Below are 144,179 nucleotides of genomic sequence, written 5' to 3' on the forward strand. Positions count from 1 at the left end.
GCTAATGTGTTATTTCCTACACTCTTCACAATCATAACACATATTAATTATTCTATTTTTATAGATGGGGAGTTAGAGCAGTTAAGTAACTTGAACAACTTTACACAGCCAATAAGTGGTGACAGCAGGTTACAAAATCTTAAGGTAGCCCACTGCACACGTCTTCTCAAATCTTTTTATCCCAGTTTTATTGAGGTATAATTAAGACCCGGCACTGTATACGTTTGAGGTGTACAGCATAATGAACTGACTTACATTCACCATGAAATGATGATCACAATAAGTTTAGCGAGCATCCACCATCTCATACAGTTACAGAATTTTAAAAATAGAAAAAAAAATGTTCTTTCCTTGGGGTGAGAACTCTCGTAACAACTTTCACATATAACACACAGGAGTGTTACTTATGTTTATCACGCTGTACATTACACCCTGAGCACTTATTTCTCTTATACCTAGAAGTTTATATCTTTTGACTGCCTTCATCCAATTCCTCCTCCCCCCATCCCCACCACAAATCTGATTTCTCTTTCTATGAGTTCACTTGTTCCTTTTGGAACTATAGTCGACCTATAACACTATGTTAGTTCCTGGTACACAACACAACAGAGTGATTCAATATTTCTATACATTTCAAAATGATCACCATGATAAGTCCAGTTACCATCTGTCACCACACAAAGCTATTATGTAATTATTGCCTATATTCCTCACATTGTACATTTCATACCCGTGACATTTATTTTGCAACTGGAAGTTTTTACCTCTTAATCTCCCTCACCTATTTCTCTCCTCCGCCCACCCCGCCCACTCTGGCAACCACCTGCTTTTTCTTTGTATCTATGACTCTGTTTCTGTTTAGTTATGTTTGTTCATTTGTTTTTTAAGATTCCATATATAACTGAAATCATATAGTATTTGTCTTTCTCTGTCTGACTTACTCCACTTAGCATAATACCCTCTAGGTCCATCCATGTTGTTGCAAATGGCAGTATTTCATTCTGTCTTATGGCTGAGTAATATTCCATTGTGATTTGTGTGTGTGTGTGTGTGTGTGTGTGTGTGTGTGTGTGTGTGTGTGTGTGTGTGTCTGTAGACATCTTCTTTATCCATTCATCTATTGATGGACACTTAGGTTGCTTCCCCATCTTGGCTATTATAAGTAATGATGCAGTTAACACAGGGGTGCATACATCTTTCCAAATTAGCGTTTTCATTTTCTTCAGATAAATACTCAGGAGTGGAATTGCTGGATCAGATGGGAGTTCTATTTTTAATTTTTTGAGGAATCTCCTTACTGGAGATTTATATTCCCACCAACCGTGTATGAGGGTTCCCTTCCCTCCACACCTCACCAACAGTTGTTATCTGTTGTCTTATTGATAATAACCATTCTGACAGGTGTGAGGTGATATCTCATTGCGGTTTTAATTTGCATTTCCTTGATGATTAGTGATGTTGAGCATCTTTTCTTGTGCCTGTTGGCCATCTGTATGTCTTCTTTGGAGAAATGTCTATTCAGATACTCTGCCCATGTTTTAATCAGGTTGTTTGTTTTCTGATGTTGAGTTATATGAGTTCTTTGTATATTTTGGATATTAATCCTTATCAGATAAATCACTTGCAAATATCTTCTCCCATTGAGCAGGTGGCCTTTTCATTTTGTTGATAGTTTCCTTCACTGTGCAAGAGCTTTTTTAGTTTGATGTAGTCCCATTTGTTTATTTTTGGTTTTTGTTTCCCTTGCCTGAGAAGACATAGCCAAAAAACTATTACTAAGACCGACGTCAAAGAGCATGCTGTCTGTATTATCTTCTAGAAGTTTTATGGTTTCAGGTCTTACATTTAAGTCTTTAATCCATTTTGAATTTATTTTTGTGCATGGTGTGAGAAAGTAATTCAGTTTTATTATTTTGCATGCAGCTGTTCAGTTTTCCAAACACCATTTATTGAAGAGGCTGTCTTTTCCCCACTGTATATTCTAGCCTCCTTTGTCACAGCTCTTCTCAAGTCTTAATGTACATAAGAATTATATGGTGGCCCTTATTAAAATGCAGATTCTGATTCATGAGGACTGGTATGGAGCCTGAGATTCTGCCTTTTTAACAAGTTTTCAACTGATGCTGTTGGTTTGTCAACCATACTGAGGAGCAAGGCATTACATCATACTGCACCATGTTGCGCTGATTTAATTGAAAAAATTCCATCTTTCTAGCTAGATCAAAGCCTGAGTGACAAAACCAGTGACCAGAATTGGAAGGACTAACATAATAACAGTAGCAGTAAGGATAGCTAACATTTACTGATGTCCTATTTTGTGCACATGATGTGAACTGTCTCATTTTACCCTCACAACCCTAGGAGATAAATAGCGGTTTAACTCCATTTTACAACAGAGGAAACTGAAGCACAGAGCAGTTAAGTAACTTACCCAATGTCATACAAAGAGCAAGTAGAAGAGGTGAAACTCAGATCTCAGTCTATATGATACAGTCTCTACTCACGATCACTACACTCTACTGGGTCTTATTGCATGTGTCTGGTTACATAACAATGATGGCTGCTGACGCCATCTGTGGGTGGGTATCAGCCCCTGTCTTTCCCTGACACTCCTACCTGGACTCGCCAAAAGTTGGCCTCCATAATGCCTGATCATGGCATGAATTTTACCAGCAACCTTGGCCCACCTCCTTCCACTGGGGCTGGAATCAGCCTTATTGTCATTGAGATAGCATCAAGTGTACCACCTGGGCTCTGCCTCACATGAGCCCCACATTGTCCAACATTCCCATCTTCTGTTGGCAACAAAATCCCACCCTGAACCATAGCCTGCTTGGGTGGGGTCCTGACACTTCACCAATTGCTTGTTCCTGAGAGCTGGATAACCTCTAAGGCTCTCTGCCTGGCAAGGTGCCCAAACCACAGCAGCCTCTCATACCAGACATCTTGTACTGCCAGCTGCATGAATTACAGCTATAGGATTAGAAGACCTTTATCTGCCATGTAACTGGACCTGGTCTGATAAGCATGCTTTTTGGACATTGCGTATTAGAAAGGCTGACTCTCTTTTGGAGTCATCCTCAACAGCCAAGCTAGTTTCCCTCACCTCCATCCCCCTTCCTCTCAGCTGCTTCCCCTTCCCACTGGCCCATCCGTGAGGACCGCAGTGTGTTGGAGCCAATACATGCAAGCCTCAAAAATTTCCAGGTTTTAACTCCCAGCTGCCATCCACAAGATCTGTGTCATTCCAAGAAGAGACTATTCAGATCAAAGTCAGACAGTCTAGAAAATACCACTTGATGTTCTCCCTGAATGATCTTTAAATAGCCACACACATCAATTAATTTTCTGCCATACTTCACTAGGGTTGCAATCTTTTTCAGCAAATTGGAACAGAGACTCCATAATGAGAACAAAACTATTATCAAACACCATTTCAGCAAAAATTGAAAAATCAAAAGTGATAATATTTCTGAAGTAATGGCTGGGTTGAAAAGAGTAAATGCCATTAAATGTGTCTATTTTCCTGTCAAGTGCTATAATGAGACTGACAGAAAAACAAGATGCCGAATTAATCCACCCTTAAAGGCTGTTGCCTTTTCTTCCATCAATTTTCTACTCCTATCATTTAGGAATATCAATAAACTCCCAAAGAGAAGCTTTGGCAGTTGTTAACATTGTCATTTGTGTTTCTCTTCCCCTACAATGATTTGTACTAAAGACTTAAGTCACCTGCTATCTCCCTCAGTGGTAATGCACACTGCAAAGAACTGAGCATAAGCCCTTGCCCCAAATCCTCAGCTTGAATGGTTTTATCAACTACAAGCAGCCCTGAAGCCCCTGAGGAAGGCAATAAAAACTTCTGTCACACCGGATTGCATTTTTTATCCCAGATTATCACAACTGAATATGTTTATTGAAACTGGTTTCCTTTTCTTGCCTTCCCCATGTTTCCCCAGCCTATTGTTAATCGTCCTTGTGTGTAATCGGAAAATCTGTTTACATTTGCTTCATGGAGCTCAGGAGATAGCTGTGTGACCTTGGGAGAATACCAAATTCTTTGTGCCTCAGTTTTCTCCTGTGTAAACTATATTGCCTTTAGAGGGGAAAATTAGATGATAAAATTAAATGACATATATAAGAAGACAAAGTGCTTACAAACCTGAAACTCATGTAGTTCCATGTATTATTTAATAATTTATTGAGATAGAAGTCCATACCATACAATCTGTGCATTTAAAGTGAACCATTCAATGGTTCTTAGTATATTTACAGAGTTTCGAACCATCACCACAACTTAATTTTATAATATTTCATCATCCAAAAAGAAACTCTGTAGCAGTCACTACCCATTATCCCTCCCATCTCACTCCCAAGTCCACCTCACCTCCCGCTGCCATTCTCAGCCCTAGGAAACCACTCATCTACTTTCTCTGTATGTATTTGCCTATTCTGGACATTTCGTATAAATGGAATAATAAAATAAGTGGTCCTTTGTGACTGGCTTCTTTCACTTCACGTAATGTTTTCAAGGTTCATCTACGTTATAGCATTTATCAGTACCTCACTCCTTTTTCTCACTGAATAGAATTCCATTGTATGGATATAACACATTTTGCTTATCCATTCATCAGCTGATGAACATTTGGGTTATTTTCACTTTCTGATTACTGTGAATAATGTTATTTACATCTAGGTACAAGTTTATGTGTGAACATGTTTTCATTTCTTTTGGATAGATACCTAAGAGGGGAAATGCTGGGTCATATGGTAACTTATTTATTTATTTATTAACATTTTTATTGGAGTATAATTGCTTTACAATGGTGTGTTAGTTTCTGCTGTATAACAAAGTGAATCAGCTATACATATACATACATCCCTATATCCCCTCCCTCTTGAGTCCCCCTCCCACCCTCCCTATCCCACCCCTCTAGGTGGTCACAAAGCACCGAGCTGATCTCCCTGTGCTATGTGGCTGCTTCCCACTAGCTATCTATTTTATATTTGGTAGTGTATATATGGAATCTTAAAAAAAAAAATGGTTCTGAGGAACCTAGGGGCAGGACAGGAACTTTTAATTAATTAATTAATTAATTAATTAATTAATTAATTTATGTTTGTAAAAATCATCTATTGTGCTTTATTTTTTTTTAACATCTTTATTGGAGTATAATTGCTTTACAATGGTGTGTTAGTTTCATGAAATTGGGAAAATTTCAGTCCTTATTCTGTTAAATATATGTTCATACTCATATTCTTTCTCCTTTTCTGGAACTCCAGTTACATGAATATTAGAACTTTTGTTACTGTCCACAGGTCCCTGAGGTGCTGTTAATTTTTTCTCAGTCTATTTTCTCTAGGTTATTAAGATTGGATAATTTTTAATGTTATATCTTCAAGTTCACTGCTTCATAACTCTCTCTTATCTATTCTTTTTTGAGCCCATGCAGGAACTTTATTTTGATTATTGTATTTTTCAGTTCTAAAATTTCTAGTTGGTTCTTCCTTGTATCTTCTACTTCTTGCTAAGACTTTTTTTCTCATTTGTTTCAAGTATGTTCATAATTCCTCAATGAAGCTTCCCTTTCCCCCCAAATAATGGTTGCCTTTACATTCTTTTCAGATAATTCCAATGTCTGTTTCTTCTCAGTGTTGGCATCTATTAATGTCTTTTTCTAATTCAAGCTGAGATTTTTCCAGTTCTTAATATGATGAGCGATTTTCAATTCTTAGACGTTTTGTATATAACGAGACTTCGGATGTTATTTAAATCTTTTATTTTAGCAGACTTCCACTGACACCATGCTGGTGTGGGAAGTTGAGACCTGACTCATTACGGCTAGGGAGATGCAGAAGTCCTGGCTCCCCAATCAGACTTCACATGCACTGTGGAGAAAGTAAGGTATGCCTCATTACTGCTAGGTGAGGGTGGAAGTCCAGGCTCCCCACGTGTTTCATGGGTCTCTATTGACATCATGGAGGGTGGGGATGGGGAAGGCATCTCATTACCTCTGGACGGTGTTTAAAACATAGACTTGAAGACTGGGGCTCCTTGGACACCACCCCAGTGGGGAGAGGTAGTGTATCTCATTACCAAAGGATGAGGATGGAAATCTAGGCTTCACACTTGGCTTCTGTTGACAGAGCCAGGAGAGGTACATTGTGGTTTTGGTTTTGTTTTTTCTGTGATGTGGGAGCAGGGCAGTTATTATCAAAAAGATTTCTTTCTTGCCAGGCTGCTCCTTTCCCGGTCCTTTGGCTTAACAAAACAACAACAACAAAAAACACAAGTTTTTCTTGGGACTTCTTTTTGGCTGGGTTGCAGGCTTCTCCAGCACCCAATCCAGGATATAAGGGAGAAAAAAGCAAACCCAAGGAACTCACCATTTTGTCATTCTTCACATCATTCCTCAGTTGGTCTGCCTTCTCTCCAGATTTCAGAGACTTATTATCTGCTTTATATATGAAATAAATGAGGAGAAATAGGGAGAAATGTGCCTATATCTCCCTGTCCAGAATCAGAAGTCTCCCCTTTTTACTTTTTTTTTTTTAAAAGCATCCCCAGTGACCAATGGCTGGGAATCCTCTTATTAATTTTATTTATTTATTTATTTTTGGCTGTGTTGTGTCTTTGTTTCTGTGCGAGGGCTTTCTCTAGTTGCGGCGAGCGGAGGCCACTCTTCATCGCGGTGCGCGGGCCTCTCACTGTTGCGGCCTCTCCCGTTGTGGAGCACAGGCTCCAGACGCGCAGGCTCAGTGGTTGTGGCTCACGGGCTTAGTTGCTCCGCGGCATGTGGGATCTTCCCAGACCAGGGCACGAACCCGTGTCCCCTGCATTGGCAGGCAGATTCTTAACCACTGCGCCACCAGGGAAGCCCCCGTTTTTACTTTTTTAATAATGTGGCCACCCTAGAAAATTTTAAATTGTTATCTGTGACTCACATCATGTTTCCAGGGGACAGAGCTGCTGTAGATCTTAGCTTTCTCACTTGCAAATGAGAGGTTATGAGAGATGCTCTCCAAAGTCAGTCCTTTCCACCTCTAAAATCCCATGATTCTAGAGATTGTTGTTTGGCTTCTGTACATAATGCAAATGATGTAGATAATACTGTTGTTCTTTCCACTTACCTACACCATAGCTATCAGAATTGAAATAGTCCTGGAAAGCCCTTCAAACGCCTCAAAATAGAGCCAAGGGATAATTGAAGGTTACTATTATTATTAAAATGAATGCCAACATGTTAAAACTTTCATGGGAAATAGTTGGTAAGCAAGAATTTCTCCAAAGGCGCTTATTGCAGGTGCTAATCAGCTTATAGTATTTTTTTTTTTTTTTGCTGTTTGTGCTGAAAGAAGAATTAATTACCTCAACAGCCTCACTTCTTCATATACCTAAATAATGCATCCCCTCACTCTGTGGAGAATAAACCAACTTTGATAGAGAAAGATTTAATGGGTAGCTAAAAATAGCACTGTAATCTCCTTGAAAGAACTCCCAGCACTCCCTCTCTCTCTCCTTTTAGAAAGACTTTCCTTTTCTGAAACAGCTAATGAATGGTTCTTGTTTCCTTGCAATTCTCTCCCTCATCTTATCCTCTCACACATTTTGAAAGATTAAAGTTCATTTTCTTCCAATATTCACGATAAGCAATCTTCTCGAAATCCACTGGATCATTCACAGAACAATCCCGGTAACTTGCCTGGGAAACCCTGGTTTCCTAGAATCCTTATTTAAACACCAAGACAGGGGCTTTCAGCCTCAGTACAAGATGTAAAGTTCTCTCCCCAGTACTGCAAAGTACCCCAGTGGTCCAGCTGTGTCTCATCCCAATTGCTCCCCTTGCAATATGTGTTTCTCTATCACTCCACAAAAAGGGCCTTCTTGAAAGTTATTGCTAATTTCTTCCTATCAAATTCAGTAGTCTATTTACCTCCTGTCCTTTATGAAGCATTTTACACTGTTTGCCAGGCCTTGTCAACATGTTCTCTTGCCTTATTTCCTATTATCATGCTTTCTTCAGATTCTCTTGAAGTTTTCTTGTTTCTTCGCTGGGCTCCCTGTCCTCCTATTCTCATTATCTCATCATATGAATTCTCTGATGCCTAAAGATATTTGTAAACCTGACTTTCATTACTCTCTACTTATTGGGAAGAATAGCTAAGTTATTTACCATGCCTTGCATGAACTATATATATATATATAGTGAATATACTATGTAGCATCTACCAATTTTAGTGTTTCCACATGAAAGAGGAGGAAAATACCTACTATGAAGCTGCTGTGATGATTAAATGAGATAATACGTTTTAAATGTTGGACATACGGTAGGACTAAACCGTATTAGTAGCTTCTTGGATCCCTTTTCTTTTTAGCTATTCCTTTCTATGAATTACTACTGCCACAGTGTGTCAAATCTCTCAGTCCAATGTACTTAAAATACCACAAACACAGTCCCACCCTTTACTTCACTGCCTCCTGCTTTCTCCATATGGACCTGCTTCCCTAATTAATACTGACAGTGTCCTATGACTCCTTCACTCTAGGTTCACTCCCCGACTTCTTTTTTCTTTTTTTACCATATTAATTTGAAACTCACTTGACTGTCTTTATGGTCCCTGAAAGTTCCCTTTTCCCTTCCCCTGACCCAAGCTATCTTTCTCCACTTCCCCTTTCTCTTTAACCTGAGTTTTCTGTCCTAGTCCTTCAGGCTGCCCTCATCTCTTTCCCAAGGCCACATCGGTTTCTTGCCCTGAAGCTTTAACATCTTTCGATCCTTAATTCCACGCCTCCTAGTGGCAGATCAGACCTCCATCCCTTATAGGACTTTGTCTCAACTCTCCAGCCTCCCAGCCCTTCTTGCTTGCCATCATGATCAGTACCTGATAACATCCTGAATTATGTTTATTTGCTAATGTGCTAGACGAGTGCTTCTAATTTGGGGGGTTTCACATACCAATAACATTTGAAAACCATATCTAGCTACTGGCATTAGTTTAATACTTTTTGCCCTAGTAAAGACCCTTAAAAATCATTTGTGATCCTCATTTCCTTTCTAAGAGGATATTTTACAAAAAAATAGAAAGGTACAAGCTTAAAAAAAAGTTTAAGTTGAATAAATTTAGACCTATGAAAAAATGTATCGCCCTTATTTTTTTCATTTCGATATGGACCAGAGGAAACTATCAGGGAAATTCTTCAACAGGCATTTGGGAACCTCCATAATTGTCTCTATACACCTACTGTTTCTGTGATATGAGTAATTAAGATTTGGAGAGTTCCTATTCTGAACCAAGTAGTGCAACTACGTGTATGTCTCTGTGTATATGAGACAGGTAATGGTATGTCATTCTACTGATAGCAGAACCAAGGAATAAGAAGTTTGGAACTTGCTCAAGGATTCACAGCTAGTAAGTGGTAGAATTCAGAGTCAAACTCAGTTATTTAGGCTCCAGTGTTCTTGGCCACTGAGCCATACTGCTGCCACGTCTTTAGACTTTACAGTATTGAGTATGGTTCTGTGTACAAGGTAAATGCACCAATATGTGCAATGATGATGACAGCTTCTGCCATAATATATAGCATCTGCAGAACATAATAATGGCTGTGTGTGTGTGTGTATGTGTATGTATATAAAATCCAAGTAGACCATTTCTACAGGTACTTATAAATGGTACTACAAAGAAGATTACTAGTTGTACAAAATGTAACAACAATTGCAACTAAACAGGAGGTGGGCCTTTGAGGGGCAGCTGGACTTGGTGACTCGCTTCCAAAGAAGAGAGTACAGAAAGGGAGAAATAATAATTTTACAGTGGGGAAAACCTGGGTAACACCACCTGACCAAGTGACCAAGGTTAACATTACCAGTGACAGGTCATGTTCCATCAGGCACCCTTCCCCTCACCCCATACGACTGATAGGAAGGGAACCTCATTTCTGTGATATTTTTTTCCAAAAATCCATAACCCAAGTCTAATCATGAGAAATTATATCAGGCATACCCAATCTGAAGGACATTCTACAAAATACCTGACCATTATTCCTCAAAACTGGCAAGGTTATGAAAAATAAGGAAAGACAGAGACTGTCACAAATCATACATAACAGCTAAATGGTGTCCTGGACTGGATCCTGGAAGAGAAAATATACTGATGGAGTTTAGTTAATATTAACAGACCAGTGTTGATTTTTTATGTGTAACATGTGTACCATGGTAGTTTGAGATAAGATTCAAGGAAACAAACTGGTTGAGGAGTATATGGGAAGCCCTTGTACTATCTGTGTAACTTTTCTATAAATCTAAAATTATTCCATGTAAAAAGTTTAATGAAAACACTGAGAAGAGGTTCCATTGGCAAATTCCTTTGAAAACTTTGGGTTAAACAATGCCCAACTGCTTTACACCTGGAACTAACACAACACTGTAAGTCAACTATACTCCAATAAAAATAAAAACAAAACAAAACAAAACAATGCCCAACTGAGTTTCTCAGTTCCTGTAATCATCAGAGCTTCTGAGATACCTAATGCATATTGTGACTCTGAGAAGATGCAGGGTGCTGTATTTCCAAGACATATTTGGCCAGCAACCTTTTTGTTCCTTCCAAATGCATCTTTGCAGGATAAATACTGACATAGAGAAGGCTTTTCCCAATGTGTCACAGACTTCTACATCTGATATCCAACCGTGTTCAAATTTTAATCGGCAACTTTGGCTGAATAGAGAAGATACCATGAACACTTAATTGGCAGAAGACCTGAAACTAGAGGGTAATATAATGGATGAGAGAATCAGCATTAAAATTATATTTAATATGCTGCATCAATTGACCAAACTTAACAGGATGAATATATAAGGATAAATATTTAGTGTACTTTTATTTAAACAAAGAAAAAAACAAAAATCAACCTCTGGAACCATACAAATAGAAGCTGGATGTCCACCTGCCCAGATTGCTGCCAGGGTGTCTTCTACACTGCACCTAATAAATTACTTTTACATAGCCTTCCAGTGCTAAGATGTCTGAATCTACGAAACCACAGGGAAGGGAAAAAAATTAAGAGGCACTGAGAAAAGTGGCAAACAGTTGAAAACACCTCCAGAGTTAACGTCGACCCCACTCTACCTCTCTTCTAACCAGCATCCCTGGAATAATAACCAGAAACCGCCTGAACAAATGTTGGAGTTTAGCTGAAGAATCAGAGGCAAAAATGCCATCCCTAAGCATGCACCTAAGAGATTTCTGATGGTATAATTTAAGAGGACAGGGAATTGATGATTTTATCTAGACCCAGTATTGCTGTTACTCAAAAAGAAATTTACCGAAATAAATAAACATACAAATATATAAACAAGTAAGTTGATTTTTAAAAATTCACTATTTTTTTCCTCCTATGGAAATAACTGGCATATTAAAAAAAAAAAAAGACTATGTGGTTCAGTTCAAGGTGTGCTTCACGTTGGCTCCCACACTGAGCCAAAACTAGCATGAGGCCAGCCACTGAGGCACCTAGGACACAAAAGTTGGGCAAACACTCTCCGGATCCCGTAAGTGCCCGTAGGGTCAGCCCCTGAGAGTATGTGTCGCTTTAACTTTTGCGTCAGAGGTGCCTGCTCACCTCACAGTGGTCCCAGCCCTGTGACTGGTGAGCCCCGCCAAAGCCCCTCCCTGACACTACATCACAGACTAATTCCTCAGGTGACTGCTGCATAGCTAGCTACCTACCGGTGGCGGCCTCCCTGGTGGTTACCAGCCTGACCTGATGAGAAAGAGGGTCGAGGCCACATCTTTTCCCAACCCTAGGTAGGCGAGAGACCAGCACCAACTTTACCATTATCCTGAAATGGCGTGGGCCCCAGAGCGGAAGAGGGCGGAGCGGAACTGGAGAGCTCGCAGGGCCAGCCAGGATGGGATGGGTGGCAGAGGCAGGGGCTGCAGCAGCACCTCCAGCCACCTGGAGCCTCGGGCTTTCGGCTCCCAAGAACAAGCGCTCTGCTTTCAAACGAGGAACGGTATGGTTGGTGCGGTGATTGGTCATGGTGGATCAAAAATAAAAGACATTCAGGATATGACAAGCACCAAAATACAGATCATAAAAGGTGATTCTGAAGCAGAGGTAAAAATCTTTGGCAGCAAAGACATGAAAGCCAAGGCCAAAGAAGCTATAGAAACTCTTGTTAAGAAACAAGAAAGACACTACAGTTCAGAATCCAGTGTTGATAATGCTGCATCCCAACCCTCTGTTGGAAGAGGCTCAAGCAGAGATAACACTGCTAGAGGAGCTCAGCCACTGACAGACTAGGATCAAGTAAAGGCCGAAGTTGTACAGTGGGAAGAAAGAAAATGGGCAGATTTATCACCAATTAAGAAAAACTTTTACATAGAATCCAAAGCAACAAGGTCATTGTCTCAAGTGCAAGTAGACACTTGGAGAAATGAAAATTTCAACATAATGTGTGATGACTTGAAAGATGGTGAAAAACGTCCCATCCCCAATCCGATTTGCAAATTTGAAGATGCTTTCCAACATTATCCTGAACTTATGAAAAGCATTGAAAAAGCTGGTTTTTGAAACCCAATGCCAATTCAGTCACAGGCATGACCTATTATTCTACAAGGAATAGATCTTACAGGAATTGCCCAAACTGGAACGGGCAAAACACTGTCCTATTTAATGCATGGGTTTATTCATCTCCATTCTCAACCAATATCTAGAGAACAAAGGAATGGACCCGGCATGCTAGTCCTTACACCCACTAGAGAATTAGCTCTTCAGGTGGAAGCTGAATGTTCTAAGTATTCATATAAAGGTCTTAAAAGTGTTTGTAGATATGGCGGTGGAAACAGAAAAGGACAAATACAAGATGTTACCAAAGGCGTAGACATCATCATTGCAACTCCTGGAAGATCTGCAAATGAATAACTTTGTCAACCTAAGAAGCATAACCTACTTAGTCTTAGATGAGGCAGATAAAATGCTGGATCTGGAGTTTGAACACCAAATAATGAAGATTTTATTAGCTGTGCGCCCAGACTGGCAGACTGTTATGACAAGTGCAACTTGGCCAGATACCATTTGTCGACTTACACAATCTTACTTGAAAGAGCCCATGATTGTTTATACTGGTACTCGGGATCTAGTTAATGTAAACACAGTGAAGCAAAATATAATTGTTACCACAGAAGAAGAAAAATGATCTCTTATCTGAGAATTCCTACAGAGCTTGTCACCCAAAGACAAAGTCATTGTGTTTGTCAGCAGAAAACTTGTTGCTGATGACTTATCAAGCGATTTAAGTAACCAAGGCATAACTGTACAATCCCTGCACAGTGACAGAGAACAGAGTAATCGTGAGCAAGCATTAGAGGACTTTAAAAGTGGAAAAGTGAAAATACTGATTGCTACTGATTTAGCATCCCGAGGCCTCGATATTAGTGATGTCACACACGTATATAATTACAATTCTCCATGGAATACTGAAGAATATGTACACAGAGTAGGGCGTACTGGAAGAGCAGGAGAGATGGGCGTATCAGTTACCCTTATGACTCAAGGTGATTGGAAGATTGCCGGTAAATTGATTAAAGTTCTGCAAAGAGCAAATCAGAGTGTCCCAGAAGATCTTGTATCGATGGCTGAGCGATACAAATTACCTAGACAAAAAAGGGACCCAAAAAATAAATCAAGAAAATCTTAAGAAAAATCCAGAAAGTTTTACTGATGTCTACATTGAAAAGTTGTACCAGGCTGCTAGAAGATTCAAGATATGTTCAAGTTATGCAGTAATCATGTTACATAAGGAAGTACTGGAAACCTACTGGCAGTTAGAAAACATTTAACCAAATTCTTAAATAATACCACCAAGCTTTCAATGCATGTTCCTTAATAAAATCAAAAGTGTTTTGAAAATGAGAGAGTGTTTTGTGCTTGTTAAAGTCTACTTTCTTTTATAGCCTGCCACGTCCAGCTGTGTCTTCTCTAAAAGACTTGGTAGAAGACAACAATGGTGCTTTTCTTGTTTTAAAATAGTTGTACTGGATTGAAACATAGTTTTCATCAAGCTTATCCCAGTCAAAATATTTTATTTCCCCCAGTGGTTGGTGACACGATTCCTAAAAATATTTCCACTATCATTCCCTAATTTTTAACATTCATTAGAAAATGAATGCTCAATCTTTTAGAAGATTCCATAATTCTCTTTTTTCCGATAGATGTGACTAATAGAGCAGAGTGTCTGACTCACTGGGAATCAGATCCTCAAATGAATTCTCACTAACCACTGGTTAAAAATTCTGGGGAGGTCACTTGCCTTCTGTAGCCCACACTTTTTTTCACTAATAAATTGGGGTGGTTATATGAAATAATTTAGGGGTCTCCTTCACCACTAAATTCTATGATATTATAACCAAACTGTGTATCCCAGCCTTATATTAACACTTTATTTTCTAACCTGGGGGAAAATCACATCTTGGTGTAACAAATTGAACAATGAAACCCCTTTTGATGACCAGAATAGTGCATTCTGCACTTCTATTGATTTTTGAAATGTGACTCACAGGTTGTCTTTACTTTCTTTTCATCTTATTTTTCAATTTGTCTCGAAAAGGTCAAAACCACATATACACATCAGAAGAAAAATTAATGTGAAAGAAAAATCTCTCTTCTGTACTGGGAAAAACATTAAAAACCCCCGACATTTTTGGCACAGGAACCAAGTTTAGTACAATTCCTAAATCTATAATTCTCTCTCTTACCTTTCATTTAGAAGCAATATGCATCTTCTCACATTGCAAGAAAATATCCTCACAATGACGCTGAATTTTATAATTCAGTGTCTATGAGAACATTATAATTAGTCAAGCCTTAAAACTTCTGGCAAATAAAAAAAAAAAATCATCCAGCAATCTTTATTCCCAGCATGCCTTAGCTGTAACTGCAACAAAAATTCCGAAATTAAGTGAAATAAAGAGGTAAACATTCTAGGTATAGGTGTTTAAGGTTTAGAGTCTGACTTTAAAGGCTTGTTATAAAGACATCGATATCTCTTGATAAAATTAAGAACAATGGTTAACATTTTTGAGTGTCGGATATATACCAGGTGCTTTGTTTTGTAATTGATAATCTTTATTTAAAACCCACTTAGAAGGCTTCCCTGGTGGCACAGTGATTGAGAATCTGCCTGCCAAGGCAGGACACACGGGTTCGAGCCCTGGTCTGGGAAGATCCCACATGCCGCAGAGCAGCTGGGCCCGTGAGGCACAATTACTGAGCCTGCGCGTCTGGAGCCTGTGCTCCGCAACAAGAGAGGCCGCGACAGTGAGAGGCCCGCGCACCGCGATGAAGAGTGGCCCCCTCTTGCCGCAACTAGAGAAAGCCCTCGCACAGAAACGAAGACCCAACACAGCCATAAATAAATAAAAATAAATAAATTAAAACTCACTTAGAGGGTAATCTTACCCCTATTTTGCAGAAGATGAAAAGAATGTCAGAGGAACTAACTTGCCTAAGGTTACTAAATCTGGTTAAAGAGGAATTATGTGCTATTTTAACCCTGATGTGCCAGATTCCAATATTTCCATTCTTTTTACGTCAATACAAGTTACTATGTGCAAGGCAATATGCTTGTCTTGAGATCGCCCACATGTTCAGATTTAGTGAAATAGAGAAGTATGTGCCAATTTACCCTAATGCAAGAGCAGTCTATAGCAGAACCTGTGAGAGAAGCTCAAATGGCCTGTTCTTGTTCACTCGGAGGAGAAATGATGAATGTTTAGCAAGTTGGAGTATATGTTATTTGCCAGAATTCCTCTTAGGGGCAATGCTGTATTTGTTAGAGAAAAGGGTAACAATTAAACCATTTGAGATAGAAAGTGAGGTTCCTCAATCACGTTCAAGTAACAACAAAAATTATCACTCAATGAGGAAGAAGAGGAAAGAAACATACATTTCTTCTTAAAGAAAAGGCTGAAAAGAAGAGCTACTGTACAGGGAAAGCTAAGTAGAAATATTAATACAACAGTGGTTCTCAACCAGGGGCATTTTTGCCCCTTTCTTCCAGGACACACTTAACCACATGTGAAGACAGTATGGGTTGTTTTAACTACTGGGGGTGTGGGGTGCTGCTGGTGCCTAGTGGGTAGAGGCCAGGGATGCTGCTGAACACCCTACAATCTACAGGACAGCGCCCACACACAGAGGATTATTTGGTCCACAACATCAATAATGCCGAGATGGAGAATCCCTGAGAGAGCATAAGCAGAACAAAACAAATCTCATAGTAACCAAGAAAGAACTTCGGAGGAAAAAATAGAGGATTTTAAAATTATATCGTGTGGGTTGTACAGAATATAACCCTACAACTTTCCTATCCTTGGTATAGTCTGCATCAGTGGTTCTCCACCAAGGCCAATTTTGCCAGTATCTGGAGACAGATTTGGCTGGCACAGCTCCGGGGGAGGGGTATTGGCCTCTCCTGGGTAGAGCCCAGTGGTGCTGCTAAACATCCCATAATGCACAGGACAACCCCCCAAACAAAGAATTATGTGGTCAAAATGTCAGCAGTGCCGTAGTTAAACCTTGCAATACATTAAGCAAAACATCCCCCCCTCCAAAGTCAACTGCGGAGAAACCAAGAAGGGAGTTCAGCCAGGAAAATGAAAAGAATACGTATTTCTTGTACACTCTTCAATATAAAATTCTCCATCAACTTTCATTATCTTTGGTATAATCTGTATCAATGACTGTCAATCAGAGTCGATTTTGCCCCCTAGGGGATATTTGGCAATGTCTGGAAACATTTTTCGTTGTCCCATGTAGGCAGCAAGATTGCTACTATCATCTAGTGGGTAGAGGTCAGGAATAAACATCCTATAATACACAGAACAACACCCTACAACGATGGATTTTTTTTTTAGCCCAAAAAGTCTATAGTATTGAGGTCAAGAAACTGTGGTTTACATCGACCAACAAACTTTTTGTGAGTGAACTGTTTTTTAGAAACTCACATAAATATTGAGTTGTGTGTCTAAATTGGAACAGAGTAAACGCAGGGCACTGACACCAGAGACAAAGTATGAGGATTCAGCTGACCTCAGAGTTATTTCTATAAAATGCTTAGCATGATAATTAACATTCAGTAGGTACTCAACACATATTAGATCCCGTCCATCTTGCCTCTCCCATCACCCATTATATAATGTTTGTTTACAATTCTGGGTGCCATTACTCCCATTGCTTCCCCCTGTCTGGAATGTCCTTTCTTCTTCCACTCTGCCAGGTCAAATCAGATTCATCATTCTGGGTCCAGCCCAAGTGCTACATCTTCCCCAAGATCCTATCTGCTCTCCTCCATTTCAAAACTTCTGTAGCTCTCTCTACCTACCAATAATGTTGACATGTGCACCATAATAGTTGGCATACCTACAGAGACAATTTGAAAAATTCAAAGTAATTAAGATGAATTGCACTATCAAATATTTAAATACATTAAAAATATATAACAGCTTAAACAGCTTTATCCTATATAACTAACAAATCATGAGAGAACCATCCAGAGATAAATCTGCATAAGAAGCTAGTATAAAGGTGGAATTTTTTTAATCAGTGAAGAAAGAAAAGTCTGTCCCAAAACAAATTTTTAAAAATTAAAAAATATATAATACATACATACATACAATACATATCAGGACAACTGATCAACCACAGAACTCCTACTATTAAAAAACACCCCACTAGATTCTGGCTTTTTATAAAAATTAAAAACTTGAAGATCTGGGCTTCCCTGGTGGCGCAGTGGTTGAGAATCTGCCTGCCAATGCAGGGGACACGGGTTCGAGCCCTGGTCTGGGAAGATCCCACGTGCCGCGGAGCAGCTAGGCCCGTGAGCCACAGTTGCTGAGCCTGCGCGTCTGGAGTCTGTGCTCCGCAACAAGAGAGGCCATGACAGTGAGAGGCCCGCGCACCGTGATGAAGAGTGGCCCCCGCTCGCCGCAACTAGAGAAAGCCCTCGCACAGAAACGAAGACCCAACACAGCCAAAAATAAATAAATAAATAAATACACACATAAAATTTAAAAAAACAAAAAAAACCTTGAAGATCATATAGGAATATAATTTCTGATATCAAAGTGGAAAAAAATTTTAAACATAGAAGCAACCACAGAAAATGCAAGGTAAATATTAATAGGTTTAACAATGTAAACATGAAATGCCAAAAATACTATAAAAGGCAAAGGAAACACAAGAAAAATAATTTAAAATATATCACACACTCAGTTATTTATATTTAATGTACAGAGATTTTTACAAACAAAAAATGAAGGATGAATCCCAAAATAGATATATGGGCAGAAATGTAAAGGACAATTCACCAAACAGACAAATAAGTGAACAATTAACATGTAAAAAAGTGCTTAACTTCTTTATAAACAATAGAATGGAAATTAAACCAATGATATAACTTTTTTCTCTAGAAAAACTGGCTGTAATTAGAAAAAACCTGGGAATACCTAATACTAGTAGCAATGCAGGGAAATAAACATTAATAAATTATAATTTTGTAAAAGTATGTTCCTTGGAGGGACAGTTGAGATTATGCATAAAATCTGCATATGTTTAATAGACTTGGACCCTATATATCCCTAAGGATTATATATACATACCAAGATGTATATACAAGGCTATTTACCATTGGGTTGCTTAAAATAATTCATTTTTGAAAAAACCCTCAAAGTCCAATGATAGGGTACTAGTTAATTGCAGCATATCTATTCCTGATTTGGAATAGTAGAAATCATGTTCTTAAAGAATATTTAAAGGAAAGTGGTTTATAAAATCATCTCATTTTTAGAAAATTACATCGGTCCATATATCAATATAGGAAAAAAAACAGATGAGCTGGATGCACACAGACACACACCGATAGTCATAATTTTCTACATTATGCAGTTATAGGTGGGTTTAATTCTTATTTTATTTTCTAAAATTTCTACAAAATAACATTACCTTTATTATAATTAAAATGATGCTGATATATCCGGAGAAAATGCTAATTTGAAAAGATACATGCACCCCATTGTTCATAGCAGCACTATTTACAATAGTCAAGACATGGAAACAACCTAAATGTCCATCACCAGAGGAGTGGATAAAGAAGATGTGGTGTATATATATAGAATGGAATACTATTCAGCCAAAAAAAAGAATGAAATAATGCCGTTTGCAGCAACACAGATGGACCTAGAGATTGTCAGACTAAGTGAAGTAAGTAAGACAGAGAAAGACAGATATCATATGATACCACATATGTGGAATCTAAAATATGACAGAAATGAACTTATCTACGAAACAGAAACAGACTCACAGATATAGAGAACAGACTTACGTTTACCAAAGGGGAAGGGAGAGGGGAGGGATAAATTAGGAATTTGGGATTAGCATACACAAACTACTATATAAATAAAGAACTAGGTCTTACTGTATAGCACAGGAGACTACATTCAATATCCTGTAATAAACCATAATGGAAAAGAATATGAAAAAAAATACATATAACTGAATCACTTTGCTGTGCACCAGAAACTTAACACAACATTGTAAATCAACTATACCTCAAAAAAAATTTTTAGATGACGTTGAACATAACTTTTGAATAACTGAAGAAATTAATTCAAGAGGCATTGTAGTTGAAGGTATTCAAAATACAATCATCTCTTCTGTTTCACACGTTAAAATGTAAAAATCATTAATAGGAAACTTGTCTCTTTTCCACCACTGCATCTGAAGTGCGAAAAACGATGCCTGTGGAACCCAGTAGGAGCACAGTAAATATCTGAATGAATTAATAAGGGAGAGAAGGAAGGAAGGAAGGAAGGAAGGAAGGAAGGAAGGAAGGAAGGGAAGAAGGGAGGAAGGGAGGAAGGAAGGAAAGGGGGAAGGGAGGAAGCGAGGGAAATAGTGCATTGTTTTATTTTCATTGATCAAAAGTAAGCTTTTCTATTTCTGTTCCCTGTTTTGTCTGGTAACATCTACTTGCCTACACCTCACCTTCTGTTCAGTAATAAGAATAATGTTGTGTTCTTACCACAAAAAAACAAAAACAAATAAACAAAGGGACACAGGAAATTTTAGGTGTCGGATGTGTCTATTTCCCTGTTTGTGGTGAGAGTATCATGGGTGTTTGCATATGTCCAAACTCATCAAATTGTATGCATTATATATGTGCAATTCTTTGTATATCAATAATACCTCAATAAAACTGTTAATAAAAAAGAAAGAAAAGAATAGAGCGTGGCTTCCAACTTAGAGATCCTTTTTTATGTTGTCCTTTCACATGTGACCAACGGGAACTCCAGTTCTGTTTCTTTGTTTTTTGTTTGTATAATTACATGGATTTCACCATCAGGATTGCTAACTCATAATCAAAATAAAAACTCAAAAATGATCAGATGATGTTGTTAAAAGAAAAAAATGATGTTGCAGTACTGTTGAAGAATATGACTCCACTTTTATTTAAAAATACTAACTGTATGTGTAAATATCCCATGCGTGTTTGTCAGTACTTAGGGACAAATTTGTCAGGATACACCAAATTATTAATAATGGGGAGCAAGGTTGGGAAAAAGAATCAATTATGAAGTTCTCTTACATTTGTAATAAAAAGTATTTTATGTATGACTCCTGGAGATGGTATATGTATTATCAAGATTAAGTCTGAGACTTGACCATTCCATCTTCTTTTTCAAGAAAACAAACTGGAGAATCTCACAGAAATCTACATTTGCACAGAAAGAAAATTTGTGGGTTCTTTTTGATTTTACTTGCAAAATTTGGAATTGTTTTCTTTTTAGGAAAAATCCAATAACTGCATGAAAAAGTAAAAAAAGAAAGACATAATTACTTATACAGATATTATGAATTCTGTCCATGTAAAGAAATATCTTTCTGATGCCATTATGTAAATGAGCAAGAAGAAGAGGAGGAGGAGGAGAAGGACATGATGATTATTGTTTGTGCACCCACATGAAGGGGCATTTTTATCTCATTTTACAGGTCAGGAGACAAATGCTCAGAGAGGTCACATAGCTTTCCCAAGTTCAAACAGTAGGTAAATAGTAGAGCTAACTAGCTCCGTGCTGAAAATTAGAGATTCAATAAAGAAACAAGGTAAAGTACACAGAAACAAAGGACAGATGAGAGAAACATTATTAGGGAAAGCACAGGGGTACCTCATTTTGTACAAAAAAGTACCCTGCGCAGGTATTTTCACATTAGGTAAAGTTTTCCTTACTCTCCTCCCCAGGCCTAGTGTCTCTGTAGTTTTCTAGCAATGGAGAAACCTGCGTGGTAAACTGGAAGTTTAAAATGACAGAACTACAATCATTGATTAATGCAATCAAGCTTTTCAGAAGTCCTTTTAAAAGATGAGTCTTAATAGTACGGTTGGCATCTGTTCACTTAGGCATTTAGTAAACTATGAGCCACAACAACAATACAAGAAAAGTAAGAAATGATATGAAGAAAGACTGCAATAAAGCCTTCATATTCCCGTCTGAGGGGAAGGGATGGGAGTGCAAGATAAACAAGAGAATCTGCCAGTATAACAAGTCATAAATTCAGTAATCAATTTATAACCTCTAACATCTGAACTTCTGGCAATAAAATTATGAAGTGCCACCTTAGCAGTACTCAGGGTGGCCGCCACTGGTGGTTTACCTGCCAAATAATTACCCACACCACCTCCTTCCTATGCCCCGTTCTACTTGCTGGCATGACCCACTGCCCATTATTAAGTTGAAAAAGCCAGGAATTCACTTTCCTAGCCTCCCTTGCAGCTAAAGCATAGGCACGTGACTCAAATTTGGCCTATGGGACTGACAGGAAAGTCTGCTTGGCAACTTTAAAGAAAGATCTTCCTCCCTTAAGAGGCATGTAAGGATGAGCTCTCCTTCCTGCTTTTGTACATAGTTGTGCAAAGACATGAGGTTGTGACAGTCATTTTTAGACAACGAGGAAATAAATCTGAAGACTACCAACGTGCTAAGCACGGCCGGATGTAAATTTGGAAAGCAACTGGATCCCGGATGACATAACTGCTGCTGAATGAGAAGCCATGCGGCAGCTATGGAGGTGTGACGCTTTCTCTGTTTAAGAAAGAGCTCGCTGGTCAGTTGCAACGAGTGCAGTTAGCTGATAGCCCCCAGGTGTGAGCAATCAATGGCAGCATCTGAGCTGAGGCCAAGCCCTTCCAGAAAGTCCTAGCCAATAACTGAGCACAGTGGGGCACTGGGGCCCAGTCATTTCTGCCCAACATGGGACTCCTCTATGGGCCATATTTCCACGCTCTGCTGGGCTGGCTGTGGGTTTCTCAGAGCCTCACTGTAGTCTTAGGCTCTTTCCTACCCAACCCTTCTTCCTTTTCCCTCTTCTTTCAAGGTATCAGATGTGGGCAGTGGTCAACGACTCTCTCTGACTACTCCTGATCCTTCTCCTCTTTATCTTTCAGAGGTGCTACATCCAGTAAGTACTGGACCCAACAAGAACACCCAGGAATCTCCTACCTCTGAACTTTGCGTAATATGAAATAACAAATGATTAAGTCATTATTCGTTGAGTATTATATTATCCAAAGCATCTTAACTGATAAATAGGAAAAATCGCCCGACGGTACCTCCTGTTGAGACAGTGAATTTTCCATTACTAAGAGGCTCCAATGAGGTGTACTTTACTAGGATGAGAGTTGACTACAATAAGCAAATAAAACTCTTCCTCTAGATGCTTATTTAATGGGGACACTAAAAACACAGGATTCTACGGGGAATTGCTGTAATTTTATTTTTAAAAATTGGAAGCATATCAAGCAAGCTCAGCTTTTGGACGGACAGCAGCAATTAGAGGAGGAGGTGAGAAACCAGCAGAGTAGAGAACTTGAGCAGCAGAGTAGAGAACTTGCGACCCAATATCAAGGTCATCTGAACCAACAGCTTTAACAGCACTCACACTTGCATGCACCTGGAGTACATCACTGGCTCTGACAGATTTGAAATGTAGCCGACCAGAGAATTCCTTGCAATCAACAACCTTGAGGGGCTCAGAGTGAATAATTCTACCTAATGGAGATACATAGACAAAAGCAACGGGAATCTTCTCTTGAACACAAGGGATTTTTAAAAAATCTTTTCACACAGAAGGGAATAAGGAGAGAGGAATTGATGGACCATCTTGGCTTTTCCACCTGAGCTGGAAAATCCAATTCAAAAAAAAAAAAAAACAAAGCAAAGAGCAAGTATTTTCTAAAAGATTAAGAAATTCAGCAAAACATTTCTCTCCCTCTCCCCTCCCTTCCTGTACCCTAAGCACCTTGCCCTTAATTTAAAAAAAAATGGTAATTCAGGATTTCTTGGTGTATTCATTGGATAAAAATCTATAATTAAGTGGAAAGATGGAAGAACTGGTCCTCTCTCTTTATGCTGACTCCTCCATTTCACTTCCCAAGTATTGCTGAAGCTGGTCAGTGCCATTCAAGTTCACAAAACTGTAATCTTTGACATCTCCTCCTCACCTAGCACACAAACAATAGCACAAGCCTGTTACTGCTTACCACTACCTGTAAATGTTCCCTTTCAGGTCCCTTCTACTGCAAACTTCTGTTTTCTTCGAGCCCTTCCAACAGGGTAAAATGTCTGCAATGATGTTTCCCCAGGTTAAATAAAGTCCATACAATCATCCAAAGCTTGCAATTTGTGGTGAACTTTCAGCAATAAGTTCACTGATGTGTTTTGGGGTCCTAATTAAAGTTTCAATTGGAACCCATTTCTCAGAGTCAGCAAAATCTCTTTGAAGCCTGAACTAATTGCTTTTAGGCTTGTATCCTCTGAAGACCCATATGGTATTTTCCATAAATATTTTAATTTTCTCTGGAGTCAATGAACGTGGCCTTGTCACATCTCTTCCCAGGCATTTGTTTTTGTCATGTTTGTAGGCCTTTCCTACAACATACACACTCTTTTACAATGCCTTCCCATGAAGCACCATGTGACATTCCATTTCAACGTTACTCTCTCATGGATAAGACACTGTAAAATGATGTTAACCAGAGGGAACAAGCATTTTCTGCTTCTGGGAAAGAGTCTCCTCCTTACCCTTTCTTCTGTGTGTGTGTGTCCAGTTCTGCTGAGAACACACAGCCTGCCTGACCACTACCTACTCCAGACCTCACTCTGTCATTCAGGGCTCAGAACATCATGCATAATATGCAGAATAAGCTGAACTTACTATTCCTATAGATGAGAGACAAACATCTTTCCCCCTTTATAGAAGATACTGGTAGCTGCCCCCAGATTCAAGCATAACATAATGGTCAAGCGTGAAGTCTTAGGAGTCTGAAAGACCTGCATATGAGTCTCAGTTCCGTGAATTTGGGTAAGTCCTATAAAGGCCCTAAGTCTTGGTTTTATCAGCTGTAAAAGATGGATGGTTTTAATTTCTACTTCATGAAGATTAGATTATATACATATAAAGCACCCAGTATAAAAGAATATTAACATTATACTCAGTGGTTTTTTAAAATAGGAGAAGATGATATGGGGAAATGATGGTCACACTCAGACCAATTCAACCTATCAGTCTTACCAATAAATGTTAATGTATCACAAACGAATTTCCAAAATGTGGTAGTTTTGTTTTGGGAAGTGCTTCCATGGAGAGGACACTTGTTGGGTCTACCTGTGGAACATGTATGTTCTTGACCTTTCTTTCTCTCTGCATGCCTGCTCCAGTCTTCTCTCTCCACAGGCTGCCTTTTGCTGTTTTTCCATGCACATGGTGGAAGCTGGCTGATTCCACAACTCTCTGGTTTAAATTACAACTGTTCATGATATCAGTCTAGATTGAGCTAGACTGTCTCAGCTCCCAGTTTATATTTCTGTAACAGAGGATCTGATGGGTCCAATTTGGATCAGGTGTCCCCTGTGGTCCAAACAACTGTTGCAGGTGGGAGGGCTGGTGGTAGCAGGGCTCTCTATCAAAAACGTAGCTGCTAGAACCCCATTCCTGTATTTGAGGGATGATGAACTTAAGAGAAAAGGGACCTTAAAGGCTACAGTATTAAACTGTTTTCCTTACTAAAAAAAACTCATATATTTATCAAGTTACAGATCCAGTTAGCAGCTCTAGTTGTCATGCAGAGACTATCAAAGTTCTTTTTAGGCATTTATTTGAAATATGAGCATTTTCATACTATCCAGACAATCAACTCATTGGTTTAACCATGATTATTTATTTTACCACATATTTTATTTATCCCATTTCTGGAAACTTTCATAAGATCATCTGATGAGCAATATCTACTTCTAATGAATTTTAATAACTATTTTCCAAGGACAGTGCTCACAATAACTTTTATATAATTTCCCAAGCCTATTCTTTGTAAAATCTGAAACTTTTCAATTAATAAACTTTCATGTCTAAAATAAGACAACGCATATCACTTAAATTTATCTGCCCCCATAACATGAAAGTTAGTTTCATTATCATATAATCATACTTAGATATTTATATATTAGCACTAAAAATATATGTTGAGCTTTACACTGGTGATTTAGGTAAGACAAAGCTGTTTCTTGGCACTATCTACTTTTTATATCATCCTAACCCACAAAGAAATTGATTTACGGTAACTCTCTCAAATACAACATAGATTTGTTTTCTTATTTACTACAGATCTAATTCATTATCATATCTTGTTCATTTATTATTGATGGGTTAGCTCAATATATCAGTTTGCAATGATAAGATTTAAGTAGTCCATGTAGAAAACTAAATAAATATTAATCACACTGGCTGCTTCAGAAAATATCTTAGAGTACAACCTTGGCTGTGCCTGAAAATATAAATCTTAAAATTGTACAAAATATCACTTGAGGTCAAAGAACCTTGAAAAGAAGGAAAATAAACTATGTGGTTAAATGTGGATTAAACCTCTGAAGGAATGATGTTTCAAAGGCAAAACTGGTTGGTTCAGAGGAACGGTTTCATGGAATTTTTCTTGCAAAATATTTTCTCTGCTATCATATAGACAGCCCGTATGTATTTTTTGAGATATTCAGTCATACCGAGTATTATGGTAGGGCTAGGAGCTGAAGGGCTTTTTCCCCAGCTTTATTGAGATATAACTGGCATACAGCATCGTGTAAGTTTAAGGTATACAACGTGTTGATTTGATACACTTATATGTTGCAAAATGATTACCACCATGGCGATACCTAACACTTCATCACATCACATAATTACCACTTCTTTTTTGTGGTGAGAACATTTAATATCCACTCTCTTAGCAGCTTTCATGTATATAGTACATTATTATTAACTATAATCACCATGCTGAACATTAGCTCCTCAGAACTTCTTCATCTTATAACTGGAAGTTTATACTCTTTGACCAACATCTCCCCATTTCTCTGACCCTAAACATTTTATATACATCCTGTCCATCCCAACTCTAAACAGAGGAAAACTCTAAACTCAACCAACATTTTGTGCAGAGAAAAGAAGAAATGACCTAGGTCACTGGTTTTACATGCCTAGATTGCCAGGGCAAATGATCTCCATCACTGGTGGCAAGGCCCATTGTTTATTCAGAAACCTAATTCTGTAGGTTTTCATGGTAAGCCATGGTGCTTCCTGAGCCCTCAGCCATGAGCTGGTGCAGACTGCTTTACCTAGCAGTAGCAAAGTGAGAAAATGTACGTGCAGAGACAAAGCCCTATGTTTAGAGTGATGACAGAACTTCCAAAATATGGAGTCTCTGGCAAGTATACACATCCCAGTCTCGTACCTGGGCCCTAATTCGTTTGACTCTGGAGTATGCAAAGAAAGCATTCATTATTCTGCCAGCAATTCCACCATTTGACCACCTGAACTACCCTTGGATATCAGATCATATGGCCTAGGATAGATCAGGGGCCTCCAGGGAGATTATCACCAAAAACTGATCATTGTGACACTGGTATCTAACCATGCCCCTGACAGTACTGGAAAGAGACAGCTGCACTTGTGAGGTCAGGCTAGGGTCTTTCTTCTGGAGCTTAGGTAATGAAAAGCTCTCTGGCTTTGAAAGCAAACAGATCTGGGTCCAGTACAAGCTCTACCATGTTACTGATATACTTTTTAAAAAAAATGAGGGAATTCCCTGGCGGTCCAGTGGTTAGGACTCCACATTCTCACTGCCGAGGGCCCAGGTTCAACTCCTGGTCAGGGAACTAAAATCCACAAGCAGCACAGTGTGGCAAAAAAAAAAAGAAAAAGAAACATACAGAAAATTTTTAAAAATAACAGACATCTACACCTAAATTTAGCAAATCTTAATATTTTATCACATTTATTTTGCTAAGAAATTTAAGGGACTTCCCTGGCGGTCCAGTGGTTAAGACTCTGCGCTCCCAATGCAGGGGGCAAGGGTTCGATCCCTGGTCGGGGAGCTAAGATCCCGCATGCCTGCTGCATTGGTGTGGCCAAAAAATAAAAATAAAGATGGGAAAATTTTTAAAAAATGAAGATGAAATTTAAGATTATGGAATGCTACAATTCTTCTACTTTATCGTATTTCCCTTCTTTGTACTCCAGGTTAACTACTCGAAGTCGGTGTGTATTCTTCCCATGTATATTTTATATGTTTATTACATAGACATGTGCTCACAAACAATATATAGTATTTTCTCCGTGCTTTAAATTTTACAAAAATGGTGTCATGCCATATGAATTCTTTTGAACTTTTTTCCTCATTGTGCAGTAAAATTTAGCAAAGCTGATTTATGTAGATCTGGTTCATTCATCTAAATTGCTGAATAGCATGCCATTCTATGCCTATGTGACAATTTATTCATTACTCTAGGGACAGATATACAGATTATTTGCAGGGTTTTTTTTTTTTTTTTTTGGTATTACAAACAATGCTCTTCCGAATATTCTTATACTCGTCTCTTTGCGCATGTGTGTAGAAGTTTCTCTAAGGCATATACAGGACTGTTATTCAAATAAAATACACCAATATGACCATGCCAGTAATTTGCAGCATGTTTAATTCTGATTGGTTGGTGCCTCTGAAAGCAGTTATCAAGTATTTTGAATATCACTTAGAAGAGCAACCTCTGGGTCATAAACTATGCACAGCTTCACCTTCACTATATATTACCAATAGCTCTTCAAAGTGGTTAAACCAGCTTACACCCCAACTAGTAGTTTAATATGTGCATTCTTGTTTCCCCACAATTGATACTGTTAGGCTTTCTTTCAGTGGTCTGATGAGTATGAAATGTTATCTTGTTTTAATTTGTGGTTTTCTGATTACTAATCAGGTGAAACATCATCTGTTTATCAACCAGTCAGAACTCTTCTTTTGTAAACTGCCTCTCCTTTTGTAAAATGGAGTCTTTACTCCATTTTCTTTGGGGCTATATTTCTCTAGTTGATTTTTAGGTGTTCTGTATTGATTCTGCATATTAATCCTTTGTCAAGTTTAAGGATGCTAGTATCTTCTTGTCAGCCCTCTGTCCTGTATATTTCATTTTCTTTATGGTGACACTCTATAGAATACCATCTTTTTTTGCTCTCTGTATTTGGGTAAACCATGTAAACTCTCAAAGTCTCCATTTACTCATTTATAAAATGAGGACAATAATGCCTTCTTCACAAGATTGTTGTGAATAAAAATAATAAGATAATAAATGTACAAGGCAATAGTCAATAAATAAATAGTTTTCTTCCTGTGGTCCTACCCTTAGACAGAAGGAAGAAACAAGAGCCCACTACTATGCAAATATCTTCATTGAGCTATGATGTGTCAAAAAAGAAATCATGTGGATACTTAAACAGAATGATGAGTTAACTGGATTACGTAACTCACTCAATAAATATTTATTAAACCCTTTCAATGTGCCAGGCATAGTATTAGAATGGGGTGCAAAACAGATCAAGGCTTGCCTAGTGAAAGAGAGAGACAACAAGCAAATTTACTACCACGTCCAGATGAATAAAACAAAGTTCAAGAGGATTACAAAAATAGAGGGGTACAACTTCTGACTGGGTGGCCAGAGAAGTCCCAACATGAAGGCGAATGAAGCAGAAACCCAGAAGAACTGAGGAAGGGAGCCATGTGAAGAAGTACATGCAAAGACCCTGAGGCTCTACCATACTTGTCAATCAAGGAGAACAAGGATAGTGTGAGGGAAGGAAATAGCAAGAGTGACAGAAGTAACCAGGGACCCGACAATGACCTTGGAGGTCATGGTAAGAATTCTGAATTTTATTTTAAGTGCAATGGAATGACCCTGGAGGGTTTTCAGCAGAGGAATGGCATGTTATAACTTACGTTTTTAAAAGGATCCCTCCAGATGGATTGGGAGTTTGGAATTAGCAGATGCAAACTATTATATACAGAATGGATAAACAACAAGGTCCTACTGTATAGCACAGGGAACTATATTCAATATCCTGTGATAAACCACAATGGAAAGTTTTAAAAAAGAGAAAAAAGACAATAAAAGGATCCCTCCAACTACAGGATGAAGAGAGGGCTGTATGAGTAGAGGAGGGGAAGTAGGGAGACCACAGGAGACTGTCTTTGTCACACTGAAGCTTTATAAAGCCATTCTGATAATTTCCCAGGACTCATAAAAATAAGCTACTCTGAACTGAAATCTCAAATGCAGCAAATGGTGTTATTTCTATTTACTATTATTGGACAAGCCACATTTAACCCAAAACCCAGCAAAACATAAGAAATAGTGGAAAAACCAAGTGACAGATAAATAGTGCTAAACTTGTTTACCTCTCATTTGTCCTGGCCAGTTTGTACAATTTTCTTTAACTCAAAGAGATCAAGGCCTATTTAGGACAGTTACTATCTGTGGATAAAATGGTGTCAAATGGCTTAGGTAAAAGCAGTAGTTTCCCCATGATTAGTTTCTGAGCATTACTCGTTGCTGATGTGCAGAGGTCATAACTTACCTTCCCTCTCAAGATACGCTGGCTATCTGATAATGAATTTTCCCAAGACTGTCTCACTCTCCAAGGTGTTCTAATTGATTTTTCTCCCTGTTGTTTACAATCTCAGGCTATTTAATTGATGCGTTTCTTTTACACAAATAGAAAAACTCAGCATGACCAGAGTCAGAGTGGTCAACCGCTCAGTGCCTCCCTGCCTCCTAGCTGCTGTAACACCTTATTAGGTCTCATAACCCCAGCCTGCCTGCCAATCCACAGTTGTTTCCCATTGTGTTCTTCAAAAAGTTTCTGCTTCTGCACTGAAATCACCAGTTCGATTTATTATGAAATTATTCCTAGAACTGATCTTCCCAAACCGTGCTGTGAAAATGAATAACCTAGAGATCTTGGTAAAATGCAGATTTGAATTTAGTCAATCGGGGGCAGGGCCCAGGACGGAGCATTTCTCAGGTGATGCTGGTGCTGGTGACCTGAGGACCACACTTCAGTAGCAAGGTCCTAGGCTGAAGGCAACCACAACTTTTAACACTATTAAAATTTGTTTTCCTATATATAAAAAATATATAACGTATACATATATAATATATGTGATGTATATATAAAATATATGTTCATATAGAAAGAGTGTATTTAGAGCAGTTACAACTCATGGATAAAGAAGTGTCAAATGGCTTGGGTGGTAGTTAGGGCCATAATTTTTTTTTTTTTAGAGCATCATTATTTGGTGAAAGAGGAACTCAACACTCAAATTGAAACTCTGAAAACATATCTAAGTATGCTACACATAGTAATGATATACCACCTTGCATTAATAACCTAAATAGCTATTTCTCCTATGAAGTAAGATCTTTTTACGAAAGATCTTTGGTAGAATTTCTTCAAAGTCAATAGCTCACAATGCTGAATGCGTAAAACCCTCAGCCCTGGCTATCAAAGTACACCCCCAAAGCCAGCAGCATCAGAATCACCTGGAAACTTGTTAAAATTTCAAACCTGGGGCCTCACCCAAAATTTACTAAATCAGAAATGCTGTTCTTAGGGCCCAGCTATTTTTGTTTGAACAAACCCTCCAAGTGATTCTGAATTTTGAGAACTACAGCTCTGTAGGACTAGTTGTTTTATTTCCATTTCTAGATATATAACATTCATATGATTTTCTTAAATACATAGGAATGGTAAAAAGAAGATACGACCTCCATAAACTTCATCTTAATAGTGCTTTGCACATATAAATGAATTAATACAAACCTGGCAAAAGGGGAAGATTTGTATAATTTCCCCCACAATTTACAATATAGCTTCCTTCTTTACTAATGCAACTATTAGGTATTCATTGCATGAAGGAGGAAACCCAGGATGTGATACAGACATTAACATCTTAAATTTTGGGCAATTTATAGCAAGCAGTAAGCTCTCTGGAGGCCAGCTTGATATTGCTTTGAGGGCCACTTCTCAATTTCTTATACAAAGAATATCTAGTCATTGTTCTTTTCTCATCTCAAAGTTTATTCCTCCTGAGAAGATTCCATTTGAACCATCCCCTCTATATAATTGACTATTTATATGCAGCTATTACTGGCAAACTTCACCCTCTTGAGGGCCACTAACCATGCCCGGGCCTGACTGTGGGATACTTTTATGATGAAATGTCACCAGAAGATGAGAATCTAACTATGGAACAACTCCAGGCTGGTTTTCTAAAGCCTTCTATGGAAAAATGCCATCAGGTGCCACACATGGGTCCACTTCAGTCCTGGGCCCTATTAAAGAAAAAGCTCCTCAGAATTAACTGGTAAATTCGAATAAATTTCTAAGTGAGAGAGTTCCCCTGAGTTTTCATCATCACATCTAGGGCTAGCAGTGGCCCTAGAAAATAGCTAGAAATAATTTCATGTCATCATTTAGGATTAGAATCTGTAACATTTCAACAGCAAATACACTTCATAAATCACAAATATCTCTGCACTGCATTTTAATCTGGACTTTTTTGAAAAGTTATATTTCATGTCCTAACTTTTGCTCACCTTTTACATGGTATGTTTTCAATATTTTTTAACCAAGATATAGCTATTCATTTAAATAAAATTTTTAATCTCCTGAAACTTGACATTAAATAACCTAACAAAAGGAATAAATCAAGCTAACAGCTTTTGTAAGAACATAAATAATATTAATGAACAATTTAAGCCAAATTATTAATAAACTTATGAAGGTTAATTTTATGTGTCAACTTGGCTAGGCTACAGTGCCCAAATGTTTGGTCAAACATTACTCTTGATGTTTCTGTGTGAAGGTGGTTTTTGGATAAGATTGACATTTAAATAGATGGTCTTTGAGGAAAACAGATTAATTCCATAATGTAAGTGGGTCTCATCCAATAAGTTGAAGGCCTTTAATAAAAAAAAAAAAAAAAAAGACGACTGGGGCTTCCCTGGTGGCGCAGTGGTTGAGAATCTGCCTGCCAATGCAGGGGACACGGGTTCGAGCCCTGGTCTGGGAAGATCCCACATGCCGCGGAGCAACTGAGCCTGTGAGCCACAACTACTGAGCCTGTGTGTCTGGAGCCTGTGCTCCGCAACAAGAGAGGCCGCGATAGTGAGAGGCCCGCGCACCGCGACGAAGAGTGGCCCCCGCTTGCCGCAATCAGAGAAAACCCTCGCACAGAAACGAAGACGCAACACAGCCATAAATAAATAAATAAATAAATAAATAATTTAATAAAAAAAGACTGAATGTCCCTCAAGCAAGAAGGAATTCTGCCAGCATACTTCCTTTGCACCAAACTGCAATTCTTCTTTGGGTCTTCCCTATCAGATTTTAGATTTGCCAAGCCTCCACAATTGTGTGAGCCAATTCCTTGATATCTCTCTCTCTCTCTTGCTCTTGCTCTCTGGTGCGCACGATGTATGTATATATGTTTGTAAATATCCTATCACAAACCATAATGGAAAATAATATTAAAAAAAGAATGTATATATACGTGTAACTGAATCACTTTGCTGTACAGCAGTAATTCACACAACATTGTAAATCAACTATACTTCAACTAAAAAATTTTTTTAATTCAATGCTAGATACAATATATAGCATATATATATATATATATATATATATATCTCCAATGTATACCCTATATATATATCATATATATATATATCTGTATGTATAGATATATATCAGCAGGAAATTGTATGTAAAACCTCATCTTTTGTTTTAGCATTTAATGAAAACCAATCTGAAAAGTTTATCTGATAGAATTCCCAAAGAGAAAACGTTCTCTCTAAAGCAGCCATTGTGGTGTGCTTATTTAATAATCCAGGGGCAACGCCCCTCCCATAGAGAAATTCTTCCTGGGAGAAGAAACAGGCCTTTAAAAATAAGATAGGCTCTTATCTGTCTGGCATATACCCAGCATGGGACAGTCTGAAGAGAGGGAGATGAATGTACTAAATGGATCTGTAAGGATTTTGCCTCCCTTTCAGTGTGGTGATAGTTAATTTCTTGGATTAGAACCTACCACTGTCAAGAACAAGGTCCCCCGTCTTCCTTGGCAATAAAAGACATCTCCAACAGTCCATTCAGGACTGCTTCAGCTCTGGAAGATGGGAAAGTAACCTTTATCTTCTTGACACATGTTGTTTTTAGCACTTAGTGAAATAAATGGTTTCTATATTGCACATCATTATTCATATACTAAAACTGTTTTTTTTTAAACATCTGAAAAAGATTTTCAACTTGGATCATCTCTTATCATTTTGATTTTTTTCAGCTACATTGAGGGAGTTCCATGTATTAAAAAATCATAAATATTCAGCATTAAGTCTACAAGAAGAGCAGAGGAAAAACTAATATTCTGTCACTGACAAGTCCAACTAACACACCACTGTAAAGCAATTATACTCCAATAAAGATGTTAAAAAAAAAAGAAAGAAATACTGAGGAAAAAAAAAAAGAAAGAAATACTGAGGGGGGGGGAAAAAAAAGAACCAGCGCATTGTGTTCACCTCAGGTAGCATTTTTTTTTCCCTTTTTGGCTAAGATGTGGGATCTTAGTTCCCCGACCAGGGATCGAACTCACACCCCATGCAGTGGAAGCATGGAGCCTTAACCACTGGACCACCAGGGAAGTCCCCTCAGGTAGCAGTTTCAAGAGCTGAGTATCAATTAAAAAATTAACTATCCCTAAAGCTGGTAAAATATCCCTTTTCTCATGAAAGTTCAGGCTTTTTTATTAACTAAAAATACATGGGCTTTACTTTTGTGTTCTTCAAACTTGCAACAGAATATATTGGTCATTATGTACACCCTCAGGTAGGATTCCTAATGAAATTTCAAGTCCTGTGCAAGGCTGCACAACAGAGGAGGAGCTGGGGAACCGTCAAAGAGTCCAGAAACAAGAATGGCAACGATGGAGACTGCGTTGCAAACTAAGATCTTCACAGAGAAAGAAAATTGAAAAACTAAGGAACAATTTAATAACCAACGTCAACTGCTAAAAATGATGATGAGCAACTAAGAGATAGTGACGCCATTTGAAAGGTAGACCAAGCTAAAATAACAGTATAAAATTGCAGACAAGTGTATCAGGTAAGACACAAAAATAATTTTCTCTCCAACGTAAAGATTAATAAACATTAACATATATTGTAGAAGATGATGAAAGTTTTGCTATAGATTCATTGGCACATTCATCCAGCAAATCTGCCCCAGCCACCTGTTACCCCCATTTATTCATCTCCTCCCTCCCTCCATGTAGCTTACTCTGCTCCTGTCATACTAGCCTCTTTGACCTGCCTTAAACCTCCACACAGACGTATTTCTACTTCAGACCTCTGCATTCGCTGTTTCCTCTGACTGAAAATTTCTTCCTGCAGGAAGACACTTGGGTCATTTCCTCTTCTCCTTCGGGCAGTTCCTCTAAAGCCATCCTCTCACTGAAGCCTGCCCTGGCCACCCTACCTTTCAACAGCTTCTATTACCCTTCCCTGATTGACTTATCCTTTTTAGCAGTCTCTCTCTCTCGCACTCTCTTTCTCTCATTAGCTTTATAAATTGCCATGTTGGAAAAACGCACATGGTAAAGAAAAGAGGAGAGCTTCCAGGCAATAACCACAAAGAAGTTGAGGCCCTTAGTCTAACAGCCCACAAAGAATAAAATCCTACTAACAACCACATAAGCTCAGAAGTGCATCTTTCTCCATTCAAAACTTAAGATGACAATAGCCCAGACTATATTTCAATTGCAGCCTCTGAGAGACCCGTAAAAAAGCCAGATAATCCCTGTCCAGGTTCCTGCTTTACACAAATTGTGAGATAATAACTGCACATTGTTTTAAGTCACTACATTTTGGGTACACAGCAATAGATAACCAATACATATACAAAAATTTTCTGCTGGGATTTTGATTGGGGTCGTGTTAAATATATACATCAATTTAGAGAAAATGGAGATATTTGCTATGTTGAGTCTCCCAATCTATGAACACAGTATGTTCTCCAGTTATTTAGGTTTTCTCTGATTTTGTTAATCAGCACCTTATAGTTTTCAGCATACATATCCTTTGTTTTGTTACGTTTATACATATGCATTTCATTTTTGGAGTGATTAAAATTATTATTTTTAAAATTTCATTCACTGCTAGTACATAGAAATACATCTGATTTTTTGTCTTTTTACTTAGTATCCTATGACCTCATTAAACTCACTTATTAGTTCCAGAAAGTTTTTGTAGATATTGGGATATCCTCCATAAAGAATCATGTTGTTTGGGAATAGAAACAGTTGTATTTCTTTCCTTTCAATTTACATACTTTTTATTTCTTTTTCATTCTTTATTCCACTATCCAGGACTTCTAGTACAGTATTGAGTAGTAGTGGTGAGAATGGACATCTTTACCTTCTTCCTGATCTTAGGAGGAAAGTGTTCAGTCTTTCATGAGAAAATAATGTCAGCTCTGGGAGTTTTGTAGCTGCCCTTCACTAGGACATTCCCTTCTATTTCTAGCTTGCTCAGAGTTTTCTCATAATGCATCTGAATTTTGCCAAATGCATTTTCTATGTCTGTTGATATGATCATGTGGCATTTTAAAATTAGATTGTTAATATGGTAGAATTCATCAACTGATTTTCTTTTTTTTTTAACATCTTTATTAGAGTATAATTCCTTTACAATGGTGTGTTAGTTTCTGCTGTATAACAAAGTGAATCAGCTATACATATACATATATCCCCATATCTCTTCCCTCTAGCGTCTCCCTCCCACCCTCCCTATCCCACCCCTCTAGGTGGTCACAAAGCACTGAGCTGATCTCCCTGTGCTATGTGGCTGCTTCCCACTAGCTATCTATTTTACATTTGGTAGTGTATATATGTCCATGACACTCTCTCACTTCCTCCTGGCTCACCCTTCCCCCTCCCCGTGTCAAGTCCATTTTCTACGTCTGCGTCTTTATTCCTGTCCTGCCCCTAGGTTCTTCAGAACCTTTTTTTTTTTTTTTAGATTCCATATATATGTGTTAGCACACGGTATTTGTTTTTCTATTTATGACTTACTTCACTCTGTATGACAGACTCTAGGTCCATCCACCTCACTTCAATTAACTCAATTTCATTTCTTTTTAAGGCTGAGTAACATTCCATTGCATATATGTGCCACATCTTCTTTATCCATTCATATGTCGATGGACACTTAGGTTGTTTCCATGTCCTGGCTACTGTAAATAGAGCTGCAATGAACGTGTGGTACATGACTCTTTCTGAATTATGGTTTTCTCAGGGTATATGCCCAGTAGTGGGATTGTGGGGTCATACGGTACTTCTATTTTTAGTTTTCTAAGGAACCTCCATACTGTTCTCCATAGTGGCTGTACCAGTTTACATTCCCACCAGCAGTGCAAAAGGGCTCCCTTTTCTCCACACCCTCTCCAGCATTTATTGTTTGTAGATTTTTTGATGATGGCCATTCTGACCAGTGTGAGGTGATAACTCATTGGAGTTTTGGTTTGCATTTCTCTAATGATTAGTGATGTTGAACATCCTTTCATGTGTTTGCTGGCAATCTGTATATCTTCTTTGGAGAAATGTCTATTTAGGTCTTCTGCCCATTTCTCGATTGGGTTGTTTGTTTCTTTAACATTGGGCTGCATGAGCTGCTTGTAAATTTTGGAGATTAATCCTTTGTCAGTTGCTTCATTTGCAAATATTTCCACTAGTTTATTTTTGCTTTCGTTGCTTGTACTTTTGATGCCAATTCCAAAAATTCATTACCAAGCCCAATATTAAGGAGCTTATCCCCTATGTTTTCCACTAGGAGTTTTATGGTTTCAAGTCTTATGTTCAAGTCTTTAATCCATTTTGACTTGATGTTTGAATATAGTATAAAATAGGGATATAGTTTTGTTTTGCATGTGGATATCCAGTTTTCCCAACACCACTTATTGAAGAGACCATCTTTTCCCCACTGCATATTCTTGGCTCATTTGTTATAAATTAATTGATCATATATGCATGGGTTTGTATCTCAACTCTAAATTTTGTCCCATTGATCTACATGTCTGTTTTATGCCAGTGCCATACTGTTTTATCACTATATAGCTCTGCAATACAGTTTGAAATCAGGAAGTATGATGCCTCCAGGTTTGTTCTTTTTTGTCAAGATGGCTTTGGCTCTTTGAGGTCTTCTGTGGTTACACACAAATTTTAAGATTGTTTTTTCTATTCCTGTGAAAAATGTCATTAGAATTTTGATAGGGATTGCTTTGCAGCTCTGATTGCTTTGGGTAGTATGGACATTTTAACAATATTAATTCTTCCAATCCATGCACATGGAACATCTTTCCATATATTTGTCTCTTTTTTTCAATTTCTTTCATTAATGTCTTAATAGTTTTCAGTGTACAGATCTCTCTATCACATCCTTGGTTAAATTTGTTCCTAAGTTTTTTGTTCTTTTTGATACTATTGTAAAGAGGATTGTTGACTTGTGGATTACTTAGGAGTGTGCTGTTTAAATTTCAGGTGATCAGACATTTTCCTTTTATCTTTCTGTTATTTCTAATTTGATTGCTTTATTGTCAGAACATAGTAGCATATTTTTTATGATTTCAATCTTTTTAAATTTAAGTTTTGTTTTATGCCCCATGAAAGTCTATCTTGATGAATATTCCATGTGTGTTTCAGAAGAATGTATATTCTACTGTTGATTGAATAGTCTACAAATCTCAGTTAAACCCAGTTTACTGATGACATTGCTCATTCTTCTACATCTTTGCTGACTTTCTATGAGTTTTTATCAATTACTGAGAGAAGAGCATTGAGGTCTCCAAATATAAATGTGGTTTCTTTTCAGTTTTTCCATCTATTTTTCATTCCTCTGTTCTCTTTCCTGCTTTATTTTAGGTTATTTTAACATTTTTAGTGCTCCATTTTAACTTTTCTATTTTCTTTTTAAATATATTTCCTTGTGTAGGTTTTTTCTGAGTGGCTTTAGGAATTATAATATACATACTGAACTTTTTTGTCTACATTGAATCCATATTTTGCCATTTCAAATGGTATGAAAAACTCTATCCATCATACACGTTCCTTTACCCTCTCCCTTTATGTTGTATTTGTCTTATGTTTAACACTGACTGACACTGAAAACCCATCAGACAACATTATAATTTTTGCTTTCAACCATCAAACATTTTAAACAACTCAATGGAAAAGACTAGCTTATTATATAGACACAGATATTTACCATTTATGTTTCTCTTCATTCCTGATGTTCCAAGTTTCCTTCCGGAATCATGTCTCTCCTTTCTGAACATCTTCCTTTAGCAATGCTTTCATAGCAGGTCTTCTGGCAACAAGTTTTCTTAGTTTTCCTTCATCTGAGAGTATCTTTATTTCACCTTTATTGCTGAAGAATTCTTTTTGCTAGATATAGAATTATGGGTTGAACAATTCTTTTATCTCTTTAAAAATGTTCAAATTCCTTGGGCTTCCCTGGTGGCACAGTGGTTGAGAGTCTGCCTGCCAATGCAGGGGACACGGGTTCGAGCCCTGGTCTGGGAAGATCCCACATGCCGCAGAGCAACTGAGCCCGTGAGCCACAACTTCTGAGCCTGCGCTTCTGGAGCCTGTGCTCCGCAACAAGAGAGGCCGCGATAATAAGAGGCCCGTGCACCGCGATGAAGAGTGGCTCCCGCTTGCTGCAACTAGAGAAAGCCCTTGCACAGAAACGAAGACCCAACACAGCTAAAAAAATAAATAAATAATTAAAATAAAGGAATTCCTTAAAAAAAAAAAAAGTTCAAATTCCTTCTGCCATCCATGGTTTCTGATGAGAAATCAGCTCTCAAATGAATAATTGTTCCCCGATAAATAAGGTTATGTTTTTCTCTGGTTGCTTCCAAGATTCTTTCTTTGACTTCACTTTTCAGTAGTTTGATTATGATGTGTCTGGGTTTGGATTTCTTTGGCTTTATCTTGTTTTGAGTTTCCTCAGCTTCTGAATCTGTAGTAGGTTCATGTCTTTTAACAAATCTGGGATGTTTCTGACCATTATTTCCTCAAATGTTTTTCTGCACATTATTCTTTCTTCACTCTTTCTGGGCTTCCAATGACACAAGGACTTCTTTGTTATTATCTCAGAGGTCCCTGACACTCTGTTCACTTTTTTTCATCTTTTCTAAACTCAACTGCTCAAATTGGATAATTTTTACTGACCTACCTACAAATTCAGATTCTTTCCTCTCTCATTTTCATTCTATTAAACTCTTCCAGTTATTTTGTATTTCAATTCTAAAATTTCCATTTGTTCTTCAATTCTATTTGTTTGCTGTCATTTCTGTCTTGCCATTTTTTTTTTTTCAAGAGTGGCCATCTCTACGTATTGAAGCAGTTTTATAACAGCTGCTTTAAAGTCTTTGTCAGAGAATTCTAACAATTGTGTAATCTCAATGTTGGTGTCTGTTGATTCTGTTTTCCCATGCAAGTAAGATTTTCCTGGGTTTTTCTGGATACTGCATAATTCTGGATTTTATCCTGGACATTTGGAATGTCAGGTTATAGGACTTGGGATCATGTTTAAACCATATGGAGAATTTCTGTTATTGCTTTAGTAGGTAATTGACCCAGTTGGGTTCAGGCCACAAGTTCTGACCAGCCTTCTGTAGATTGCAGTGTCAATGTTCCAATTTCAAAGCCTTTTCAGTGCTGTTTGGATCTGTCCCTCATGTGCACCACCCAGTGGCCAGTCTGGGATCTAGGCAGTGGTCTATCATGTTCCGTCCTCAAAGTCTACGGTATGCTGCATGGGTTAGATCCACACACAGTCATGGATGAGTTTGGGGGCTCAACAAACATTAAGAGGCTGATTTCCCAAATTCCTGTCTCTACAATCTTCCCAGGACTTTCTGGTGCCCTGGCGCTCTTTTTTTGGTGATACTTTAGCCAAAAAGCTGTGGGTTTATTTATCTTACTTTGCCACACATTTCCTGCCACCTGTGTTGTGTTTAGGGCCAAGTGACAGGAGTACAGAGAAAGAAAAATTTCAAAAGGTGTTTGCTCTCACCCTCTTGGGATCTTGACTCTTTCCATCAGAGAGAAAGATTCCCCTCTCGCAATGTCTTAGTGTGTTCTCCTTGTTACTCTCACATCTGCTGCTATGGGATTGCTTGGGCTGACACATGAGAGAATGGAGAGAAGGGAAGGAGAAAGGGGAAAGGGGAAAGGGGAAAGGGGAAAGGGGAAAGGGAAAAGGGAAAAGGGAAAAGGAAAGAAAAGAAAAAACTGTGGGAGATTGCCCAACTCTCAGCATTAAGAGACCTCTCTCCTGCTTCTAGAGCCAAAAACAGAGGTCCTCTCAGAGAGCTCTCCCTCTTCACCCCAAGCCTGCTTCTGAGTTTTAGGCTGCATTATCTTCATGCTGGCTGGGGAATACTCAAGAAGAAAAAGTGGTAAACTAACTGCCAGCAGTGCCACTTTTAATTCTGATCTTCTTTCCCCTTCTGCCTGCTACTGTTTACATTTCAGAGCCCTCAAATAACTGCTCCATACATTATGTCCAAGTTTTATAGCTGTATTCAGCAGGAGACACAGAGTGGAGTTGCTTATTCAACCTTACCTAGTACCAGAACTCCCCAGATATTTTACGGTCTTTGGCTCTTTGCTTAGGACTTACTTTTTATGAGTTAGACTAAAAAGATAGTGGGATGATGGATTTTGTCTTTTTCACCACTGTATCTCCAAACTGACACATAGTAGGCTTAATACAAATTTTGATGATTTACTGAATAAATAATTAATTTGGATTATTAGTCTCTTAAATCCCAAAGCTATTGGTTTATTCTTAAGTAGTAATTAATAATTTTTCATTTTTCTTTAAGGAGGTAGATGTAATACCTTATTAAGAGTCATATTTAATTCAGATGTATAATTGTAGCTACACATGAAAAAGCATTTTACATTGCTTAAAGAAATATTCAACTACGTAAACTAATTTCACCTGCCCATTTCCTACTGAAGAAAATGCTAATTTAAACTACAAAATAATTTGTATTTAAAAGTATAATAACTACCAACATTTCAGCTAAGCAGAAAAACTAAACCCAGTAAACCTTAATAAAAAATTATTTGAAGAGATAAAAATTCATTTGTCCCTTAGAGACAAACGTTTTTCTTTCCTTGTATTCAGGAACATGTTCACATCATCACAAACTTAGAGACAGACCTTGGCAGAAATCTGCCTGTCTTTTGGGTTAAACAGACATTCCAATTAGTTAGTAGTTGGACTTGGGCTCCCTGCCTTGTGACCAGTGTATGACAGTCATTTTGCATAACTTAAGCTTCTTCAGTCCTCAGTTGTAACAAGGAAAGAGGAGAGCAAGTGAAGTATTTTTTTAAATGCTGCTGCTATCAGCAAAGAAATTTAATAGATCTATAAGGCTATTACAATGCTCAGAAAAATTCAAAGGCAATACCCAAAACACAATTCATGGTTGGTTAGTGAGAATTAGCACTTTATCATTTTCTTTCATTTTAAATCAGAAATCTTGCAACGGAAGCTTAACAGCAACTTACAATAACCAGGATGATCTAATGTCAATGGGTAAAGGGAGTATGGCGGGTATTACAGAAATACCCATACCTATAATTTCAGGTTGCTCCACTGTATTATGTTCTTATGTTCTCTGTCTAAGGCAACTAATATAATTGGATCATTACATAAACAGAGCCTAGAAAAATTAATATAAATACTGCTTTGTTCACAGGATGACTTTTTTCCCATTGAATTTAAAGGCTTTTATTTCCATAGTTTCACTATTCTGAGGGTCAGAATAGTGCCATGGGCATTCTGTTAGGTCAAACTCTACTGTCCATGCCCCTGACATTGAACTGCAGGTACCTTTTCTGGTCACTACTCTTACCCAGAAATAGTTATGGATATAGAGTGTCCAGGTAGGTACCAACTTTCCAGAAAAACATGAGGTTTCACTGTACAGTTGACTATAATGCTTGTGATGACTTTCCTGAAAGATGAGGGCAAAGGTGATCAGTAGTGAACTAAGATACAGAATAAAGAAAAAACATTATGGTACTTTGCACGCATGAAAGAGACTACACATTTGGTGGTCCCCACTCTTGGCCGCAAATCAGAGTATTTGATTCTAGTGTAAACTCTGCTATTGACTATGTCACCACAAGTATGTCATGTACTTGGCCTAGACCACGTTTTTCCTTCTTGAAACTGAAAGTAACTAAGCCAATCTTTTTATTTTGATGAAGAAATCACTACTTCATGAATAATAGTGGCAATTTCAAGCATAGAAGTCAGGTTTCTCAGTTCCCACGTCTTCACTTTTCTTTTTAGTTATATAAATATAAACATAAGGTTCATAAATCCTGATTTAAGGACATATACTTTGTAATGGCCAAAGTTATGAAAATTATTAAGTTGAAGAGTGATGGCTTATAATTGCCAAAGTATCCATTACTATACAAGTGACCACAAACATATGATTGTATGCATATGATTGTACATATATGTATAAATGTGTGTATTCATTATATGAACAAGAAAAAATAAGATTCATTTATAAAATAAGTGTTTTAAGATAAATGTTTTCAGAAAAAAATGCTCCAGAAATTCTATGAGGCATCTCTGATGGACACAGGGTTCCATGAGTGTTGGAGCTGACTGCTTTATTGCATTCTTTGTAGGGTTCTGCACACCCATCGTCTGTACATGCATTGGCACACCCACGTGCAAGGTGAAGAAGCAGAAAACTGGTTACATATGGTTTCCCAACACATAGGTACGTCACCCCCAAGCCCATCCCTCCTCTCCTGGTTAGTCCTGTCTGTCCCTCTTCCACATATGTAAGCTAGGTATTGAAATGTTTTCGCCCACCTTCTCTTCCTTGGGATTTTGATGTCGCTGTTCTTCCTGAGGAGCTATTCTCAAGGTCTGTTCCATTATACTGGATTTTCATACAACTATTTGGTCCAAAATAAATTATCAACATTCATTCCTGTAAATTCATTTTGTCTAATGTCCATTCTCATCATGTAATCTTGAGCAAAGAAGGTTAAGAGGAAATTTAGGGTAACATTTTAATATAGGGAGTCAAGTGTACCTGGAGAGCCTGGATATCTATGATAGTATCTTCATTTTGAGGTTAAAGGTATTTTTATAACATTTCTTATTACAAACAATACAGCTATAATATTATTATAATAAAGTTCCCAATGTAGAAAATAGAAAATCGAAATACTCTGAATAATTAATAAAAGCCACCCATCACCTGGAGATTAAAAACCTTGATGTGTACAGTGGCAGTCTTTTTTACACCTATATAACACTTTATATAAACTAGGAATAATATAGTAGGGACATTTAAAAACCTACTTTTTTCATATAACATAATATTAATAACTTTCCATGTAATAAATAGTCATCTGTAATCTTATCAATAGGTGACTATAATTTTATTGCATAGGCTATATCATAACTTATTAAGCTGATTTTCTACTAATAGGGCATTTGGGCTGTTTTGGAAATTTTGTATTACAATCTTTTAACACATTTTTCAATTATTCAGTTGAATTTCACAAAGTAGAATGTATTAAAGGCATTTTTAAGATGTTATGACCAGGCCTTGTTATAAATAAATGAATTATAAAATGAAGTATATCTATATAATATTAAGAGCAACAGTTTTATTTTTTTACCAAAACATGTATTTTGCTAACATTTAAAAAAATCAAGAAATACTTTAAAAAGCAATTAAGCTAAAATGTCATCAACCAGGTAACTAGTCTTATCATTTATGAGCATGTCCCTGTACATATACACGGATACAAAGAGAGATAAATAGTACACCTGAAACTAATACAACATTGTTAATCAACTATACTCCAATATAAAATAAAAAGTTGAAGAGAGAGATAAATAATAAGTAGATAATTGACTGATTGATAGACATAGTCAAAATTTCTTTAATAGATTCATATATATAATAAGCTACTTTTTTGAAATACTAAATTTAATTCCACTAAAATATAACAAAAGTGAAACTCAAGGAAATGCTGAATATAACTGTTCCTTTGTCACAAAAATCATTTCTTTCTAAAAGACCCACCTAATGCAGTGGTTCTCAAATAGGAGAAATTTTGTCCCCTAGGGAACATCTGACAACATTCTGACAACACTTCTTGACATCACAACTGGGTGCTACTGGCATCTAGTGGGTAGAGGCCAAGGGGGCTGCTACACATCCCACAGGGCAAAAGAGAGCCCCCACAACAAAGAATTATCCAGCAGAAAATATCAATAGTACCACACTTGAAAATATTAAGGAAAAAAATTTAGAAAACATTTAAAGTTTGGAATCATTATTTTTTAATGTACCTGCTTCAATTTTAGATGTGACCAGATACTATGGAAGGTAAGGTGGTTATCACGCTTAACACTTCTCTCTTCCCACTGCCCATAAGCATTCCATCTGCAGCTCTAATCTCTAAGATGTTTAATCTAATTTTTGAATATTATTTCTGAGAGTTTTTGTTTTGATTTCTAAGAACTTCCCAAGTTCTTTGCAGTCTGGGATTGGCTGCTATGAATTTTTTTGAATAATTACTTGGCTATATGTAATATTCTTGGGTTCCACTTTCTTTTCTGTTGGAACTCGTAGGAATCTCACCATTGTCTTATGACATTAAATGTTTCTATGAAGAACTATGAGACTGCTCTGATTTTTTCTACTTGTGAATTAATTTTTCTGCCTGAATATATGAAGAACTGTGACTCTTTAAGAATTGCATCTTTACCCTTCAGTACAATGGGTTAACCAGAATATGTCTCAGTTTCATTGATTCTAAATAATTTTTCTTTCTATGAGGTACACTCCTTTAAGTTTTAGTTTTTAATCTTTATTTCTGGGAAATTTTCCTCTATTATATCTCTAAATATTTTTCTTCTCCAGATTTTATACTAAAATTTCATTTTAAGCATTTCTTTCTCATTTATCCATAAGCTAGAAACGTGCTATCTTTGTTCTCAATTTGCTTACTTACTGTTCAATCTCTTTTTGCATCTTATTCTTTATCTTCTGATCCTTCTGTTCTGCTTGTACTGGATCAACATTCTTTGTAAATTCTTCCACAGCATGAAGAATTTTGGAATACTTTCATCTGTATCTTAGGTTTTTGGTTTTGGTTTTGGTTTTGCTTTTACTATTTTCACTCATTCTTTCCTTCTTTCATTTTTTTTCTGTTTTTGTCCCACTGTATTATCAGTGGAACACTGATAGTTAATTTCATCTGTATTACACTTAATGTATTTCATACTTTCTCTGTTCAGATATACATTTGAGTCAATTCCCCTCAACACCATTCACAATTTATTTGAGATTCTTTTTCCTACTCCTCTAAGCTTCAGTTTGAGTGCTTCACTTTTTGCCTGAGTTTATGGGGAATGGAGGAGGAGTGAACATTTGGCTTCGACTGTATAAAATACTTGTTGGGAAATTTAAGCTCTTCTTTCTCTTCTGAAATCCTGTACCAAGGCCCAGTCTACCCAGATTGTTTTCTAAACTTTGCACTTTTCCTTGGAAAACAAGACTTGCAGTCTTCTTGCCCTTGAATGTAAGAGCATGCTGCCACAAAGGTGACTTTTTTTATTTCTCCCAGTAATGTTTAATTATACCCTTACTATGTTTTCCCCCAAATTCAGTGGTATTTAGGTGAATTCTTAGGATTTTACTGAATCCTCCTTTGCTAAGTATTATTTTCTGCTGCACTAGAACATAATTTTTCAACTAGAAAAATTGATGTCGTAAGCTTGTCTTAGTTTCCTCACCCCGTTTCTGCTTATTTATTTTTGACCCTTTTTTGGACAAATAAACTACTTTTTCTGTTTAGTTAATTAGGCTTCAGGAGAGGAATTTTCTGTGATCTTGCCCTCTTTAGCCACTGGTTAACAGTCTTCTATGTGTGTCATTATGTTATTTACTGCCTATTACTCCAAGCTTTCATTTGTTTTGTATAGTACAACACTTAGATATTACAATCAACCACACTGCCAAATTCATAATCTTTTTATAATACTTTGGACTGCCTGTATGGAGGTAATCATCCCTATTAAGGTAAAGAACTATCGAGGACTCACTGAGGAGCAATATGGAGGGCATATACTGACTATAAACCTCTCAAATGTTCTCAAATGTAATAGTCAAAGCTTAAATACATGGAACATTTCACATCTTATATTAAAACTGTGGCTGTATTACCTGCAAAATTTAATGTGTTCCAGTGTGTCTTATTATGATGCTAGACTTCACACACCCTGAGCAGGGAAAGAGGATGGCTTCACAGAAAAGAGATGGGATTTCCAGATTTCTGACCACCTTTCTGAATTGACAGATCATGGTCTCTCCCTATCCCACAACTACTGGATACTCCTTCATCACCCTCTGGCTCCACCCTGAACCAACATCCTTAGAGCTAAGTAAATGATTTGTGCCAAAATTCAAGTGAGCGTAATAACATATCAATCAAGTCATTCTTGTTCACTTCAGGTACAATATCTTAAAACTCAAAAGCCAAGGGAAGTCACCTCAACCTCCTGAGGAAAACGCTTTGTTTTCTTTCTTAGAGTGAATATAAACTTGGCCATAGAAAACACCTAAAAGGAGGCATTAATGTTGGAAAATGTTGGGTCTGAGGCATAGGATAAGATGCAGGGGAGTTACCTCTCTGAAGTTACCCAAAACTTGTGACTTCATCCAGCCTTCACCAAGATTCCAGGTTCTAGATGCATTTGAACTTTAGAAAGGATGTAATTGCCCATTCTTTTGCATTTTCTATACCAGGTCTTTTAAACATTCTCCATATAAGACTATAATTTATACTGTGAAGGAGATGAGTAGATGGCGGTAACATACTGGTAAACATTTAACAATTGGTTCCCTTGGGATAGGGTAGGGGAAAGTCCTGATTCTTTTAACTTTTGCAGTGGTATAAATGCTCCTACCGTAGCTAATTTTAAGCTGTCAATATGATGTTACTAGACACAGCATTGAGAATAGATGTACCACAGTCAGCTCTCTCAAGGTGGTGGGAACCAACTCCAGCACACCACTGGTAGATAGCTTAAAATATAATATTGCAATAGCTTCAAGAATAGTTTAAATATGTGCAAGATTACTCCTACCCTGCCAACACTGCCATGAAATTCTTTCCTGTTCTAAAGGAGGTAACCTTGTTAGGAGCTAAAGTAAACAAAGAGAAACCCTTTTCTATCCCCAAATGACTTCGGAGTAACTCTTTCTATCCAAACGCCTACAAATATTTAAAACCCAAAGAATAGAAGTTTTGACCTTTAGAATTCTTTTCTTTTTTCTTTTTTTTTACAAAGTACTTCAGGTACTAGTATGAACAGTGTTATCAAAATGTAAACTCTTATTATAACTTTTAACTTCTGGAATTACAGTTATTAGTGAGGATTATACAAATGCCTTCTATGAGTTAAGGCAAAGCCCATATGCAATTAAACCGAAACCACACTAAGAATATATAACAGTTACTACTCCAAGGTTATTTCATACACTGTTCAATGACAACTGCAGCTGTGCCACTATTTAAAGCGTAGCTATGAAATTAATATAATGTATTATGAAAAATGCTATGTGCAGCTCTTGGAGATGAAGAAACCTGAGTGGGTGGTAGAAAAGAAAGCAACAGCAGAACACAGTCTAAATGAGAACTTCAGCTATTTTGATTTATTTGTAAAGAATATGTAGTCTCCTTAACTTGACATTTCTCCATGTTCGGTATAAACTCCCACCTTTTATTATTCCCCAAACAAAACTTAACTATCATATGTCTCAGCCCCTCAGAATTCTAGGCTCTTCCTTTCAGTGTTCAATTGTTTAACTGATAACTATGTCAACCTTGAGGTGATAATGTCTAATGGCAAAAACTAACTCTACCTCCTAGGAATAACATGGGCTCTTTGGAGAATTCGTGAAAACACAGTGCCTTTTTTCAACCTTTAAATGGAATAGATCATATAGAAAATAAAAGTGTTTACATAGCACCTGGGATAAGTGGTCAAGGTATTTAGCAACTCTGGATGGCACCTGGGCTTCCATTCGCTCTAGGCCAGGCCTAGTCACGTTGAATGCTGCAAGAATGAATATCTCAATACAACTTAATCTCCTTCATTGCATACCAGGGCGCTACATTACACTGGCTGGGGAACTGACTTAACCTAAAGGAAAAGATCTTGGTGCAATTTGGGTTCCCTAGTAATCCCCTTCTGAGATAAAGTTTCGGTGAATGCAGGGTGTTTATTTAGGGAGTATCCTTGGTACCAACACTTTTGGGAGGGAGGGAAGAAAGCAGGAGTGGGCAGAGAGAGAGGTCAAGCTACAATCCAGGCCAAATGGCAGCCTCAGCCAAACCCACATTGAACTCTGGAGCTCAACTGGCCCCACAAAGTGGCCCTGAGGTAGGCCAAGGTGGCCATGCCTTCGTACTTTCACATCAATCTGCCAGTGGATGTAAGCCACCTCAGGAAAGGGTGTGACTTTAGACAAGACTGTCTTCCACAACTGTGGCAATTCCTGAAGAAGCTGGAAATTGAAGGCTATTTGCTGGCAACCCTCAGAGCAACTGATAAAACAAATCCTTCGGCGAAGAGAGGTCGGGGAAGTACGTCGCAGTGTCTATTGCAGATCTCCAAACCAGATTACTTAAACACTAGTCTGCCTCAGCACCATTCACTTGAAACACACTCATGTTCAGAGCGTGTCTCAGTAGATACAATGGGGACAGGAACAGGGAAAGATGCACTTCCATAACTCTGAAGTCATAGCTGCCTCTCACACCAACATGATATCCATGAAGGGCCATTCCCAAGGGCAAAGTCCATTTAACTGCACTGTCGTCTCAAAAACATACTGCATTCAATACCCATTCTCAACTGGACTAGCTACTGCCCCCAATTTAAATACAGATGTCTAGCTTACCTGCCTTATTCAAAGCGGAGGTTGATTTTCACCATGATACAATACTTTAAGGAGTACTGAGTTATCACCTAAAACAGGGCCTACCATGAAGTGTTTGATTTTTCTTTCTGGCCTGACTCTGAAAATGCCAAAACTCCCTGAGTGCTACTACATTTATGGCCAGTCATCATTTGGGCTCAGTGATATGCATTTATCAAATTGCTTTAATGGAGTGGGAGAGCACAGGCAAGGTGCAATATAAAGCTACTAGATAAAAGGAATAACCATAAGGAATGGGGAAAGGGGGAACATAGGAGCAGAATGCGCCAAAGACAAACTGCTGCAGGAGACTTCCACTTTCCAAATTTTGCTTACACTTGGCTCTTTGTGTATTGCTCTCTTGGCAGTCCTGGGACTGGTGCCATAGGATATTTTCACCGAATACGTGGTGGGAAATAGAGAATGTGTTCACTAATTTTTTAAATAACAAGAAAACAACATAACAAACAAAATCTTAACATGACCTTCCAGATAAGGAAATGCAAACAGATTAAAAAATAAACCACAGTTCAATTCTATCATAATTGAGATTTAAAAAGGTCAAATTGAGAGGAAAAAATCAATTGGGAAGATAGCCACATATATGCATATGCTATTTCCTTCACCTGAAACACTCCCCTTGCTTCCACACCTTTGAAGCATGTCTACCCATTCAAGTCTACCCGTTCAAGATGAAACCCTACTTAATCCATGTCTTCCCTAAACACTCCAATTCCTTTTCCCATCCAACTGCAAAATGCTCAATATCTCTGTAAAACATTTGACCATCATTATTTTTGTTGTATTACTTCGAATACCCCTTATGTGCCAAGTACAGTATTTATAAAGTTTACATACTATTTTATCAGATTGAGTCCTTGCATGTACCCTCTTAGCCAGCTTTGAGTATCCCCATTTGACATATAAGAGAACAGAGGCCAAGAGAGGTGAATGAGCACTGTAGGTAAAATGGGAGAAGGTGTTAAACCCACTTTAGCTACATTACAATGTCTGTGTCCCTACTACTATGCTGCCTATATTGTGTGTGCTTCTCATTTCTCTCTAGTAGACTTGAGAAAGAACTGTGTATAATACCCCTTTCTTGTACTTCTCTGTACCCACCCCACATCATCTTGAATAACAAAGAGCACATAATGTCACACATATATTTGAAAAGAACATACGAGATAGGGAAGTCGATGAGAAGATTCCCACGAGTATCCCAGATTATTCCTGATGAATTGAAAACGTAACAGAAGGACACATAGTTCGTAGAAAGGTTAAGAACAATTTTGCATCAGTCCTTCTCCATTTTCATGTGCTGGTAACCAGTTTGTGACTTAGTTAAGACTTTGGCTTTCTCACACGGTAATACAGAAAGCAAGTCATTGGGAAAATCGATTAAGAGTGGGCGTTATCAAAGGCATGAAGAAGTTTAACACAGATACATGTCTGCTTGCCTTTTATTAAAATAAATTGAAATGATTTCTCTTCAAATGATAACAATACAAATGGAAACACTTGGCAGTTCCCTTGAATATATAATGAAGGATTACCCTCACACCCACATTTATACCCTGTAGTGTGCACAGCACTGAGAGAAGGCCAGGAAAGTGACAACTCCTTAATTAGTTAGAGCTCGGTGACAAATTGGGGAAACTTGCTCTGGAATCTGTAGGGAGGGAGGAGATGGTAGATTGGTTTAAAAGTTTCTCTCTCTTCTCCATTATGTTTCACAAAGCAAGCGTTTTTATTTCATTGTTAAAGATGTACAAGCCCAAAGAAATAAGAGTCACTAAGTACCATGCTAAAAACCAAATAAAGGGTTTTGCTTCATTTAGTACCTGAATCAACACTACTTTACCTATCAAGGCAGACCTGAAACCTCCTTTTACCAATTTTTCTTGTGATAGGAGCAAAGCAATTAGAACCACTACCAAATTTTATTCATCAGCACCCCGATAGGTAAGCTGTAGAGAAAAAAGTATTTTTTATGTAATTTCCTTCAAATGTTACCCTGTAAGCAGTTGCACCTCCTTCTACAGCTATGACTCAAATTATTTACTGAATTACATCAAAATGCCATACAAAATTTAGTAATGATACCTGTATGCGATAATTATATGCTACATTGCGTCCATTGGAAACCATGGTAACCAATCAGTTACTTTTCAGCCTGCCGCCACAGCTGAGAGTGGCACAGAGGAGAAAAGGTACTCTAGCCATCATCACATAGTTCGATCTTGAGATAACAGCAGAGGGGCTATTTATTTGTGATTAAGCTAATATATTGTTTTAATTACAGCCACAATTTACCCTGGGGTTGATTTATGCATGCAATTATGAAAGGGGGTAAGGGGTGGGGGAAGAGGGAGAAACACTAATAATACAGACATTTTAAAATAGCAATTTTGTTTTCTTTTATAGGAAGGACCATAGTGATAAGGAACAAAAATATTTCTTTACAAACCTATAAAATCAGAGTCAACCATGGCCTTGATTTTTAGGATGGTCAAGACTTGGAGAACATCCCCTCCAATCTCTTACTTGTAAATTCTTCTCCGTATCTTCCCTGATGAGTCATCTAGCCTGCACTGGAACATGTGTGTGATAAGGGGCTCACTATCCATTTCATTGCTGTATGTTGTCATTGGTAAGAAGGTCCTCCAAAACCACAAACTAACCTAGCTTCCTCCAAGTCTATTATCTGGAGATCACTTAAAAGTTTCTGAAATAATATTGGCATACGTTTATTTACATGCATATCATCTGTACACATAGTGAACTGTGTACCACGTAATCACTGGGTTGTTACCTACTTTAGAACAGCCACTTTGTCTTTCTTATTCACAATAGTAATCTTAATGCCTGGCTCCTTACCAAACCCCATGTGTAGGCTTCCCCCCCAACCCAAACAAATGAAAGGTAGAATATATCTGCCCATGGTCTTAACCTACTTAATATTTTAATGATATGCATATTTCAATGCCATGTACACAGGAGGTGCTCAATAAATATTTGATAAATGAGATAAAAGAATGGAAAAGATGAATCAATGAAATGTTAACAGTCCTTCTGCCCAATGACATCACCCCAAAATACTTGAAAAAATTTATCCTACCTAGGGACTTTCCCTGGTGGTCCAGTGGTTAAGACTCTGTGCTTCCACTGCAGGGGGCACAGGTTCGATCCCTGGTCGGGGAACTAAGATCCCACATATTGCAAGGCACAGTCAAAAAAAATTATCCTACCTTATCTAAGATGCCTCTCAAAGTTATACATTCATGACTTCTTCATTTCTTCTTAGGATCTGTTTCTAACATCTCTCATCACTTAATTATGTCTCTTGGACCTGCCAGTTCATTAATATCCCATATTAAAATCTGGCATACAGAAATGAGTAAGAGTTCTCAGGTACTCTCTAACCAATGCAGACCTGGTTACTGACAGACATGATTTTAAAAAAAATGATGCCATCCCATGAGGCCCACTCAAGCCACTGGTCAACCAGCCAGCTCCCCAAATGATGTTACTTTCTTGTCTCTATAATGGTAACCTGAGGCAGGCGTGATACAATGCAGTGCTTCTCAAATTTTACTGTGCAGAAATGTCCCCTCAGGATCTAGTTAAAATGCAAATTCTGATTATGATTCAGTAGGTCTGGGGTGAAACCTGAGATTCTACATTTATAACAAACTGCTGATCTATGGGCCACACACTGAGTAGCAAAGGTATACTGGAAGGCCGAACCTGGCACTAGGAGAACTAAATTTGAATTGCAGTTCTAAGATTTAATAGCAGCATACAGATGAACAAATTCATTTGGTTGTTTTTATCTGTAAAGTAAGAATAAACAGTTAAACAAGATAATGAATGTAGTTAGTACATAGTGGGGATATAGCAAATATTTTTTCAGTGAATAGGCTTCTATCAGTGGAAGTTGGAGGCTCGTATTGAGGTTATATGCCAAAAAATAACTGGATCCATATAACTGGTTCCAATAACTGGTTCCTCTCATCCAGCATTTGTACAGTTGATTTTTTTTTGAACCTAAACACAGGACTTAACATTTATAACTATTAAACTTCATCTTGTTAGCTTTGGCCAGAGTTCCAGCCTGTCAAGATTGTTTTGAAATAAGATTCAGTTACTCAGTGTATTAGCTATTGCTCCAAGCTTTATGTCATCTGCAAATTTGATAAGTATGCCTTCTATGTCATTATACATATCATTAAAATGTTGAGTAGGACAAGACCAAGAGCAGAGATATTACACATTTTATTTGTTTTGAAATAAGGACCATGCATGGGGTGGGGGAAGGAGCTGAAATTATTTGATAAACCATAAATCCATTTTGCTGAATATCATCTAGTCTACATTTCTCCATTTTTTCTCTATTAATAGATTTCATAAAATACTTTGTGAAATATATTAATTAAATCAAAATACATTATGTCTATGGAGTTTTTTTCTTACCTTTCCACCTACAACTCAAATTAAAAAGTGCAACAAGATGAATTTGGCATGACTTAGTGTTTAGTGAACCTATGCTATTTCTTAGTAATCATCGTTTTCTTTACTAAGTGCTCAATAGCAATCTATTAACAATCTATTTGGTAATTTCAACAAGCAAGAATTAGTTTTATAGTCACTGGTAGCATATGCATTCTGCGAATGGAGACTGTTAGACATATTTTTTCCAAAATTCTCAAAAATGTTCTACATATTTTTTTATCATATGCAAACACCTGTTTCTGTATCCTTGTAGGTAATTCATCTAGTTCTGAAGATAGATTCATTTAAAGCAGCTAGGCATGCCTTATTCCTTAGATATCTTTTAGTTTACTTTCCTCTTAGTCATTTTCATTATACTTGCTATGCTTTTAGTACCATTATCCTTGAAATTAAAAAAAAAAAAACCCGCACATAGGAATTAAGTAATTACGGTTATTGTTTCTTCTATAATCCATCTTTCTTTTGGAAATGATTTTTAAAAATCTAGACTGATGAGAGATCTCCCTTTACAGTCACAACAGTTTTTATAGATGGCTGCCTGTCCAGTACATTGTGGATCCCTGTCCCTTCTCAATTATATTTCAACTCTGCTTTAAAATCACTGGCAATAAGACCTTTCTTTTCCTTTTTGAAAACACTTCTGGAATAAATAATGATCTTTTTTAATCAAAAAAAGTTCCTTATCCTGTTTTGACACTGTAAAACACCACACCTTCCCCATTCATATTCATATATAATTCATATATAATCAATCAGTTAAAACCAATGGGTATCTTAATTTGAACTATTTTGATGTGCCATCAAATCAAAACAGACTCAACCATCTTTCACACATATGTACATGCACACATATAAACATATACATGTACACACATAAACACACACACACACGCGCACGCGCAAACCCTGGCTCTATCAGCTTCCTTGGTTCTCCACTGGTTTCCTCACCATTCCTTCATAGGTCTCTTTTTAATAGCCTATATGGTAAACATAAATACTCTAGGTGATACTGGCCTCTCCTGAAACCAGTGATGGACATGATAAGGGGACTGGGGTCAGCAGGTACTTGCGAGTTGCAGGCTCCAAACACAATTCATGTCAGCCTCAACAGAGAACCAAGGAGCCTGACATAGTCAGACATGTGTGCGTTATGTGTCTGTGTGCACACACTCATGCATGGACACAGATGTGTAAGATGGTTGAGTTAACTTTGTTTTGATAGAGCAGGGCAACTCAAAAAATTAAGATTCCTATCTATTTTCACTGATTCATTTAATAGAAACAACAGGATGGTACATAGATATGAAGGGGGAAGGTGTAGTTTTACAATGTGGGCTCAGAGAGGGATGATGACTAGCCAAAGGTCACATAGCTAGTAGGACATAGAGCCCGGACGCTGCCTCAGCTTAAAGAACTCCAAATATCATATGGACATAAGACACAAGCACTGGAGATAGATCCATAGAGAGCAGCAGAGGGCAAGGGTGCTTGGCAGTTTAGGGTGATGCAGAGAAGCATATGGAAAATGCACTTTAATCTTTCCAAAATATTTACACTCATGTTCACAATATCCCTTTCCTTCTTAGAATCCTTCTTAGAAAGTTATCCTGGGTGCTATATTTTCCTTCTAACCTACAGAGGCCAGAGGTTTTAAGAAGTTTCGGAAGGACGTGAGCAAATGAGTTTGGATGACACGGTCAACGGCCATGCAACCAAAAGAAATTCCAATCACATCACAGGACTGTGTCAGGGAAAAGCCTTGATGTTTTTGCCACTGCCCTCTCCTTGACGCCAATGAAACTAGGACTGGACACTGCAACCTCTCCACACATGTCTCAGAAGAACCAAATGACTTCACCACCATACCTATCAAAAGAACTGCTGGGATGTGCCATATGATGCTTGCTTCTGCCTTTCTGATTTCCATTGTGTGTGTGTGTGTGTGTGTGTGTGTGTGTGTGTGTGTGTGTGTGTGTGTAGATCCCTTTGGCAGAAGCCAGACCACATGAGAAACACCAGCTTCAAGGGAATTGGGAATGTAATCTTTAACATTCCCATCTTTGGGGCACTGGAAGGCAACTAGAAGCAGATTGGGGTGGTGTTTAACGAGCAAGTCTGTTGTGTGATACACAGCAGAGAATTACTTTCTAGATTCCCATTATCCTTTTTAGGAAACTCAATTCACATCTCATGCAAACTCATGGGACTGCTCCTGTACGCACTCCCCGAGAAAAAATTTGATCAAAATTGGTGCCATCTCAAGGTGTTTGTTCTCTTCTAACACTGTTACAGAGCAACGAAAGTTCAGTGTATACACCATCAGTCTTGTGTTTTTCCTACAGATTGTTTCAACAGCAATTAAGGGTTTGAGATTTTTTGGCTGTGTTTTTCATGTTTATAAAAATGCTGGTTGTTGAAAGAACAGATGAATAGGCTCTCTAAGTGTGCAGGGAAAGCAAAGACAAAACTTTTAGTTCCATAAAGCATCACACAAATTCTCCTTTATTGCCAGCACAAGCTGCTGCTGGCTTTAAAAACAATAACTGCATCTTTTCATTTCTCTCTCTTAAAAAAATTACTTGCCCGTTTTCAAGGAGACAAATTTTCATTTTCTCTATGCTTCCAAGAATTAATCTCAGAAGTCAATTATTAGAAGAAAAAGGGTATCACTGAAAGAAAACAAAGTATAGATCTGGGAGATAAATGAGCAGAGGCAAACTCAAGGGTATTTTAAAGTTATTACTGATTCCTTCTCTAGCATGGAAACCAAAGGTTTACAATTCCTAAATTAAGGCCTTGAGGTAACATTAAAACATTGTAATTTTATCTGTACAACTGAAGAAGCCATGTGTGGCTGAATCCTAAAATTACCACCACAGAGGAGGTTTATGCTTTAGGTGTCCCTACTTGGGCCCTCAGGTACCTTGAGGAATGGCACCATCCTAAAAGCTATTTTTAAAAACAAAAGATATGGGAATTTAGGGCCAAAGTACCTGCATCGTATATGCATCTATTCATATGTCCCCAGAGATACTGGGTAGCTCTGGGTAGAAAGCACTTGCTTGCCTTTTGAAAATGCACAAAGCTGGCCATCCCTCAAAGAAGAACAGTTTGACCGACCCATTGCCCATTGGTTAAAGGATGTACAGTTAAAACACTTACAAGAGTTAAAGCACTACAGAAGAGGTTACTATATATGCTTGCATGTTAGGCAAGTAATTTTTTCCCCAAATTACCTGTCCCTTATATTAGATTCCTTACAAATTTGTCACACTACATATTGTTCTATCAATTAATTTAATTTGAATAAATTGCTATTTGAGAAAGACACAGTAGCCAGATCAGTAGGTTTCCACTAAGAGTACATCAGAATCACCTGGAGGGCGCCTAACCCTAACCCTACGCCCAGATTGCTGAGCTCCACCCTTACAGTTTCTGATTCAGTAGGTCTAGGGTGGAGCCCAAGAATCTGCATTTCTAACAAACACCCAGGTGATGCTGTTGCTGCTGATCTGATGACCTCAGTTTGAGAACCACTACTCCAGCAATGCTAGTTTTAGATCAGCAGTTCTCAACTCTGGTTGCACATTAGAATCATCTCAGAACATTTCAAAAACTAAAATTCTGGGGTTCCACCCCAGAGAAATTAAATTAGAGTATTGGGGAAGAGCCCGCCAGGATGCCCCACTTGTAGTTTTTAGTGCTTTTCTGGTGATTCACGAATGAAGCCGGGGTTGAAAACACATGTTTTAGATAAATGCCAATCAATTTCAGCTAAAATAATTTGTCTCTTAAAGAAGCAAATACATTTGACCTAGATTCAGTAACTATTCCTGGTGCATGTGACCTTACATCTGCAAATGATGATACACGGTTGATTTGTGGAAATTACTAATATATGCCTAAAGGAAAGAATGAAAAATAAAGAAATAAAACACTGTTCTTATCACACAGGTATGGATTTTTGCAGCTTGGGTTAAAGTTTCCAGTAGCAACACTACATAAAGTGGGATATCTTGAACAACACAGGAAGAAGAGAAGATGGTATCTTCTGGAAAGCCATGTTAGAGAATCAAAAGGAGTGACTTTAGTGATCATGAAAACAGAGATACTGCAGGTGTAGGTGCAGAGTTTGAATAAAACTGTTTAAAAAATGTTAGACTAGAACAAAGCAGCATTTGTAAAATAATTGATATTTTGTATAATGTCATTTTAAATATGCATGTGTAACTCAAATAATATATTTGACTTTATCAGTAGACATTTGACCAATCTACATCCCCAAAGTTTATGTATTCAAGTTAGTATTTTTTATTCTGCTCACTAATTAATTTGGATATTATACCATATTTAGGCATATAACAAATTTTTGGCTGAGACAATCAGTGATGTCTTTCTGGGGGAGGTGACCTTTGAACTAGCCTTCATACAAAAACTAGTATTTATCAAGTAATTCAAGAGTAGAAAGGGCTTTTAAGTAGAGGAAACCACAGAAGTGAAGAAATGCTAGTAAGAAGGTAAAAGGTGAGTTGTGAGGATGTCAAGTTGAAAAAGTACTACACTGCCACAAAAGACCCCAAACAGCCAAAGCAATCTTGAGAAAGAAAAACACAGCTGGAGGAATCAGCCTCCCTGACTTCAGACTATACTACAAAGCTACAGTAATCAAGACAGTATGACACTGGCACAAAAAGAGAAGTATAGATCAATGGAACAGGATAGAAAGCCCAGAGAAAAACCCACGCACATATGGTCACCTTATCTTTGATAAAGGAGGCAAGAATATACAATGGAGAAAAGACAGCCTCTTCAATAAGTGGTGCTTGGAAAACTGGACTAATGCCTACATGTAAAAGAATGAAATTAGAACACTCCCTAACACCATACACAAAAATAAACTCAAAATTGATTAAAGACCTAAATGTAAAGCCAGACACTATAAAACTCTTAGAGGAAAACATAGGCAGAACACTCTATGACATAAATCACATCAAGATCCTTTTTGACCCACCTCCTGGAGAAATGGAAATAAAAATAAACAAATGGGACCTAATGAAACTTAAAAACTTTTGCACAGCAAAGGAAACCATAAACAAGATGAAAAGACAACCCTCAGAATGGGAGAAAATATTTGTAAATGAAGCAACTGACAAAGGATTAATCTCCAAAATATAAAAGCAGCTCATGCAGCTCAATATCAGAAAAACAAACAACCCAATCCAAAAATGGGCAGAAGACTTAAATAGACATTTCTCCAAAGAAGATATACAGATTGCCAACAAACACATGAAAGGATGCTCAACATCACTAATCATTAGAGAAATGCAAATCAAAACTACAATGAGCTATCACCTCACAGCAGTCAGAATGGCCATCATCAAAAAATCTACAACAATAAATGCTGGAGAGGGTGTGGAGAAAAGGGAACCCTCTTGCACTGTTGGGAATGTAAATTGATACAGCCACTATGGAGAACAGTATGGAGGTTCCTTATAAAACTAAAAATAGAACTACCATATGACCCAGCAATCCCACTACTGGGCATATACCCTGAGAAAACCATAATTCAAAAAGAGTCATGGGGCTTCCCTGGTGGCACAGTGGTTGAGAATCTGCCTGCTAATGCAGGGGACATGGGTTCGAGCCCTGGTCTGGGAAGATCCCACATGCCGCGGAGCGACTAGGCCCGTGAGCCACATCTACTGAGCCTGTGCGTCTGGAGCCTGTGCTCCGCAACAAGAGAGGCCGCGATAGTGAAGAGGCCCGCACACCACGATGAAGAGTGGCCCCTGCTTGCCGCAACTAGAGGAAGCCCTCGCACAGAAACAAAGACCCAACCCAGCCAAAAATAAAAATATAAAAAAAATAAATAAATAAAAGATTACTAAAATAAATAAATAGATAAATAAATTGCAAGGAAGGAAAAAAAAAAGAGTCATGGACCACAATGGTCATTGCAGCTCTATTTACAATAGCCAGGATATGGAAGCAACCTAAGTGTCCATCAACAGATGAATGGATAAAGAAGATGTGGCACTTATATACAATGGAATATTACTCAGCCATAAAAAGAAATGAAATTGAGTTATTTGTAGTGAGGTGGATGGACCTAGAGTCTGTCATACAGAGTGAAGTAAGTCAGAAAGAGAAAACAAATACCGTATGCTAACACATAAATATGGAATCCAAAAAAAAAAATGGTTCTGAAGAACCTAGGGGCAGGACAGGAATAAAGATGCAGATGTAGAGAACTGACTTGAGGATACGGGAAGGGGAAAGGGCAAGCTGGGACGAAGTGAGAGAGTGGCACTGACATATATTCACTACCAAATGTAAAATAGCTAGCTAGTGGGAAGCAACTGCATTGCTCAGCGAGATCAGCTCGGTGCTGTGTGACCACTTAGAGGGGTGTGGTAGGGAGGGTGGAAGGGAGATGCAAGAGGGAGGGGATATGGGGATATATGTATACACATAGCTGATTCACTTTTCTGCACAGCAGAAACTAACACAACACTGTAAAGCAATTATACTCCAATAAAGATGTTAAAATAAAAAGTAATATACTACTAAATTACAAGCCTTTATCATCAGGATAAGGACATTTTACTTTTATTGACACAATTTTCTAAATAATGTCTCCTCCAGTATTAGAAACCTGCTTATTTCTCCTCATCCCTCTTCATCTTTTACTTCTATTCAAAGAGATCTTGAAACTTTCAAAGAGGAGTCCAAATGGTGGCTTAGTACCTGTATCGCTGGTCCTCATCTGAAATTACAAAACTCTACAGTCTTAGATTACCATGGCCAGTTAGAGATCCTGAAGAAGTAAATTATCTGTCACATGAACTGAGTATTTCAGTTATCTATTGGTGTATAGCAAGCATCCCAACACTTACTGGCTTACAAAAACAACTTATTATCTTCCATGATTCTGTGTATTGACCAGGCATTTCTTCTGCTTCACGTGATGTTGGCTGAGCCACAGGGATATATGACAGTTTAAAGTGGCTACACTCAAATGGCTGCCTGCCAGATGGTTGCTGAGCCAGTACTTTCAGCTGGAGGATTTACTTCTCCTCCAGACAGGATTCTCCACAGAGCTCCTTGGGCTTATTCACAACATGGCATATGGGTTTTAAGGTTTTAAGAAGGAACATTCCAAAAGGTTAATGAGGAGGCTGCAGATCTCTTAAGGTTCATCCTTGGATGTTACATAATATCACTTTAGCTGTGTTCCATTCCAAACAAGTCACAGGGATAGACAAGACTCAAGTAGAGGGAAAATAGACTCTACCTGTTGATGGAGTGCCAAGATCACATTGCAAAAGAGTATATGAGGTAGTTGAGGCCATCTTTGAAAACATAATCTACCATACTTATTACACAAGTCTATGCACTAACCCACACACAGAGACTTCAAGGCTCAACAGTAAATGGGATGAAAAACTTATGCAAAATGATACAACATTTATATATTGTCTTAAAGACTAATGAGAAATTAAAAATTAGTCAGACTGAGAAAGTAAAGATCTACCCTGCTATTCATCAGGATGGGATAACAGATACAGATAAAGCCAGCTGCAAAGTTATCAACTAAACAGTAGGTCCTAGACCATAATAAATTTGAAGTAGCAAAGAGGATTTGAGTTTTAATTAATAATTGTGGTATATATACTTTTCAAGAACACCTTTTTTCTTCAACTTGATTATGGTAGTGATGGTGATAATAGAAGGAGCAGTAGTAGAAGCAATAAAAAAAAACCCCACCATTTATTGAATTCTTCTATACTGAGCACTGGAAGCCATCATTTAATCCTCATTCAACATTTAATTCTCACAACCATCCAACGAGAAAAGTACTACCATCTAAATTTTACAGGAAACCAAAGGGAAGCTTGAAGAAATTATGTATTTGCCCAAGGGACACAGCAAGTTGGAAAGACAGGGTTCTAACTCAGGATTTTGACAGGTTTTTTTTTCCCATAAAAGGCCAGATAGTAAATATTTTTGGCTGTGCGGGTCATATGGTCTCTGTTGCAATTATTTACCTCTGCAGTTGTATCACAAAAGCAGCCGTAGACATTATGTAAACTAGAGCACAGATGTTTTCCAATAAAACTTCATTTACAAAAATAGATAATAGGCCAGATTTGGCCTGCAGGCAATAGTTTTCTGACCCCTGTTATTACTGAAGACTGATCTAAACTTCTTGACTGAGATTTTACAAAAAAATGTCATCTATAGTTTTATATCTGATGCAACATATAGCACAGAATCATGTATTCACATGTGCTCAATAAATATTTGTTGAATGAATGACCAATAAATTAATTCAACTAATGTTTATTGAGTGTCTACTATTTGCCAGTGTTATAAGCACTTGTTATAAATCACTGAACAAAAACATAGAAATCCCGGCCTCTGAGGGGTTTAAAAATCTATAAATGCCCATATTATACGAGTCTGTACTAGTTTTCTATTGCTGCCATAACAAATTACCACAAACACCATGGCTTAAAACAATACAAATTTATTATCTTACTAGTCTGTAGGTCAGAAGCCCAACACGAGTCTCATCAGACTAAAATGAAGGCATTGGCAGGGCTGTGTTACTTTCTAGAGGATCTGTTTCCTAGCTGATTATGGTTCTTAGTACAATTCAATCCCTTAAACACAGATCCCGACATCTCAGAATCAGCAACGGTTCATTGAATCATTCTCCTGCTGCCATCTTTCTCTCTAACTATAGCCAGGTGGGGTGAGGGGGTTCTCTGATTTTAAGGATTCGTGTGATCAGATTGGGCCCACCTAGATAATCCAGAATAATCTCCTTGTCCCAAGGTGCTTAACCTTAATCACATCTTCCAAGTCCCTTTTGCCATGTAAGGTAACATATTCACAAGTTCCTGGAGATTAGGACCTGGACATCTTGGAGGAACCATTATTCTCTCTACTACAAACACCATCACAGAATTTTATTATAAATCTGATGAATTTGATTTTTGCCACTGGATTATATTTCTAGTGAGCTGATACATGATATAAATTATACTTATTTTAGCATGTGTGATAATCCATTCATATCTGATAGAACAAATTGCACTTTCCCTGCCTTGCCCAAGCCTTGTAGACTTAGGCCTGATGATTCTTGAGTCAGTCCTAAATGATGCCAGAGTATTTCAAAAACTCTTACCTAACATTAAGAACGTTAAAAGAAGTTATTTTATCATAAGCCTAACATATCTGGGAGGAACATTCCATTTTGAACACATACATTGCCCTGGGTTCTGCCTAAAAAATAGGATTCCTACATGTCACTGACATGAAGTTTTGTCCCTGACCTTGACATGTCAGCCCAGGCCATCTGACTGGGCCTCTGCCTTGGTTTTCTGATTTGCCTTTCAAACCCCTTCATTGATTAGAGTGTTAGCTGAAAAGCTGACATCTTCCCTGACCCCTGCCAACCTCTCCAATTGTGCCTATGTTCCAGCCATTGGTCAGGTCCTCCTCCAACTGCGATGGACAACACCCAACCATAACCCAAGACTCTCAGCTCCACGAAAGCCACTTACTCAAGACACCTGGTGCTATGCCCAACAATTTACTGATGACAAACACTACCTAAAGTAGCCCAAATACCCAAATTTCACAATATTATGGCTTGGTCTGTTCCCCAAACCCAACCCTCTATGTAGTCTTCATCTCCCTTGAAGGCTCCACCATTCACGCATGCTCAAGTTAAAAACTTTGCAGTAATTTTCAATTCCACTCTGCCTTTGGCCCCCACTTTCAATCACCATATTGTGCTGGTTACCCAGAAACAAAGAACACAAAAGAAGGACAGGGTTTGGCAGGAGAAATAACAGTTTCTGTTTTAGAGGAAAAGCCCAACTTTCAATGTCAGCCTTTCAGAAACCCTTGCCAATGAAGCTCCCCCAGGTGAAGGGAGAAGTTTCTTTGTAATATCAGGAATGAAGAGAGACTTCTATTGAGGTTTGAAAGTTCTAGTTCTACAAGAAAGAATATTAATCTTAGAGTTTTAAATACTTGGTTTCTTACCAAGGCTCTGCGACTTACTTTGACAGTTTCTTTTTTTCCACTAGGAAATGCAAATAACACCTACCTCATGGGGTTGTGGTGAAAATTAAATGAGATAATGAGTATGAAGGCACTTTGTAAACTGCAGATGTCAGCTGTTATCATTATGATTATCCCACTAATGCCCTGCTATCTCCACTGCAGCAAATATTACAACTGTTCAGGGCACAGGGTAAATATTTTAATGCTAATCATTCAGATTCGTGCAGGAGACAATTTACTTTTGTTCTACGATGTTAGCAGAGGTCATTTCATTCTAATCCTGTCCATCAAGTTATATTTTGGACAGAGTTCAGTCTAATCAAACCTGCCAATATTAGGCTTGGCTCTACTTAAAGCTTCATTCAACCACCTTCTCTGGAAACACAAGCTAACATTTGTGCATATATGTATCATAAATCACACACTAACAAGACGCCAAAAGCAGTCACCTTTTAGAATCAGTCTCTGATTCCCAAGACTAAATTGGCCCCTTCTTCTCTACTTTCCATCATGTGTTGCCAACACTATTATAGCACTGATAATATGACATTGTGATGGTGTTCTTGACCTTCTTCCCCATGAGACTGTGAGCAATTCTAGGGTGGAGATTTAGTCTACGCATTCTCATTCATGGTATACAGTAGATAATCAATGCATGTTTATTGAAGCAAAGGAGGAAGTATAGGAGGCCCAGGCTATAGGGAACTTTGCTCCTTAGAGAGAGACTTACATTTCTCTAGCTAATTTTAGGTGACCAGGGATTTCAAATAAAGGAAAAACATAATAATGAAACTATTCTTTTCAAAAATCTCCCATTAATCTTTCTATAGCATGTTTAAAAGGTGTTATCAGTTGTTTGTAAGTGCAATGTAAATTAGATTAATTATTCCAAACACTTCACATTTGAGATTTGTGAAAGAAGAAATAGTTTATTTGAACCTCTCAGCCCCTAAATGTGGTGTCCTGTGCTTTCTGGAGAAGTGGAGAGCTTGGGCTTTATCTAGAGAAGAAACTCAGTATTACAAATAGAATATAGATGTATTGATCTGAGGTTATATCAGAGAGGGAGGAATTTTTCCCCTTTATAAAGTTGTTCCTATAAGAATTTTAATTATACATTTTCAAAATGATAACATCATCTACCATGATATCATATAATCCCTTCTTAGTCCACCTTCCTTAATATTTTAGTTAAAAATTATCCACGTAACCCTTGGATTAAATGCAAAAAAAAAAAATTCTGTGCTGTGAGATGCCATTTTTGAAAGCACTGCTACCACTGGAAAATCTGCTCTTCTTGAGCCAGTTGAGAAGGTTTCAGCAGAGTTTCAATGACCATGCAACTATGCTTTAGTCTCAAGCTTCTCAAATTTTAACATGCACACGAATCCCCCGAGGGTCTTGTTCAAAATGCGGATTCTGATTCGGTAGGTCTAGGACAGGTCCTTAGAGTGTGAATTTCTAACAAATTCCCAGGTGATGGATGCTCAAGCTACTGGTCTGCAGACCACATCTTGGGTGCCAAGGTTTTAGTAGACATTGTGGACAGGAAAATTCACCATCAATGAAACTTATAAGGTAAACTGCCACTGTATATCTCCTATGCCAGTAGTTATGGAGATTTTTTTTCCTATTAACAGCTTTTACTTAAGAGAATAACTGTTTTAATAAACAGCCTTTAAACAGACTGAACCTTTTAGTTAGTTCTAATTTAATCACTATACAAAATGTGGCTCATGCAATGATTAAGAAACGTCCTTGGCAGACAGAGAAATTATGTTGAAGCTACACAGTTTCCTTTAAAAATTCCTTTTTCTAAGACTCAACTGACATGTGGCTTCTGAGAAATGTTATTAAAGACATAGTCTGTTGGTGATATACTGTAGAGTCCAATAGCCCCACCCAAAGCAAAGCTGAAATGTCCATAACGCGTAGGAATAAAACAGATTCTCATCTCATGTGAGCATTTCCCAGTCATGAGATAGCTCTTGGGATAACTTGACTGACCAGGAGAGCCAATCCAGACAGCCCTTAACCAGTAATGACAAATTGAAGAGCCTTAAAAGTAAAAGAAGCTGTGTTCTTCCAATGCTTTCCATATTAGATTTTAGCCGTGCCCTAGAGTTATAAAACTGCATTCTCATCTATCCATTCTCATGCAACTAAAATCACTTATTTGGGCTAAAGATTCAAGAGTATAATTTCTAAACCAAAATGATAGAACTACAGTCACTAGACAGCATAAATTCTTCTATAGCAGTATTCAAAATCTGTTCATCCTCACAAAAAAATTGAAAATTTTCCCTTTCATTTTCCCACTGTCACTAATCTTCTTTGTTCTCAGTTTCCTCCCTGCCTTAATCATTTGATATACTGTATAAAGTTGTGCATAAACTAAATTTCAATGAGAGAAATCTTATTTTAAACACACTTAAAATAAGTTAGTGTTTTCTCTGATGAATTCTATGTAAAGAAATAAATCCTTCTTTATGAATAATCATCCCCAAACATCTGCTAACATATTTTGCAAGTTCTTTGTTAATACATCTCATTATTTTAATGTAGAATATATCTGTATTTTCACCTTACACATGACTCTAAGTATCTCTATTATGTTTAAGTCAAGAAAGGGAAACTAACAACCATGGCATGGGGAAGTACCTAGGCTAGCAAGAGCAGGAGGTGGCTACCAGCAGCAGGGCTGCAAGGGCAAGGGGAGAGATCCATTGCCTAGAACCCAGGAAGATCAGTGGTTGTACAGAAGGGCCACCCTGTTCCCTTTAATACAGAAATATAGTCACTTCCCTCCCACTGGTCAAATCTCATCCCAACTGATGATATCCACAGAGGTCAGACTCCTAAAGCACAGAGCAGGGTAGAGAAGCACGGAGATGGAATTTGCAGAACCACAAAAAGAACACCAGGCACGGCGGAAGGTGCAGGTAGTATACAGGAAATAAGGTAAAGGAAAATTCACTTACTGAATGTCGAGACCACTAATCTTCTCCCCGCCAACAACTCCAGAATATCAGCAGCCAGAGTTTGATGCTCCAGAATGTCAGCAGCCAGAGTCTGATGCTCCAGTCAGGAGATTGGATGGGTCAACTCTGGGGAATGAAGATGAAATAAAAAGCTAGATTAAAAATTTGGAAGGTAAAATTGAGAAAATTTTCCCAAATGTAAAGCAATAAAGGGAAATGAGAGAAAAAGAAAAGTAGAAGATCAAGCCAAGAGTTCCAATATACAACATAATTAACAGTAATAAAGTTCCAGAAAGAAAACGTAGGAGAGAAAAATCTCAAAAAATAAAATTCAGGAGAACTTTTCAGATGGATTTCCACATTGAAAGGACTCACCAACTACCAGCACAATAGATTAAATCAGGCTCTCACCAAAGGAATATTACAATGGAATTTAAGAACACCAGGAGAGGGAATTCCCCGGTGGTCCAGTAGTTAGAACTCTGAACTTTCACTGCCGAGGGCCCAGGTTCAATCCCTGGTCCCTGCTTGGGGAATTAAGATCCCACAAGTCGTGTAGTGCAGCCAAAAAAAAAGAAAAAAGAAAACCAGGCAAAAGTGAATATACTACTTCCAGAGAGGGGAGGGGGGTAAACCACATCACATACAAAGGATCAGAAATCGGACCACTTCTGACTTCTTAACATCAACACAAGAAGCTAGAAGGCAATGGAGCAATGCCTCCAAAACTTTTGGGAACATGATATTCAACCTATAATTCTATACTCAGCCAAACTATCAAATAAAAACTTTTTCGGGTATGTAAGATCTTGAAAATTTATCTCCTAGCATCTCTTTTTCATTTAGCTACTGAAACATGTGTTGTACCAAAATGGAGGGTGTAAACCAGAACAGAGGAGGAAATAGAATGTAGGAAATACAGACCTCAGAGACAAAGGTATGCCTAACGATTCATATGCAACAGGAATGGAAAGTAACCAGTCCAATTCAGAACTTAACAAAATATCTCATGTGTTAGAATACATTAAGGGGCGATTTAGATAATTTGGGAAAGGAGCTGAATTAGTGACAAGTACATGAAAAATAAGTAACCACAACACAAGGCAATTAACTATTAGGTTCAGGGAAAAATAATTTGCAAAAAACAAAAAAAAGACTTAATATATTATATAATATAGTTATATCATAGGTTACATCAGTTATGGATAATGTTCACACAGTTACACTAACGTAAACATTGAAGACTGCACTAATATAACCTATGATATAACTATATTGTGAGGACAGAGTGACAGCAAGTCTGAATGTGTATGGATGGAGAGAAAGTTAAATCGTTATTTTCCTTTCTGAGATGTCAATATATTAAAATCTTGGAAATCAAGAAGTAGAAATGAAAAAATGCTACTAAGAGAAATGGAAAGCTGGGTGGTGGCAGTGGGATGAATTTGGAGATTGGGATTGACATATATACACTAATATGTATAAAATAGATAACTAATAAGAACCTGCTGTATAAAAAGTAATGAAATTGAAACTGATTAAAAATCTTCCAACAAACAAAAGTCCAGGACCAGATGGCTTCACAGGTGAATTCTATCAAACATTTAGAGAAGAGCTAACACCCATCCTTCTCAAACTCTTCGAAAAAATTGCAGAGGAAGAAAAACTCCCAAACTCATTCTATGAGGCCACCATCACCCTGATACCAAAACCAGACAAAGATACTACAAAAAAAGAAAATTACAGACCAATATCACTCATGAATATAGGTGCAAAACTCCTCAACAAAATACTAGCAAACAGAATCCAACAACACATTAAAAGGATCATACACCATGATCAAGTGGGGTTTATTTATCCCAGAGATGCAAGGATTCTTCAATATATGCAAATCAATCAATGTGATACACCATATTAACAAACTAAAGAAGAAAAACCATATGATCATCTCAATAGATGCAGAAAAAGCTTTTGACAAAATTCAACACACATTTATGATAAAAACTCTCCAGAAAGTGAGCATAGAGGGAACCTACTTCAACATAATAAAGGTCATATATGACAAACCCACCACAAACATCATTCTCAATGGTGAAAAACTGAAAGCATTTCCTCTAAGATCAGGAACAAGACAAGGATGTCCACTCTCACCACTATTATTCAACATAGTTTTGGAAGTCCTAGCCACGGCAATCAGAGAAGAAAAAGAAATAAAAGGAATACAAATTGGAAAAGAAGAAGTAAAACTGTCACTGTTTGCAGATGACATGATACTATACATAGAGAATCCTAAAAATGCCACCAGAAAACTACTAGAGCTAATCAATGACTTTGGTAAAGTTGCAGGACACAAAATTAATGCACAGAAATCTCTTGCATTCCTATACACTAATGATGAAAAATCTGAAAGAGAAATTAAGGAAACACTTCCATTTACCACTGCAACAAAAAGAATAAAATACCTAGGAATAAACCTACCTAAGGAGACAACAGACATGTATGCAGAAAACTATAAGACACTGATGAAAGAAATTAAAGATGATACCAACAGATGGAGAGATATACCATGTTCTTGGATTGGAAGAATCAATATTGTGAAAATGACTATACTACCCAAAGCAACCTACAGATTCAATGCAATCCCTATCAAGTTACCAATGGCATTTTTTACAGAACTAGAACAAAAAAATCTTAAAATTTGTATGGAAACACAAAAGACCCCGAATAGCCAAAGCAGTCTTGAGGGGAAAAAACGGAGCTGGAGGAATCAGACTCCCTGACTTCAGACTATACTACAAAGCTACAGTAATCAAGACAATATGGTACTGGCACAAAAAGAGAAATATAGATCAATGGAACAGGATAGAAAGCTCAGAGATAAACCCACGCACATATGGTCAACTAATCTATGACGAAGGAGGCAAGGATATACAATGGAGAAAAGACAGTCTCTTCAATAAGTGGTGCTGGGAAAACTGGACAGCTACATGTAAAAGAATGAAATTAGAACACTCCCTAACACCATACACAAAAAAAACCTCAAAATGGGTTAAAGACCTAAATGTAAGACTGCACACTATAAAACTCTTAGAGGAAAACATAGGAAGAACACTCTATGACATAAATCACAGCAAGATCCTTTTTGACCCACCTCCTAGAGAAATGGAAATAAAAACAAAAATAAACAAATGGGACCTAATGAAACTTAAAACCTTTTGCACAGCAAAGGAAACCATAAACAAGACGAAAAGACAACCCTCAGAATGGGAGAAAATATTTGCAAATGGATCAACGGACAAAGGATTAATCTCCAAAATATACAAACAGCTCAGGCAGCTCAAGATTCAAAAAACAAACAACCCAATCCAAAAATGGGCAGAAGACCTAAATAGACATTTCTCCAAAGAAGACATACAGATGGCCAAGAAGCACATGAAAAGCTGCTCGACAATTATTAGAGAAATGTAAATCAAAACTACAATGAGGTATCACCTCACATCAGTTAGAATGGGCATCATCAGAAAATCTACAAACAACAAATGCTGGAGAGGGTGTGGAGAAAAGGGAACCCTCTTGCACTGTTGGTGGGAATGTAAATTGATACAGCCACTATGGAGAACAGTATGGACGTTCCTTAAAGAGCTAAAAATAGAATTACCATATGACCCAGCAATCCCACTACTGGGCATATACCCAGCGAAAACCATAATTCAAAAAGACACATGCACCCCAATGTTCATTGCAGCACTGCTTACAATAGCCAGGTCACGGAAGCCACCTAAATGCCCATCGACAGGCGAATGGATAAAGAAGTTGTGGTACATATATACAATGGAATATTACTCAGCCATAAAAAGGAATGAAATTGGGTCATTTGTAGAGACGTGGATGGATCTAGAGACAGTCATACAGAGTGAAGTAAGTCAGAAAGAGAAAAACAAATATCGCATATTAACGCATATATGTGGAACCTAGAAAATGGTACAGATGAACCAGTTTGCAGGGCAGAAGTTGAGACACAGAAGTAGAGAAAAAACGTATGGATACCAAGGGGGGAAAGCGGCAGGGGGTGGGGGTTGTAGTGTGATGAATTGGGAGATTGGGATTGACATGTATACACTGATGTGTATAAAATGGATGACTAATAAGAAAAATAAATAAAAAAATAAACATTAAGTAAATAAATAATAAAATAAAATTCAAAAAAGAGAGAGAGAAATGGAGATAAATATCCAAAAATACAGCTAAAAGATTAGTGCATTTCTCTGTAATAATTTGTACAGAATTAATGCATGGAAATATATTTCTGCATTCAAAATTTTAATGACAGTTTTAAAATATATTAAAAAGTATAAAAATAATTTTCAAAATTTAAAGGTTAAATACTATAAAGACTGTGCTTCTGTCATTTTTGTGGTATGGCATCTCACAAATTACAGCATGTGATTCTTATCTTTCTCTTAATGATTATTTTTTAATATGCTTACCTGAAAGGGGAAATGTTTGTTATTCTTGTTGTTTAATAAAACAAAATTAGAGTAAATGATTCTTCCTGTTATTTTGTTTAATAAAACATACATACAAAACCTAGAAGCATCTTTGAGAATTTCTACAATTTGTTTCATACTGATTAATCTCTATATCATGCTTATATTGTCATGATTGAAACTCCTTTTGAAAATAGGTATAATCCCTATTGATATGTTGAAATTTTGAAATAACTGAAACTCTTTCTATATAACAGATGAAATTTATAAATCTTATTTTCTAAGATGAACATTCTTTATCAAGATTCTGATGACCAAGTTCTAATAATGACATTTTCTCCAGGACAATGTGAATACTGTACTTTAGAACACTTAAGTTATGTTGCTTCAATATACCAACACTATAGCACATCAACAATGCGATTTTTCTCCTCCACTTTGTATAATGCCTTTTAAAATCTACGATAGGTAACAATTATAAAGAGAAAGGGGGGGGCGACGGTGCAATGGTGATGATCTCCTAATTTTCCAGATTAGTTTTTGAAGGACTAGCACAGACCATTTTCAAATAAAATATTGATCCATTTGCATTACTGGCCCTATGGGATAGTTTTATGGTTTTAGTATATGTCTCAGTCCTATCTAGTTTTTTTAGAGTGTTAAGGCACACTGTATAATAAAACAAATGCTGACACCTAAAAAAACTTTTTTTAATTAAAAAATTTTTAAAAATAAATAAATCTATGATAGGAAAAATTTATCTTACCCATTTCAACATTCTCCTAATTAGGAAAAAAGAAATGGATGATGACTGCATATTTAGTTTAGTGAGTAGATATACAATGAGAAGTATGCTAATAAAATACAAAGATTTACCTACAATTCATTTGCATAGTAATTTGAAAAGAATCTATATCCTGTAACTGCTTACATTATGCAAAATGGATAGGAGAACCAATGTGGTAAAACATCATTATAAATTCCTAATTTTTACAGTGAAGAATAGTAGTATCAGGCTCTTTGATGCATATTTAATCCTGAAATATCTCATATTTAACTTTTAGCTAATGCTGATATTCAAAATGATGATGATACTATATTTGTGTGTGGAAATATAAGATCAGTTGATCTTATACCTCATTTATTTTCAATTTCAATGCATTATTTCCAGTGTTTGTCATCCAATCCCAAGCTGGTTTCTTAAAAAAACAGAAGAAATGAGGAGATGGAATCAGTAATAAAAAATCTCCCAACAAAGAAATGTCCAGGTCCAGATGACTTCACTGGTGAATTCTACCAAATATTTAAAGAAGAATTAATACCAATCCTTCTTGAACTCTTCCAAAATTTGAAGAGGAGGGATGATCCTTCCAAACTCATTTTATGAGGCCACCATTACCTTGATACCAAATTTAGACAAGGATACTACAAGAAAAGAAAATTATAGGCCAATATTCCTGATGAACATGGATGCAAAAATCCTCAACAAAATATTAGCAAACCAAATTCAACAGTTTATTAAAGGATCATAAACCAAGATAAAGTGAGGTTTATCCCTAAGATGCAACGAGGGTTCCACATATGCAAATCAATCAATGTAATACACTACATTAACAAAATGAAGGGTAAAAACCATATCATCATCTCATTAGGTGCAGAAAAAAGCATTTGACAAAATTCAACATTCATTCATGATAAAAAACTCTCAACAAATTAGGTATAGAAGAAATATACCTCAACAGAATAAAGGCTATATGTGACAAGCCCACAGCTAACATCATACTTAACAGTGAAAAGCTGAAAACTTTTACTGTAAGATCAGGAACAAGACAAGTATCTCCACCCTTACCATTTCTATTCAACATAGTACTGGAAGTCCTAGCCAGAGTAATTAGGCAAGAAAAAAAATAAAAAGCATCCAAATCAGAAAGGCAGAAGTAAAATTGTTGGTGTTTGCAGATGACATGATCTTCTACAAAGAAAACCCTAAAAAGTCTATCAAAGATTGTTAGCACTTAATAAACAAATTTAGTAAAGTCGTAGGATACAATGTTAACGTGCAGAAACCAATTGTGTTTCTATACACTAACGGTGAACTATCCAAAAAAGACATGAATAAAACAACCCCATTTACAATAGCATAAAAACAATACAATACTTAGGAATAAACTTAACCAAGGAAGTGAAAGATCTGTACAAGATCTGTTCTGTAAATGGCAAAATTTCATTTTTTTATGGCTGAGTAGTATTCCATTGTGTGTGTGTATACATATACATACACCACATCTTTATCCATTCATCTGTTGATGGACACTTGGGTTGCTTCCATATATTGGCTATTGTTTTTTTAATTAATTTTTATTGGAGTATAGTTGGTTTACAATGTTATTTTCGTTTCCATTGTACAGCAAAATGGATTAGCTATACGTACACATATATCCCCTCTTTTTTGGATTTCCTTCCCGTTTAGGTCTCCACAGAGCACTAAGTAGAGTTCCCTGAGCTATACAGTAGGTTCTCATCATATCTTGGCCATTGTAAGCAATACTGCTATGAACACTGGGATGCATGAATCTTTTCAAATTACTGTTTTAGATTTTTTGTGTTTTTTTTTTTGGATATATACCCAGGAATGGAATTGTGGGATCATATGGTAACTCTATTTTTAGTTTTTTGAGGAACCTCCATACTGTTTTCCACAGTGGCTGCACCAATTTACATTCCCACCAACAGTGTATGAAGGTTCCTTTTTCTCCACATCTTTGCCAACATTTGTTATTTCTGTTCTTTTTGATGATAGCCATTCTGACAGGTGTGAGGTGATATCTCATTGTGGTTTTGATTTGCATTTACCTGAGATAAACTGTTTTTTATTTGTAAAGAGATATCATAGACAAAGGAGACAGAGACTCTAAACATCTTAGAACTATCTTACATATATTGCATATATTATGTGTGCATTATATAGAGCATTTAGTTAAATTCATGGTGATTGGCAATTTGAACTCTATTCAAAAGTCATTATAATTGGCTTTAAAAAGTATTATTACTTTGAATCTATTTGTAATTTTTCTCACCCTGATATAATCATGCTGTAAGGAGTAACTTTCTACTTAAACTCTGATTCTAGAGCAGTAGTTGTTCTTTATAAAACTTATTGACAAGATTATCTAAATGATAGATACAATTGTTCAATGAGCATTTTTGTTTCTAATTCATTTTAGTTCTGTCTTTTAAAAGTAAAGATAGACATGTAGATTGAGAACTGTTCAAAAGACGTTGTTTCCTTCCTTTATATAATTTACAACCTTTTCATTATATACCCGACATTTTTATCACTCATGTGCTATGCTACAAGCATTTTGGTAAGAGGCACTTCATGAATAAAATGTAGCAATGTCTGTAAAATTTGTAAGAAGTATACCTCAGGCATACTTGAAATAGAGCACATTTTTGACACTTCACACCAATAATGATTCATACTCTAGGGGACTTTTTTCAATCCTATATATCAGAAAGCTAGAAAACCTCTGCAGTCAGGATGGGTAAATTTCCCAAGCCTGTGTGCCATGTTTCCAAAAGAAGTGGGCTAGGGCTGCTCCGTCTCCACACATGACATTTTCAAAAATTCACGTCAACTAATGGCCCCTCAGGCAAACACTTGCTGTTCTTTAGTGATGCTGTGACATGGCCTAAGAGTTCTCACACATGTCACTCAGTCACACTACTAGCAGTGCCAAAGGGAGAAGAATTGCTTGGCTTTAAATTAATCCTAGTTTTTGATAATCTCCTAAAGGATAACAATACAGGTTTGCAAAATAAACTATCATTGCAAGAAATGTGTTTTTGGGGGACTTCCCTGGCCGTCCAGTGGTTAAGACTCTGTGCTTCCACTGCAGGGGGCACAGGTTCGATCCCTGGTCGGGGAACTAAGATCCTGCATGCCACACGGCACGGCCAAAAAAAAAAAGTGCTTTAATGTGAAAACAAACTATAACATTATCATCTACCTCAAATTGAACATTAATTGGGCCAAAATGAATATGTGAAGTATTTCTTAAACATCTTCCCCCATGCCTAATGATTCTTCCAAAATTCCATGTTTTCTGTTATCTTACTTTACAGTTCAAAACTGACCTCCAAAGCATCACAAATACTATATACCATATATTGAAATACAGCTGCTTTTGCCGAAGACACTGATAACCCTCCCCAGCTGCAGAAACTATCTCAGTTATTTTCAGTCTTACCTTGCTTAAATACTCTCTCTAGTATTTCTTTCATTCACTCAGAAAAAATTATTGTACACTTACTTTATGCTTGGCAGTGAGAATACAATATTTTTAAAAAAACATTCTCTAAGCTCAAGGGAGTTTAGAATCTAGTGCAAAAAAAAAAGAGTAGTTACCACATAATTATAATGCACAGCGGTAATATCACAAAATAGCAATAAAATATTTCAATAATGAGGGGCTCCAGTCCCAGACTTTGGAGGTTAGTAAAGACTCCAATAGCAAGTATCATTCAAACTGAGTCTGGAAGAATTAGCCAAGTCATCAGGGAAGGGATTTGGGGAAGGGAGTTCCAGAAAAGGGAGTAGTATGTACATGAGCCCAGAAGCAAAAAATAATAGTTTGGGTAACTTTCAGTAGCTGAGGATGGCTAGAGCTTAAAGTATCAGGAGCAAAGCAATGAGAGACAAAGATGGAAGTCTGAGGACACTTGTCATGCTAGGGAGTGTGGGATTCTTTTGGAGAGAAATGGAGAGTCTTCAACTACTTTCATTCAGCAAAAGGACATATGATCATTGTGGCTGCCTGTTGGAGAACTGTTTAAAGGGGTCAAAATAGGGGTAGAGGAAAAAGTTTGGAGGCCTTTGATGGTGGTTTCAACTAAGGTGGTGGCAGTAAAGAATAAAGAGAAGGGGATGACTGCATTTAATAGCTATGTGACACACAGAAGCATTAGTTTTTAGTGGGTTTTAGTGGTTTGCTGGATGTGAATAGTAACTGACAGGGAGAAGTTAAGGATGACCTTGGGTTATTTCACAGAAACCTTCATGTTCAGGTTGAGTTGACCAATAGGTGGTTGGATATATAAGTCTGGAGCTCAAGAGAAAGAATTGGGTTGCAAAGTAGGAGTGATCTGGTTTCCATTCTACCTCTCCGGCTGCTGCTTTTCTGAACTTATTTTATTTGACACACAGCTGTACATCATATTTCCCATGCCTCCATCACAGACATTATTCTCTTTCACTTCACACACTCTCTCCTGGTGACTTCATGCATGCACTCAGTTTTAACTACCAGCCATGTCTTTGGATTCTCCACAGAAGCAATTTGTTTGGGAGGTGATCCTGGTAAACATCAACAGAGTAGCAAAGTGAGACAGGGAAAGGAAAAGAGCCCAGAAAGGGTGAATTTTCAAGCAAGTTACCAGTGAGGGTAACTGGATTTAAAGCCCACTGGGTAACTCTGAGAAACTATGTAGAGGACATGCCTCAGAGATATCCAGCTTGAGAGGTGAGGGAGCTTAGGTATTTACACACCAATTCCCAGCAGTCATTAGTCAAGGGCTGCTGGTTTGGCTTTTCTAGTTTGCTAGGAACATGGATACATAAATAGAGCATTCTCTGAACACTAGGAAAAATCTTTAGTCATAAAAATACAATTAGAAGTCTGCACTACAATATTAAGGTCCAAGGACACATGGGCAGAACACCTATAGAATCTGCTCCAACATATGTGAAGTGATGGCCAAATCTATCACTTTAACAGAAGGACAATATTAAATAGTTGAGTTCCATTGTGAGGCCATAAATTGTCATTTAAAATCAGCTCTTCATCAAAGGGACCCAGAAAAGAGAACTAAGAGCCAAGATATTGTACCAAACAAACACAAGAGAATCAGAGAAGGTGAAAACAAAGATTAAGCATTCAGAGCGTAGTAAATGGCTAGAGCCTTGCCACTCAAAGTAAGTTCTGAGGACGAGTAACATCATCACCTCCTGAGAAAATGTTAGAAATGCAGACCAACTGAGTTAGAATCCACAGAATCAAGATGCCCAGTTATTACATATTCACATTAAAATTTGAGAAATCCTTTTTTCTCTTCTTTAGAGCTTGGATCACCATAATGAAGGCTTTTTTAATGCACTCATAGCTTATATTTGGGTGGGCATCCATATTCACTGTATGCATGCCTTAAGCCTTTTAATTAGCCCCTAAGTCTACTAAACTGCCTAAGCCAAAAATCTAGAGTCCTCTCTCTATTATCCCCCCAGTGAATATCTTTATGACTCTCTGCCGATACCATAGGTCAAATCTATATCCTTTCTAAAAGATTAACGTAATACTCTTTCCATTGGTCTTATTAATTTCTGGGTCTTCTCACTCCAATTTATCCTCCAAAATGACACAGAGAAACTTTTAAGGTACAAATTACCATACCATTTCCTCACTTGAATAATACAGTGGTTGCCTATCAACTTCAGGTCAAATCCTAACCCCTCAGTCTATCACCATGAGATAGTCCATGATCTGGTACCCACTTAACTTCTTGCAAATATACTGGCCTAATATAGTTACTATTATTTGAGCATTAAATTTGGTGAACTTCCTGTCAATCAAGTCATGAAGGACATGAGGGTTACATAATCATTATCTTTAAAAGTTTGGTGCTTTAAAACTTCCTTTTCTGTCACAGATATAAAAGCAGGTATTCCATACTACAAAGCTACAGTAATCAAGACAGTATGGTACTGGCACAAAAACAGAAACATAGATCAATGGAACAGGATAGAAAGCCCAGAGATAAACCCACGCACATATGGTCAACTAATCTATGACAAAGGAGGCAAGGATATGCAATGGAGAAAAGACAGTCTCTTCAATAAGTGGTGCTGGGAAAACTGGACAGATTCATGTAAAAGAATGAAATCAGAACGCTCCCTAACACCATACACAAAAATAAACTCAAAATGGATTAAAGGCCTAAATGTAAGGCCAGACACTATGAAATTCTTAGAGGGAAACATAGGAAAATCACTCTTTGACATAAATCACAGCAAGATCTTGTTTGACCCACCTCCTAGAGTAATGAAAATAAAAACAAAAATGAACAAATGGGACCTAATGAAACTTAAAAGCCTTTGCACAGCAAAGGAAACCTTAAACAAGATGAAAAGACAGCCCTCAGAATGGGAGAAAATATTTGCAAGTGAATCAACTAACAAAGAATCTCCAAAATATACAAACAGCTCATGCAGCTCAATATCAAAAACACCAACAACCCAATCCAAAAATGGGCAGAAGACCTAAATAGACATTTCTCCAAAGAAGATATACAGATGGCCAAGAAGCACATGAAAAGATGCTCAACATCACTAATCATTAGAGAAATGCAAATCAAGACTACAATGAGATATCACCTCACACCGGTCAGAATGGCGATCATCAAAAAATCTACAAACAATAAGTGCTGGAGAGGGTGTGGAGAAAAGGGGACCCTCTCGCACTTTTGGTGGGAATGTAGACTGATACAGTCACTATGGAGCAGTATGGAGGTTCCTTAAAAAACTAAAGGTAGAACTACCTTATGACCCAGCAATCCCACTACTGGGCATATACCCAGAGAAAACCATAATTCAAAAAGACACACGTACCCCAGTGTTCACTGCAGCACTATTCACAATAGCCAGGACATGGAAACAACCTAAATGTCCATCGACAGAGGAATGGATAAAGATGTGGTACATATATACAATGGAATATTACTCAGTCATAAAAAGGAATGAAATTGGGTCATTTGTAGAGACGTGGATGGACCAAGAGTCTGTCACACAGAGTGAAGTAAGTCAGAAAAGAGAAAAACAAATATCATATATTAACACATATATGTTCAATCTAGAAAAATGGTACAGATGAACCTATTTGCAGGGAAGGAATAGACTCAGAGGTAGAGAACTGACATGTGGACACAGTGGGGGAAGGGGAGGGTGGGACGAAGTGGGAGATTAGGATTGACAAATATACACTACCATGTGTAAAACAGATAGCTAGTGGGAACCTGCTGTATAGCACAGGGAGCTCAGCTTGGTGCTCTGTGATAACCTAGATGGGTGGGAGGGAAGCCCAAGAGGGAGGAGATATATGTATACATATAGCTGATTCACTTGTACAGCAGAAAATAACACAACACTGTAAAGCAACTATACTGCAATTAAAAAAACAAAACCAAAAAGATATTCTCATTCTAAAAATAAATAAATAAATATAGATAGACAGATAGATAGATAGACAGAAAAATAATTAAATAAATAAAACCAGGTATTCCATAGAAGGCCCTCTCCCACCAAGTATGATGCTTCATGGATTATTTCCAGGTTCTAGCCTATAAATTACTTGAAGCATTGTACTTCTCTACTGAAAACCCAAAGTGTTATGTTTAAGACTTGTCCTGGAGTTCCAGACATCCTTCACCTGGGATACAGACAACAGTTGCCCTTATTCTTGAACACTGAGGTCATAAATCTTTCCTGTCACCTACCACACCTAACCCCAGCTAGGGGAACTTCATCCTAGGCAGGAGTCATGAGAATCCTTTCCAAATATGAGAACAAATCAGGCAACTATCACATTATGATAGATTTTTTAAGGGATAAATATATTACTGGTATTAACTTTGAATGACTTCATTACTAGGGCTGTAACATAAGGGGAATCAAACTATATTATGAACAATGTCTTTAAGAGTATTTGCAATAATAAAAGTATGTTCATATTTTAGTTTTATGAATGATCTATCAATGTTAAGGGTGGGATAAATTTCAACCTCAAACAAAAAAACCTGGAATTGGAATCAGAAAGTTTGGTTTGCATTCCAGATTGCAGTTTGTTGCCAGCAGGAACCAGAGTCAGTCTACTAATGTCAGTTTCCTCACATATAAATATGGATAATAATACTTAGTCTAAATGTTGGTATGAGACTTGAATTAGCCATCAGATGTGAAAGCATCTAGAACAGTACCCAACAAACAATAAATACAAAATAAATATTACTCTTCTCTTTGTATTCCTCAAGTATCAAATATCCATCATCTAGGATATTTTTCAGGGGTAAAGTTAATTCCCATGATAAATTCACCATTTAGCAAAACAAACAAAGGCAAAAAGCACAGGACTCTGCAATGTCTAGAACTAGCAATATGGCTGATGTAAAACTGCTCTTGCAATAACACCTAGCAATGCTCATCAAATATGAAACATTTCTATACTAACAACAATCTTCTGAAAAAATAAAGAAAAAATCCCATTCACAATAGCATTTTGAAAATTAGGAATAATTTTAACCAAAGAGGTGAAAGATCTGTACACTGAAAACTACAAGGCTTTAATGAAAGAAACTGAAGACACAAAACAAATGTAAAGATATCCTGTGTTCCTAGATTGTAAGCACTAATATTGTTAAAATGTCCATACTACCCAAAGCCATCTAGAGTTTTAATGCCTATGAAAATTCCAATGATATTTTTTAACAGAAATAGAAAAAAACAGTCCTAAAATTCAAATGACCTCAAATAGCCACAGCAATCTTGAGAAAGAAAAAAGCAAGAGACATCACAACTTCTGATTTCAAACTATACTACAAAGATGTAGTAATAAAAACAGTATGGTACTGGCATTAGACACATAGACCAAGGGAACAGAATCAAGAGCCCAGAAATAAACCTTCACAGATACCATCAACTAACATTTGGCAAAGGAACAAAGAACAATGGGGAAATGATAGTCTCTTAGATAAATGGTTGTGGGAAAGCTGGATAATCCACACAGAAGAATGAAACTGAACCCCTATCTTATACCACTGACAAAAATTAACTCAAAATGGATTAAAGACTTAAACCTAAGACCTGGAACCATAAAACTCCTATAAGAAAACATAAGGGAAAAGCTCTTTGTCACTGGTCTTGGCAATAATTTTTGGATATGACACCAAAAGCAGAAGCAACCAAAGGAAAAATCAAGAAGTGGGACTCCATCAAACTGAAAAACTTCTACAGAGCAAAACAATCAACAAAATGAAAAGGCCACCTATAGGATAGGAGAAAATATTTGCAAAGCATATATCTGATAAGGGGTTAATATCCCAAATAAATAACTCATACAAATCAATAGCAATAAAAAAATCCGATTTAAAAATGGGCAGAAGAACTGAACAGACATTTTTCCAAAGAAAGCATACAACTGATCAACAGGTACGTGAAAAGATGCTCAATGTCACCAGTCATCAGGGAAATGTAAATCAATATCACATTGAGATAGCACCTCACGCTTGTTAGAATGGCTATCATCAAAAACACAAGGGATAACAAGCACTGGCAAGAATGGGGAGAAAAGGTAAACCTTTATGCACATTTGGTAGGAATGTCGATTGGTACAGCCTGTATGGAAAACAGTATGGAAGCTCAAGAAATTAAAAATAGAGCTACCATATGATCCAGCAATCTCACTTCTGGGTATAAAGCCAAAGGAAATGAATACAGGATTTCTAAGATATATCTGCCCTCCCATGTTCACTGCAGCATTATTCACAATAACCAAGACATGGAAATAACCTAAGTGTTCACTGACAGATGAATAGATAAAGAAAATGTGGTATATACAGTGGGCTATTATTCAGCCATGAGAAAGAAGGAAATCCTGCCATTTGCAACAACATAAACTGACCCTGAGGGCATTATGCTAAATGAAATAAGTCAGACGGGGAAAGACAAATACTGTGTGATATTACTTGTATGTGGAAACTTAAAAAGCCAAACTCATAGAGTAACAGTGGTTACCAGGGGTTGAGGGTTGGGGAAAATGGGGAGATGTTGATCAAAGGGTATAAACTTTCAGTTTTAAGATGACTAAATTCTGAGGACCTAATGTACAACAAGGTGATTATAGTTAACAATACTGTATTATATACTTGAAAGTGGAGAGAATAAATCTTAAATGTTCTCAGCATGCGCGCGCGCACACACACACACACACACGCACGCACAAAAGATAACTATGTGAGGTGATGGAGCTGTTAACTAACCTTATATTGGTAATCAACGCAATATATAAGTGTATCAAATCAACACACTGTACACATTAAACATATGCAATGTTGTATGTCAATTATATCAAAAAAGTTGAAAAAAATGACATAGTACACAAGAAGAAAAATAGAAAAATTTTATATGCCAGAAATGCAGAAGGATTTGAAAGTCAAAGCAGTACACTCACTGATATGCTAGCCACTCCATGCATTTATACTGGGGGAAAAAAAAGTAGATGTTGTCTTTGTTTTATGTTTTTAATAACATTTGAGATACAATTTACATATAATTAAAATGTGTATATTTTGACGTGCAATCCAACGCATTTTGGTAAATGTACATGTCATGTAGCCGCCATCACATTCAAGATATAGAACATTCCCAACTCCCCAAAAAGTGCCCCTACCCAATCAACTCCTCTTCCCTTTCCAGCCCAGACTACCAAACTGATCTGCTTTATTTCACTACAACCTAGCTTTGCCTTTTCTAGAATTATATAAATGGAGTCATATAGTACATGTATTCTTTTGTGTTTAGCTTCTTTCACTTAGCATGTGTTTTAGATTCATTAGTCAAGAATGCATCACTTCTTTTTTATTGCTGAATAATATTCTATTTATAAATACACAATACTTTATTAATCCATTCACCACTTGATGGACATTTGGCTTGTTTCCAGTTTTTAGCTTTTTTTTTTTTTTTTTTTATGGTTGTGTTGGGTCTTCGTTTCTGTGCGAGGGCTTTCTCCAGTTGCAGCGAGTGGGGGCCACTCTTCATCGCGGTGCGCGGGCCTCTCACTGTCGCGGCCTCTCCCGTTGCGGAGCACAGGCTCCAGACACGCAGGCTCAGTAGTTGTAGCTCACCAGCTTAGTTGCTCCGCGGCATGTGGGATCTTCCCAGACCAGGGCTCGAACCCGCGTCCCCTGCATTGGCAGGCAGACTCTTAACCACTGCGCCACCAGGGAAGCCCCCAGTTTTTAGCTATTATGTGAAAAGACACTATGAACACTCATAGAGTCTTTGTGGAGATACATGTTTTCATCTTTCTTCAGAAAATATCAAGGAATGGGATTGCTGGGTTGTATGGTAAGTATATATTTACCTTTTTAAGAAACTGCTAGATTGTTTTCTAAAGGTGCTGTGCCATTTCACCTTTTACCAGCAATGGCTGAGACTTCCAGCTGTTCTGCATACTTATCAACACTTGGTATTGTAAGCCTTTTGCATTTTTGCCATTTTAGTAGGTGTGGTTTAAATTTGCACTTCCCTGATTAGTAATGATTTGAGCACATTTTCATAGGCCATTTGTATATCTCCTTTTGTAAAGTGTCCACTCAACTATTTTGCTTAGTTTTTTTTTTTCCATTGGGTTGTTCAGCTTTTATTTTTGATTTTGTAAGATTTCTTTATATATTCTTGATATGAAATTTTTGTTTTAATCCATGAAAAAGATGATAAATAAAGGTTTAGATGGGTACAAGGCAAGAATTTGGTGTTGAGACGTTTTTCTTAAAAACAGAACCCTCAAAAGAAGGGCTGCATATATAGTGAAAGACCTACTCCACCATCCCAAGAAAATGGCAAGAAAAATTGCCTCAGCGTTTTGTCTCTAAATCGAAAACAAATCTCATGAGAAAGTGAAATTTCAAGATGGTGTCACATATGAATTTAGAGTCTAAATGTGCCCTCCCTAGTGATGCTGGATTTTCTAAGTTGAGATATTAACATAAAAATTAGTCCTGAGCCAGTAATACCCCAGGGGTGACTAGCGTAAGCAACCAGAAAACCACTCTGCATACGTTTCAATAGCCCAGGCACATTAATTCCCATTGGAAAAAAACCCTGCTGAAGATGTTGAGATATTTTATTTTAATGAAGACATGATCCATCACGAAAACTTCATATGACAAAAAAGGCAGGAAATAGGATATGACGTGAAAAAGCAGGAATAGATCACAAAATCTTTGAGTTAATAGAAAAAATATTATTAAAGGACACTACAAGGAAAGAACACTATTCTTTGAAAAAAACTGTCAGATGAAAAAATAAACTGAATGACTTTTATAATAAGAAATATAGCTTTGAGGCCTATGATCTGACTGGGAGATGAGTTTAGATGGTCTTTAAAATCCCACTTATTGCTGTCATTCTTTGATTCCACAATCAGAGTGGCTGCCATTTTCAGACTCTGCCAATCACACCAGGCGGATGGAGGAGGTCTATATATGCTCTGCCCTTGTTGTCCCAGAAGGCTGCAGACATGAGACAACATAGTTTTGACCACCAACACTAAGATGAGCCCTTTAAAATATCTTATCATTTACATATGAGAAGGTGTGAATGAGAAAACACATAATGATGAAGAAAAAGTCTCCTCAGAAACACTTAGAGTGATAACAATCTTCTAATCCTACCTGTGAGCCAACACTTGAATTCTTCCACAGTAGCCTGGCAAGTAGTCATTTAGCATCTGCTAGCCTAGCTCAGTGACAGAAATTTCACCACCTCCAGCAGCTTTCAATTCCATTTTGGAACAACTGTATCAGAATATTGTCCTTACACTGACACAAAATCAGCTTCCTTATTATTTTTCCAAACTTTTTCCAGTTCCGCTATTTAAAGTTATTCAGATCAACCTTAATTTCACTGTAAAATGGCATATTAAAAAGTTTTGCCCATTTAACATCCAAATGAAATGCCCCCACTTCCTTTTACTAGTCACCAAGTGACATGACTTGAGTTCCTGGACCACTATAATCACTCTTTTTTTTAGCTATGATTCATTTTAGGACTATTTTCCTTAAAAGTGACAACTAGAACTAAATACAATTTTCCATTTTTAGTCAGCCAGTGGAAAAGTAGGATTGACTATTTTAAGGTATATGAGGTAAAAATATTAGAAATAAAAGTTTAAAAGTAAAACACAGTCATGTTGGAGAATTCAATATATCTCTGTAAGAAATCAGGAAATCAAATAAGCAAAACAAAACAAAATAGAATAACAGCGACCTCAAATACTATAAATAATGAGATTAGCTTTAAGTATTAGTGTCAAAAGTTTTACAGCCTACAAACAAGGAATAAAAATTTCTTTTTTTCAAAATTCATGGAACATTTACCACCCCCCCAAAAAAAAGAGATCAGAGGGGACCTTAAAAATTCTACTGTAGAACTTTTATAAAATTGGACATTAATAACAAAGAATAAATAATTCTAGCCACTTGGAAATATAAATAGTCTATTTGGAATAACTGCAATTAAAACAGAACCCAAACTTGATGTGTGAACTGTTTACAAATTAATGACACTAAGAAGCCTATATATGAAATCTGTGAAATGTAGGTAAAGCTTGCTCAGATAACTATAGAATTAAAAGACTTCTAAGGTTATATAAAAATGTGAAAATAAATGAACTAAGATGTCAACTCAAGAATTTAGAAAAATCACAGCCAGATAAACTAAAAAAAGGAAGGCTTTTTTAACTAGAAAGCAAAATAAAATAACAGGGACTAGAAATGATAAAACCAAGAGCTAGTACTTTTAAAGGACTGATAAAATTGCCAGCCTCCTGGAAATCTGACAGAGAAAAGAGAAACTGCAGATATGCAACATGAGAAGAAACAGGATTTAATCACAAGAATGGAGATTTAAAATATTTTATGAATACATTTATTCTAATAAATTTGAAAATCTTCATGAAATGGACAACTTCTCAAGTAAAATTATAAATTGGCAAAACTGACCAAGGAAAGATAAAAATTTTAAATAAAACAATACTCATGCAAGAAACAGTTTGGGATCCAGGGGTCCTATGAGAGAACGGGAGGATTATCTATCTAATATTAAAGGAAAAAATAATTTCTGTGTAATTTAAACTACTCTAAACATAATAAGAGTCGTCCCATTTATTTCAGGAAGTTAGCAGAACCATAATACGGAACCTTAAAAAGCATGGTAGCCTAAACTGAGGCCACAACACATACAAGCATTGAAGCAAAAACCTAAAATAAACTAACAGCAGAGTCAACCCATCAGAAGATTTTAAAGTAATTCGCCATGATCCAAATTGGTTTACTTTAGAAATGCAAATTGGCTTAACTTTTTGATGTCTATTAATATATGATCAGCCTGACAGAAGTTGACAGGGCATCTGATAAAATTCAACAAGCATTCATGATTTTAAAACAATAAAATCTCCTTATCTATTAGAAATTGGAGGGTACTTGCTTAACATTAAAGTATATATCTATCAAAACCAACAGCTGCCTACAGCATTACGTTTAATGGTAAAATACGAGAGGTACTACCATCATCATTAGAAACAAAATAGACTAGACTAGACAATAAGCACTATGAGGTAGGGCCATATTGGGTTTTGCCTGCCACTGTATCCCTAGTGCCTAGCACAGGGCCTGATACTCTTAGTTTTTCTTCTGTCTCACTAGCTCCTCCTTACCTTCCCAATTCTAAATGTGTCCCTTGGACACTTCTTCATGCTCTTTATATACACTCCCTGGGTGATGTCACACAGCTCCGTGGCTTTAAAGATCTTCAGTATGATGATTCATAACCTTCTCATGATGATTCAACCTTCTCGTTTTGCTATTTAACACATCTAGAACAGAACTATTGGCCTTTGCCCTTAATATCCACTCCTCCTCAAGCTTCCCCCTTCTCAGTAAGTGGTGCCACTGTACCACCAGTTACTTAGGCCACAGATCTATGCACCTGCCGTCTCTGCACCCTAACTTGCCACCTATTAATTGTAACTAGCCAACTATCAGCACATTTCATTGGCATTAATACCAAAATGTTTGCTGAGTCTTACCATCTTTCATATTAGCATTGCTTATAACCTGCTACGAGCCACCAACCAACCCTTCTCACACCTGGAAAATTACAAAAACTTCAAATCAGTCTCCCTGTTTCCACTCTAGATCCTCTACTGTCTATCCACTCAGCAGCCAGAGTAGTCTTAAAGCTCAGTTTGTTTCCTTCCCTTGCTTAAAATTCTCCAGTGGCTTCCCTTTGTAGTTAAAAGGGCATTCAGCACCTGTACTCTACCTCTTTGAACCCAAAGTCCACCTTTTTCACACCATCCAACCACATCCAGCCACACGAACCTTCTTGTCCATTCAACATGACATGCTTGTTCTATCTCAGAGTCCCTGTACTTACTGCTCTCATTCCAGCAACACTCTTCCACCAGATCTTCATATGATTGCCTTTTCCTCTTACAAATTTCATCTCAAATGTTACCTCCTCTGAAAAGATTTTTCCAATTATAAAACGGCACCCCCCAGCCCACAGTCTCTCCCTACTGCATTACTCAATTATATTTTCTTCATAATGTTAACATTAATATGTAAATTTGTATTTACTGTTTACTTATTTGTTGGCTGCCTCCCTCTGCTAGAATGTAAGTTCCTTCTGAGGTAATGAATGCATGAATGCAAAGATTTTGTGTTTTAATCAGTCAAGTTCCCTCATGGCCTTGTGCATTTATTCTTTGATATGACCTTTAAAGTCATTTGGTCAATATGAAAAATATTGTTGGAATTTTTATTGGAATTGCATTAACCTTATAGACTAGAATATAGTAGGCACTTAATGAATCTTTTGAATAGGTGAGTGAGAGAATTTATCAATACAGGGCTGCAAATTATCATTTTTATTCAATATTGTCTCAGAACTTCTAGAAAAATGCCATATAAGTAAAAGCACCAATAGATTTAAATACTGCAGAGACAAACCAGTAATTAGTTGCAAATAACATGATTATCTTACTAGACATTCCAAGAAAGTCATCTGAAAACAATTAAAACTATTAAGAGAGGTGGAGTCAAGATGGTGGTGTGGGAAGATGCGGAGTTAGCATCTCTCCACAACTAGGGTGGCTGCCGGCTGCTGGTGGGGGACTCTGAGGCCCAGAAGACGGGAGGAACCCCAAAGTGAACCAGTAGGATGTAGGGGGACTGAGCGGAGAGGAGAAGTGGAGGCCAGATAGGATCAGTGCCCCTGAGGTCGGGTAGATCAGGAGAGGCTGGCGGGAGGGACTCCTAGGGAAGAGCAGGAGAGGAGCAGAGGGTGATCGCCTGGCCCACCTGGGCTGGGGAAACTGCTTAGCTCCCAGGCCACTACCCACCCCCCACAACCAAAGCCCCATCCAGGCTACGTGGGTCCTGGGGGCATAGGAGGAAGGCCGGGGAGATCAGGAGAGGCAGGCAGGAGGAGCCATCTGTGAGGAGCAGGAGAGAAGCAGAAGGGCGATTGCCCCACCCACATGAGCTCAGGAAGCCTGCTGGGCTCCCAGGTGAGGTCCCCTGCACTCTGAGACCAGGGGTGGGGGCACACCTGGGACCCTTCTGTTCCTTGAGCCCAAGCCCCACCCTCCCACAGCCTGCGGGGCCTTTTCCAGCCCTATGGGTCCTGAGCATTGGCCCCACCCACCACCCAAACCTCACCCTTGCTTAGCCCCACCCTCCACAGCCAAAGCCATCCCCCCCCTTTTTTTTTTCTTTTCCCTTCTCCTCTTTTTTACTACTGTGGTACTGATGTACCTTCCAGCTGTTGATTCATCTATATTTTTATTTTTATATTCTTCCTAACATATCTGTTAGTTTCCTAGTCTAATTTTATTTTTTAATTTGTTTGTGCTTTTTTTTTGCCACCCCAGGCAGCTTGCGTGATCTTGGCTCATGAGCCCAGGGTCAGGCCAAAGCTCCTGCAGTGGGAGCTCCAAGTACGAACCACAGGACTAACAGAGAACCTCAGACCCCAGGGGATATTCGTTGGAGTGAGGTCTCACGGAGTTCCTCATCTCAGCACCAAGACCCAGCTCTACCCAACAGCCTACAAACCCCAGTGTTGGAAGCCTCAGGCCAAACAACCAATAAGACAGAAACACAATCCCACTCATTAAAAAAAAAAATGAGACAGCAAAAAAATATGTCACAGATGAAGGAGCAAGGGAAAAACCTACAAGACCAAATAAATGAAGAGGAAATAAGCAATCTACCTGAAAAAGAATTAACAGTACTGATAGTAAAGATGATCCACAATCTCGGAAATAGAATGGAGGCATGGATTGAAAAAATACAAGAAATGTTTAACAAAGATCTACAAGAACTAAAGAACAAACAAACAGAGATGAGCAACACAATAACTGAAATGAAAAATACACTAGAAGGAAGCAATAACAGAATAACTGAGGCAGAAGAACGAATGAGTGAGCTGAAAGACAAAAATGTGGAAATAACTACTGAGGAGCAGAATAAAGAAAAAAGAATGAAAAGAATTGAAGACAATCTCAGAGACCTCTGGGACAACACTAAACAGACCAACATTCAAATTATAGGGGTCCCAGAAGAAGAAGAGAAAAAGAAAGGGTCTGAGAAAATACTTGAAGAGATTATAGTTGAAAACTTCCCTAACATGGGAAAGGAAAGAGTCACCCAAGTCCAGAAAGCACAGAGTGTCCCATACAGGATAAACCCTAGGAAAAACACACCAAGACACATATTAATCAAACTAACAAAAATTAAATACAAAGAAAAGATATTAAAAGCAGCAAGGGAAAAACAGAAAAATAACATACAAAGGAATCCGATAAGGTTATCAGCTGATTTTTCAGCAGGAACTCTGCAAGCCTGAAGGGAGTGGAAGGAAATGCTTAAAGTGCTGAAAGAGAAAAACCTGCAACCAAGATTACTCTAGCCAGCAAGGGTCTCATTCAAATTCGATGGAGAAGTCAAAAGCTTTTCAGACAAGGAAAAGCTAAGAGAATTCAACACCACCAAACCAGCTTTACAACAAATGCCAAAGGAACTTCTGTAAGCGGGAAACATAAGAAAAAGCCCCACAAAAACAAACCCAAAACAATTAAGAAAATGGTAATAGGAACATACATATCGATAATTATCTTAAATGTAAATGGATTAAAAGCTCCAACCAAAAGACACAGACTGGCTGAAAGGACAGAAAAACAAGAACCATATATATGCTGTCTACAAGAGACCCACTTCAGAAATAGGGACACATACACTGAAAGTGAGGGGATGGAAAAAGATATTCCATGCAAATGGAAATCAAAAGAAAGCTGGAGTAGCAATACTCATATCAGATAAAATAGACTTTAAAATAAAGAATGTTACAAGAGATGAGGAGGGACACTACATAATGATCAAGGGATCAATCCAAGAAGATATAACAATTATAAATGTTTATGCACCCAAAATAGGAGCACCTCAATACATAAGGCAAATGCAAACAACCACGAAAGGAGAAATCAACAGTAACACAATAATAGTAGGGGACTTTAACACCCCACTTACACCAATGGACAGAGCATCCAAACAGAAAATAAATAAGGAAACACAAGCTTTAAATGACACAACAGACCAGGTAGATCTAATGGATATTTATAGAACATTCCACCCAAAAGGGGCAGAATACTTTTTCTTCTCAAGTGCACATGGAACATTCTCCAGGATAGGTCACATCTTGGGTAACAAATCAAGCCTTGGAAAATTTAAGATAATTGAAATTGTATCAAGCATCTTTTCTGACCACAATGCTTTGAGATTAGAAAACAATTACAGGAAAAAAACTGTAAAAACCACAAATATATGGAGGCTAAACAGTGCGCCACTAAATAACCAAGAGATCACAGAAGAAATCAAAGAAGAAATTAAAAAATACATAGAAACAAATGACAATGAAAATATGATGACCCAAAACCTATGGAATGCAGCAAAAGCAGTTCTAAGAGGGAAGTTTATAGCAATACAATCTCAACTCAAGAAACAAGAAACATCTCAAATAAACAATCTAACCCTACACTTAAAACAACTAGAGAAAGAAGAACAAAGAGAACCCAAAATCAGTAAAGGAAAGAACTCATAAAGATCAGGGCAGAAATAAATGAAATAGAAATGAAGAAAACAATAGCAAAGATCAATAAAACTAAAAGCTGGTTCTTTGAGAAGATAAACAAAATTGATAAACCCTTAGCCAGACTCATCAAGAAAAAAAGGGAGAGGATGCAAATCAATAAAATTAGACATGAAAAAGGAGAAATCACAACGTCACTGCAGAAATACAAAGGATTATAAGAGACTACTAAAACTACTATATGCCAATAAAATGGACAACCACGAAGAAATGGACAAATTCTTGGAAAGGGACAACTTTCCAAGACTGAACCAGGAAGAATTAGAAAAAATAAACAGGCCTATCACAAGCAATGAAATTGAAACCATAATTTAAAATCTTCCAACAAACAGAAGTCCAGGACCAGATGGCTTGACAGGTGAATTCTATCAAATATTTAGAGAAGAGCTAACACCAATCCTTCTCAAACTCTTCCAAAAAATTGCAGAGTGAGAAACACACCCGAATTTATTCTATGAAGCCACCATCACCCTGATACCAAAACCAGAAAAAGATATCGAAAAAAAGAAAACTACAGGCCAATATCACTGATGAATATAGATGCAAAAATCCTCAACAAAATACTACCAAATAGAATCCAACAGCACATTAAAAGGATCATACACCATGATCACGTGGGATTTACCCCAGAGATGCAAGGATTCTTCAATATATGCAAATCAATCAATGTGATACACCACATCAACAAATTAAGGAATAAAAACTATATGATCATCTCAGTAGATGCAGAAAAAGCTTTTGACAAAATTCAACACCCATTTATGATAAAAACTCTCCAGAAAATGGGCATACAGGGAACCAACTTCAATATAATAAAGGCCATATATGAAAAACCCAAGCAAGCATCATACTCAGTGGTGAAAAACTGAAAGCATTTCCACTAAGATCAAGAACAAGATAAGGATGTCCACTCTTGCCACTCTTATTGAACATAGTTTTGGAAGTCCTACCCACAGCAATCAGAGAAGAAAAAGAAATAAAAGGAATACAAATTGGAAAAGAAGAAGCAAAACTGTCACTGTTTGCCGATGACATGATATTATACATAGAAAATCATACAGATGCCACCAGAAAACTACTAGAACTAATCAAGGAATTTGGTAAAGTTTCAGGATACAGAATTAATGCACAGAAATCTCTGGCACTCCTATACACCAACAACGAAAAATCAGAAAGAGAAATTAAGGACACATTCTCATTTACCATTGCGACAAAAAGAATAAAATACTAGGAATAAACCGGCCTAAAGAGGTGAAAGACTTGTACTCAGAAAACTATAAAACAGTGATGAAAGAAATCAAAGATGACATAAACAGACGGAGAAATATAACATGTACTTGGATTGGAAGAATCAATATTGTGAAAATGACTACACTACCCAAGGGAATCTACAGATTCAATGCAATCCCTATCAAACTACCAATGGCATTCATCACAGACTAGAACAAAAAATTTTACAATTCGTATGGAAACACAAAAGAGCAAGAATAGCCAAAGCAATCTTGAAAAAGAAAAACGGAGTTGGAGGAATCAGGCTCCTTGACTTCAAACTATACCACAAAGCTACAGAAATCAAGACAGTATGGTACTGGCACAAAAACAGAAATATAGCTCAATGGTACAACACAGAATACCCAGAGATAAACCCACACACATAGGGGCACCTAATTTACGACAAAGGAGGCAAGAACATACAATGGAGAAAAGACACCTCTTCAATAAGTGGTTCTGGGAAACTGGACAGCTATATGTAAAAGAATGAAATTAGAACACTCCCTAACACCATACACAAAAATAAACTCAAAATGGATTAAAGACTTAAATGTAAGACCAGATAATATAAAACTCTTAGAGGAAAACCTAGGAAAAACACTCTTTGACATAAACCACAGCAAGGTCTTTTTTGACCCACCTCCTAGAGTAACGGAAATAAAAACAAAAATAAACAAATGGGACCTAATGAAACTTAAAAGCTTTTCACAGCAAAGGAAACCATAAACAAGACAAAAAGACAACCCTAGGAATGGGAGAAAATATTTGCAAATTAAACAACAGACAAAGGATTAACCTCCAAAACACACAAGCAGCTCATGGAGCTCAATATCAAAAAAACAAAAAATCCAGTTAAAAAATGGGCAGAAGACCTAAATAGACATTTCACCAAGGAAGACTTACACATAGCCAAGAGGCACATGAAAAGATGCTCAACATCACTAATTATTAGAGAAATGCAAATCAAAACAACAATGAGGTATCACCTCACACCAGTCAGAATGGCCATCATCTAAAAATCTACAAACAATAAATGCTGGAAAGAGTGTGGTGAAAAGGGAACCCTCCTGCACTATTGGTGGGAATGTAAGTTGATACAGTCACTATGGAGAACAGTATGGAGGTTCCTTAAAAAACTAAAAATAGAACTACCATATAACCCAGCAATCCCACTACTGGGCATATACCCTGAGAACACCATAATTCAAAAAGAGACATGTACCACAATGTTCACTGTAGCACTATTTACAATAGTCAGGACATGGAACCAACCTAAATGTCCATCGAGAGATGAATGGATAAAGAAGATGTGGCACATATATACAATGGCATATTCCTCAGCCATAAAAAGAAATGAAATTGAGTTATTTGGAGTGAGGTGGATGAACCTAGAGTCTGTCATACAGAGTTAAGTAAGCAGAGAGAGAAAAACAAATACCACACATTAATGCATACATTTGAAATCTTAAAAAAAAAATGGTACTGATGAACCTAGTTGCAGGGCAGGAATAAAGAGATAGACATAGGGCTTCCCTGGTGGCGCAGTGGTTGAGAATCTGCCTGCCAATGCAGGGGACACGGGTTCGAGCCCTGGTCTGGGAAGATCCCACATGCTGCGGAGCAGCTGGGCCCGTGAGCCACAATTACTGAGCCTGCGCATCTGGAGTCTGTGCTCCGCAGCAAGAGAGGTCGCGATAGTGAGAGGCCCGTGCACCACGATGAAGAGTGGCCCCCGCTTGCCACAACTGGAGAAAGCCCTCGCACAGAAACTAAGACCCAACACAGCCATAAATACAGAAAGAAAAAGAAAAAGAAAAGAATTAAAATTAAAAAAAAAAAGAGGTAGACATAGAAAATGGACTTGAGGACATGGGGTGGGAGGGCGAAGCTGGGGCGAAGTGAGAGTAGCATCGACATATATACACTACCGAATGTAAAATAGTTGGCTGGTGGGAAGCCCCAGCATAGCACAGGGAGATCGACTCGGTGCTTTGTGATGACCTAGAGGGGTGGGATAGGGAGGATGGGAGGGAGGCTCAAGAGGGGGGGTATATGGGGACATGTGTATGCATATGGCTGATTCACTTTGTTGTTCAACAGAAACTAACACGGTATTGTGAAGCAATCATACTCCAATAAAGATCTATTAAAAAAAAAACTATTAAGAGATTCAATAGGGTGGCAAGTTAACAAGTTATTTTTAAAAATCTCTCATATATACTAGAAATAACCAGTTAGAAAATACAGTTAATATAACATTAAATTCTACCTAGCAATGAAATATATACAATACTTAGGAAACGACTTAACAAAGACATGTAAAATGTATATGAGAGGAAATACATTACTTTATGCAGGAGTACAGATGAACATTGAATAAATAGAAAGTTATACCATGATCCTCTATAGGAATATTCATAGTTTCAAAACTATAATCTTCCCCAAATGAAGCTGTAAGTTTAATGTAATTATACTAAAAATACCAGAAGAATGTCTTTATATTGACTAAATGATTTTAAGGACCAGTTCAAAGGATAAATGTACACTAAAAGTCAGGGATCTCTTAAAAAAAAAAGTCAAGGATCTCTTGAGAGGGAAGGATAAGACGGACTTCATCCTATCAATTACTGTAACATAAAATGACATACGTTAAAAATCCAGCCATTGCTGGATTATACTCATGGATCAAGGGAACAGAATAGGAAGCTCAGAAACACCAAAATATATAATATTTTATATGTGTTAAAGGGGGCATTTTAATATCTCGAGGGAATAATGAATTAAATAATAAATGATGTTAGGAAAACTAATGATATGTTTTTTAACATCTTTATTGGAGTACAACTGCTTTACAATATTGTGTTAGTTTCTGCTGTATAACAAAGTGAATCAGCTATATGTATACATATATCCCCATATCCCCTCCCTCTTGCATCACCCTCTCACCCTCCAAGTGGTCACACAGCACTGAGCTGATCTCCCTGTGCGATGGGGCTGCTTCCCATTAGCTATCTATTTTACATTTGGTAGTGTATATATGTCAATGCTACTCTCTAACTTCGCCTCAGCCTACCCTTCCCCATCCCCTTGTCCTCAAGTCCACTGACTATGTCTGTGTCTTTATTCCTGTCCTGCCCCTAGGTACATCAGAACCATTTATTTATAGATTCCATTTATATGGAATCTGCTAACTTCTGCTAGCTTTGGGGTTTTGTTTGTTCTTCTTTCTCTAGTTCCTTTAGGTGTAAGGTTAGATTGTCTATTTGAGATGTTTCTTGTTTCCTGAGGTAGGATTATATTGCTATAAACTTCCCTCTTAGAACTGCTTTTGCTGCATCCCACAGGTTTTGGGCCGTCCTGCTTTCACTGGCATTTGTTTCTAGGTATATTTTGATTTCCTCTTTGATTTCTTCAGTGATCTCTTGGTTATTTAGTAGCTTATTGTTTAGCCTCCATGTGTTTGTATTTTTTACAGTTTTTTTCCTGTAATTGATATCTAGTCTCATAGCATTGTGGTTGGAAGAGATACCTGATATGATTTCAATTTTCTTAAATTTAAAAAGGCTTTATTTGTGACCCAAGATATGATCTATCCTGGAGAATGTTCCATGAGCACTTGAGAAGAAAGTGTATTCTGTTGTTTTTGGATGGAACGTCCTATAAATATCAATTAAGTCCATCTTGTTTAATGTATCATTTAAAGCTTGTGTTTCCTTATTTATTTCCATTTTGGATGATCTGTCCGTTGGTGAAAGTGGGGTGTTAAAGTCCCCTACTATGATTGTGTTACTGTCGATTTCCCCTTTTATGGCTGTTAGCATTTTCCTTATGTATTGAGGTGTTCCTATGTTGCTGCATAAATATTTACAACTGTTATATCTTCTTCTTGATCCCTTGATCATTATGTAGTGTCCTTCTTTGTCTCTTTTAATAGTCTTTATTTTAAAGTCTGTTTTGTCTGATATGTGAATTGCTACTCCAGCTTTCTTTTGATTTCCATTTGCATGAAATATCTTTTTCCAGCCCCTCACTTCCAGTCTGTATGTCCCTAGGTCTGAAGTGGGTTTCCTGTAGACAGCATATATACAGGTCTTGTTTTTGTATCCATTCAGCCAGTCTGTCTTTTGGTTGGGGCATTTAATCCATTTACATTTAAGGTAGTTATCGATATGTATGTTCCTATTACCATTTTTTTAACTGTTTTGAGTTTGTTATTGTAGGTCTTTTCCTTCTCTTGTGTTTCCTGCCTAGAGAAGTTCCTTTACCATTTGTTGTAATGCTGGCTTGGTGGTGTTGAATTCTCTTACCTTTTGCTTATCTGTAAAGGTTTTAATTTCTCCATCGAATCTGAATGAGATCCTTGCTGGGTAGAGTAATCTTGGTTGTAGGATTTTCCCTTTCATCACTTTAAATATGTCCTGCCACTCCCTTCTGGCTTGCAGAGTTTCTGCTGAAAGATCAGCTGTTAACCTTATGGGGATTCCCTTGTATGTTATTTGTTGCTTTTCCCTCACTGCTTTTAATATTTTTTCTTTGTATTTAATTTTTGATAGTTCGATTAATATGTGTCTTGGCGTGTTTCTCCTTGGATTTATCCTGTATGGGACTCTCTGAGCTTCCTGGACTTGATTATTTCCTTTCCCATATTAGGGAAGTTTTCAACTATAATCTCTTCAAGTATTTTCTCAGACCCTTTCTTTTTCTCTTCTTCTTCTGGGACCCCCATAATTCGAATGTTGGTGCATTTAATGTTGTCCCAGAGGTCTCTGAGACTGTCCTGAAGTCTTTTCATTCTTTCTTCTTTATTCTGCTCTGCAGTAGTTATTTCCACTACTTTATCTTCCAGGTCACTTATCCGTTCTTCTGCCTCAGTTATTTTGCTATTGATCCCTTCTAGAGAATTTTTAATTTCATTTATTGTGTTGTTCATCATTGTTTGTTTGCTCTTTAGTTCTTCTAGGTCCTTGTTAAACGTTTCTTGTATTTTCTCCATTCTATTTCCAAGATTTTGGATCATCTCTACTATCATTACTCTGAATTCTTTTTCAGGTAGACTGCCTATTTCCTCTTCATTTGTTTGGTCTGGTGGGTTTTTGCCTTGCTCCTTCATCTGCTGTGTGTTTCTCTGTCTTCTCATTTTGCTTAACTTACTGTGTTTGGGGTCTCCTTTTCGCAGGCTGCAGATTCGTAGTTCCCATTGTTTTTGGTGTGTGCCTCCAGTGGGTGAGGTTGGCTCAGTGGGTTGTGTAGGCTTCCTGGTGGAGGGGACTGGTGCCTGTGTTCTGGTGGGTGGGCCTGGACCTTGTCTTTCTGGTGGGCAGGGCCGCAACTGGTGGTGTGTTTTGAGATGTCTGTGAACTCAGCATGATTTTAGGCAGCCTCTCTGCTAATGGGTGGGGTTATGTTGTTTGGCATGGGGCATCCAGCACTGGAGTCTGCTGGCCGTTGGGTGGTGCTCGGTCTTAGCATTGAGACGCAGATCTCTGGGAGTGCTCTCATTGACTGATACTACGTGGGGCTGGGAGGTCTCTGGTGGTCCAATTTCCTGAGCTCACCCCTCCCACCTCAGAGGCTCAGGCCTGACACCAGGCCGGAGCACCAAGACCCTGTCAGCCACACGGCTCCGAAGAAAAGGGAGAAAAAAAGAAAGAAAAATATAAAAATAAAAAAATAATAGAAAATAATAATAAGGAAAAAAAGAGAGCAACCAAACCAATAAACAAATCCACCAATGATAACAAACGCTAAAAACTATACTACGATAAACATAAAAATCAAAAACAAATCAGTCGCAGACAGCAAACCCCAAGTCTACAGTTGCTCCGAAAGTCCACCTCCTCGATTTTGGGATGATTCGTTGTCTACTCAGGTATTCCACAGATGCAGGCTACATCAAGTTCACTGTGGGGATTTAATCCGCTGTTCCTGAGGCTGCTGGGAGAGATTTCCCTTTCTCTTCTTTGTTCGCACAGCTCCCGGGGCTCAGCTTTGGTTTTGGCCCCACCTCTGCATGTACATCACTCTCAGGCATCTCTTCCCACCCAGACAGGATGGGGTTAAAGCCGCATCTGATTAGGGGGCTCTTGCTCATTCAGGCTGGGGGGAGGTAGGGGGTACCGTAGTTATAATTGGAATGTGGGGCGAGCCTGTGGCGGCAGAGGCCGGCGAGACGTTGCTACTGCCTGATGCATACCACGTGTTCTCCCGGGGAACTTCTCCCTGGATCACGGGGCCCTGACAGTGGCTTGCTGCACAGGTTCCCGGGGTGGGGGGTGGTGGTGTGGATAGTGACCTGTGCTTGCACACAGGCTTCTTGGTGGCTGCCGCAGCAGCATTAGCATTTCACACCTGTCTCTGGGATCCAAGCTGATAGCTGCAGCTCGTGCCCGTCTCTGGAGCTCATTTAGGCGGTGCTCTGCCTTCTGTGGGCAGACAGGGAAGGAATCCCCTGTCCTCACGCACCCCGAAACAATGGTCTCTTGCCTCTTAGGCAGGTCCAGACTTTTTCCTGGACTCCCTCCCAGCTAGCTGTGGCACACTAGCCCCCTTCAGGCTATGTTCACGCAGCCAACCCCAGTCCTCTCCCTGGGATCTGACCTCTGAAGCCCAAACCTCAGTTCCCAGCCTCCACCTGCCCCGGTGGGTGAGCAGAGAAGCCTCTCAGGCTGGTGAGTGCTGGTCGGCACCGATCCTCTGTGCGGGAATCTCTCCGCTTTCCCCTCCGCACCCCTGTTGCTGCGCTCTTCTCCGTGTCTCCAAAGCTTCCCCTCTCCACCACCCACAGTCTCCGCCCGCGAAGGGGCTTCCTAGTGTGTGGAAACCTTTCCTCCTTCACAGTTCCCCCCCACTGGTGCAGGTCCTGTCCCTATTCTTTTGTCTCTGTGTTTTCTTTTTTCTTTTGCCCTAACCAGGCATGTGGGGATTTTCTTGACTTTTGTGAAGTCTGAGGTCTTCTGCCAGCGTTCAGTAGGTGTTCTGTAGTTGTTCCACGTGTAGATGTATTTTTGATGTATTTGTGGGGAGGAAGGTGATCCCCATGTCTTACTCTTCCACCATCTTGAAGGTTCCCCCAACTAATGATATTTTTAAAAAAGACAATCCGTCTTCTCACTTCTTCCACCAAATTAAATTTTAAAATATTAAAAAATGTAAATATAAATGGCATATCAAAATAATAAATTTTAATTGTATAATTTAAAATTATATTTACTGTATATACAAAATACCTTTTTAGACTCCAATTATATCTATACTAGAAGTTTTCACACTGTCCTAACATGCCTCTTACATTTTCATCTTCATATTTCATCTTTTTCCTCTCTGTGCTTCAGTCTTCATATCTTCTCCTGAGCCATCCAAAAGTTCAGTAACATTCCTTTTTATTTTTATTTGTAATTCTCCTTTTGATTTTCTGTCTGTCATAACTTAGGACAATAAGACTAGCAAAAAGAAGAACGAGGAGGAGTTGGCGGAGGAGACAAGAGACTTCTAGAGGCTCAAACTCTCAATAACTGATACCGAGCAGGACCCTGTGGGGCTCTTGGGCACAAAAGCCTTTTCTGTGTCCCCCATTTCTTGATTACAGCCAATAGGCTTCATTCGGCGTCCATGACCTTCTCTGAGTTCCAAAGGGCAGGTTCAAACAGTTGCTAATTAGGGAAGGGAGGGGACGTGGAGACAAGGGAGAACAGTCAAAGGAAACAATAGTGCAGCCTTGGGGCAGGGTCCTGGTTCCCCCTCAAGGGATACACATAACAATATCTTTGAGCTGTTTTGCAGATACTGAATCCGCCACCAGGTGGGAGAAGTTAACAGCTTAGCTGCCCAGGAGCACACAGAACCCAGACTGGTTGGAACCAGAAGGTTGATAATGCTGCCTCCCACTTACCTCCCCACCAGCCAATCAGAAGAATGTCCATGAGCTGATCACACCCTCTTTGAACCATTACTATAATACTTCTCACTACCCCCTCCAGGTCGGGACACACAGTTCTGAGGGCATTAGCTGGCTGTAGGCCCCCTTTGCCTGGCAAAGCAATAAAGCTATTCTTTTCTACTTCATCCAAAACTCTGTCTCCGAGATTTAATTTGGTGTTGGGGTATAGAGGTTGGATTCAGCTTCATAACCTCGACAGGGAATAGGAGATTGTTCAATGACTTCAAGAGGTCCAATACATTTCGCTATCTTTGGTGACAGGCCCTATTGCACCATCTAAATAAAATGGCCATCATTTTATGACTTTATCAAAGACTCTACTGAAATCCAGATGTACTACATTTGCAGCATTACACTGATCTAAAGTCTAGTTTTTACATGAATACGTCATTCATTTTGAGGAGTATATGTTTAGAAATACTTATTTATTAATATAGAATTTTATACTGATCTCTACGCAGTAAGGAAGATTTTTAGAAAGAAAAGAATACCAGCAATTAATTTTCCTTTAAGTCGGGACTAATGAAAACTGTGCCATTTTTATTCTCTGCTCATTTAAGAAACAGACAAAGAAGAGATATTTAAAAGTTCACTAATTAAAGGGCAAACAGCCTATACTCTCCTCTTTAAATCCATAGAACTAGAGTTTTCAAGTCACTAGCACTTAGATATTACCCAGATAAAAGATTAAGAAATTAGAAGCAGCAGACTCAAAAGAAGAATATATGGATCTTATATAAATCCAGAGACACATCAACGTTTTTGAACACACGGGAAAATGCCTAAAGGCAGACCAGGTGGGAGTAAATTATTTTTGAGAAAAAGTCTTCCAATATAAGTTGCAAGGAGGTGGCCATTTACTGCCAAAGGGTCAGATCAAAATAACATGGAATGTTTCCACGTGTGTTTTAATGATTCAGTAGTCAAGGTAAGGCCGAGCGCTGTTCTCAAAAACTGCTCCTGGGGATATTACATATTTAATTTAGTCCAGTTGAAAAAGGTTACAGGATGTAGTCCTCAATTTGAATGACTACGCGCACTCTTAAAATACTGTTTTTGCTCAATGTGATGAACAGTTTTGATTGCAAATTTTCCAGTTAAAACGCTTTCCCCTCTAAAAGTAAAACTATCAACTCCTTGGAATCTGAAGCAGCTGACTGCTGCAGGTTTCTGGGATAACGTCAACCAATCAGCAGAGCTTCCTGAGAGCTGGCCTGAGGAGCCTCACACTGCTGAGTGAGGGGGGGTCTTGACACCAGCCCAGCGATCTGTGAATTAGCGTGTATATGTGTATTCTTCAGCACATACACATAAAGAGCTGCAGCCCTACTGTCCGGCTGAAAGACCACCATAAAAACTGTGACCAATAGCTATTATGTAGGTAAATGTGCATTTAGTTACATGTACATTAGATGGGAAATTTAATCCGTGTAAATGATAACCCAGAACATCCTTATTTGAATTATGTTAATAAAACATAATGCCATGTATGGAAGAGACTGGTATGGTTAAGGTTGAAAAGCCAATTGCCTGCTAAATGCCCTACGTTTACTGCAGCTCAAATTTACGTTTCCTACCTTCATGAAACTGTTCTGAAACAGCTATAGCAAAGACAAAATTTCCTTTAAGCAGAATGTTTTCTAAGTTAAAAGGTTTGAAGCTTTAAAAGAAAATAAGCTAGCATGTAGATTTTTTAAAAATATACCAAATTTGTTTGAATTCTCTTTTAAAGTGTATTTTAATGAGGGAAAAGTCTACTTTGTATGAAATTTTACAAAAACTATATTATTCTAAAGGCAGCCTATTGCAAACAAGAATCACAGTGACCTCTAGTTTTTATTCTTTACAATTACCTAAATTTAAGAAATTTTTTTCTTCATTTATTTTCTAATTTGTCTAGTTAATTCTTAAGAGTTTCAAATTTGCTTTGACAGATGACAGATACTATGAGATGAGAGACAGTCTATAAAACTTACAAATACAGGCATGTATGAAGCTTTCAAACTGTCATAGGTCAATGACCTAAATTGGGCGAATTAAATCCTGTTTATAAGGCATCAGTGCTTGCAAAAGCTAAATAATTCTGGATCCCTTCCCTGAAATGCAAGACTTAAATACTTGAAAAGCATTATTCTTTACTCCTGGGCATCAAAGGGTTGATTTAGTAAAAGAAGAAATGGACCCAGGGTCCTAATACAGAATTGCTAATTGGTTGCTAGTTCTTGGTTTGTAATTGTTCTTTAGTAGGGCATAAATAAGCACACCGTGAGAGTGATTGCTCGCTTGTGCTTGCTTTTACATTCACGATAAGGAAAGAGTAGGAAATACACACATTGCTATTATCCAACAACCAACCAACCTAGCACCCAACAGAAAATCCTTGGTTCACAGAGGAGCAGACGCTAGCTATTATGAAGGCAATCATTTTTTATGATTTTTTTAATGTAGAATAAAATGTGTTGGCCTAATCTGGAAAGCTGAAAGTCTATGCTGATTTACTAAAATTTCTCAGTGAAACTACTCCCCCCAGAATTCTTTTCCATTTAGGATCAAAGTAAATAGTTGCCATTAGGACCAATGGTATAATTTAGAGATTTCATCTCACTTATCTCAGAGATCTATAAGCAAAGCCCATGAATAAATAGCAAGCCCTAAAATAATTACATCAATAAGCCATTCTGATTCAGACGTTGCCAACACACAATCTTAAAGTCATCATACCACTGACCCACTAAATAAGTGATTCCCAGCCAATGAGGATGCTCTCCGCCTCCTCCCCCTCAACACACACACACAAAACAGAGGCTGTTTTACATATTCTTTCTGGTTTCTAGAACCTTGTCAATTCCATACACATTAATGAAACACAGGTATCTATGTCCATGTTCGTCACATTGTAATATTCTTACTACAGCATTGTTTAGTTAATCCCAACCAATTTAGGACAGCTTTTTGACATTATTCAGAATCAAAACTGTAGCCATACAAAGCCTGCTTACTGATCTAATACATACTCATCTGAGAGATACATAGAAAGGAGGATATAAATTTGATAAAATCTGTAAACTGGCAGCAATCCAGGCATCATTTAATCTAGGATTCACCACAGGTTCAAAGTGCATTATTTTAGCATGGTTGCTTTCCTAGACACATAAATACCTTATAAATAATGAAGACTGTTATATGCCTGTGTGTTTTATCTCAGGGTTACTTATAATAAAGTCAAATTTTAAAATTAAAAAAATGATTTAATAAAGTACATAAACTTTACAAATAAATGTCATTTTAATTGGATATGAACTTTTTTTTCCTGCATGTCCTAAACTTGAGATAACTGCAATATGATGTTTAATGCACAATGTTCTAGCTTTAGGTGACTTAAAATCGTATTTATAAACATAAATAATAATATAAACACATAGACTCACAAAAGATAAATGTTAAAAAATATAACTGGAAAGAAAAGAGCTGCTTAGATGGAACGTAGTCCCACATTTTGACCATTAAAATGTAGTAGAGATAATTTAGTTCTAAAATATATAATGTTGGACTAGAGAAAATACCATTTAAAATAACATAAATGAAATCTTTAATAAGAATAAAATGCTATAGGGTGTGAGTTTTTAGTAGCAGTAGTACTATTAGATGTGCAGATTATATCTGAAAATAAAAAGACCCCAAACAAAAGTTTTGTCTCTATTATTGAAATTTAATAACTGTATTTTTTTTTGTATCAGTTGGGCGTTCAAAATCCTAAGATATTTATACAGAGTAGTATGTCAAAGGTGGGCTGCGTTACCTAGATACACACAGTCACACACACAATTCTTTTTTTTTAATTGCATTTGAATTACCTTCGAATAATTCAACTATGTAATTTTCTCATCAAACAATTTTACCTCTTAGACAAGAGCTTTAGAATATCTGAATTTATCAAGAAAATAAACCATTTTCCTGCTTAGTGAACTATGATCATAGCGAGTATTATATTTAGCATATCTGTGTGGTACTCAAACTCTGGATATACAATTAAAGATACTGTCCCAAGACACCCCCTTTCCAGAAAAGAAAAATGTACTTCAGAGATAATTCTACATTTAACGAGTGAGAAACTAACATTTAACATATGGTTGAGAGACCCAAGAGATATATTTTTCCCCAAAATGTCTTCCTTTGCCTTCTATGCTGCCCTGTACCAACCATAATTCACTCGTCACCTGAAAAATATTTACTGTGTATTTAAAATGGAAGCAAATGGAAAGAGTGGTGATTGTTAGCTCCAGTAATAAAGGAGATTGGATTTTAATGCCCATGTAGGAAAAGGAGGTAAGACCCTAGCTTCTATGAAGAGCAAGATGGCACTGAGACTCATAGAAATTCAGGAACTGGGAGGAACTACGCCTTCAGTGTAGGGATCTACAAGAAAAAGTTTGCCCACCAGCAAAGAAGTTTAAAGAGGAAGCCCCCTCGGCCTGAGTTCTGCATCTCATGAAGGTTTAAGTTCAAATTTTCACAACCTGCACAGGCTAGAAACCCTCAAACTGGGAAATTAACAATAAATATTGGTCCTAGGATGATGATATCCCAGGACTCCTGGCAAAAGCAAAGGCAAAACTACTTTGGAGGAATGCTTCCACTACCCAGGCATCACAGGATTCTCACTGGGGGTCGGGGGGTGGAAAGAAGACAAAGTCCCACTAAATATTAGTGTACAATCCTAAGTTACAAAACACAATTGGAAACAGTCACCATCAGTGAGAATTAGCAGTAACACAGCAGAAAAATTAAAATCCAGTAACCTGAGATAACAGACTAGCAATCAGAAAGAAATTTTAAAGTACATATATTTAAAATAATGAATTCACAAAATTTTTAAAAGCCATAAGAAATAAATATTATGACAAAAATGCATTCAAAAATGAACTAATTAGAACTTTCAGAAATACAAAAATAGTTATTGAAATTAATCAAAAAAGGGGTAAGCAGCATTTTTAAAAAAATGATAAAGAGAGAAAATAGAAAAATAAGACACAAAGCAATATATAGAGAGATATATTTACATATAGAGATATTTATATATATGTGTATATAATATAGAGAGATATAAAGAAATAGACAATATTAGAGGTGAAAAGATTCAGAGTGTATAATTAAAAGGTCCAGGACTTCCCAGGTGGCGCAGTGGGTAAGAATCCACCTGCCAATGCAGGGGACACGGGTTCGATCCCTGGTCCAGGAAGATCCCACATGCCACGGAGCAACTAAGCCTGTGCGCCACAACTACTGAGCCTGCGCTCTAGAACCCACAAGACACAACTACTGAAGCCCGCGCGCCTAGAGCCCGTGCTCCACAACAAGAGAAGCCACCGCAATGAGAAGCCCGTGCACCACAAGAAGAGTAGCCCCCACTCACTGCAGCTAGAGAAAGCCCGTGCGCAGCAATGAAGACCCAACGCGGCCAAAAATTTTAAAAATAAATAAATAAAAAGTCCAACATGTATCCAATAGTAATTCCACAAGGAAAGATTCCAAAGGAGAAGCAAGTTAATTCACTGCCATCCACCCACCCTTCCTCTGCCTACCACCATTGCTGCCTCTCCACTAGGCTCAAGGATTCTCCTCTAAACACTTTGAAGAAGCAGTGTTGTAGTCCTATGCGTTGGCAGGGGAGCAGTGGAGCTCCCCCCAAGAGATCCTGAGAGAACTGCAGTAATTTTCATCTGTTCCTCATCCTCCAGCAGTGCTATGGTGCTGCCATAATACTTCCATACAAAGGCCACACCTGACCGATCACTGCTGATTTTTGTCTCAGCGGAGGTGGAACAAGCAATAGTCCTCTCCAGGCAATGTGGGAGAGGCAAGAAGTGAACCCAAAAGCTGTCCCCTGCAAGTATCAGTCCATCACTGCATCTGCTGGCCCAGGTTCCAGCCTACCACCACCCAACCAACAGCCTTCAGACTCCCCAGGAATTGCCCACAGACTTTATGTTAGTCACTCTAACCCATGCTTGCTTCCTTTTCTGTGGTTTGTATAGGTCTGAGTTTGGGGGAGGGAACCTGTGCTCCTTCACTAAGTTTGAAAACTTGAAACTTGCTGTTATTTCATATTATTTTATTTTCTGTTTGTCTCAGTGTATTTAAATGCAGTTGTCACCCTGCTAAATATCCTTGTTTATTCCAAAAGCGTTTCTGTAGGTTCTTTTATGTTCTTTCTAGATAGAAAATCACATCAAATGAGAATGGTAATTGTGCTTTTTCAATTACAGTAAGTCCCTACATACGAACGAGTTCCGTTCTGAGAGCACGTTCGTTAAATCCAATTTGTTCTTAAGTCCAACAAAGTTAGCCTAGGTACCCAACTAACACAATCGGCTGTATACCACTGGTCCTACGCTTGCTTCCAGACATCCTGGGCTTGAAATACACTGTGCTACTGTACTCTACACAGTGCTGCACAGTAAAATACACAAAAGCACAACCACTTGTAGAGGATGGACGCATGTGACAACGTATGCCAGATACGTGAACTAACTTACATGATTGGACATGCGAACGCACAGTCTCATCTTTGAAAGTTCGCAATTTGAAGGTTCGTACATAGGGGACTTACTGTACAATCTTTATATCTTCTTTTGCCTCAGCTGTCTCGAATAGATGGCCTAGGACCGCCATTACACTGCTGAATGAGAATGGACAGTCTTGTCTGGACAACACATCGTGACTAAGCAAGCCCTTGCTATTTTGTACTACCCTTTATTGGGCTAGGAAATTCCCTTTTTTTTTTTTTGGAAATTCCCTTTGATATCTATTTTGCTAAGAGTTTTTTTTTCTTATCAGGAATTGTTGAATTTTATTAAATCTATTTTCTGCATCTACTGAGATGATTGTTTTTTCATCTTTTATGTGCTAATGTGGTGAATTACATTATTAGATGTTTCCAATGTTGAAACAACCTTGCATTCCTAAAATAACCCAACTTAGTCAAGACATATTATGAATATTGTGCATTGTTAGTTTCTTTGCTAGTAACTTGTTCACAGTTCTCACATCCGTATTCATGAGTGAGGCTGCCCTGTAATTTTCCTCTCTTATACGGTCCTTATTTAGTACGGCTAGCCAGGTTACACCTGCCGCATAAAATGAGTTGAAAACTTTGGGGGGAATTTGTGCAAGATTAGATTTATCAGTTCCTGCAGTGTTTGGTAGATCATCTGGGCCTTGTGTTTGCAGTAAGAGTTTTTGCATTTAATGATTCACCTTTTTTGAATGGATATAGGACCATTGATGTGCTTCTGACTCAGTTTTGGTAATATTTTTCTAGCAGTTTGTCCATTTCACATAAATTTTCAAACTTCCTGGCATTTGTAGTTATTTGTAGTCTCCAATTTATTGCTTATTTGTATCCTCTCTTTCTTCATCAGTCTTGCCAGAGGTTTGTAAATTTTGTTATTCTTTTCAAAAACACAATATATGGCTTTTGGCTACTATTTTTTTTTCCTATTTAATTCTGCTTTTTGTATTTATTTTCTTCCTGCATCATCTGAGCTTAGTCTGTTCTTTTACTAACATCTTAAGTTAGAAGCTAAATCATTTCACTTTTTCTCATTTACTATACATATTTAAGGTTATAAATGTCTCTCTACTACTTTAGCTGCATGACACAAGTTTTGATATATAGCATTATGATTTGGTTTTATTTTATATCTATTATGATTTCTTCTTTGATGCACAAGCAATTTAAAGGTGTTGTTAAATGTAAAAATATAGTTGTTTTGCAACTTAATTGCACTGTGATAGGACAATGTGGTCTATGAGATATCAACTCATTAGTATTTGGTGATACATTTTTAATAGTCTAATATGAGACCAATTCTCATATATTTTCTAAGAAAGCAATATACATTCTTCAGTTTGGAGTATAATTTATTTTTTTGCTTAATTGATAAACTATTAAAAGAATGTTATTTGTTGACATAGTGCTTTATATATCAATATTTGAAGCTATGCTCTTAGCAGCATACAAGTAAAAATAAGCTATATTTTCTTTCTGAGCTCACCCTTCTATTAATATGTAGTGATTTATTCATATTTAGTAACACTTTTTACCTTAAAATCTATTTTGGCCAATATTCAGAGAGCTGTATCAGTTTTCCTGTGGTTGGTATTTGCATGGTATATGTTTTTCTACCCATTTACTTTCAAGATTCTATACTTTTTTGAGTTAGATATGATTCTCATAACATAACTTACCTGAATGATTTTTTAAAATTCAATCTTACTCTTTTAACTGAAAAGATTAAAAGATCAGTCTATTTACACAAAGTGTGATACATGTATATAGGCACATTTGGACTTCACTATTTTATATTGTCCTTACTATTTTTCCTGCTTTTCTAATTCCTCCCCACCCCCTTGCCCTTTTTTCTTAAAAATTGATTTTGGTGCTTTTTTTCGTTAATTTTTTTCTTTTACTTTTTGGAAAAACAGAATTTCTGTCTAATGATTTAGTGGTCATTCTAGATAAAATAGCAAACATACTAAATCTTCCAAAGTTTAATCAATCTCCTTTAAAAATTTTTTCCAGTTTTACTGAGGTATAATTTGACAAACATTGGACATATTTAAGGTTTACAATGTGATGATTTGATATACATATACACTGTGAAATGATTTCTACAATATCCTTCCTTCTCTTGGATGATGCAAAGATTCTAAAACCCCCCTCGACTCTAACCACACTCCTCCAAAATTTTGCTAATATTTTCCAATGTTATCATTCTACTTGGATTTTAACCCCATAAATTAGACATTAGTATTATGGTTTTATACCATATTGTTCTATACCCACATATTTGCCATACCTTGCCTTTTACTCTAAGTGAATGGGAAGCCATTGTAGAGTTTTGAAAAGGGGCATAAAGCCCAAAGAGGTATGGTTCTAGGCACCATCATCTCTCACCTGGATTACTGCATCGGTCTTGTAACAGGACTCTCTGCTTCTACCCTTGTCCCCTATAGTCTATTCTCAATAGAGCACCCAACAAAATCTTTTTAAAATATGTCAGATCATTCACTCTCCTGCTCAAAACTTGCAATGACTTCCCATTTTCACTTAGACTAAGAGAGAAAACGCTTGCAGTACCCTACAAAACCCTATTTGATTTGGGCCCTTCCTACCTCTGTAAGAGAAAGGCCTAATTACCTTATTTGAAATTGTAACCCTTCTTCTCCACCAACATTCCCACTACTCCTTACCCTGTTCTGATTTTAATTCTTTCTGTAGCACTTATCACCTCCTTATATAGTCTATAATTTACTAATTTATTATTACTTATTGTCTGTCTCCCCTACTAGAAGGCAAACTACACAAAGACAGGGATCTCTGTTTTGCTCTGTGATATCTCAAGTGCCTAGAGTGCCTGGCATGCAATAGGCATTCAATAAATATGTGTTAAATAAATGAATGTGAATGCTTTCATGGCAATAGACTATGAACAGGAATGACGTGTACAACATCCTGATAATTCCATTAAAATACAAAACGATGTGCCTTGGTTTCTCTTTCCTGTTCTCCCAGGCTGAAACAAGGACCTAGAACTCGTGAGACAACTGTATTCGTGAAAATAAGAATAGCACTCCAGAAGATGGCAACACAATATGATGAGTAGAACCTCAACTTGCCTACAAAAGTGCTGTGATTTACTGTTGGATTCCATGAAGGTCATTTTCAGGGAGATCATCAGAGTGCTGATTCTTTTCCATTTGCCCCACTAAATTCATTCTCTCTTCTTCTTCACAGTACTCTGTCTCCCAGGATGCTGACCTTTATGGATTATCAACCAGGCCTCCTTGCCCTCTGGCTCCCAGGTAACTTTGGCCAGTGGGAAGCAACAGCAGGAGATCAGAGAACAGATGAGACAGTTTGGAGTGTTAATTCCCCTGCTTCCTCTCGATGCAGTTCAGTAGTGGCCAAATTCATGTACCTATGACCACAGACCCTGTCAAGCAGGCCCATAGGCATAGTCCCAGTTCTCACTGGGTTCTAGTAACAACTTCCTTCCCTTTCTCCTTCAGGCCTAGGGGTGGCAATGGTTTCTTGCTGTTACTAACACCGAGTACTTGACCATCCCATGTTCTTTCCTTTAACCCTACCTACCCCTCGGTAAATAGTCACTTCCTTTTTTAAAAAAAACATACACAAAACCTGTTTGGTTACTCCTTGGGGCAAGTCACCTGTTTCCAGCTGAGATCATGATCAATATAAAGGGAAAGAGCTCCAAACACACCCTTTCCACTCTTAAATTTATCCAACCATGGAGGTTTTCAGACATATGTCCTACTTCTGTCCACCACCACCCAAACATTCTTTTGAAAATAACTCTGTAAATGTTTAGTATTTTCTACTATACCAAGGGGCATCTTGTGGAAGAATGGAGGTTGAAGGGATTGGACACTTTTTCAGGAGTCTAGTAGTCATTATCTTTTCCAGTTATCTTTCCCATTTGAAGAGGGATCGTGGCTCTAATTGGAGCATGAAGAGAGTATTTTCAGGGCCTTTCTTTTTTTTCTCTTTCATTTTTTTTATGCCGAGGAGACCAGATTGTAAATCAAGTCTTAGACCTCCTCCACTTCCTTGTAAAGAATTTTAACAATAGTTAATCTAATCTCTTCTCTGCTGAAATACTGCAGGCACCTAAGGCTGTCAGAATGCTACACAAGAGAAAATATTGGTTAAGCATTCTACTCCCAGCAGTAGGAAAATATGGCATTTTCTAAGTAGGATCTTAGGATTGTTCTACTTAACAGCTTATGTTATCATCCACACGAAACCTACAATCCCCTAGAATCACAGAATTTTAGACTTAGAAATATAGAGGCAACTGGTTCAGTTTTTATTTTTCCTAACGAAGAATTTTTCTTCTAAGATTACCAGGCCGTCCTGATTAAGCATTTCTAGTGTGTCAGGGAACCTAATATCAGCTTTTAAATATTCTATTAACAGTGTGTTTATTATTAAAATTTTGTTTCCTTACGTTAAATCAAAATCTTCACAACTAAAACATCTACAAGTTGAAGCCAGTAACACACGTAGGAGGAAAAAGCAATCTTTTCCTCATTCATGTCTTTACTCTTTTCATTTCCAGGACTGAGCACAGTACCTGGCACATAATAGGCTATCAAAGTTATTGGGGAATTTAAATGAGTAAAATATTTAAAGGCACCTATCAAGATCTCCCCAGGTCTTCAGGACAATCATGCCCAATTCTCTTACTCTTCAATTGATGGTTTCTAAACACATTATAATTGATTGCACTCATTTGGACAAATTCAGTTTGTACATGAACATCTAAAAATGCAATAGTCAGGATTAAACAAATAGCTCCAGAAACAGGTCGATAAGACAATGGCCAAATCAGTCTATTCTTTTTTTCCTTTATTTAAGGGAATGTGTTTCTATTAATGGAATCTAAGTATGTGTTAGCATGTCTGATAACCCCACTTTTCGCTCACATAGAACTTGCACTTAATTAAAACAGCCAGATTTTCCTCTATTCCTTCACTAACTTACTGTCCAGACTGTTGTACACAATGAGGGTATAGAATGAGTAAGACAAACCAAAGACTTGCTGTTATGAACGTGCATTTTTTTCAAAGTTTGATATAATTATAATGATCCATAATAAGTACTATTTAAAAAATGAAGCAGGGTAAAGAGCTAAAAAGGGATGAGAAAGAGGCCAAAATAAATTGAGGTGTCACGGAAGACCTCTTTTAGGAGATGATATTTGAACAAACATCTGACATATATAAAGTGAGAAGCCATGCAAAGATCTGAGAGACAGCTTCCTAGGCAGAAGTATTACATATATTATGTCAAACAATTGAATATTTGAGAAACAAGAGGCCACTGTGGCCAGTAAAGAGAGAATAAGGGGAAGGATGGTAGGAGATGAGTGGTAGGAAATGAGTGACCAGATTTATAGGGTTTTATATACCAGGGTAAAGAATTTGGATTTTATCCCAGGTATTATGGAAAGACACTGTAGGGTTGTGGGGCAGAATGATGTGATATGATTTACATTTCAGAAAAAAAAAATTTCTCTGGCTCCTCTATGGCGAGGAGACAAGAGTGGGAACAGAACGACTGAAAAGAAGTCTTCCATAACAGACCAGTGAGAAAGGATGAGCATTAGGATTAGAGTGTTAACCCAAGTACCTAGGTTTTGTATTAATCTCTATTAGATTTTTTAATTTTAGAGTGCTTTTAAAGTTGCAAAGATAGTACAGAGAGATCCCATATACCCCAGACCCAGTTTCCCCTATTAACATCTTACACTAGGTATGGTACTTTTGTCACAACAAATGAAAGATATTGATACATGAACATTAATTTGGGTCTATACAGTATTCAAATTTCTTTACTTTTCCCCTAATGTCCTTTTTATCTGTTCCAGGATCCCATCCAGGAGACCATAATACATTTAGTCACATTTAGCCGTCACAGCTCCTTAGGGTCCTCTAGACCGTGACAGTTTCTCAGAATTTTCCAATTTTTGATCATTTTGATAGCTTTGAGGAGTACTATTCAGGTCTTTTGTAGGATTCCCTCAATTGGGAATCTGATGTCTTACTCATGATTCAACTTGAGTAATGGGTTTTTGGGAGAAGACTACATAGGTAAAGTGCTATCCTCAACCTAGCATATCAAGAATACATATTTTCAATATGACTTCTCACTGGTGATGTGAACCTTGATTACCTGGCTGAGGTAGTGTTAGTCAGGCTTCTCCACCGTAAAGTTACTCTTTTCCCCACTCCCCACACAGTCCTCTTTGGAAGGAAGTCACAATGAGCAACCCACACTTAAGGGGTGGAGATTTCAACTCGACCTCCTTGACAGGGGAGTATCTAAGTAAAAATTTGGAATTCTTCTGCACAAGATATTTGTCTCTTCCCCTTCATTTATTTATTCATTCAATCATTTATTTATATCAGTTTGGACTCATGGATAGTTATTTTATACTTGGATTCTAATCCAATATTGTTATTTATTTTGTTGCTCACATTGTTTCAGCTTTGGTCACTATGAGCTCTAAAAATTGGCCCCTGTGTCAGTTTGCCATACCCCTGTTGTTGTTGCTTTCATTTGTTTGCTTTTTGGTTGTTTTTGTTTGTTTGTTTGTTTTTTAGTAGTGCCTTACTTAAAGGTACTACTCTAGTGCCTGACACTATAAGATACTCCAGGCTCACCTTGAATATTCCCTGCCCAGTCCTAACATCAACCACTTCTTCAAGGAGCCATGGCTCCTTTTATTGGAAAATGATAACTTGAAGCCAAGAACTTGGCACTGGATTTGTTCATTTCCAGCAGGGTGTTATAGCTTCTAGGCTCACTCAGCTAACATAAAAAGGAAATATTATGTGTATATAGTAACCTGTGTATGTACATATATCTATAGATATTTCAAAAGCATCGATCTATATCTATATTAAGCTAAATGTGAGTTCATACAGATGTCTCCAAATCTAATCCATTACCACATAGTTCATTCTAGCTTTCAACACTTGTCTGCAACCTTTGCACATTTGTAAAAAAAATCAGTTGATTATATCTCATATTTTATCTTGTTAATTTTGACCCATCATTTCATCTCGTCAAAATAGTTTTATGTCTTCATTTTGTCAGGTAGTATATCTTTTATCCCAGGATCAACAATAATTTAATAAGTAATTCTCCAACAAACACTTAACAAGCATGTTGAACAGTTCAGTACTGTGGACAGAGCCGTGAAGCATTCCACTAGAAACTTCCTCCAGGCAGACGTTGATTTAAGAATTAAGGTTTTCATTTGGCTTTTCTGCTGTTTTCCATAATTCTTCAAAATCAACAGTGATGATATACATGTATATGCAGATTATGACTGTTTCTCAGAGGTAATTCATCTGGACAAAGTGGAATTCATTTGAAATCAAGAAATACTCTGCAACTATCTTCTCTTATATCTGAGACTTCAGTTTGCCCTAAATGGAGCTTTTGTTACCCTTTCCAACTCACAATGGTATGGAACTCTCTTTTCTCCACATCACAGGTTATCATTATATCACCTTTCTGAAGTCCTTCTTTGTTCATGTTGCACAGAAGATAACTAAACACATTTTGTAAACAAATAAATCAATGGAACAGAATACAGAGAGCCTGGAAATAGACCCACATAAATATAGTCAACTGATCTTTGACATAGGAGCAGAGGCAATACAAAGGAGCAAAGATAGTCTCTTCAATAAGTGGTGCTGGAAAAACTGAATATCCACGTGCAAAAAAAAAAAAGATCTAGACCACAGACCTTACACCCTTCGCAAAAATTAACTCAAAATGGATCAGAGAACTAAACGTAAAATGCAAAGCTATAAAACTTCTAGAAAGTAACACAGAAGGAAACCTAGATGACATTGGGTACTGGTATGACATTTTAGATACAACACCAAAGGCACAAACTATGAAAGAAGTACTTGATAAGCATGGACTTCATTAAAATTAAAAACTTCTGCTCTGTGAAACATGATGTTGAAAGAAGATGACAAGCCACAGACTGGGAGAAAGTATTTGCAAAAGACATAGCTGATGAAGAACTGTTACAGAAAATATAGAAAGAACTCTTACAACTCAGCACTAAGAAAGCAACCCGATCAAAAAATGGACCAAAGACCATAACAGACATCTCACCAAAGAAGATATACAGGTGGAAAGTAAACATATGAAAAGATGCTCCACATCATATGTCATCAGGGAAAGCAAATTAAAACAACACCAAGATACCACTGCACACCTATTAAAGTGGCCAAAATCTGGAACACTGACAACACCAAATGCTGACGAGGATGTGGAGCAATAGGAGCTCTCATATATTGTTGGTGGAAATGCAAAATAATACAGCCACTGTGGAAGACAGTTCTTACAAAACTAAACATACTCTTAACATATAATCCAGCAATAATGCTCTTTGGTATTTACCCAAAAGAGTTGAAAACTTAATGTCCACACAAAAACCTGCACCCAGGTGTTTACTGCAGCTTTATTCATAACTGACAAACTTGGAAGCAACCAAGATGTCTTTCAGTAGATGAACAGATAAACAAACTGTGGTACATCCAGACAATGGAATATTATTCAGCGCTAAAAAGAAATGAGCTATCAAATAATGAAAACACATGGAGGAAACTTAAATGCATATTACTAAGTTAAAGGAGCCAATATGAGAAGGCTATATGCTGTATGATTCTAACTATATGACATTCTAAAAAAGGCAAAACTGTGAAGACTATAAAAAAGATCAACGGTTCCCAGGGGTGGTGGGAAGAGATGAATAGGCAAAACACAGAAGGTTTTCAGGGCAGTGAAAATACTCTCTGTGATATTAAAATGATGGATACATGTCATTATACATTTGTCCAAACCCATTGAAGGTACACCACCAAGAGTGAACTGTTAGGTAAACTATGGACTCAGGGTGATTATGATGTGTCAATGTAGGTTCATCCTTGGTTAGAAAAAGAAAAAAAAGGTATCATTCTGGTGAGTGGCGAGTTGATAACAGTAGAATATGTGCATATGTGGGGACAGAGGGTATATTGGAAGTCTCTATTCCTTACTCTCAATTTTTTGTAAACTTAAAACTGCTCTAAAAAATAAAGTCTTTTAAAAAATCATTTTGGTACTTGTATTTCTGGGTTTAATCTTCACTGACTCTATCCCTTTGGGATTATATCACTCATAAACTTGTCCTTGGTCATTTATCCTTTCTTTTACCTTTTAGAAAATATCTTTTTAAATCTGAGCTCATCCGTCTAAAGAAGAACACATGACAATTAAATGCACTGCATGATTCTGGACTGGATCTTTTTGCTATAAAAATATTGGGACAATTGGTGAAACTTGAATGGGGTCTGAGCATTAGATGGTAGTAATGTGTCAGTGTTAATATCATCATTTTGATGGCTGTATAGTAGATATGTAGAAGAAGGTTTAATATGTATTTCTTTACGAAATACATATTAAAGTGTTCTTTGTACTGAACTTGCAAACTTTGTGAAAGTTTGAGACTGTTTTATGATTTAAAAAAATGTACTGATGAACACAAGCTTTTAACGTGTACTCAGACAAAATTTGAGGGTATCCGCATTAGCTTCTTAAAATATCCCTTCACCCTTTTCTTCCCTAAAGGAAACATAATCATCAAATTGGAAATTCATTTTTAAGAGTTTCCCAATGGCTTTGATCCATATTCCCCTTTCAAGTTATATGTTATTTCCTTGCTTTTTGGAAATCATCTTTCCTTGTCTAACCATGCTGTTGCATTTTCAGATCCCATGTTCAATCTTGTGGCCTCAAATGCCCCATTCCCTACATATCAACAACTATCTCTTGACTACTAGTTAAACAAAAGTCCAGCATGGCAGCTCCCCTATGTCTTCCCTCGGTACTGGGAAAGGAAATTATCAGGAGACGTAGGAAAATGTTTTTGGATATTCTATGCTTTTTATTTCTCCTTTTATCCTCACTCTTCACTGTTTTCCTCCCTCCTGACTGGGGCTTTCCATATACACATGTGCCTTCTTAATTTACAAGAACCTAGTCAATGTATCATCAAAATTCCTACAGATCACATGATTAAGGAAGTCAAAATTCAGAGGTTTACTTGAGTCGCGAAGAAGGTGTGATGGACTAGCCTGCTTAAGCGTCCATGATCTTCCAATCAAAGGACTTGGGATAGTTTTGAGCAAGAGATTTTCTGACACTTCTTGCTCACTCTGAGTAATTATTCTCAGGATGGAAAATGGTTAGTGTCACAGTGTGTCCTATTCTTTCTTGGCTCCAGTTTCTGAAGAAACAGCTACTTCTTTTCATACCTTAGGAAGAAGAAATGAAGCCATGACTAGTCTTCGGTGTTCTCTGCCTCCCGCTCTCTCTCTCTCTCTATATATATATATTTTTCTCTATGTATACCATTTCTCGTTATTTATATTTTCCTGATAATTCAGGAACCTAAGTGGAGACCCTGTAATCAGTTAATCTAAGAATTTATTTTCTGCTGTGTTTTGTGAAGAAAAAAATACTGCAACTCCATGTAGCTTCTACTTTGGCTTTACTTTATGTCATAGAAGAATCATTTTGATGTGTGTACTGAGAAGGCAAATAAGTTCCAAACACTGAAAGCAAAATTGCACAAAAAGGCTCTGACATCAAGCATTATACAAAGATCCAGGTTTCATAAAACTTTCTGTTGAGCACAGGAATTACATGGTCGTTATTCTAGAAAGTGAAATTCCATTATACCAGGTCTATATGTAATGACTTTTCCACAATAATAATGTGAGGTATTAATCAAATTGGAAAGCCCAGGCCAATGGCCTGTAAAGCAATTTCCCCCACATTTAACATCGTCCAACTTTAAAATGCATTTGTATTTACTTTAGGGCCTTAAAAAAAAACAAACCTACTGGTGGTTTCTTTTTTCCCTAAGGTATGCTGTGTTGATATTTTTTTCATATATATAATGCACAGAACTAAGCAACCACGTTTACAAGACAGTAAAGAGGAACAAATTAATAATAGTCAACTTTAAAAAAAAAACTTAACCACAATATGTTAAAGTTTAAAAGGGTCTCAGAGGGCAATGAGATAATCCAAAGATAGTGAGGCAATAAGCTAAAAGCAACCACTGTATAAAAGAGGCACTGACTGAATATTAACTAACAGAGGACTACCCTTTTGATGCAAGCTGGGGAGAACTGCCTCTCAGGCACTCTGTTATGAGATAGGGAAGTGCTATCAGAGCTTTCAACCGATCTGTAGTTCCTGAAAGCCTGATTTTCAAAATAGTTCTGATTGCCTCTCATGCTACTTACCAGCAAGTGACAACCTTTAACCCTTGCCATGCAATCACACAGTTTTTGAGTATGAGGGAGTGATCTAGTTGAGCCAGAATTCCAGATCTAAATTCAGGTTCTCTTTGCAAAGGCTGAAGTGCTTATGATTTACCCTGGGCTTGAGTTGGAAAAATGTGCCCCTATGTCTAAAAGAAACTGCTAGTTGACCATCCATTTCCTCTTCCTGGATATCCACCTAGACTATCTTTCCTAGTTGTCCTTATAGGTGGGTGCAGCCTTTGATTAATTTTTCTCTAATAACGTGTGAGCAAAAGAGACATATGCCATTTCCAAGCTTGGCCCATAAAAGCCATCCTACACATAATCCTTCATGTCCTGTCCCCTTTCCTGTGTGGCCTTGGAAACTAAGAACAGAAAACGATGGAACCACAAGATGGAAGGAGTCCAGGTATCCAAATCATCACAAAGAGTTAAACTGCCTGCTAATGAGCAGCGCTCTGAATGAGAAATACACTTTTTTGGTGTTAAGGGGCTGAGAGTTGGAGGTTTCTTTTCCAGCAGCTGGCATTACCTTAACTAATACACTACAGTCGTCATCATTATTTGCAGGGGATCAAAGGCAGAGGCATCTCTCACTACAGGGTTGTCAGAGTCACAACCTTCCCAAGATTGAAACTGCCAGAGACTCGCATCGTTAGGCAATGCCAGAGCAAGAGAAAGCTTTTCTTGTGCTGGCATCCAAGGAGTAAATGGAATTCTGCACCAAGGAAGGAGATTTAGTATAGGTCATCTGTCCTTTTCCACATCAGACACACCAGCAGGTCTATGCTCCCAGGAGAGCATAAATGCTGTACTACCTTCCTGTACTGAATGTGTACAACTAAGATAACAGATTTACTGGAATACAAACACACACACACACACACACACAGACACACACACACACACACACACACACACACTGTCTTTCCAATCTTTTCATTACTTCCTTTCACATGGTATCAAACTTTCATTCACTCACTCTACAAAATATTCATTAAGTAATTAGGAAATCGAAAACATTTCATCAGAAGTGACATGCAAACCACTGCCTCCAGCTGTTGAATCAATTTACTGAGAAAAGATGAGAGCTACAAAATTCTTGGGAGTGAACCCTAGGCAAAAACTAAATTTTATAAAGCAGACCGAAATTTTGATATTCTGACTAAATGACAGACTATGTCAAATAATATTTCCATGTTTTTGAATGAGAAAATATACTGACTACATTCACAACCCATACATACAATATGGAAAGAGAGTTCTTCATTTCTGGTAGAAATGGATATCAGGTCCCAACATGACTTGAGTAATCAATAAATATTCGTATTTGTCAGGTAAGTATTCAGTGTAGGAAACACCAACACAAATCTAGGAAAGTTCCCACCGTATCTCACCGGAGCAACAAAATACCACTTAGCATGAGCTTCAGGCATCCAGGAAGCTTTAAGAAAAGACAGAATCCAAATGGACTTTGAATTATGGGTCTACATAGGCAGAGCAAATTGAGGACAATATTTCAAGATGACAATGAAATTCCATGACACCAAATTGGTGGAAGAATCAGGAGAGTAGATCTCTATAGAAAATTGGGTTGTTCTTGGTTTGTACAAGGGGATCCTGTTAGAGACAATCCATATTTGCTCTTGTTCATATTTCTGTTCATCCCCAGCATTTAGCTAGAAAGAGCATAGGCCCAGTAAATGCTATTGGAAGGGACAGACAGATGGATGGATGACAAATATTTGCAGCCAGCCATAGGCATTCCCTGCCCCCCACCCCAATCAGAGCAGTACAAGGCACCAAGTAAACCCAAAAATACCCTTCAGCATGGTCCAGCCCTGGCACTAAAATGGCTACACTTTTAGCACATTCTTAAATTCGAAAAGGACCTACTCCATTATCTAGCCAAACATACGTGTCTTTTAACCTGTACTAAGAATTCCCAGGTTCTTTCTGTGAGATGTCTATATATATATATGCCTTAGAAGCAAATCAGCATTCTTGCTTCTGAGAACTATGTACCCAATGTGGGTAAATAATTCATCTTATTATAAATTATCTGCAGATAATAGGCCCAGTTCAATAAATAGGCTTCTTTTAAAAATTATACTATTTTATTAATCAGTGCGTTTGTTATGAGAATTTGTCAGAGTTGCCCCAGCCAAATTATCTTTGACACATGGTATTTCAGACATGGAAATGATCTCCAGGAACAATTCTAGAGAATCCATTAGGGCTTTAAAGTAGTTATCATGGTACCAAAACTATCAAAAAATGGTAAATTCTGCCATTTGCCTCATATCCAAAAACACAGTTTGGAGACACTTTAAACAGGATTTTTAGCCCTAGCTACCTTGGGAAGAAAAAAATGCCCAACTTTAACGATTTAATCAAAGTGATTTTCAGATTTCTTCCAAATCTGAAGCAAAGGAAAATATAGACTTAAGTTTTATCATTGGAACATAGCATTTTGCAACATGTTTAAAGTTTTGAGATTTGTTTCTATATTAGAGTTTCTAAATTGAATAGCTGGCCTCCAGAGAAATACAGAAAAATTTAAGTATGGTCTTTTTCCAGATTAAGAAAAAAATTTAAATAGCTTCATGGATATATTAAAAGAAAAAGCCTTGCTTCCCTAGAGCTATATGGTAAAAATGCATTTTTATGAACTCAATTGACTTAGAAGAAAAGTCTTATGAACATTGTATTTCATTTCTACAATTTCAGTTACTTCTCATGTTATACATATAAATTACTTTTACTAGGTTTAACAGATGTTTATATAATTTTTGATTTTTTTTTAGTTTGAATGATTAGTAAACACATTTCTGTGGATCAACATTATCTATATGTTTGTCATTTTAATGTTTGTGCATCATTCTCTGTATTAATGGACCACAGATTTTGTCATTCCCAAACTAGTCGGTGTTTTTATCCAACTAGTACATAATTTAATTCTTTCTTAACTTGAGGTATTTCATCTGTGTATGTTCCCCAAAGTATATATACCAAGTCAAAGTGTCATGACTCTTGAAACAGATTGCCAGACTGTTCCCCATAAGGTAAAAATCAGTGTAAAGCGCAGGTGGCAATGCCCACTGTATTTAATCAAATCTAAGATACCATCAGTTGTAAGGCACACAATTGTTTTCTATACCACTTAGAAAGTAAAAAAAAAAAAAAAAGCTGCCAATTCAATGTTGACTAGTGTTACAATGCCATTTTTCATAAGAGGTATCCTGATCCCAAGAAATTAAAGTGTTAAGAAATGTGCATCTAACCATCATTTAAATGCAGAATTTTTTCAATGCTCCACTAATACTGGTTATATCAACATTTCTCTTTTGATAGTTTAAATTTAATGCATATATGATGCTCCTGAAATGTTTAAATTTGCATTCTAACTACTACTAAAGCTGAGCATTTTTTTTCATGGGACAATTTCCATATATGCATATTGGGTTTTCATACCCATTTATTAGCAGGGGGAGAATTTTATGAATGTTTGTATATACATTAGAGTACTGAGAGCATTTAGCAGATATGCTGGACACATATTGAGCTTCTCCCACCCTGTTCTGCTTCTTTCCCTTTTGTGCTTGCTGTATTACATTTTCAAGAGTGAAAGCTATTTAATTTTATACATTTAAGTTGTTCTGTAACCAAAATATCCATTTTGTCAATAATAAGAAATGCATCTCATCTCTGAATAGCATAAAAATATGTGGCATTTTCTACCTTTATATATGTTATTTTATATTAACCCTTCATTCCAAATCAAAAATATTGTAGTGTATAGTTTGAGATTTGGCTTGTGTTTTCATTAATGAGTCTCCATATTGCCTTCCAGTTTTCCCAACTAGATATGTTAAATTTGTGTTCCTTTCCCCATAACTCAGTTGCTTCTAGCTTTTCACATATATATTTCTTTTCTTATTAATTTTTATTGGAGTATAGTTGCTCCACAATGTTGTGTTAGTTTCTTCTGTACAGCAAAGTGAATCAGCTATATGTATACATATATCCCTTCCTTTTTGGATTTCCTGCCTATTTAGGTCACCACAGAGCACTGAGTAGAGTTCCCTGTGCTATACAGTAGGTTCTCATTAGTTATCTATTTTATATATAGTAGTGTATGTATGTCAGTCCCAATCTCCCAATTCATCCCACCCCCCCTTTCCCCCTTGGTATCCATAAGTTTGTTCTCTACATCTGTGACTCTATTTCTGCTTTGCAAACAAGTTCATCTGTACCATTTTTCTAGATTCCACGTATAAGCAATATCATATGATATTTGTTTTTCCCTTTCTGACTTACTTCACTCTGTATGACAGTCTCTAGGTCCATCCATGTCTCTGGAAATGGCACTATCACATATATATTTCTTATAAGTTATAGAGGTATAGAAATTATGTGGTTTACTATGCATATCATAATCTCATACTATATCAATAGCTCTTTGTGATAAGGCAGAAATCCCCCATTTTGCAAATGAAAAAACTTAAATAATTCAGAAATACTAAATAAAATGCCCAAAGTTACACCATCAGTGCACCTTAGAGCCATGACAAGAACCATGGTTCTTGTCCTGATTCAGAATCTTTCCATTACCCCACCCTGATAAATATAGTGATTTGAGTATTTTTCAGGAAGCTCTATACCACTCTGTCATTCAATGGTTCTATAGCTAACTCGGTACCAGTCAGTTCTCATATCTGTCTATTTAGAATACATTTTGAGGTTTGAACAAATTTGTTAAATCTGATGGGGACCACCCACCATCATTACGTTTTTAAAAATATTTATTAGTATTATTAGCGATATAGCCTTCCAGATGAAAATCACTACTATTTCTTTCAAAATGTATTAATTATCCTACAAAGGTATTAGATTATATTAAATCTATAAAATAGCTTAGAAAAACTGCTATCTCCATTCTAGTTAAGATATATCATCTTATCTGTACATCTTTCTTCATTCTCCCGTAATTTTTATTATATTCTGTAATAAATTCCATGTGCCCTGAATTATATTAATACAAAATTATTTTAAAGTTATTGTGACTAGATTCTGTATTCACTGCATCTTCAGGCTGTCTTTCATTAATGTATCAGTGTGAAATGAATATTTGTGAATTCATTTTATAGCCTGCAACTTTCCTACACCAGCTTACTCCCTCATAATTTCTTTGGTTAATACCCTAAGACAGTCTTAGCAGATAATTGGTTCCTTTTAAAAAATAGAATAAATTTGTTACCCTTTTATAGATGTAACTTTATGGGGTTTTTTTGTTTTGGGGGTGTTTTTTTTTTTTAGCTGCACTGCATGGCTTGCGGGATCTCAGTTCCCTGACCAGGGATTGAACCCAGGCCACAACGTGAAAGCCCGGAATCCTAACCACCAGGCCACCAGGGAATTCCCTATTCCCTATATTCCCTTCTTTTCTCTTTTTTTCTCCATTGTTTTCTATGTTCTTTAGTTTTAAATAAAATCTGTTGATATTTGATTTTTAGTTTAATAATATTTTCTCATATTACTTCTTGGCATCTACTGAAATAATGGGATTTTTTTACCTTTTAATGCATCATAAACTATAAAGATAAACCATAAAGCATGCCTGGGTTCATTCATGTATTCATTCAACAAACTTTTGTTGAGATCTGTCGTTGGCACTGTAGAGATACACCGGTGAGCAAAGCAGATGAAGTCCTTGCTCTCATTAAGCTTAATTTTCACTAGGATGGTAACTACTAAGTTCAAATGGAAAATAATTCTAATTCTAAAATGATTCTATAACATATTCTGTATGCTAAAACTGTACTGAAGAATTCTGGATCCATGGTAGGGAAGAGAAGAATTAACAACAGGTCCATAACTTGATTCCTTCCTCCTTAGGGGACACCTAAATCCATTTTGATCTCAACCAAACTTCTTTATAAATATACAAATGCAATTTACTATCTAGAAGATAAGTACTGGAAGAGTTTAGTTTATCTAAGGAGTCCTTTTCCCAGGGTGTGGATTCTGTATTGTAAACAACTCTGCAGTTTATGGATAAATAAGCTGATTGGAGAATGGAAATCAGTTACCTAGGCACTTTGGCTACATGGGTAGCAAGGCCTAAAAATGAGAGACCCCCAATCTCAGTGGATTTCCTGGACTAACTTTTACTACTCACAGTTATTCCTCATTATCCCCACCACAAGCATTCTGACATGGAAAAGGGATTAGGAAGCCGCAGCTCATGGATTTGGGCATCCTAGATATCAATGTGGTATTTGCCGAGGCTCTTTTCACATATCCTTTGCTAATCGTTGGCAAATCATACTTCTGGGTAAGATTTCTGTCTCGCATGAATCTGACTAACAATTTAGCCCTGAATGTGGTACGAAGTAAAATGTGTCATTCTGGGTTCTTCCCATCCCCTTTCTGCAGATATAGCCCCATCTGGTTCCTAACCAAGACGACAGTAACCAACGCAGTTCAACAGACATATCAAGCGTCTGGGCATGTGACAGGCGCTGACTTGGCACTGAAAACACAAAGGCAAATCAATTCTATTTCTGGCCTTTATTCAGTTATAGTCCATTGAGTCAGGAGACTCAGGCCCTTGAAAGCTGGAGAGTGAAATCTTCTTGCTGACATGAGTCCGGTATGAGGTGTGCCTAAGACGTATGCTCGTGGTCCAGCCACTCAGTAAACTGCAGCTTTCTTTGAAACTCATTCCTACCACCACCACCGTCTCCACCATTCGTGTAACAGAGATCCTGGCATGATTTATGTCTCTGGACTCTCTTCCTTAATGAAACAGGAGTATTATCCAGGACTGGATATCTTCTACAGGCCTTGCAGAAGCTGTCAGTAGCCCCAGAGCCTATCTTGGGGATCTCCTACCATGAGTTCCTATACAAACTGCTTCCTGTGTCTCTGCCTGCAGGCATCCTCTGGCTATAGGGGTCTGTTGCACCTGCCCCTGGGGCAGCCCAGAAGTGTATCATTACAAGATATACCTCAACCAATGAGGGATGAGACTAGCTGGATAAATACCCCAGCTTCCTCATCGCTTGGCAGGGCCATCAATTCTGAAGCACGTTCCCCCTGTTCTCTCAGAGCACCCCATCCCACCACAGTCTGAGTCCAATTGACCACTGGCTTTCCATTTTATTGAATTTCTTCCTTCCCCTCATTTCCTCAGTCTCTCACCTCACCATACTTCTTGGGATCAACTCCCAAATAAACTATGTGTACATGTAGTCTCATCTCAGGGTCTGTTTTGTAAGAATCCAAACTAAAGTAATAGGAATTTTTTGCAATTTTCTTAGCTGTGATAACCATCTCTCTCCAGGGTTAGACCCCATCCCAGGCCCCTTAGCCAACAGCCAAACATCTGCTAATCAGGACAAACAGACCAGCTATAATGTGCCCTGTTCTCCTCAACAGATTAGTGAATTTGGGCATTTAGATCAGACTCTTATACCACAGCTTCTTTAGGTAATGTACATTAGACTAATGATCAACAGATGTCAAGACCATTTCTAAAGCCAGATGCATTAGGCCCAGTACCCCTCTGCAAGGTTCCTCCACAGTTCACTTCAACAAGCAGCAGACCTGTATTTTTAGCATTTTTAGCAGTACATTATTTATACCTGTCGATTCTTTGTCTCCTTTATTTACATAATAATTTTGAGGGTGCAGACCATTTTGTATTTAGTGCCTGACACAAAGTGGCATTCAAAAAAAGTTTATGTATAAATAGCCAATATCTCACTAGACATGGCCAAACAGACGGTCCATTTGGCTTTTCAAGCTCAGCATATTAAAAACTGAATTCATAAATATTTGCAAACGAAGCAACTGACAAAGGATTAATCTCCAAAATATATAAACAGCTCATTCAGCTCCATATTAAAGAAACAACCCAATCCAAAAATGGGCAGAAGACCTAAATAGACATTTCTCCAAAGAAGATATACAGATGGCCAACAAACAAAAGGATGCTCAACATCACTAATCATTAGAGAAATGCAAATCAAAACTACAATGAGCTATCACCTCACACCGGTCAGAATGGCCATCAAAAAATCTACAAACAATAAATGCTGGAGAGGGTGTGGAGAAAAGGGAACCCTCTTACACTGTTGGTGGGAATGTAAATTGATACAGACACTATGGAGAACAGTATGGAGGTTCCTTAAAAAACTAAAAATAGAACTACCATACGACCCAGCAATCCCACTACTGGGCATATACCCTGAGAAAACCATAATTCAAAAGGAGTCAAGTACCACAATGTTCATTGCAGCTCTATTTACAATAGCCAGGACATGGAAGCAACCTAAGTGTCCATCATCGGATGAATGGATAAAGAAGATGTGGCACATATATATGATGGAATATTACTCAGCCTTAAAAAGGAACGAAATTGAGTTATTTGTAGTGAGATGGATGGAGTTAGAGTCTGTCATACAGAGTGAAGTAACTCAGAAAGAGAAAAACAAATACTGTATGCTGACATATATATATGAAATCTTAAAAAAAAATGGTTCTGAAGAACCTAGGGGCAGGACAGGAATAAAGACGCAGATGTAGAGAATGGACTTGAGGACACGGGGAGGGGGAAGGGTTAAGCTGGGACGAAGTGAGAGTAGCACTGACATATATACACTACCAAATGTAAAATAGATAGCTAGTGGGAAGCAGCTGCATAGCACAGGGAGATCAGCTCGGTGCTTTGTGACCACCTAGAGGGGTGGGATAGGGAGGGTGGGAGGGAGATGCAAGAGGGAGGGGATATGGGGATATATGTATACATATAGCTGATTCACTTTGTTATACAGCAGAAACTAACACAACATTGTAAAGCAATTATCCAATAAAGATGTTAATAAAATAAAATAAAGATATTAAGTCTAATAAAACCTTAATCTTTGATTATCTCAATTTTAATAAAAGTAGAAAACAAAAACAACAACAACAAAAATTAATTCATCATCTCTCACCACCCCCCAACTTTCTGCTCTTTGTTTTACTTCATACCTCAGGTATTATCATTGTTTTTATCTTATTGATGTATGTTGAAACAGTGTCTATAATATGGAAATTATTCCTTAAAGATTTGGTAGAACTTGTATGCAAACTATATGGATCTGGTGGCTGTTTTAGGGGTAGATCTTTGACAAATTCTTCAATTATTTTCTATGGCATTATACTAGTATTACACTATTTTTGTTTTTATTTGTGATTTTATTAAGTTATGTTTTTAATTAATTGAGCCAACGATGTATATATATTTTGCTAATTTTGTTCATAAAGTATCTACTGGTTATCAATCCTTTCATAGTTTTTTCTTTTATTTATTTCAGTGTAAATTTAACCTTTTATTTTTTTATTCATTTTTATTTTTATGTGTTATAGCCTAAATTTGGGGGTTTTAAAAAATTAATATGCATATTCAAAGAGAAAGGAATAACTCTACTTAATGTTTTGGCTGAAACACATTAATTTTGATGTTATATTTTCATTTTTTATTGCTAGTACTATACTAGACTTCCTTCCTGCTCAAGGAATTATTTATAGAATATTCTATTTCTATGTGGGTGCCCTATTTTACAACTTAAAAAATTTTTTACTTATCACCTTAAAATGTGGTAGATTATCTCAGCATCTTTGTGTCCACACATGTAATTTTTTTCCATAAGAAAAGTTATGTAGACTTTAAAAAATACATTTTATATTCAGTAACAAATTTTTCTTTTTCTTTTTTTGCATTGTTGAATAACGTAATTTCTAGCTTGAGTCTTTATTTTCTAAGTTTGTTCTATTCTGATGTAAACATAGAAACCAATTGTGGGTGAGGGTTCCTGAGGTCCAGGGTTAGACAGAAGGAGTAATACCACACTGAGGTGAATCTGTGGGTATAGTGTCAAGTGACAGTACAGTGGCTAAAAAATATAGAAGTCAAAGAGGAAAGTGAAATGTGAGCAGGATGGAACTCGGATGACAATCAGAATTCCCTCCATATAGAAGCCAAGTTTTTTGTTTTTTGTTTTTAGATGTTTGTACGATAACTGTTATACATGAATTGAATATTTAGGTTTGGATTGCTTAATTTATCTTTTATTGTGGTAATCAATTTGCTTGTAAAATTTACCTTCTCTAATACCAAACTAACAACTCCTAGCCTCATATTCTGCATTAATAGAATAGACCTCAGATGATCCAATTATTTGTCCGTAAATGCATATTAGTTTTGTATGCCTTGTTTTGATTCAATATCTTAATATAGCTGTTGACCTTTCTTGATCACATTTAATGTTATGATTGATTTTTATTATTCTCTAGCATTTTTTATGTTTTTATTGACTTGCTCTTTGAATTAATCTGTTTCTGTAGATGACTTCAAAATCCTTAGACTGAGTCAGAAGATAATTTGATCTAGTTTTCTAACATCATTATATCCACTAACATTTGTCTGAAGCTTTACATTTCATGAAATATTTTATGAAGCATTATTGTATGCATGTTAATTCAATTATTTCCAATATTCCCCAATAGAAATACCAATTGCCATTCCCAACACTTGCCCTGTCTTAATTTTGTATCTGAGTAACCAAGAAATATCACTAATTGGGGGTAGGTCTCATCCAATCAATTGAAGATCTGAGTAGAACAAAAAGCTAAGAGGAAACTCCTCCTGCCTGACTGCTCAGAGCCAGAACACCGATTCTCTCCTGCCTTTGGACTTAAACTGAAACATCTCTTCCCAGATCTCAAGTCTGCCAGCATTTGGACTGAACAACATCAACTCTTGCCAACTGCACATCTTGGGATTTGTCAGCTTCCATAATCGTGTGATCCAATTCCTTCCTTATAATCAATCTGTCTATATTTTTTCATTCTCTGATGAATACAACAATCACAAAGTGAAAATTACTTTTTCTCAGACAATCCTGAGTTAATTGGGTTATTGTTGAGAATGATATCTGCCATATTGTTTAAACATCAGAAGAAGCTCAACTGCTGTCCATTCTGTTAGCAATAATAACAAAGCTTCTTCCTAGATCTTAACTGAGTATTTCCTGCTGTTTTTCCCTCAGTAGAAAAGAAGGCCTCTGTTCCATGGGAGATTCTTTTATATTCCTAATGACCGTTAATAAATCCTCCCCAAGTGTTGTCTCCTTTATTCTGAAAAATTTCACTTTCTTCATCCTCTCCTCATAGGTTTTAACTTTATTAGTCTTAACATGAACCCTCTCAATGCTCTCCCTCTCCTGTATGCTGTGTAAGTAATGAATTGCATAGCACTCAACTAAGCACACTTTAATCGAAGGATCTCCCAATATTGTGGTCAGTTTGTTACCTGTTACGGCCCAGATATTATTTCTGGATTTCCTTACATCTAGAGGGAAGTTCCCTGCTCTCTCTCTCTCTCTCTCTCTCTGGGCCTATTTTATTCCTTCCCTGGTCATCCTTTCCTCCAACTTCTTCTCCATCATACCAGCTTCACTTTAAATTCTGATATTTGTGTCTATATGCACCAACTCACCCATTATTACAGTCAACCATTTAATACGTAAAAAATCCAATGGAGTCAAACTGATCAGAAGTAGTTGGGACACAACTGGCCAATGTATAGAGTTACCTACTGACTTTGTCGGAGGTTTCTGCTCACTCTCAGCTTCCCATCCAGCTTATTTTCCATTGCCCTTTTAAGAAACATCATCTACTCCATCAGAAGTCACAGATGAGGATATCAAACAACTTATATCCCCAAACCTACAATTAAAGGATATCACTTAACAATCCTTCTAGGGAATAGTAGTGCATTAATAAGTCCCTATCTGAAGTACATTCTTCAGGAAAATGGGTACCAGTTCATAGTCATCTAGCATACACAATGTCACCTCCATTTCTATGAGCTTTCCTTCAGTCAACTGAAATTACTCTTTTTGCCTCTCTCTAATTTACCAAGCCATCTCTCTGTCACAGAAAGAAATTAGGTTTGTGACTGCTTACTTGTCCTGAAGTCACGCTAGTTACTGATCAATATACTCCATATTTCAGGGTGCATACAATATGATCCTATGGTGAAGCATTCCCTTATTTTGGCATATAAAAAAGCTAATTTATTGATTTCTGGTTTCCTTTCAAGTACTGGTACTATTAGAGTATTTTTCATCTGTATTTGTATACTTTGTGAGTTCTCAAAATTAATCTAAGCCTTGAGCCCACTTATTTTAGGAAGAAAAGAAAGTACCTCACTTTAATCTGATTCTGGGTTTCCTATATTGCTAAGCAGATGAGCTTAAGAGAACTGGGGAAAGGGCTGTTGTTGCTGATATAAACAGCTGGTTCTGTACTGTAATTCTTAAGATATTTTTCTAGAACAGGCAGCTATCTCAGCCAATGTTTCCTTAATGGAAGAATTCATAACAAAAATTGTGTGTTCACCATGCATGTTATCTTAAAGCTGCAGTCCCTTTTCAGTGGCAAAGGAATTTTGGATTTTGTTTATTCCTTTTTGATTTTGGAAAAATAGTATGTGTACTTGGTAAAAACTAATCTGAAGGATTTATTATGAAAAACAACAATCCCTCCTACCCTCTGCCACACACATACATTAGTCCAACTCTCCAGAAGCAAACTATTTGTAATAGATTTAATTTTTACTTTTCCTGGTAATTATCTTCCCAAATCTATATAAAATTTATTTCACTCTACCTTCCTTCCCATTTTGGGTAGTATTAGTTTTAGTCATCTTGGTAGGGTATACCATTCTAAGTTTAAAATGGTTTTCTCCTTGATTCCTCTCTCCATTGTCTCTTATCTTCTAAATTGCTAAAGAGAAATCTGACGCAAGTCTGATTCTACAAAGTTTGGCAGGTAAACTCCCGCCCCTGCCCTCAGAGCTTTTATGATCTTTTATCCTAACATTTTATAAGGTGTCTATCTTTGTCTTTTTCTCTTCCTTTACTCCATAATTCATTGGATTCCTTCAGTATGAATAACATTTCTTTTTTCATCTTTAGAAAGTGTACTTCTAATATGTCTTCAATGACTTCTTCCCTTTTGTTTTCCATTATCTTTCTAGAACTCCTATTAGCCAAATGTTAGCCCTCCCAGATGGATCCTTTGTGTTATTTTTTCTCTCTTCTTTTCTACAAATTTTCTGTCTATTCTCAGAGTTCTCCTTGACTTCATGTTCTAAAACTTCTATTTAAAATTACATTTTAGCAATCATATGCTTAATTCCCAAGAGCTCACTCTTTAACTTTCTTTTCCCTATTTTTCTGCTCTTGTGTTATAGTCAGTATCTTCTCATCACTCTGAAGATACCAACTTTTTGTTGTGTTATTCTGTTTCCAAAACTATCACTTTCTTCTAGGGTCAAATTGGTCTTTTTATCTCATATCTGTTGCTGTTTTTGTTACGTGCCTGGTGGTCTTTGGTTATACTTTCATAATTAAAATCAAGTCCTGGTCTACATGTAGATCTTATCTTGCTAAACTTCTCCTTGGATAAAAAACTCTTTGTACATAGTTGGGGCTTATTAACTGGTAGTCTTCATTTTAGAAGGCTCACGAATTCAAGAACGAGGATATCAGCACCTACCACAGTAGTCCAACTTCTTCCCAGGCAATTTATTCATTTTCCTTAAATAAAAGCCTTTTAAGTCTTTGTGGTTTGTTCATATGTTTTTGTTTGGTGTGTTTTCATTTTTTTCTGAGGGTGAAATGCTGGGTGACCTACTCTCTGCCTATTGAGCATTCTGAAGGGGGCGTATTGGATTATGGGGAGCCAATTAATGTTTCATGTAATCACCTCCTGCATGCTCTTCCCCCTTTTTAAATTACCCTTCCAACTTCCACTGTCCATTGTTGCTGCTAACTTTGAGCCTGGAGCTGTCCTAGGATCATTTGAGAAAATGATGCAGATCTCTCCCACATTTCCTAGCCTGCTGTTTCCCATTTTGTTTCATCCATCAACAGCCATAAATCCTCTTTCTTGGGTGGCATACGTTTCTTTCTTCTGGAAATTTGAGATTCTCTTCTATATCTGGGTTTTTTTTTTTAAACCATCTTTTTATTGCCTTCTCAGGATGGAGGAAAGAAAACCACAAGGGCCTCGTTTGCCTTCATGAACTGGAAGCCAGAAAAACTTACTCTGTTGTTCTTTCAATGATAAAATAGCATTAATCTATACCAGCGATTGTCAAAGCACGGTCTCTAGAACGTGGACATCAGCATCACCTGGAAACATGTTAGAAATGCAAATTCTCTGGCACTAGCCCTACTGAATCAGAAACTCTGGGGTGGGGCCCAGCATTCTGTGTTTTAACAAGACCTCCAGATGATTTACTGCATGATCACATTTGTGAATCTCTGAACAACACACATGCTCATGTGTTTCCCTATGGCTAAGGACACCGATTTGCAGTTCCAATGGCCAGGGGCTCTCAGATCCAGCATGATTATCAACAGTTAAATCTCTTTTCCAGGGGCTTCCCTGGTGGCGCAGTGGTTGAGAATCTGCCTGCCAATGCAGGGGACAAGGGTTCGAGCCCTGGTCTGGGAAGATCCCACATGCCGCGGAGCAACTGGGCCCGTGAGCCACAACTACTGAGCCTGCACGTCTGGAGCCTGCGCTCTGCAACAAGAGAGGCCGCAATACTGAGAGTTCCGTGCACCGCGATGAAGAGTGGCCCCCGCTTGCCACAACTAGAGAAAGCCCTCGCACAGAAACGAAGACCCAACACAGCAAAAAGAAAGAAAGAAAGAAAGAAAGAAACTTGGTGAAAATGCCACCCCAAAATTATTAAAAAAAAAAAAGATTCATTAAAAAAAAATCCCTTTTCCATTTTCAGCTAAGGGCCATTGATTCTCATATGAGGGCTAAGATGTTCCCCAAGACTTAGGTGCAAAAAGTATTACAGCAGACAGGTTCAGCTGTGATACTGGAATCAAGTCTAGAGCTCTTTGATTCACCTTGTCTCAGTTCCCATATTAATATCTCATATCCATTATATGGACATCTTCCTTCATCCCTGTTTTGATGATCATTCTAATATCCAAGAGGCTGTCCCCTCCTAACTCCCACCCCACTGACTTTGGCTACTCCTGGCATAAAATTCAGCAAATTGGCTGGAAACCTGTACCCTGCTTGACTTTCTCTCTCTTTCTGGATTATCTATTACAATGTTCTGCCCGCTTTTCAGACACCTTAGATACTGTGTTTTCCGGCAATACCGTAGGGTATCTTCTATTGGCACTTGTCCTTGGGTCTGACAACTCAGGCCTGATGGTGATCCAATATGTAACCACAAAGGAGAAGTCAACCAGTAACCCAGTAACCTTGGTCGCATTTACTCTGCACCCTAATCAAAGAAGCTGACTGGTCACTCACAAAATCGATTGGCAACTGACACAGGCAATTATGTGTGGCATGCCATTTTCAGAGTGTCAGTTGTGAGTACATTTAGACTGGATCTAAAGAGGAAAAGTGCATGTGCTAGGTGACCTGCAGAACAGCCTGCTGGGGAAGACTAAATAAAGAGAGTATTGACCATTTGGTCCCAGGAAATGACACCTTGGCTTCCTTCATGGGAGTTTCTCTGATTTGCTTCGATGGAGGTCACCCTTCTCCATCTATAGTGACCTCAGCAGGGATCCATACAGTGTAAAGCAAACAGCAATGAGCAATCATCTCACTCCAGCAAAACAATGGGAAAGAGCTTGGGAGAAGAGGAAAGGAAACCTATGGGATAACTTGCAGGCTTCTTGAAACCTACCAAAACCATGACCAGCAGGTCACCTAGCAAATGCACTTTTCCACTCGACCTGCCCCTCCCACCTTGGATCCCAAACCTGCAGAGGTGTCTTCTTGTTCAATTCACATTCTGTTCCTGGTTGTACTTATGGAACAAACAAACAAAAATAAAATGAATTCCTAATTCCAGGGCATGCGATCTAAACAAAAAAAGGGTCTTTTGTGCCTTAAGAAAAATAATTCGATGGAGTCCTCATTTCTAAATCCATAGTATAATGAACATTATGGATAAAAATCCTTGATTCAGATTTTGTATAATTTATTCACTGAAGTGATAGATGGACAACTGAAATAATGTTTTTGCAAATAAAATTTCCAAATTTTTTGCTAAAACAGTCAATTAATATCAGTAACATATTAAGGTGCCAGAAAAAAATAATATGAGAGAGAGGGATAATATACCATTCAGTTTGATGAATTTTTGGCAATGTGACAATGGCCTAGAGAAATCTGGTATGTGGAATAAATCTGATAAGTGGCAATACTTAAATAAAAATTAAAACAAAAATTTATTGAGTGGTTTATTCTTAGAAGGCATTGTGCTAGGTACTGGGGAGCTATAAAAGTGAATATATTTTTATCTTGAATGAGATCACTGAACTATTTCTGAAGAAAAATATATATGAACACATGGAAGAGAATCCATAAAGCATTTGGTTGCTGGCTGTGTTTTACACAATTCCCTTTGCCCCCATGCATAACTTCCTCAATACTCATTCATTCAAAGAGAGTCATGTGAATGTGGTGAAAGTGGTGTTAAGTAATACTTTTCAGTGCACCTCACCTGACCATCCAACTAATACTTAAATGGTTTGCATTTTTAATTCTTGTCTGCAATAACATTAGAAAAACTTAGAAGATTGCAAACTAGTATAGATCTCTTTCTTGTTTTTTTTTTTCTATTCTTAGTATTTTGTGTATAGAAATTGAAGGAAAATAAGAAATAAAATCATCATAACTCTGGACACTAATTTTTTTTTGGCTGCGCGACATGTGGGATCTTAGTTCCCCGACCAGGGATCAAACCCGCAGCCCCTGCATTGGAAGCATGGAGTCTTAACCACTGGACTTCCAGGGAAGTCCCTGGACACTAATTTTTGTTGCAACATTTCTTATGAGAAAGCATAGCTAATCATTGGAATTACAGCAACATACTGATCTTCAATCCCCAAAGTTATTGAGCATTTCACAGGACTTGTATAACATAAGTATACAAGGTCACTACATACTGTTGTATAAGTTGTGCACTATGCAAATCCAGGGTACAGCACTTACATAGTCTAGGATGTGAATGGGAAGCCTTTGGAATCATGCATTTCTGCACTCCTGAAAGTTGCTTAACTTCATAAAGGTAATTTGGACTCAAATGTGAGTATGTGATCTTAACAGAATGCCTGACCACTACATTATTTGCATCCACATGCCTGAAAAGGCATCATCAAATAGCATTATTTTCATTCCATCAAATACCATCATAACTTGCTGCTGTTCAAATGGCAATTCCCTGTTAGAAACACTCAATACTTCAGTCTCCCATCCTCCAGCTACCTTATCATGGAAGACAGGTTGAAAAGAGCCATGTGACTCAAATGGTATGCTAGGCTTAACTCTAGCACAATTAGAGACAATGGATCTATTACTATTTCATTAAAACAGACAACCATATTTATAGCCATATTCTACTTCATGCCTGGAAGGAAGATAACACAATTTGCAGTATGATGAAGAGGAAGATGCCCTTCATAAACACCATCTCATATTCCAGGAAAACAAAAGTATACTCCAGAAATTTCCAGGAAATGGATGCAAAGTATGTCATACACATACTGAAGGTGAGCTTGGCGAAGATGATCTTTTAAATTTGTTTCCCATGACTAGTAGTACTGTTTTATAATCTCTCAGTCCCTGTCCTCTTTCGACAGTCAACTTCTGATTGACAATGAGAGGAGCATTAGCACAGATGCAAAACGCTGTTTGTTCAATCCATGTGTTTTCCCCTGATTTCTGAAGTGGCATTTAAAGCCAGTATTCTAATCACAAGCAAGAGTCAGAGAGCTGGAAGATGGTTCCAAGTAGGCTTGAGAAGATTGATTTTATTTCTACCCTTTGGTAAGATAGCAACCCAATAGTTTTCTGTTCTTCTCACCAAGAAACATAATCTGATAACCCAGTGAAAGCCTTTGAAACATGGTCATCTCCATGGAACATGCCAAGGGGAAATGACACAGGTCATAAGTCCATCCAGCAATTGCCCTGGCCAAGCCTAAATTGGGGCATTTTGCACAAGTATAATTTTTAGCCCTGCCCTGTCTTTCTTTGGCCCTATCCCTATGAACTCTCAAAATACATAAATAGCTGGAGGAATCAAAGTTCTTAAGGGAATATCAACTCTCCAAGTCTACCTCAAAAATTCATGATCAGGGTTAGCTGACCACAGTCTTCAGTTACATCACAAAAATGAAATGGTCTAAGAGACAACAATGTGGACTGTTGGGAAGTAAAGGAAGCTCAGCAATGAATAGTTACCACTAAGGAGGCTCAAAGAAAGCAATTGGGACAAGCCACATGGAAACCCTGTCAAAATGAAATGACTTGGTGTCTTGGAAAGAGGGGTTGTCTTAACGACGGAGTAATTTGTTACAAATACCAGGTCTGCTACTTATTACCTGGATGCCCTTGAGCGACCACTAAAACTCTGAGACTCAGTTTCCTCAGCTGTAAAATTGGGATGATAATTTTTGTCCTGCTAGCTCCAGGATAGCAGGGTTACTGAGAGGAAAATTAGACAATAAATGTGAATGTATTTTGTGAACAACCAAGAACTATACAAAACTAAGGCATTCATTTTTCTGAGAGACATTGGTCACAGGACAAGAAAAAAACCCCTGAAGTGCAATAATAATAAAAAGAGATAATAAAAAAAGAAAAAAATTTTAAAGAAAAATCAATGTTACTAAGCATTCCCAGCCCAAGATGTATGGTGAGTACCTACATATCTTCAGTCGCAATGGAGTTAATACAAAAACTTTATAGAAATCATTTCCTCTTATCATGTGTAAGGTTTTTACTCACTAATGTTTAAAAGAAGCTATCATGTATTAAATGGTACAGGTGAACCCATTTGCAAGGCAGAAATAGAGACACAGATGTAGAGAACAAACGTATGGACACCAAGCGAGGAAAGCGGGGGGGCGGGGGGTGGTGGTGGGATGAATTGGGAGACTGGGATTGACATGTATACACTAATATGTATAAAACAGATAACTAATAAGAACCTGCTGTATAGCACAGGGAACTCCACTTCGCTGTACAGTAGAAACTAACATAACATTGTGAAACAACTATACCCCAATTAAAAAAAAAAAAGTCTATCTGTAGAGGAGACTGCCCATTCATTCTCCTCCTCCCTCAAAACAAATCTTGTATTATAGATTGTAGTCTTCCTCACTCCCTCCTTTTCCCTTCCCTCCATCTCTCCATACCTCCCTCTCTTTCTCCCTTCCTATATTGCTACAATCTTCAACCTACTATAAATAGTGATAGCCAATGAGATGGAAGCAGAAGTCTGTAGGCGGAGCTTCTAGGAACCCTTTAAAGGGGCCTGATTGAAGTGGTGGCACATATCTTTCCTGCTGCCTCCGTCTGGAACATGGTTGTAAAGACTGAAATTGAGACAGCCGTCTTTTGCAGATGGAAGCAAAGAACTAAGGTGGCAAGGAGAAACCAGCACACCTGCCCTGGAATGCAACCCCCAAGCTCCTATTTTCACTATTATTATAGTGATAATATACTACCAGACTTTATTATATAATAAAGGTTTAAAATTCTTTAATCGGGTCCTATTTTATAAAACAAAACTTGGGTTAAATAAGATATCACATCATTACTTCCAAGGCTATTTCACATCAAACTCCCTGTCCCATTATCTTAATTAACATCCATAAGTGTAGCTTTTTCTATTTTTTTAAATATTCCAGGCAAAGCCAGAACACATTCTATTGGCTTCTACAGGAATTAATGTTGCCAAGACAGCTGGATGAGACTATGAAAGCCTGTTGGACCTTGCAGTCAAGCTTTGTGTGTACTTAGGGAAAACAGCTGAGAACTCTGAGTCCTGATTCACACAATAAGGACAAACTTGCATTTCAAAGCCACACTTAGTTCAAGCACCCAGTCTTCACACAGTGATAACCATATCTAGTAACAGCTAGTCCAATTTCTTCTCTAAATATTTATGCCATATTTCAGTGCGAAGCTACTCATTATCCTGGACTAGAATTTAAAGGCACCAGCAAACTAAGCCAGAGTCCCACTCATTTTCAGACAGAAGAGAATCATTCCTACTGTGATGAGCTGGCATCTGTGCGAATAGAGTATAAATTATTCCATTTTTTTCTCGATCCAAAGGGATATCATTACATACCTAGGGTTTCTAAATTATATCATTTAAAAATTGAATAAATCAAGCCACTTGCAAAATACCTCACCATTCTGCCTTTGATGGAGGTTACTTGAATGTGACTTTTTTCTCTTCAAACTTACAAGATCATTAAAGACAGAAAGAGCATCTGAATCACCTTTTTTTATCCCCCAAACCATCTAGAACGCTGCCTTGTAGATACATTCAGTAAAAGTTGGTTCACTCAATTGTTCAGCATATTTATGTGGTGACTTTTATTTGAGAATCTCAGTTCTGCCACTCACTACCACGTGAGCTGGGGTGTATCACTCTCTCTCAGCTTTGGTTTCTCATTAATAAAAACTCAACAACACTCTTTGTCCAGACCATCTCTTGGTGTCATTGGGTGGGTCAAAAGAGGTAAATCTCTAAAATACTTTTTAAGTTATTATTCTTTGTTATTGTGTCTCTGCAGTGCAATATATCCAAGATACTTTTTGTTTTGAAGTTCTTTGTGATAGTATTAGTTTTTCCCTTTATTTATCCCTAGTGACTCTTTGCTTTGTTTGTGACATCATACCCTCCAACAAAGTGCTACCCTGTAGCATTGTCGCTGTGTCAATTCCACCCATGCTAAGTTGTCATTACTTGTCCAGTGATGCCCTTCTAGCAGAAGAAAGGAATTTAGGCTTCCTCCTTACATAACTACCACTTCTTTCAGATATAAAGTTAGCTCAAAGACAAAGTAGAGACATTCCATACATTTTTCTGCAGAGGACTTTAGCATCAGTAATTCAAGATCATCAGCAAGAAGGGGGAGAAATGGGACAGGGAACCTAGGTGGGTTTCCTGACTCCCACATATGATTGTTTCATAAATGAATGTAAAAGCACTCTGTAAACTGCATTATCTAAAGTAGCTGGAGATTTTTTTCCTGGGCTGCATTTAATCAGTATGTCTGAGAAGTGGAGGGTTTTGAATTTTGGCATATCCATATCCAAATGTGAGTACAACTTCCAAAACCAAAAGGAACAATGCATTTGGATTAGAAACCATTTGGAATTATCAATAACATAGAAAACATAGGAACTGTACTTACACGTATTCTAAATTAAAGGCCTTACTTTGGAATTTTTGCTAAACTAATAGACCATAACATGATTGAGAAAATCATAGAAATGAATCCCTTAATATCACAACTGGTCTTTCTGAATCCTTTGAAATATGCTAAGCAGCTCAAGATCAAACTAGAGCACAGCCATAATACAACAAATATACATTCCATGACACTATGGATACTCACAAAAGAATAACATACTCTCTGCCCTCAAATATAGTCCTATGGACCTCCAGTAACGTAATTAAAATAAAATTAGAAAAGGTGGGAAAATATTTAAGACTGTTCTTCCTCCCTCATTTATCCATGGGGAAGAAAACAAAAATTAAAACTGTATTTCATCTTAATAATTGTTTTACTTAACATTTATTGAGCATGAGTTAATACAAAGAATGGGATTACCAAATCAGACCAAATATGAATCAGAGATATTATCTAGTAACACACTTTACTAATCATTCCAAGGATACAAGCACTTGGAGGCAGAGGTGAAGCAGGGACACCCAGTACAGAGTTCCCTACCCTTTCCTTCCCACATGAGAGATGCACTCTCTAACCTGTCTTCAAAGATGAGTTCTCCAAGTTGGGTGTGCAGTCACCTCATACAGCAGGGAGTATTTTAGTTATAAAACATCTCCATTTACAGCCAGACGGTTACATAGCTTACGTGACATTTTCCAGAGTGCCATGCCCCATAAATCCACAGACCCTAGACGTGTTTACCATAAGCAATCCTAAACCAGAGACACCCTGCCAAAAGCAGTCCGCAGACTTGACTTCTCTTCCTCACAAACGTCATTAGTCTATTCACCAGATCATTTATTAGCATTTTTGTTTCCGTGCCACATGGCTTGTGGGATCTTAGTTCCCCGACCAGGGATAGAACCCAGGCAGTGAAAGCGCAGAGTCCTAACCACTGGACGGCCAGGGAAGTCCCTATTAGCATGCTCATAGGGAGATGCGGCTGGGTCATTTGCCTTCTTGCTTTCCCATGAATGTTCCCCCAGTAAAGAGAGACCAATGAATTGCAGACTAGTTGCTGAACCCCTTCCTTCCCAAAACATTCATCGTGTTCCAGGTTTGATTCCTAAATTCTTCATGTGTGTTACTTCATGTAATCCTCTCAACTGTATGAGGTAAGTACTATCATTCCATTCTCCAAAATGAAGAAATTCAGACATAAGAAGATTATGCAACTTGCTGAAAGTCCCACAGCTAGAATGTTAACAGAACCAGGATTTAAGACCTAATAGATTGGCTTCAACTTCTGTTTTCTAAGGCAAGATATGGTTCACTCCTGTAATAGAAATCTTTCTGTGATCTTTCGAGACTTACACTACAGACTTAGGCTTAAGAACAAAGATTCCTTTTTCTTTTAAATTTTTATCAGAGTATCCACAATGTATTTTTTTAAATAAATTTATTTATTTATTTTGGGCTGTGTTGGGTCTTCGTTGCTGCGCGCGGGCTTTCTCTAGTTGCAGCGAGCAGGGCCTACTCCTTGTTGCAGTGTGCAGACTTCTCACTGTGGTGGCTTCTTTTGTTGCAGAGCATGTGCTCAGTAGTTGCGGCACGCGGGCTCAGCAGTTGTGACTCGCGGACTCTAGAGCACAGGCTCAGTAGTTGTGGCACACGGGCTTAGCTGTTTCACAGCATGTGGGATCTTCCCGGACGAGGGCTCAAACCTGTGTCCCCTGCATTGGCAGGCGGATTCTTAACCACTGTGCCACCAGGGAAGTCCCAAGAACAAAGATTCTAACAGTGAGTTTTTATATCTTCAACTATGGTGGATTAAAGATGGATGAAAACTGTTTTATATTTATCCCACTGAGAGATGGGATCTATTTCCACCACCCTTGAAGCTAGGCAAGCCTCTGCCTGTTTTAACATATAACAGAAATGGAGGAAGCAACACAGTGCCAGTTCTTGGCCCTGCTGTTAAGAGGCCTGGGAGTTTCCACCTCTGCCTTTTGGTACCCTGAGCCACCATGGAAGAAATCTGACTACTGTCATGGAGAGACCATGTGGAGATGCACCAAGAATGGAAATGGAGAGTGACCCAGCTGAGCCCAGGTTTCCAAACATCCCTACCAAGTTGCCAGGCATGAGTGAAGTTGTCTTGAACCCTCCAGACCAAACTAGTTACCAGCTAAATACCACTGAGTGACCTCAATCAACATGTAAGCAGAAGAATACTCCAGCTGAGCCCTGCCTGAATTCCTGACCCACAAAATCATGCAAAAAAGAGACACTGCCTCTGATTCCCCACAATGTATCTGGGTCATGGAAAGGGAATCACTACAATAGTAGAAGATGATATGCTCCAAGGAAAAATGAGAAAATAAACAAAACAGAGAGGCTGACTTTTTAGAAACACCTTGTGAAAATATGGGTTTCTTTTTTTTTTAAGTAACAGAAGTAAAAGTGAGACGTTGTATTTAAAAAATAGTACATTCTTGTCATAAAAGTCAAGGGCATTGAAAGGTCCAAGAGTTCAGCAAGATTACTTCATAGGTTGCAAAATGAGTTTCCAAGAGTCGGAAGAACAAGCAATGAACGTGGTGAGAATTTTGAGAAGGTCCGGTGTTTGTGTTTTCCAAGGAAAACTGTGTGGGTGGTGTAAATTACACCAAAGTATGTTTTTTTAATTTTTTTAACATCTTTATTGGAGTATAATTGTTTTACAATGGTGTGTTACTTTCTGCTGTATAACAAAGTGAATTAGCTATACATATACAGATATCCCCATATCTCCTCCCTCTTGCATCTCCCTCCCACACTCCCTATCCCACCCCTCTAGGTGGATACAAAGCACCGAGCTGATCTCCCTGTGCTATGCAGCTGCTTCCCACTAGCTATCTATTTTACATTTGGTAGTGTATATATGAACATGCCACTCTCTCCCTTCGTCCCAACTTATGTTTCCCCCTCCACATGTCCTCAAGTCCATTCTCTACGTCTGCATCTTTATTCCTATCCTGCCCCTAGGTTCTTCAGAACCATTTTTTTTTCAGATTCCATATATATGCGTTAGCATACAGCATTTGTTTTCCTCCTTCTGACTTACTTCACTCTGTATGACAGACTCTAGGTCCATCCACCTCACTACAAATAACTCAATTTCATTTCCCTTTATGGCTGAGTAATACTCCACTGTATATATGTGCCACATCTTCTTTATCCATTCATCTGTCAATGGACACTTAGGTGGTGTCCACGTCCTGGCTATTGTAAATAGAGCTGCAATGAACATTGTGGTATATGACTCTTTTTGAATTATGGTTTTCTCAGGGCATATGCCCAGTAGTGGGATTGCTGGGTCATATGGTAGTTCTGTTTTTACTTTTTAAGGAACATCCATACTGTTCTCCAAAGTGGTTGTACCACTTTACATTCCCACCAACAGTGTAGGATGGTCCCCTTTTCTCCACACCCTCTCCAGCATTTACTGTTTATAGATTTTTTGATGATGGCCATTCTGACTGGTGTGAGGTGATACCTCATTGTAGTTTTGATTTGCATTTCTCTAATGATTAGTGATGTTGAGCATCCTTTCATGTATTTGTTGGCAAACTGTATATCTTATTTGGAGAAAAGTCTTTTTAGGTCTTCTGCCCATTTTTGCACTGGGTTGTTTGTTTTTCTGATATTGAGCTGCATGAGCTGCTTGTAAATTTTGGAAATTAATCCTTTGTCAGCTGCTTCATTTGCAAATATTTTCTCCCATTCTGAGGGTTGCCTTTTAATCTTGTTTAGGGTTTCCTTGGCTGTGCAAAAGCTTGTAAGGTTCATTAGGTCCCATTTGTTTATTTTTGTTTTTACTTCCATTTCTCTAGGAGCTGGGTCAAAAAGGAGCTTGCTGTGATTTATGTTATAGCGTGTTCCGCCTATGTTTTCCTCTAAGAGTTTAATAGTGTCTGGCCTTACATTTAGGTCTTTAATCCATTTTGAGTTTATTTTTGTGTATGGTGTTAGGGAGTGTTCTAATTTCATTCCTTTACATGTAGCTGTCCAGTTTTACCAGCACCACTTACTGAAGAGGCTGTCTTTTCTCC

General features: G+C 37.5%; 1 protein-coding gene across 1 annotated transcript; it reads left to right on the top strand.

The window, feature by feature from the left end:
- The first annotated feature begins 2,782 nt into the window (after nucleotides 1–2,782).
- Nucleotides 2,783–56,243, top strand: DDX53 (DEAD-box helicase 53). Its single transcript, XM_082375705.1, is given in 7 exon segments — nucleotides 2,783–12,304; nucleotides 12,308–12,574; nucleotides 12,578–12,604; nucleotides 12,608–12,909; nucleotides 12,911–13,199; nucleotides 13,203–13,211; nucleotides 13,215–56,243. Coding segments are annotated over 7 exon segments (1,839 nt in total). The 5' UTR covers nucleotides 2,783–11,848; the 3' UTR covers nucleotides 13,704–56,243.
- The last annotated feature ends 87,936 nt before the right edge of the window (nucleotides 56,244–144,179 follow it).

This window comes from Balaenoptera borealis (genome assembly GCF_965194805.1).
Source record: "Balaenoptera borealis genome assembly, chromosome: X".
Classification (NCBI taxonomy): domain Eukaryota; kingdom Metazoa; phylum Chordata; class Mammalia; order Artiodactyla; family Balaenopteridae; genus Balaenoptera; species Balaenoptera borealis.